Genomic DNA, 135,181 nt, shown 5'->3' with positions numbered 1-135,181 from the left:
TTCTTCTTCTTCATCTTCTTCTCCTTGATCTTCTTCTTCTTCTTCTTCTTCTTCTTCCGCTTCTTCTCTATGTTCTTCATCTTCATCTTCTCCTTCTCTATCTTCTTCTTCTCGATCTTCTTCTTCTTCTCTATCTTCCTTTTCTCTATCTTCTTCTAAATCTTCTCTATCCTCTTCTTCTCTGTCTTCTTCTCCTTCTCTATCTTCTTCCAGTTCTCTATCTTCTTCTTCCGCTTCTCTATCTTCTTCTTCTACTTCTTCTTCTTTAACAAATTATTATTCTTCATCGTCTTCATCTTCTTCTTCTCTCTATCTTCTTCTTCTTCTTCTTCCTCTCTGTCTTTTCTAATTTCTTCATTTTCATCTTCTTCATCTTCTTCTCTATCTTCTTCTTCTCTATCTTCTTTTCTATCTTCATCATCTTCTTCTCTTCTTATTTTCTATCTTCTTCTCTTCTTCTTCTCTATCTTCTTATCTTCTTCTCTATCATCTTCTTCATTTTCATCTTCTTCGTCTTCATCTTCTTCTTCTTCTCTATCTTTTCTAAAATCTTCTTCTTCATTTTCATCTTCTTCATCTTCTCTGTCCTCTTCTTCTCTATCTTCTTTTCTATCTTCATCATCTTCTTCTCTTCTTATTTTCTATCTTATTCTTTTCTTCTTCTCTTCTTCTTCTCTATCTTATCTTCTTCTCTATCATCTTCATTTTCATCTTCTTCGTCGTCATCTTCTTCTTCTTCTTCTCTATCTTTTCTAAATTCTTCTTCATTTTCATGTTCTTCATTTTCTCTATCTTCTTCTCTATCTTCTTTTCTATCTTCATCATCAACTTCATCTTCTTCTTCTCTTCTTATTTTCTATCTTCTTCTTCTTCTCTTCTTCTCTTCTTCTCTATCTTCTTATCTTCTTCTCTGTCTTCTTCTTCATTTTCATCTTCTTCGCCTTCTTCTTCTTCTTCATCTCTATCTTCTTCTTCATCTTCTTCCGCTTCTCTATCTTCTTCTACTTCTTCCGCTTCTCTATCTTCTTCTTCTACTTCTTTAACAGCTTCTTCTTCATCTTCTTCTTCTTCTCTATCTTCTTCTTATTCTTCTCTATCTTCCTTTTTTCTATCTTTTCTAAGTTCTTCTTCTTCATTTTCATCTTCTTCATTTTCATCTTCTTCATCTTCTCTATCTTCTTTTCTATCTTCATCATCAACTTCATCTTGTTCTCTTATTATTTTCTATCTTCTTCTTCTCTTCTTCTTCTCTATCTTCTTATCTTCTTCTCTATCTTCTTCATTTTCATCTTCTTCGTCTTCATCTTCATCTTCTTCATCTCTATCTTCTTCTCTATCTTCTTCTTTCGCTTCTCTTCTTCTGCTTCTCTATATTCTTCTTCAATTTCATCTTCTTCATCTTCATCTTTTTCATCTTCTCTCTTTTCTTCTTCTTTTCTATCTTCTTCTTGTTCTTCTTCTTCTTCTCCTTCTTCATCTTCTTCTTCATCTTCTTCTCTATCTTCTCTATCTTCTTATGTTCTTCTCTATCTTCTTCATTTTCATCTTCTTCATCTTCTTCTTCTTCTTCATCTCTATCTTCTTCTTCTCTATCTTCTTCTTCTTCTTCTCTATCTTCTTCTTCTTCTTCTTCTTCCGCTTCTCTATCTTCTTCTTCTTCTTCTTCTTCTCTAACTTCTTCTTATTATTCATATTCTTCACCTTCATCTTCTCTATCTTCTCCTTCTTCTTCTTCTCTAACATCTTCTTCTTCATCATCTTCTTCAACATCTTCATCTTCTTCATCTCTATCTTCTTCTTTTTCTTCTTCATCTTCATCATCTTCTTCATCTCTATCTTCTCTGTCTTCTTCTCTATCTTCTTCTTCTCTATCTTCTTTTTCTGTTCTATCATCTTCTTCGCTATCATCTTCTCTTCTTCTTCTTCTGCTTCATCTTCAGCTTCATCTTCTTCATCTTCTTGTTCTCTCTCTTCTTCTCTCTCTTCTTCTTCTCTATCTTCTTCTCTATCTTATCTTTCTTTTTCTTCTTCTCTATCTTGTTCTGCTTCTCTATCTTCCTCTTCTTCTTCTTCTTCTTCTTCTTCTTCTGCTTCTCTTTCTTCTTCTTGTTTTTCTTCTTCTTCTTCTTGTTTTTCTTCTTCTTCTTCTTCTTCTTCTTCTGCTTCTCTTTCTTCTTCTTCTTGTTTTTCTTCTTCTTGTTTTTCTTCTTCTTCATCTTCTTCTTCTCTATCTTATTCTTTACTATCATCTTCTATTATCTTCTTCTTTTTCTTCATCTTCTTCTTCTTCTCTATCTTCTTCTCTATCTTCTTCACCTTCTTCTTTTCTATATTTTTCGTCTTCTCTTTCTTCTTTATCTTCTTTTTCTTCTCTATCTTCTTCTTCTCTATCTTCTCCTTCTCCTCCTTCTTCCTCGTCTTCTTCCTCATCTTCTTCTTCTTCTTCTCTAACTTCTTCTTCTTCTTCTCTACCTTCTTCTTCTTCATATTCTTCACCTTCATTTTCTTCTCTATCTACTTCTTCTTCTTCTTCTTCTTCTTCTTCTTCTTCTTCTTCTTCTTCTTCTTCTTCCGCTTCTTCTCATTCTTGTTCTTTTTCTTCATCTTCTTCTTCTTCTCTATCTTCTTCTTCTTCTCTAAAAACTTCATCTTCTTCTTTTTCTCCTCTATCTTCTTCTTCTTCTTCATATTCTTCACCTTCATCTTCTTCTCTTTCTTCTTCTTCTTCTTATCTTCTTTTCTTCTTTTTCTTCTTCTTCTTCCGCTTCTTTATCTTCTTCTTCTTCTCCTTCTTCTTCTTCTTCTCTATGTTCTTCTTGTTCTTCTTCTTCTTCTCTATCTTCTTCTCTATCTTCTTCTTTTTATTCTTCTTCTCTATCTTCTTCTTCTTGTTCTTCTTCTCTGTCTTCTTCTTCGTTTTCTCTATCTTCCCTATCTTCTTCTTCCGCTTCTCCTTCTTTTTATTCTGCCGCTTCTCCTTCTGCTTCTTCTTCTGTTTTTTCTTCTTCTTCTTCATCTTCTTCTGCTTCTCTATCTTCTTCTTCTCTATCTTTTCTAACTTCTTCTTCATTTTCATCTTCTTCATCTTCATCTTCTCTATCTTCTTCTTCTCTATCTTCTTCTTTTCTATCTTCATCATCGACTTCATCTTCTCTTCTTATTTTCTCTCTTCTTCTCTTCTTCTCTATCTTCTTATCTTCTTCTCTATCTTCATCTTCTTCTTCATCTTCTTCATCTCTATCTTCATCTTCTTCATCTCTATCTTCGTCTTGTGTATCTTCTTCTTTTGCTTCTCCTTCTTCTGCTTCTCTATCTTCTTCTTCTTCTTCTTCTTCTCTATCTTCTTATGTTCTTCTCTATCTTCTTCATTTTCATCTTCTTCATCTTATTCTTCTTCTTCTTCACCTCTATCTTCTCCTCTATCTTCTTCTTCTTCTTATCTTCTTCTTTTCTTCTTCTTCCGCTTCTTCTCTATGTTCTTCATCTTCAGCATCTCCTTCTCTATCTTCTTCTTCTTCTCTATCTTCTTTTTCTCTATCTTCTTCTAAATCTTCTCTATCCCCTTCTTCTCTGTCTTCTTCTCCTTCTTCTCTATCTTCTTCCAGTTCTCTATCTTCTTCTTCTTCTTCTTCTTATCTTCTTCTTCTTCTTCCGCTTATCTTCTTCTTCTACTTTTTCTTCTTTAACAGCTTCTTCTTCTTCTTCTTCTTCTTCTTCTTCTTCTTCTTCTTTATCTTCTTCTTCTTCTTCTTCTTCTGTATCTTTTCTAACTTCTTCATTTTCATCTTCTTCGTCTTCATCTTCTCTATCTTCTTCGTCTCTATCTTCTTTTCTATCTTCATCATCAACTTCGTCTTCTTCTCTTCTTATTTTCTATCTTCTTCTTCTTCTCTTCTCTATCTTCTTATCTTCTTCTCTATCTTCTTCATTTTCATCTTCTTCATCTCTATCTTCTTCATCTCTATCTTCTTCTTCTTCTTCTCCATCTTCTTCTTCTTCTTCTGCTTCTCCATCTTCTTCTTCTTCTTCTCTAACTTCTTCTTCTTCTTCTTCTTCTCTAACTTCTTCTTCTTCTTCTTCTTCTTCTTCTTCTTCTTCTTCTCTAACTTCTTCTTCTTCTCTAACTTCTTCTTCTTCTTCTCTAACTTCTTCTTCTCTAACTTCTTCTCTAACTTCTTCTCTAACTTCTTCTCTAACTTCTTCTTCTTCTTCTTCTTCTTCTCTAACTTCTCTAACTTCTTCTTCTTCTTCTCTAACTTCTTCTCTAACTTCTTCTTCTTCTTCTTCTTCTCCAACTTCTTCTTCTTCTTCTCTAACTTCTTCTTCTTCTTCTTCTCTAACTTCTTCTTCTTCTTCTCTAACTTCTTCTCTAACTTCTTCTTCTTCTTCTCTAACTTCTTCTTCTTCTTCTTCTCTAACTTCTTCTTCTTCTTCTTCTTCTTTTTCTCTAACTTCTTCTTCTTCTTCTCTAACTTCTTCTTCTTCTTCTTTTTCTCTAACTTCTTCTACTTCTCTAACTTCTTCTTCTTCTTCTTCTTCTCTAACTTCTTCTTCTTCTCTAACTTCTTCTTCTTCTTCTTCTTTTTCTCTAACTTCTTCTTCTTCTTCTCTAACTTCTTCTTCTTCTTTTTCTCTAACTTCTTCTTCTTCTCTAACTTCTTCTTCTTCTTCTTCTTCTCTAACTTCTTCTTCTTCTTCTCTAACTTCTTCTTCTACTTCTTCTTCTCTAACTTCTTCTTCTTCTTCTTCTTCTCTAACTTCTTCTTCTTCTTCTCTAACTTCTTCTTCTTCTTCTTCTTCTTCTTCTCTAACTTCTTCTTCTCTAACTTCTTCTTCTTCTTCTTCTTCTTCTCTAACTTCTTCTTCTCTAACTTCTTCTTCTTCGTCTTGTCTATCTTCTACTACTTCTGCTTCTTCTTCTCTAATTTCTTCTTCTTCGTCTTGTCTATCTTCTACTACTTCTTCTTCTGCTTCTTCTTCTCTAATTTCTTCTTCTTCGTCTTGTCTATCTTCTTCTTCTTCTTCTTCTTCCGCTTCTTCTTCTTCATATTCTTCATCTTCTACTTCTTCTCTATCTCTTCTTCTTCATCATTTTCTTCATTATCTTCTTCTAAATCTTCTGTCTTCTTCTTCATTATCTTCTTCTACTTCTCCTCTATCTTCTTCCACTTCTCTATCTTCTCCTTCTTCTTCTTCTTCTTCCGCTTCTCTATCTTCTTCTTCTTCTTTTTCATCTTCTTCTTCTTCATCATCTTCTTCATATTCTTCATCTCTAACTTCTTCTTATCTTCTTCTTCTTCTTCTTCTTCTTCTTTTTCTTCATCTTCTTCTTCATCTTCTTCTCTATCTTATTCTTCTCTATCTTCTTCTCTATCTTCTTCTTCTTCTCTATCTTTTTCACCTCCTTCTTCTCTATCTTTTTCTTCTTCTTCTCTGTCTTCTTTATCTTCTCTGTCTTCTCTATCTTCTTCTTCTCTATCTTCTTCTTCTTCTCTATCTTCTTCTTCTCTATCTTGTTCTTCTTCTCCTTCTACTTCTTCTTCTCCTTCTTCTTCTCCTTCTTCTTCCTCTTCTTCTTCTTCCTTTTCTTCTTCTTCTTCTTCTTCTTCTTCTTCTTCTTCTTCTTCTTCTTCTTCTTCTTCTTCTTCTTCTTCTTCTTCCTCCTCTTCTTCTTCTTCTTCTTCTTCCTCCTCTTCTTCTTCTTCTTCTTCTTCTTCTTCTTCTTCTTCTTCATCTTTCTTCTACTTGGCTTCTTCTTCTCTTACCTTTCTGCTTCTTCTTCTTCTTCCTCTTCTTTTTTTTTTCTTCTGCTGCTTCTTCTTCTGTTGCCTCTTATTCTGCTTCTGCTGCTGCCTATTATTCTGCTGCTTCTGCTGCTGTTGCTTCTGCTTTCTCTGCTTCTTCTGCTGCTTCTGCTTCTGCTTCTTCTGCTGCTTATTCTGGTTCTTCTACTTCTTCTTCTGCTATTTCTGCTTCTTCTGCTTCTGCTTATTCTTTTGCTTCTTCTTCTTTTGCTGCTTCTTCTTCTTCTGCTTAGGTTTCTGCTGCTCCTGCTTCCTGTGCTACTTCTGCTTCATCTGCTTCTATTTCCGCTGCTGCTTCATTTCCGCTGCTTCTTCTTTTTCTTCTGCTTCTGCTTGTGTATTTCCTTCTGCTTCTACTACTTCTGCTTCTTCTGCTTCTTTTTCTACTTTTTCTGGTTCTCTTTTTTCTTCTTTTGCTTCTGCTTCTTCTGCTTCAGACTCAGATTCTTAGCTTCTGCTTCTTCTTCTTCTTCTTCTGTTTCTTTTGCTTCTGATTCTTCGGTTTCTGATTCTTCTACTACTTCTTTTCTTCTACTTCCGCTTCTCTTTCTTTTTCTTCTGCTTCTATTTTTTCCTTCTGCTTCTGCTTCTTCTGCTTCTGCTCTTTTTGTGCTTCACCTTCTCCTTCTGTTTCTTCTGCTTCTTCTTCTGTTTCTGCTTCTTCTGCTTCTGCTTCTTCGGTTTCTGATTCTTCTGCTGCTTATTTTGTTTTTTCTTCTTCTTCTTCTGCTATTTCTGCTGCTTCTTTTTCTGCTTCCATCTTCTGCTTCCGCTTGTGTTTTGCCTTCTGCTTCTACTGCTTCTACTTCTTCTGCTTCTTCCTCTGCCTTTTCTGATTCTCCTTCTTCTGCTTCTGCTGCTTCTGCTTCTGCATCTTCTGCTGCTGCTTCTGCTTCTCCTTCTGCTTCTCATTTTGCTTCTTTTTCTTCTGGTCCTACTTCTTCTTCTTCTTGTTATTCTTCTTATTCTTCTTGTTCTGTTTCTTCTTTCCTTTTTCTTCTGCTTCTTCTGTTTCTGCTTCTTCTTTTCTGCTTTTTCTTTCTATGCTTCTTCTTCCATTTCTGTTTCCACCTCGGTTTCTGCTGCTTCTACTACTTCTGCTTCTTCTGCTGATGCTTCTTCTGCTTCTGCTTCGCCTTCTACTTCTGCTTTTACTTCTGCTGCTTCTGATTCTTGTTCTTCTTCTGCTTCTTTTTCTTCTGATTCTGATTCTGTTTCTTCTGCTACTTCTGCTTCTTCTTCTGCTACTTCTTGTGAGTCTTCTTCTCCTTCTACTTATTCCACTTCTGGCTCTGCTTTTTCTTCTTCTTCTTCTTCTTCTTCTTCTGCTCCTTCTTTCTTCTACTTCTGCTTCTTCTTCTTCCGATTCTGATTCTGTTTCTTCTGCTACTTCTGCTTCTTCTTCTTGTTCTTCTTCTGCTGCTTCTTCTTCTGCTGCTTCTTCTGTTTTTTCTGCTACTTCTGCTGCTTCTTCTTTTGCTTCCCCTTATGTTTCTTCTTCTACTACTGCTTCTGCTATTTCTGCTATTAATTCTTCTTGTGCTTCTGCTTCTTCTGCTTCTGCTTCAGATTCTTTGTTTCTGCTTCTTGTTCTGCTTCTTATTATTTCTTTTGCTTCTGCTTCTTCTGCTTCTGATTCTTCTACTATGTCTTCTCTTCTACTTCTGCTTCTGCTTCTCTTTTCGCTTATACTTCTGCTTCTTCTGCTTCTCCTGCTTGATTTGTTCTGCTTCTTCTCAGTTTCTTCTTCTGCTTCTTAGACTACTTCTGCTTCTTCTGCTTCTGCTCTTTCTCCTTTTTATGCTTCAGCTTCTTCTGCTTCTGCTTCATCTGCTTCTTCTTCCGCTTCTAGTTCTGCTTCTTCTGCTTCTTCTGCTGCTTCTGCTGCTTCTTTTGCTTCTGCTTCTTCTGCTGCTTATTCTGGTTTTTTTCCTGCTTCTTCTGCTATTTCTGCTATTCTGCTTCATCTTATTCTTTTACTTCTTCTTTTGCTGTTTCTTCTTCTTCTGCTTCAGTTTCTGCTGCTCCTGCTTCCTCTGCTTCTTTTGCTTTGTCTGCTTCTACTTCTGATTCTTCTTCTTTTTCTTCTTCTTCTTCCTCTTTCCTATTGCTTCTACTGTATCTGCTTGTGTTTTTCCTTCTGCTTCTACTAATTCTGTTTCTTCTGCTTCTTCCTCTGCTTTTTCTGGTTCTCCTTCTTTTTCTTCTGCTTCTTCTGCTTCTGTTTCTTCTGCTTCTTCTTCTGCTTCTTAAGGTTCTCGTTCTCCTTCTCCTTCTGCTTCTGTGTCGCCTTCTACTTCTGCTTCTTCTGCTTCTTCTCCTTCTGCTTCTTTTCCTCCTGGTTTTTCTGCTTTTGCTTCTGCTTCTTTTTCTGTTTCTTACACTTTTCTTCTTGTTCTGCTCCTTCCACTTCTTCTGCTTTTTCTTCTGCTTATTCTGCTTCTTGTCCCACTTTTGCTTCTGCTATTTTACCTTTTTCTTCTTCTTCTTCTGCTTCTTCTTCTGGTTTTTCTGCTTCTGTTTCTCCTTCTGATTATTCTTCTTCTTCTCCTTCTCCTTCTACTTCTTCTGCTTCTTCATCTTCTGCTTCTGCTGCTTCTTCATCTTCTTCTGCTTCCTATTCTTCTGCTTCTTCTGTATCTTGTCCTTCTAATACTTCTAATACTACTTCTGCTTCTGCTTCTTCTGCTTCTTCTACTACTTCTGCTTCTTTTCTTCTCCTTCTGCATTTTCTTCTGCTGCTGCTTCTTTTTCGGCTTCTGCTTCTTGAGCTTCTGCTTCTTCTGCTTCCCCTTCTTCTGCTTTTTCTTCTGCTCCTTCTCCCTTTTTTCTTCTTCTGCTCTTTCTACTACTTCTGCTTCTTCTTCTTCTGCTTCTTCTGCTTCTTCTGCTTCTGCTTCTTCTGCTTCTGATTCTTCTGCTTCTCCTTTTTCTGTTTCAGCTTCTTCTCCCTTTTTTCTTCTGCTGCTCCTTCTACTACTTCTGCTTCTGCTTCTTTTGCTTCTGATTCTTTTGCTTCTGCTTCTTCTGCTTCTTTTTCTTCTGATGCTTCTGCTTCTTGGTTTCTTCTACTTCGACTTGTGCTTCTTCTGCTGATGCTTCTGATGCTTCTGTTTCTGGTTCTGCTTCCGCTCCTGCTTTTTATTATACTTCTGCTTCTGCTTCTGGTTTTCCTTCTCCTTCTGCTTCTTCTGCTTCTTCCTGTTCTTCTGATTCAGCTTCTTCTACTTCTTCTGCTTCTTCTCCTTCTATTTCTTCTGCTTCTGCTTCTTCTGCTGCTTCTTAAGCTTCTCATTCTGCTTCTTATTCTGCTTCTGCTTCTTTTTCTTATGGTTCTCCTTCTTCAGCTTCTTCTGCATCTGATACTTCTGCTGCTGCTTCTTCTGTTCTACTTTTGCTTCTGTTTCTTTTTCTTCTACCTCTGCTTCTGTTTTTCCTTCTACTTCTACTTCTGCTTCTGATCCTGCTTCATCTGCTTGTCATTCTTCTGCTGCTTCTTCATGTGCTTCTGCTTTTGCTTCTTCTGATTCTTCTTCTGCTTCTTCTACTGTTTCTTCAACTTCTTTTGTGTCTTCTTTTTCTTCTTCTGCTACTTCTTCTGCTGCTTCTTCTGCTTCTTCCGCTTCTTCTTCTGCTTCTGCTTCTTCTGCTGCTTCTTCTGCTTCTGCTTCTTCTTCTGCTTCTTCCTCTTCTGCTTTTTCTTCTGCTTCTTCCTCTTCTGCTGCTTCTTCTTCTGCTTCTTCTGCTCCTGCTTCTGCTTTTGCTTGTGTTTTTCCTTCTGCTTCTGCTTGTGTTTTTCCTTCTGCTTCTGCTTGTGTTTTTCCTTCTGCTTCTGCTACTTCTGCTTGTGTTTTTCCTTCTGCTTCTACTACTTCTGCTTGTGTTTTTCCTTCTGCTTCTACTACTTCTGCTTCTTCTGGTTCTCCTTCTCCTGCTTCTTTTTCTTCTGCTTCTTCTGATTCTGATTTTTCTGCTTCTTCTGCTTCTTCTGATTCTGATTTTTCTGCTGCTTCTGCTTCTTCTGATTCTGATTTTTCTGCTGCTTCTGCTTCTTCGTCGTCTTCTTCTGCTTCTTCTTCTGCATCTTCGTCTTCTTCTTCTGCTTCTTCTGCTTCTGTTTTTTTCTGCTTCTGCTTCTTATGCTTCTGCTTCTTGTTCTGCTTCTTAAGCTGCTCATTCTCTTTCTATTTCTGCTTCTGCTGCTTCTGCTGCTTCTGGATCCTCTTCTGCTTTTTCTAATTCTTCTGCTTCATCTTCTGCCTCTTCTTCTGCTTTTCCTGCTTCTTCTGCTTCTGTTTTTTCTACTCATTTTTCTTCTGCTTCTTCTTTTCCTACTATGCTGCTACTGCTTCATCTGCTTCTGATTCTTCTTCATCTGCTTCTGCTTTTGCTTCTTCTGATACTTCTTCCTCTTCTGCTGCTTTTTTACTGTTTCTTCTATGTATACTTCTTCGGATTCTTCTGCTTTTTCTTCTGCTGCTGCTTTTTCTTCTTCATTTGCTTCTACTTCTGCTTATTCTTCAGCTTCTTTTTCTGCTTCTGCTGCTGCTGCTGCTTTTTCTTCCATTTCTTTTTCTTCTGCTTCTTCTTTTTTTCTTTTGCTTCTTCTCCTTCTTCTTCTGCTTCTTCTTCTTCAGCTTCTTCTACTGCTTCTTCTTCTGCTTCTTTTTCTGCTTGTTCTTCTTCTACTGCTTTTTGTTCCATTCCTTTTTCTTCTGCTTCTTTTTTTTCTACTTTTTCTTCTTCTTCTTCTTCTTCTTCTTCTTCTTCTTCTTCTTCTTCTTCTTCTTCTTCTTCTTCTTCTTCTTCTTCTTCTTCTGCTTCTTCTTCTGCTGCTTCTTCTACTGCTTCTTCTTCTGCTTCTTTTTCTGCTTGTTCTTCTTCTACTGCTTTTTCTTCCATTTCTTTTTCTTCTGCTTCTTTTTTTTCTACTTTTTCTTCTGCTTCTTCTTCTTCTTCTTCTTCTGCTGCTTCTTCTGCTGCTTCTTCTACTGCTTCTTCTTCTGCTTCTTCTGCTTCTTCTTCTACTGCTTCTTCTTCTGCTTCTTCTTCTTCTGCTTCTTCTGCTTTTTTTTCCTCTGCTTCTTCTTCTTCTGCACCTTGTGCTTCTTCCTCTGCTTCTTCTTGTTCTTCTGCCTTTTCTGCTTCTGCTCCTTTTTCTGCTTTTTGTTCTGCTTCTTCTTTTTCTGCTTCCACTGCTTCTGCTTCTGCGTCTTCTACTCCTTCTTCTTCTGGTTCTTCTGGGCTTCTTCTTCTACTTCTTCTTCTGGCTGACTTTTGCATCTTCTTCTGCATCTTCTTCTTCTTTCTTTTGCATCTGCTTAGCAACAAATTGATAAAAATAACATAAAAATCACATGAAATTGCACATAACAACATAACATAATATAAAGTAAAATAAATAAAAAAATTAAATAAAATAAAAGAAAGTATAATAACATAAAGCAATATAAAATAAATTAGAAAAGAAAGAATTTAATATAAAATTTATTTTGCAATAATACAGTATAATAAAAAAATCATAAAATAAGAGAAAAACGCATTAAAAAAGAGAGAAAAAAAGAAAAGAGAAGAAAAGAAAAGAGAAGGAAAGAGGAAAGAAGAAAAGAGAAGAAAAAAGATGAAAGAAAATACAAAATGAAAAGAAAGGAAAAGAAAAAAGACAGAAAAGAAAAGAAAAGATGAGGAAAAGAAAGGAAAAAGAAAAGAAAAGAGAAGAAAAAAGAAAATAAAAGAAAAGGAAAGTAAATGAAAGAAAAAAGAAAAGGAAATGAAAGAAAAGGCAAGGCAAGGCAAGGCAAGGGAATGAAAATAAAAGAAAAAAAGAAAAGAGAAAAGAAAAGAAAACAAAGACATATGAAAAGAAATCCTGCTTCAACCCATAACCTTTGTGATTTGTGTGCTTGAAATTTCTTTTTAGAGCTGAAGAACCCCTGGCATTACAGGCTCAGCCTGTCGACTGATCCCAGATGTCAGAGGTGGTCTGCCATGGTATGTTCCCTAACATCCCTCCCCTCTCAAGCCTTTTGACGCTAATTTTTACGTTACAGGTGGAGCTTGAGTGACTCTAGTCATACATATCTTTGTTGGAATTGGTGTCAAAGTTTCTCGCTTTGCTTGTAAAGGTATAGACCAAGAAAAATTCAGAGCGCAAGCTCAGCGAAGGGTGGTCACACCTTGGAGGCGGGTAGCTTTTGGGATGGAGGTGTGTTTTGCTGTTATGATGAGATTATAATGAGCAAAGTTCACCCAAGGATAGTATTTTGTCAGAAAAGTGAGAGTCTGGGGGCCCATTCCCAGGCATATTTATCAGATTCAAAAATGCTTCACTGCACAGCATTACACACACTAAATAGGTTCTTGTATCTTTGTACAGTAGCATTGTCTTTGACCAGGTACGCGTATCCTGGTTACCAGGGTGGGTCTCCATCTCTGTGTCCCATAGTACCTTCCAGTTCCCGTCTTATCACAGAGCCTGGCCGGAGTGTCTCCACGCCGCTCCACCCTCCGTACAGTTTCTCTCAGAGTCGGCACACCATGTTCCCCAGGTGTTGCCAACATCTAAGGTTGCCTAGGGAACTTCTGTGAGATGGAAGCCTTCCATAACCTCCATGCTCCACCCTGAAAGTTTCTTCAATGCTGTACCTTTCCTTAAAATGCGAATATAAATTTAATTTCTAAGTCACCTCCAGCAATAATTCCAGAGACCTGCACTGCAGAGAGCACTCTCCTCGATGGAGCAGGAGACCTTACCTACATTGGTAAGGAATGGTGAGGAAATGCTGCATGCTGTATTGGGTTTGCGTGGCAGTGCTTTGGTAGCAGGGGGGGCTACAGGGGTGGCTTCTGTGAGAAGCTGCTAGAAGCTTCTCCTATGTCTGATAGAGCCAATGCCAGCTGGCTTCAAGACGGATCTGCCACTGGCTAAGGCTGAGCTAATCAGCAACAGTGGTAGCGCCTCTGTGATAACATATTTAAGAAGGGGGAAAAAAAACCGGGAAGCGGCAGCCAGAGAAGAGAGGAGTGAGAATATGTGAGAGAAACAACTCTGCAGACACCAAGGTCAGTGAAGAAGGAGGGGGAGGAGAGGCTCCAGGTGCCGGAGCAGAGATTCCCCTGCAGCCCGTGGTGAAGACCATGGTGAAGCAGGTTGTCCCCCTGCAGCCCATGGAGGTCCACGGTGGAGCAGATATCCACCTGCATCCCGTGGAGGACCCCACGCTGGAGCAGGTGGATGCCTGAAGGAGGCTGTGATCCTGTGGGAAGCCCATGCTGGAGCAGGCTCCTGGCAGGACCTGTGGAGCTGTGGAGAGAGGAGCCCACGCTGGAGCAGGTTTGCTGGCAGGACTTGCGATCCTGCGGGGGACCCACGCTGGAGCAGTCTGTTCCTGAAGGACTGCGCCCCGTGGAACGGACCCATGCTGGAGCAGTTCGTGAAGAACTGCAGCCCGTGGGAAGAACCCACGTTGGAGAAGTTCGTGGAGAACTGTCTCCTGTGGGAGGGACCCCACGCTGGAGCAGGGGAAGAGTGTGAGGAGGAAGGAGCGGCAGAAACAACGTGTGATGAACTGACCGCAACCCCCATTCCCCGTCCCCCTGTGCCGCTCGGGGAGGGAAGAGGTTCGGGAGTGAAGTTGAGCCCGGGAAGAAGGGAGGGGTGGGGGGAAGGTTTTGTTTTTTTTTTTAAGATTTGGTTTTACTTCTCATTATCCTACTCTGATTTTGATTGGTAATAAATTAAACTAATTTCCCCAAGTTAAGTCTGTTTTGCCCATGATGGTAATTGGTGAGTGATCTCCCTATGTCCTTATCTCGACCTACGAGCCTTTTCCTCATATTTTCTCTCTCCTGTCCAGCTGAGGAAGGGGAGTGAGTGAGCAGCTGTGTGGTGATTAGTCCGGCTGGGCTTAAACCACGACACATGCTCTCTACGTCTCTGCAGAGTTCATGCGGAGGGAACCAAAAGCCTTTCTTTCAGCTCGGGCATCCCCACACCCAAAGGCATGTCTATGGTGCAAAAGCCCTTCTTTACCTAGTCTGGACACGCAGATGAATTGAGAGGGATGCCCAGCAGCTCTGCCCAGTGCGTGGCCACCAAGGGCAGGGACGGCCCGCTGGGCCTCCAGGGCACGGGGACTGCCTCGGGGCCAGCACCGAGGAAGGGTGCTGGGCGGAGGGCGGGCGGGCGGAGGGCGGGGCTGTGCATGGCGGGCCTCGTCGCCCCCACGTCACAGGGCCACCGCCCGGCAACGGCGCAATCACAATGCCCTGGGACAGGATAAAAGGGAGCATCGTCCCCTGTCCCGCTGCCAGAGGGCAGCCCGAAGACATCCGAGAGGAAGCCCATGAGGAGACGGTGGAATTACTTGGAGAGGGGGCTGAGGGAGGAAGAGCGGAGGAGGTGGGACGAGGCTGCTGGAGGTTCCCCACTGCCAGGCCAGCTCCCGACAGGGCCCCCTTCAGAGCCCGTCTGATGGATGAAAATCCTGCCTCAGCCTTCAGGGATCAGACAGCAGCTGCTCAGGAGATGAGAAGAAGCACCGAGGCCTGGAGGTGCCCAAGGCTCTCAGGCCTCTTCAGCTGGATAAGCGGTGGCAAGACCAAGGGAATGCCTTCTTGAGGAGCCCTGCAGAGCTCGCCGTCCTCACCCTCTGCGGAGCCAGTGGCAGCAGCCGTAAGAAATGGGATGCAGAGATGTTGACGGGGTCCCAGCGCTTTGGAGCACCCACTGGTGCCCTGCCAGGCGCGGGAAGGATTTTGCCCGCAGGGTCGATCAGGCCGGGGGCCTTTGGCCACTCTAGGAAGCCCCTGAGGTGGCTCCAGGGTAAGGGAGAATAGGGCTGGGGCATCTCCTGGGAGGCGTGAGCAGCCTGTGGGAGGAGGAGGCAGGTCTTGCTCACATGCTCAGGGACTAGCCGATCGCCAGCGCTGGGGTCAGGAAGGAATTTTCCCCCGGGGCAGATTGGCACCGGTCCCCGGGGGTTTTTTGCCTTCCTCTGCAGCATTGAGCATGGCCGCTTGTCAGGGCTCCTCAGGTCCCTTTTGGCTGGGTCACTGCCTGCTGCTCATGCACCACGAAGACGGCCTCTCGTGCCCTGCAGCTGGGGGGAGGAAGGCTTTTTTTCCCCCACGGTGGGCTAGCGAGTGTTCCCGGGGGTTTTTTGCCTTCCTCTGCAGCGCGGAGCCCAGCCACCTGCCAGGGTTCCTTTGGCCATTGTGGCTAGGTGCCTGCTGCTCCTGCTCCACGAAGGTGGCCCTCGTGCCCCGCATGCGGGGGGAGGAATCTCTCTAGACTCCCAGGGCGGGCCCCAGGGTGGCCCCCAGGGCTTGCTTCTCCTCCTCTGTAGCATTGAGCACAGCCCCTTGGCAGAGCTCCTCCGGGCCCTTTCGCCTCGCTTCTTGCCTGCTGCTCTTGCACCTCCGAGGCGCCACTCCTGCCCTGGCTTGCTCGAGCGCTCTTGCCCGGTGCCACTTTGGAGCGGGAGCGAGCTCTGCTCTTCCCTCGGCTCCATTTCCCCAGGGGCTCTTGCCTGCGCTTGGAAGGGCTCCAGGCTCGCTGCACCATCTGGAGCTGCCACTTTTCAGCTGTCCCGGCGTGCAGGACAAGCGGGCCCGAGAGCGCTCTTCATGCGTCACTGGCCAAGAAGCGCAGCGGAGCAGGTTTGGGAAGGCAGAAAGTGTGCTTGTCATCGATACGTGTCATACTTTGGAAAATACCCCACGGTACCACACACCTCTTCTTCTGCTTGTCCTTTTGTGTGTGGTCGGGACCGATGCTCATAGTTCAAGTTGTCGCTCTTCAGGAACCAGGGACTGCTTGGCCTGTATTCCTGCTGCGACTTTCCGTGGCTCTGTGGCATTCCTTTGCCAGACAGCAAGGGCTGGTTTTTTCAAGCTACACTGAAGAATGCATCTGCTTGCTCCTGGCTACACACGCGCACTGTGTTAGCGCTAGTGAGCATTGGCTCTGCAAGGGATTCAGAAAAACAACATAAAATCACATAAAACCACATAATAAGCCTTAAAATAACAAACCATAAAATAACATGTCATAAAATAAAACAAAGCAAAGTAAACCCAAACAAAGTAAAGGAAAAAAAACCTAAACTAAACTGAAATAAAAGAAAAATAATTAATATAAAATACATACAGTAAAATAAAAAATTATAATAAAACAACATAGTAAAATATAATAAAATATCATAAAATAAGAGGAAAAAATGTGAAGAAAAAGAAAAGAAGAGAAAAGAAGATGAAATGAGTAAATGAAATTAAATGAGATTAAATTAAATAATGAAATGAAATGAAATGAAAGAATAAATTGGAATAATGAAATGAGAAAATGAAAAATAAGGTGAAAGAATGAATCAAATGAATAAATGAAATGAAAGAATGACAAATTTAAATTAAAGAGAGAAATGAAATTTAAGAATGAAATGAAATGAAAAAAGTGAACTCATTAAATGAAGGAATGAAAGGAAATATAATAGTGAAATAATGAAAAAAGGAAATTACTAAAAAAATTAAATGAAAGAATGAAAATAAATGAAAGAGAAAATATATGTAAAATTGAAAAATGAAATGAAGAAATATAATTAAATGTAAGAAAATTTCATTTCATTTTGCCATTTCATTTCTTTTCATATTTTCATTTCATGATTTCGTGTCATGATTTCATTTAATTTCATAATTTTATGTCATTTCATTTCATTTCATTCTTTTATTTGATTTTTTGTTAGTTTTGTTTCATCCTTAAATGCAATGTTTTTCTTTTCATTCTTTCATTGTTTCATTTTGTCATTTCATTTCATTCTTCCATTCATACTTTTGTTTCATTTTTGCATTATTTCATTCTTTCATTCTGTCAATATTTCATATCATTACTCCTTTTCACTCTTTAATTTGTTCATATCATTTTTTCTTTTCATTTCTTCATTCTTTCTTTCATTTTTTTATGTCTTCATTTCATCATTTCATGAAATGAATCAAAAACACATGAAATGAAGCAACAAAATCAAATGAAAGAATGAAATGAAAAATAACATAAAAAAGGAAATAAAATAAATTTAAATTGAATTAAATTAAAGAAGGAAATAAAAGAATGGACTGAGATGAAAGGAGGAGTTGGAAAATGAAAGGAAGGAAATTAAAAACAACATGAAAGAATGAAACAAAAGAACGAAATGGAAGAAAATAAATGAAATAATGAAATTACATGGAAGAATGAAATTAAAAATGGATTAAATGAAATGAAATGAGATGACATTCAGTTAAATGAAACAAAATGAAAGGACAAAATAGTGACACACAAAAATGCACTAATGACAAAACGAAAGAATGAATGACTGACAAAACCAAATGGTGAAATAGAATAATAAAATAATGAAACAATGGAATAATGACATAATGTAACGATGTAACGCTATAATGAAATAATGAAATGAAATCATGATACAATGAAATACAATACTTTAATTTCATTATAATGAATTCTTTCTTTTAATTTAATTTAATTCAATTAACTTCATTCCATTCCATTCCATTTTGCCATTTCAGGATTTCACGTAATGTTTTCACTTCATGATTTCAGCTCATTTCATCATTTCATTTCATTTCATTTCATTTTTTCATTTCATGTGATTTCATGTCATTTCTTTTCATTCTTTCATTTCATTTCATTCTTTAATTTAATGTTTAATTTAATTCGTTCCTTTCATTGCATTTTTCCGTTTAAATTCTTGTAATTCTTTGATATTGTTTTATGTCACTTCATTCCATTCTTTCATTTAATTTCATTTTACATTTCAATCTTTCATCTCATTTAATTGTTTCATTTTTCATGTCTCCATTTCATTGCATTATCTCATTTTAAATTTCATTTTATTATTTCATTTTTTAATTTCATTCTTTCATTTCTTAAATTAATTTCATGTCATTTCATTTAAGAATTTCATTTAATTTCAATTAAATATATAATTTTGTTTAATTTAATGTTATTTCATTTCATTCTTTCATTTTGCTTTGTCTAATTTCTTTTGATTTCACTTAATTTCATTTCTTTTCATTTCATATTTTAATTTCATGATTTAATTTCATATTTTCATTTCATGTCTTCATTTCATTATTTCATGTTATTGTTTAATTTAATTTCTTTTCACTCATTCATTTTATCCTTTAATTTAATTTCGTTTCATTTTGTGATTTCATTTCATTCTTCAATTCACACTTTCATTTCATTTTTTCATTGGTTCATTGTTTCATTTTTTCATTGTTTCATGTCAGTATTTTTTTTATTTTCATTTTTTCATGGCATTATTTTCATTCTTTCATTCCTTCATTTTTTTTTTACTTTATCACTTCAGTATTACCAATGAAATAAAATAAAAAGACATTAAATGAAATGAAAGAATGAAATTAAGAGAATGAAATAAAAAATTACATGAAAGAGTGACATAAAATGAAATGAAATAAAATTAAATGAAAGACAGACATGAAGTGAAATAATGTAATGAAATGAAATGAAATGGAACCTAAGAATGTATTAGTGACATGAAAAAATGAACTACTGGCAAAACAAAAGAATGAACGACTGACAAAACAAAATAATTAAATAGAATAATACAATAATGAAACCATGAAATAATGACATCATATAATGATATAATGAAATAATGAAATAATTAAATGAAATAATGATACAACGAAAGGAAATAATTTTTTTCAATTCATTCTTTCATTTCGTTTCATTTTGCCTTATTTAATTTCATTTCATATTGTCATTTCATGATTTCACTTCATGATTTCATCTCATTGCATTAAATGCAGTGAATGAAATGAAATGAAAAGGCGAATGGAAATGAAATTGAATGGAAAAAATAAACTAAATGATATTACCTTAAATGAAGGGTGAAATTAAATTAAATTAAATTAAATTAAATTAAATTAAATTAAATTAAAGGAGGAAATGAAAACTCAAATGAAAGAATGAAATGAAATTACATGACATGAAATTAAATTATTTTTTAAAATGAAAGGCAATGAATAAAAGGAAAATCTGAAAGGAAAGTGATAAGTGTATTAAGTGGAAGGCTAAAAGGAAAGAATGTAATGAAAGAATGAAATTAAATGAAATCATGACATGAAATGTAAGAATTAAAGTATGAAATCAAATGAAATAAAATGAAACAAAATTAAATGAAATGAAAAATGAAGTTATTAAATAATGAAAAGAAATCGAATGAAATAATGAAAAGAAGTGAAAGGATGAAATGGAATGAACTGAACTGAACTGAAATTAAAGGAAATTAAAGGAAATAATGCAATGAAATTCAATGAAACAATGAGATGAAATGGTGAAATGAAATGAAATAATGAACTGAAAGGAAATAATGCAGTAAGATTAAGTGAACTAAAATGAAATGAAAGAACGAACAGAAATGAAAGAAATTTAAATGACAGAATAAATAACATTAATAAGATTTAAAAAGAAAGTGAAATTAAAGAATTACATAAAATAATGAACTATCATGCAGTAAACGAATCAAGGGAAATATTCTCCTAGAGAAGCTGGCGGCCTGTGGTTTAGACAGGTACACTCTTCGCTGGGTAAAAAACTGGCTGGATGGCCGAGCCCAGAGGGTTGTGGTGAATGGGGTGAAATCCAGCTGGCGGCCGGTCACAAGCGGAGTCCCCCAGGGATCGGTTTTGGGACCGGTCTTGTTTAATATCTTCATTGATGATCTGGATGAGGGGATAGAGTGCTCCCTCAGCAAGTTTGCAGATGACACCAAGTTGGGAGGGAGTGTTGATCTGCTTGAGGGTAGGAAGGCTCTGCAGAGGGATCTGGACAGGCTGGATCGATGGGCTGAGGCCAACCAACTAAAGATTACATGAAAAAATCAAATGAAATTGTATTAAATTAAATTAAGGATGAAATGAAATGAAATTAAATTAAATGAAATGAAAGGAAAGAAGGTAATGAAAGAATGAAATTAAATAAAAAGACATTAAAATAAATGAAAGAATGAAAATGAAATGTGAAATTACTAGAAATTAAATGAATTTAAATGAAATGTAATTAAATTAAGTTAAATTAAACATTGAAATTAAATGAAATGATGTTATGAAATGAAATTATGAAATGAGATGAAATCATAAAGTGGAATCATGAAATGACAATATGAAATGAAATGAAATGAAATGAAATGAAATGAAATGAAATGGAATTAAATGAAATGAAAGAATGAATTGAAATGAAAATATTTTATTTCTTTATAGCATTATTTAATTGAGTTATTTAATTATTTCATTATATCTTTACAGTATGTCTTTATTTCATTGCTTCCTTATTTTATTATTCTTTTCATTATTTCTTTTTGTTAGTAGTTCATTTTCTCATGTCACTATTTCATTCTTAAGTTTCATTTCATTTCATGCCATGTCATTCCTTCATTTAATTTTTCATTTCTTTCATTCATTTGGTTTCTTTCATTTTTTCTTTCACTCTCTCTTTTCATTTTCCATTTTCTTTCATTTTTCATCTCCTTCTTTCATTTCCTTTCTTTTCATTGAATTTCATTTTAATCTTTCATGTAATTTGTCGTTTCATTCTTTAACCAGGGGTTTTACGGCATCATAGGGGAAGACAGGGAGTCGGACATGCGCTACCTCTTCGGCGATTTAGACCGTGCAAGAGAAAAGCACCTTAGAGATGACCAGGAGGTGGCCCTGAGGCCCCTTATAAAGACAGAAATAAATGTCGGGGTGTGGAATTTGGATAAGGAGGTGGGATTCCTGTGCACAAAGAACCATTAAGACTGACCTTGGCATCTCTTGGCATCTCTTGTGCGACCCGGGGGAGTGGAGACTCGCCTGCAGATAAGGAGGGGGCCCCGTGGAGGCAGGACAGCTCTGCTTGTGGTGGGCAAAGACAGCGAGATAACAGGAACCTGAATGGGTCTTTGTTTCTTCCAAAGGCTTCGTGTCCCATCACTGACCTTTGCCTCATTACCGGTGAAATGCATATTCCAACTCACACCCTGCATATGCTAATGAAGACTACAGAGATCATGCTAAACATGTATGACTATAGCACTCGTCTCTCCACCCAAATCATGCTACATGTCACATATGGGGGGGACCTCGTAGTTTTTGGGGATGAAAGACAGAGAAAATGATTGTTAAAGTGGGAGAGAAGAACCTCGACACCTGACGGAGCAGTTGACGGGCTGCGTTCTCTTCCCCCACCCCAGGCAGGGACACCTCTCTGGGTACGCGCTGCGCCTCCCACCCTCTGGGTGAAAGTTATCCCCGGGTTCGTGTATTACTGTCAAGTTTGCTAGCAAGGTGAACCTTAATTAGTAGCACTATTGCAGTTAGTGACTTTATCAACAGCAATCTCGAATCTGGTTCTGTCGCTTTCAATAAAATAACTGATTTCGATTTTTGTGCACCTGCTCAGTGCAAGTCCTTTCTCTGGGGCTCTGATAAACGAATCAGTGAAAGTCCCGGGACTCTGACAGACAAATTTTGAAACCACATTCCTTTTAACGCAACAGGAGGCTGATGAGGAACCGGAAATAACAACCCACACCGTTCCTTATTCCCCCACCGATATAGCAAAAATTCAGGAGAAATACTCAAGAGAATCAGGAGAAACAGAGACAGAATATGTGTGGAGAGTCTCGCTTATGGATGGGGATACTATAATGTTGTCCGAGGAGGTGCCCAGGAGTCACTCAATTATGGACAGAGAATGGGGTTTATGAACACAGGAGGGACTAAGGCTCAGGCAAACCTCCGAAGGATAGCGGGACAAGGGGAACGGAAACAGCAGCATGCCACAGGCCCCTGTTCCCAAACCCATCAAAGAAGGATGCCGAACACTCGGTCGGGATCGTAGGAGATACGCTCTGTGGGCCGAAGGCATTGCAAAAGGGATTCCGAGGGAGGTCATGGACAAATTTCCCACGCCTAACCTGGAGGCATTAATCAGGACATGGAAAGGACTCCAGGAAAGCCAATGGCTCCCTCCTATCCTGAGAAAGGCCGGAGCCAAACGCCCTCTCCAACCCACCGCATAGGGACTTGATTGATTTAAGGGGCCCTGGTTTGGGAAGCTCCCCTTAACCTGTATGCCTGCACAGCCACCGATGCCCATAGAGGGGAGCATAAAATTGACACTCGGTGCATTATCCCTTCCTTTTAAAACCGGTCCTCGTTGGACTGGGGTTTCTGGGTTTTCTGTTCTCTTTTAGGAGGAAATATCACAGGTGGTTAGAGAAGACCTACAGTCAAGCCTATAATGAACAGTGATTGTGAGCATTTGCAGCCGGCGTAGATCGACAGGCTAGTAACTGCACAAACCATAGCTGCTGGCTCGCTGATCTTTGCGGAATGTGTCTATTGGCACCACAAACATTGGTTTGGGGGGATCCTTTTCCTCTCCCTTACTGCCACAAGCGGCTGGGGAGACGAGGCCCCAAACCTTGCCTGGGAAATGATAAAGGGCTTTATGAGAATATGGGGGCAACCGGATCAAGGAGGATATATTACTTTACCCCGAGCAGCTGAAGAGGGGCTGAGATTTTTCATGATGCCGGTGAATTTGAGGTTTATTTTGAACACGACTAATGCCACCTCTCTTACATTTTTGGCAAAGAAGTGGACAACTGTAAACCCTGATAGCCAGGTACGATGGAAGGGTAAGCCACTGATGGGAGGTGACATCTGTGAAACATGGAAGGAGCCTCCTCATTTGTCTAGGAATGCCACGTTAATGAATCTGCGCTGTAATGTTACCAGGCCTTTGTTTAATGTAACGGACCTGTCTCCAATAGAAGGATCAAACCCTTTGTTACGATGTGGCAATTTGTCTAGCGGTAATATTAATTTTGAAAACAGTAATTGTCAGTATCCATGTAGACCTTATCTGTGGGATCCGATGCTCCATCCTCTCCGGAAGCCTGATCCCTTTGAAGCCAACTATACCACAAAGTGGGAACCAAGTTGCCGCATCCAACTCCCCAAGAGAACATAAAGGTCTCCAAAAGACGGAACTAATCTGATCTGGGCCTGGTCTGGATCTACTACAACGCAACCGCCCCAAGACCCTCAATTCAAACCACCCATTGGGGGCCACCCAGTCCTCTTTTTAACTGTACCAAGGTGATGACATGTGACACTGGACCTGGAGATCCTCCTGAAACATGGTTGATTAGTAGGCTCAGGACCCTGATCAGAGATACGTGCACCTGTTGGGGATATGCATCAAAAGGGTGGCAAAATCAAGATTCACCTTGTAACACCACCAATACCTCCTACATTCCCTCAGGTGGCATGCCACATACGCATTGTCCTATAAAGGGAACCCCCCAGAGACAGAGCCGCAAATAACTGTCGTAAGGTTTGCTGACCATTATAATTGCAAGGCAGCTGTATACACGGCTCCTCTGGAATTGGCTTGGGGATGTTCCGATGGAAAGTTTTATTCATATTTAACATTGGAACAACGTGCGGGATTGAAGTGTGGTGTTGGAATCCCCTCTTTGTGCCCCTCTAGAGTATTTAGTTTCACATCCCACCACCACAGAACACACACAGAACACAGTAATAACCCCACAGCACGGCCCGGGTGGGCGACACACCGAGTTGAGATACCTGACTGTTATACCCCAGGGATGGTAATTTCTTTAATGTTGGAAAACATGTTTATCCCGTATCACAGAATCACTAAGGTTGGAAAAGACCTGTAAGATCATCAAGTCCAACCATCAACTAACACCACCACCATTAAACCATGTCTCGCAGTGCCACGTCCACAAGTTCCTTGAACGCTTCCAGCGATGGTGACTCCACCACCTCCCTGGGCAGCCTGTTCCAATGCTTCACCACTCTCTCAGTAAAGTTTTTCCTAATATCCAGCCTAAACCTCCCCTGGCGCAACTTGAGGCCATTTCCTCTTGTCCTGTCACTATTCACTTGGGAGAAGAGACCAACACCCACCTCACCACAACCCCCTTTCAGGTAGTTGTAGAGAGTGATGAGGTCTCCCCTCAGCCTCCTCTTCTCCAGACTGAACAACCCCAGCTCCCTCAGCCGCTCCTCACAAGACTTGTGCTCCAGACCCCTCACCAGCTCCGTCGCCCTTCTCTGGACACGCTCCAGCACCTCAAGGTCCTTCTTGGAGTGAGGGGCCCAAAACTGAACACAGCATTCGAGGTGCGGCCTCACCAGCGCCAAGTACAGGGGCACAATCACCTCCCTGCTCCTGCTGGCCACACCATTTCTGATACAAGCCAGGATGCCTTCTTGGCCACCTGGGCACGCTGCCGGCTCACATTCAGCCGGCTGTCAATCAACACCCAGGGGTCCTCTTCTGCGGGGGAGCTTTCCAGCCACTCGTCCCCAAGCCTGTAGCGTTGCGTGGGTTTGTTGTGACCCAAGTGCAGGACCCGGCACTTGGCCTTGTTGAACCTCATACAATTGGCCTTGGCCCATCGATCCAGCCTGTCCAGATCCCTCTGCAGAACCTTCCGACCCTCCTGCCCAACTTGGTGTGGTGTGCAAACTTGCTGAGGGAGCACTCACCTTACTCTTCCTTCGTCACACTTACTCTTCCTTCTTTATGCTGACTCTTCCTTCTTTTTCCTTTTACCCCTTGTTTGAGAATTATGTAACTATACAGGGAGTTAGGGATATTCTATCACTTTTGTCTGCAACTAATAAAGGATTTCTATTGACTCTCCTGGTCCCTTGGTGTTAAGCTCGCCTTTATTTCTCCGCAGGGGATCACAAAACCAAAACAGAACTTGTCCTTTAACCCAGGGCTTTAGGACTCGGCTTGCCATAGAAGGTGCAGGTTTTCCTCTTGCCGTTCATCCTGGCACTGAAGTTGATGAGCGAGGCAGGGTAAGTGCTGGACTTGCTGAACAGGGCTTTCACTGACACCCTTACGGGGATGATGGCAATGGTCTCGCCTCCTTCACAGATGCTGGGCTCAATCACCTGCAAACGGAGGAGGGGTTGGTAAATGCAGCAGAGGACAGCCTCTATCTCTGTCCCCTGATGCCACCCCAAGTCCCCATCAGCTCACCCTCCCTGCTTAAATGCCTCCTCCAGAGCCAGAGCTTCAGCTCTGCTTAGGAAGCATCACAAATGGTTTCTGAAAGACTTGATTGCATATGGATGAGAAAGGATTCCCCAACTAAAGCCTTCCTTCCCGAAGACACAGGTCCTGCTTACACTCCCAAGACACGGTGTGCTAACACCGCCTGGCCCAGGCAGCTCACCTGGCACTGCAGCATGGGTTTGTCCTCAATGTTCATTTCCATCTTGGGGTGGAAGAGCAGCTGGACCTGCACGGGGTGCCCGGAGGCAGTCAGCATGCCCTTCTGCGGCTGGAGAGTGAAGTGGGATGCCAAGTCGCCTATGTCGGTATCCATGGTTTCCAGCTTGAAACTGGGGTGAAAGGGAAGGAACAGACCCCTGCAGTTAAAAATACCAGTGCCACCAGCACAGCCGGGACTTTGCATAGGACCATAAAAAGTAATACAAGGTAAAGGGTACAGCTCTGCTCGGGGAATCCCAGATCTTGACACAGAGAGCAGACAATCAGCACTGCTGTAAGCTGACACCAAAGTTCTTCATTCCCTCCTTTCAAGAGTCTCATAAAGAGAAATGAGCTGACCCTCAAAGGCGGCAATGAATCTCAGCAGTGAGGGGCTTACATTTCAGGGTCTCTCCTTCTGGTTCCTGCTGAGCTGTGAAGAACTGCTGGTGCGTGGCTGGATGCTCTATTAAAGTATTTGAGATTAGAGAGCCCAGGTTTTGTATTTACTTGCACCATGAGGTAGCCAGCATGGGAACAGGTTCTAACCATGGACAGAAGGAGAATGCAGGCCTGGGCAGGTGGTGGCACCATGCACTCATGGACCAGGCAGCTAGACCCACCTGCACGCAATCTCGTACTTCCCTTGGTTCTTCAGAGCCAGCACTTGCTTTGCATCATCCAGGACCTTAAGCATCCCAAAATCCACGCTGCCACCTGCACCTGCAGAAAACCTGCAGAGAGAGGTAAGAAATGGTGAGTATTTGTGAGCTGCTGCAGACTACACCAGGTGACAAGATACAGATTTGGAGTTCTCAGGTGGCACAAACCCCTTCTCGGCAAGTTTCCCTTCTGGGAAGTTTTCTCTAGCTACTTTGCTGCCCCTTCCCTTACTCAGAGAATATCTGTAGGGTTTAGCAGCTAAGGAGCTCGCTTTCCATCTCCTTGCTTCCAAGCACAGATCCAACCACTCTATGTGCCATGCCAAGCCTTCAGAAGTTGCCAACTGCTTGTTCACATCACTGTTGTTTCAAAGCCCCCAAATCCATCTGCACATGAAGTTGCACACTTCAAAGTTTGGAGGTGGGAGACTCAAGGCTCTCTCTGTCCCCTGACAGTGCTTCACTCCACGCAGCTTGCAGGATACGTGCATTACGTATCTGTGCCACGCTTGCATGGTACCCCATCCCATCCCAAGTGCTTTGGTTGCCCACCTGCCAAGGCAATGCCATGCACCCGGACTACTTGGCTTCGGGGGGCATCCACTCACCTTTAGACATGCTGATGCTCAGAGCAACATCATACACCTCCGCAAGGATTTGGGTATTTTCAATCTGAACGATCCCCAGCATGTTTTCTGCACCTGAAACCTGAGATGGCAGGAAACAAACACTGCTTAGACCATTCTCCTCAATTCTTTTGCTAGACAATATACGAGGAGGCCTTGCCTCTGCCGGCTGCTTCCACCATAGCCTCCCCTGCTTGACAAGCATTTGTGGACTCCTAAGCTTTCCTAACCTGTTCATCTCATGGGCTGACCCAGCGAGATTCTGACGCAGTAAGAAACCCTGTCAGCCCACCTCGGCACTCCTCTAGCAGCAGTGTTGCTGCTAAAGCGCCCTGGGAAGCAAGGGGATGTTAGAGCAACCACAAGAAGTGTGAGGTGTCCCAGAGCACCTGGCATTGATGACCAACCCTCTCCTCCTCAACCACCCAGCACCCTCACTGAAACACAGCCCCTAAACCATGGGGAACAAAATCCCAGGCTGAGAGTTTGTTGCTCTATGTTAAGAGCACCAGACAGACTCCAGGATGGCTGCAGGGAGCACGCCCAAGTCTGGACAACCAAACGACAGCATTCAACCATGCACAGCAGCAAATTTATGCAGGGGCTCAGGATGAAGCCTTGTAACCCAGACGTAACCCATGCAGAGGCAGCACCTCTTCCTGAGGTGCTGTACAGCAGTACATCTCTTCCGGACTCCACAGAGTACTTGCCCTGTGAAGCTCAGCTACAAGAGCACCCTAGGAGTCACCTAGTTTCCAAAATGTTGTCCTTCAGTGAGAGTGGCTTGCTGCTAAGGGCCTGGCCCCCGGCAATGCAGGTAGAAAGGAATCTCAAGAAGGCTCATCCTTTTGCCCTCTTGGCAGGGTACCCTTCAAGCACAGTCTCCCTCCCTAGGAGCACAGCGATCACTCTGCCCTGCTCTGCCAGGGAGGGCACAGTCCCCCTCACCTCCAGTCGGATCATCTTCTTAATGCTTAGAGCCTTCATGGCCTTGAAATAGAGATGCACGCCAAACTCCGTGCGGGGAGCAACGATGACCTCACCTTGTGACGCGGAGAAGTCCTCGCCGAGGTTTTCCAGCCCACTGACCCGCCAGGCCACGGGCAGTGGGGCGCTGTTTTGTAGCACCAGGGTCTCGCTGTCCCTCCTGTAGAGACAAGAAGACACTCAGCACCGGTTGCTCAATGGTCGTCCTAGTCTTGCAACTGAATGCAACTTGGAGTAGCCCTAGCCATGCGTATGAAACCAAATTTTAATGGTTTCTCTATGTCACAAGTCTGAGAGGTGAGGTCCTTGGGGGGCAGCTTGGTGTTACAAGTGTATCCAACAGAAGGGAGATAAGGAGGAGCCACTGGACTGCTCTGCAACCAGCAGACAAGACACCAATGCATCGAGATGCCCATGGCACAGCATTGCTGCGGGGCTATGGAGCTCGTGGCTGTTATAGGATATCGAAGCCAGCGAGGAATGCTTGAGCGAGAGACTGGGAATTGCTGGGAGAAAAAGGGATGCTAGCCCAGCCAGCTGGGAAAAACCTCCCTGGCCTCTCCCTTGTCCCTGCCCCTCCCTTGTCCCTGCCCCAGACTCTTCTCAGGATCCTACAGACTTCATATGCAAGAGTGCATTCAGGGCCCACAGGAGCGAAGATGGCACCAGGCTGCAGTGAAGTGATGGAGGTGACACTGAAGTCCTCCACCGAGGCCCTGTTGCCACAACAGACATAAAATAGGTGAATGGCTTTGCGTTATTACCTGTCCCACATCTTTCCTCAGTGCCTTCCTCCTCCTCCTCCTCTCCACATTCAACTTTAGAGTCCACCTTGCTGGACTGGCTTTCATCAAGAATGGAGGAGGGAACGACTGAGTTATGGGATGAGATGGTGTGAACAATCCCAGCAGAGTGCTTTCCTCCTTGGTCTGACACAGACTGGACATCTTCAAAGTTTGCTGAGGAGGAAGGACATGGGGAGGGAAGAAGAGGGTGAACATGGCCAGGCAACCTGCTCTTTGCCATTCGCCACTTTGCATGGCCACATGCAAAAGACAGAAAATTTTCCCAAGAAAGCAAACTCCCAAGGCAGTTTCCCTGCCCAGGGAAGCCTGCCCAGGCTGTCTCTGCCCTCAGGAGAATTTTGAGCTTGTCTTTTGTTGCTGGGAAGGAGCAAACACAAAAGAGCTAGTGATATTAGACCTGGGTCTACCGGCTGAAGAACTCATCCAGTCCTACTCTTTGTGGATGAGGGACACAAGGGGATAACCTGATTATTCCCCCAGTCCATGGTAGGCAGATATGAGCTTGCCTAGACTGCACTCAGGGCTGGCAGAGGATGCGCTTTCCAAGCCACAGACTTTCACCTGGGAATTCCTCCACCAAGCTGGGGAACCGGTGGCTGCTAAAAGCATAGGCTTTCCATGGAGAATGAGGTCACGGAGAGCTCAGGGGAGGTGGGCTGGACTCCCTGCTGTGTCCACACTCAGGACAGCCAATGCCAAACCCTCACCGTTGTCCTGGCCTGCTGGTTCCCCAGTCTTGCGCTTTGCCTGCTCATCCTGCAGTCTTTTCTGGTCCTGATAGTACTCCAGCACCTCTGGGGGCAGCTTCTCACCCGGGGCGTGTGGAAGCAGCAAGAAGTTGGTGTGGCAAACGCAGTCCTTGAGCATCCGCAGGATCTGTGTGCATAGGGAAGAGAAACCATAAACGGGATGTGTTTCTTCACCTCCATCCCATGAACAGACTCCCCAGCCAACCTATCTTCTCCCTCATTCCTTCCTCCCAACAACACGGACTATCCAAGCCCCTCCACAGCCTGCCAGCCCAGTTGGCTAACCCTGAAATGCCACCAGATTTTGCCCTGGGGACTGCCTCCATCTCCCCGGCACAAGCCTGGGAACGCTGGAGCCCTGTGGAGCTACAGGAGTATGCACGTGGGGACCAGACCTTCCCTCTCACCTGCTCCTCAGCAAGTACTGCTGGTCGAACTCCAGCGAGTAAAACTCGATGGGGAACTCGCATGGGTTCTTCACCACCACCGTCCCCTCCGCCCCACAGCTGTACGGCAGCACCGGGGGCAGCAGGGCAGCAGGGGCTACGGCACCTGCATGCTGGCTCTGAGTAATTGGGATGCATCCTGCTGTGAAGTGGAACTGCGTATTTGGGGATCAGATGGATCTAAAACAGACTACCACATGTTTCCACTAGTCATGAGGGAGCGCAATGCTCATAAGAAAGGTCCTCATGGGTGGACTCAGCTCCCACAGGACTCAGGGGCTGCTTCACCTCCTTCTTCAGGGTTATGTTGCCCAGACACAGTCCTGGCTCTGCTGCATCAGGGAAACGTCAGCTACATGAAGGAGGCAGAGGAGCTCTCACTGGCTAGAGATAAGGGTCTTCCTCTCTGCTCAGGGCTTGGCTCTGGTTAAAGCCAGAGACAAGATGGTTACAGCCTGCAAGCACGCCCATGCAAGGAGGAAGATGAGGGGAAACAGGCAGATTTCCCCCCATGTGCTGAGAGGGAGCCACACCGCAGTGCCCTGATGCTCTCTGTGCCAGCTCCCCATTGGCATTTCAAAGACCCTCTCAGAAGAGTGCGCTGCAGGGGAAACTGAGGCACCGTGGGTACGGGGCTTGCAGAAAGCTCCATGTGCAGGCAGACCTCATCTCCTCCTCCCTGTGCTGGGCTCTTGTTACCACACTGCCCTGCCACACCTCCTGGGGGTGACACCGGCCGATCTCACCTCTTCTGGGGGGGAAAGCCTGACTTGCACGTTGCAGTGCTGTCCTGGGGCCAGGGCTCCAGCCGAGGGCAGCACCTTGAAAACACAGGGCTTGGCCTTCGACTCCTGCAGCAGCTTCTGATGCACCCTCGCTGGCAAACGTTTGTCCACCTGAGCACAAAAAACAATTGTGGGAGGTCTCCCTGGTCTGCGAGAACAGACCCTCAGGTCCTGCAGTGCTCTGAGATACTGTCACGGTGCTGAGAGCATCCACATTCAAACCAGCCGTGGCCACCACTGGTCTAGAACTGGAGGGAAGACACATAGGCAGGGCAGGCAGATGGGGAGGCACTGTCCTTGGAGGAGGAATGGGGGAAGATGGCAGACAAGTGAAGCACCAGCTAGTGAACAGGTCCAGGCGAACCAGATTTGCTCGGTACTCTCTAAAGCTTCCTCAACGAGCTGTAGCCCAAGTGCTCAGGCAGCCACAGGGGCAGAAAAGGCAAGAGAGGCAAAGAAAACCCAACCAAGAAGTTAGGCGCTACACGTTGTCTGTGCTTTACCTTCTTAACAGGCTCATTCATGGTGATGAACCATTTACAGGGGACCTGATTGTGGAGCTGGGCGGTTTCTTCCTGGCACTGCCCACACTGGACAGCAGAGAACTCCAGTCTGTCCCTGGAGAGGCAGAGAGACGGCACAGTCACGTTGGCACGGAGGTGGACGTGAAACGTGGGGCCTCTTGCTGCCTAGTGAAGGACAGAGCATCCAGCTGAGAGCCCAAGTGACATCTACTGCTGTCCCCAACCTGCTGCCTGCCCCAAAAGGTGGTGCGGGCACAGGGAGGCAAGGGACCGTGAGGTACCTTGATGGGCAGGAGCACGTCCACGGCTCCCAGTGGCAGATTGGCACTTGGTGGGTCGAAGCGCACTTCAAATGTCTTGGTCTTGCAGCAGGACAGGTGCTTCATAGGGTCCAGGTCTACGCTGAAACCTTGAACAGATGAAAATAAAGCAGCTGAGACACTCAAGCGACAGGAAATGTGTCACAAGCACGTTAAGGCCATACGGGTGTCCTGGCTGGTAGCTCTGTGAAGAAGAGGGCAGCTCTTTGCCTCTCTGGAGAAGCCTGCCACTCTTTCTCCCTTGCCACTGCTCAAGGAGAAAGGCTTTTCACAGCCAGAATCCAAGGTTCGCATGGTCAAAAGGAAACATAATAGCTGACGAGCACCGGTAATTCCTTTATCAGGCAACCCAGGGAAGGATGCGCAGGCCTCTCCAAAGGAGAACTTCCAACTACGATTCCCACAGGCTGTGGTGCTCCCTGGAAAACAACTTAGAGGAGACACCTGACCATCCTTCAGACACAGCCAGTCACTGTCTGATGGCACTGCAGCCTTACCTCAAGGCCTGTTTCGCAAGCCTATTTTAATACACCAGAGGACCTCACAGGCTGTTTGCTCAATAAAGGCTGAACAGAAGTGCTGTGACATTATGAACTCTAAACCAAAGCACTTCCAAAACACCAAGGGGCCATCTGTTTGCAATGCAAACCCACTGCATGCACAAAAACTCAGATGATGCTCACGGTAGCCAAGAGCAGAAGATGCTCAGAGGTGACCACAGTGATCAGCACATCCAGCCCCTGCAATCACGTGTTAGGGCAGCCACAGGCAGGCCAGGTCTCTGAGCACTGCTGGCCAGGACAACTCAGGCTCCGAGGCACCAAGCAGGGGGTACTAAGGAGGACAAAGCTATACAAATAAGCACTCAGAAAAACTCCCCATGTCCAGTGGCTTAAGCTAATCTGTCAGAGGCAGCTCCTTCAAGCCCACGTGAAGTCTCCCCAGCACTGGTTACCTGTGTCACACAGGACACGTCCGTCGGTGTGAAAGGACACAGGGAACTGCTTGGTGTTGGTGATCTTCATGACGTGTGTGTGGATGTTCCTGAGAATGACATAGCCAAAGTCCAGGACATACTCCTCCGGCAGCTCAGCTCTGAAAGGAGGAGTAAGGAGCACCCTTAAACCACAGCCTGGCTATGTTTCCAAGTGGATGGAAGATGCAAATAAAGTGGGTATTTCTGTATTTACTGCTGTAAAAACTCAACTCTAGCCAGTGAAACCCGAGCCTTACCACCTGGTAATAAGTCTTTGGTAAGTCATGGGGAGTGTAGGTCCAAGGCTTTTTCCGCTACCAGTGGGACCTTAACAAAAAATTCGTTTGTACTGCTCTGCAACCAGATCTGTCCCCAGAGGAGCACTGGTAAATTCAGTAATCAACACCTACAAGATTCATGGGAAGGTCCTTTGCCAGAGTAATCCCACTCAGGAAAACACCTAAACAATCTGTTTTGCAGAGCCTCTTCCTCCTGAACTGGAGCCTACGGTGCCCGTCCCTCCTCATGAAGGAGCAAAAGGAAGGACAAGTTACTTAGGTAAGCCCTGCAGTCCCACCAGCACCCAAGCCACCTGATGTAGGGCTTGTCAAGGCTTTATCAACCTGTGCCGTTGCCTGCTCTTTTTGCTTAGTGGGATTTGTTAGTTGGAACAAAGACGCCAGCTTTGAGCTGCCTCTTTCAGAGGTGGTCAGCAGGGATGCTGTCTGTGCTGTTTGGATGGGCTTGACGGTCGGCACTGGACCCCCTCAGCTCCAAGAACAGAACCCATCATCGGTGGGGAGCTGAGTGCCCAGCTATTCCCAGCTCTGCAGGCACAAGGAGCTCTCAGGAGCAGGGGTGTGCCGCCGGGTGTTACCCTCAGGGTGCCTGGAGATAGGGTACGGGAGTCCCCACTAACTTGAGAAGCCTCCGATGAGCACGCTGGTCAAAGGCAGTCTCCTCAGAGGGACCGGAAGCGAGAGCTTTCTGCTGCTCCAGGGCGTGTTCCTCCATCAGCACCTGCTCCGTCTGCATCTGCAGCCGAGTGTCGAACTGAGGAAAGCAAAGACAGTGGCTGGTTAGCAAAGGCCCTTCCCAAGGGAGAGGCTTGTCTATGAAAGAGGATCCCACCCTGCTTTGTTGAGAGGGGCGATGGGGTCCTCCTGTCTCGCTGCTCAGTCTCTGTGACACCTCCTGCTCTCTTAGACAGGACCTGAACTGGGGGGAAATGAACTCCAGCATCTTTGCCTGTCCGGTCACTGTTATAAAAGCTGATCTGGCCAGACAAACAGACAGACAAGCCAGGAACCTTTCAGCGCTCCAAGTATTTGCCTGCCCCCAGCCACTGCCAAAGCAGCTTGGACAAAAGCTCTCTCCAAAAAGGAACCACAACGAAGCTGGTGCCTCTTGGAGACGAACACTGACAGCGCGGTCCCAGGGCGCAGTCAGGCTGCTGCTATGAAGCTCTGTAAACCTGGCAGGGCTTGGCGTGTGAGTCACAAACACCCCAGCAATGACCTGCATCTCCATTCACAGAGTACCATAAATTCAATCACATGAGCATGGTCTTCAGGATCTCTCCCTGGGGTAGTCCGGAAGCTGGTGCATCTACAGGAGGGACAACTACCAGAGGTGGGCAGCCCCCGGGGCAACGCTGAGATGATGCGTGATCATGGCCAGATGCGGGCAGGGAGGTCCCAAGTGCCAGCAGGGTACCAGGAAGCCTGCTGCAGGGTGCAAGGGGCCCAAGTGACACGGCGGGAGGGTGGCACGTGACAAACGGGGCAGCAGCCATTCTCACCACGGTGCCCGAGTCGTTCGTGGGTGGCTCCACGGCTGCAGGCTCCCCCAGAACCACTGCTTCGACCCTCTGGCTGTCGTCTTCCACCTTTGGTGTCACCTCGGAGGATCTTCTCATACTTTTTGTTTCCTGAAGGAAGAAAACATCCACAAATAGAAGTGTGGGTGCAGCACCATGCCCACTTAAGCTGGGAAGTCCCACTCCCCCGATGCTGGCCTCTCCCAGAAACAAACTCCTCGAGCAATCTATGCAAAATGGATGCTGCTACTCCTCTCTGAATCCTGATGTTCACTCCCACCCATCTTGCGCCCCACAGAGGAGCATCTCATCCCCTGCAATGCGATGCAAAGCCAACCCTGACAAAATCCCTGCCAGCCTGCATTACAGCTTTCCCAAGCTTTTCTGTCTAGGCATCATCTTTGCAGGCCACCAACAGATATGCTGGCAAGCTCTGCAGGATGGTTCCCGGGGCAAAGCCCACATGGGCTCATCTGCTAGACACTCAGGAAGCAACCAGAGGGTTGAGTGTTGGTCTGACAGCCCTGAAACCTCCAGGCCTGGTGGAGATGGGTGGGAGCTGCCCTATGGGCATATGATATGACATGGGGGAAAAAGCCGGGGACCTACCTGGGGAGCAGACAGGCAGTGCTCACCTTTGGTGTTCTTGGGCAGGTCCAAGTAGGTCCTGGGAAAGATCCCCTCTCCTTTGAGGGAGATTTCTTTCAGCTCCAGGTGACCCACTTGGACCTGGAAAGTCCTGCAAAAGACTCCCGGCACTCCTGGCAGGTAGTAGACTTTCAGCACTTGCTCCTTTCCCGGTCCAATGTAACCCTGCAGGGCACCAGAGAAGAGGGAGGAAATGTAAACCAAAGAGGGATTGGTGGAGGGATGGCTCAGACGATAGACACGCTGAGAAGAGAAGGCAGGTTCTCAAAGAGAAAAAAGCATCAGACAACATCGCCTTCTAGCTCTCTTCTACCCAAAAGCTCAAGTCTCCTACACCAGGATGCACTGTGTCCTTCAGAGGGCCTGTAGGGATGCATTCTCACAGCACAGACTACCCTCAGCATGAGCACACCTCTGCTAGCAAGAGCCAGACCGAAGAAATAAAAGCTCTTTTACCAGCCGCTGTGGAAGATGAGTGAACTGCCTGCACTCTCAGCAGACCCAGCAGCTCCTCTCACAGCATGTCAGTGGTTCCCAGGCTGCTGTCGAAGGGCCTCACCCCTTATTAATGACCCCAACCAAACATCTCCTGCCTGTGCGGTTACACCGAGGGTGCACGAGCCTATCTGGACTCACAATGACCTGCAAACATACATCTCTGGAAACGCAGGAGCAGAGACCAGGATGAGATCTCAGGAAGAAGGTGTTGCCAGGAAGGTCACCTCCTCTCCGGGCTTCCAGAAGGACTGTCCGATCCCCGGGCTGGGCTCACGCCAGCCAGGTCGAGAGCAAACTCAAGCAGATGGCAACATGGCTCGGGGTGACAGGACACAGCCGCAGCTTTCCTCGGCTCGCCCTCTGCACGCGGGGCTGGACCCTCAGCTCCCCGCTCCCCTCCACGCTGCAGGGACAAGCTCCTGAGCGGGACACATCCTGCCACTTGGTCCCCCGAGCCCTTATCCAGCGCACAACACAGCTGCAGCGAAAGCGAACCCTGTCAAGCTGCCAGGGCCGACAATGCTGCTTACGGCAACAACTGCGCGGGTCTGAGCAGAGCTGTGTGTTGGGAAGCTCGCAGGAAGAGGGCATCTACAACCCTCTCCTAGGCAGCCTGACAAAGGGCCAGGGTTAATCGCTTGTGCTACCTCCGTACTCACCGTGCTGGGCACGACCAGGGGCACGCCGGGCAGAGGGCTGTTGGCAGTGGCCGCGCTGGGGCTGAGCACCGCGAAGGTGAAGCCCACCTTGCCGCTGTTCTGCAGGGTGACCTCTGCTTTGGTGACTTTGTTAAACAGCTGAAGAGAGGACAGAGGAGCGGGAAGTTACAGACACAGGCCTGATGCTGGGCATCTCCTTCCTCTTTCATTGGCTTGAAAGGAAATGAACACAGCACAGCAGCAGGGACCGCAGAGGACATATGGGCACTTGACTCTCCCGGGTTAACCTGGGGAGCCCACAGCCACAGAGTACCTCTTAGCCCGACACAGGAATAGATATTTACGGCAGCACGCAGAGGTGCAATAACAATCATGTAAAGACCAGTAACAAAGAAACCAGGGGATACAAGCCCTCTGCCCTTTAAGGTGTCATCCAACATCTAGCTGAAACAAAGAAGGAGGCATCGAGGCATTTCAGAGGAAAAGCTACCTGCATACAAGTACTTGCAAGCAAAATACCAGCAAAAAGGGAGACAGACAGTGCAACACATGCAGGGCCAACAGCTGGAAATATCTGTGGGGTTTTTAACCAAAAAGAAGTAAAGTGGGGATTATTCTGGGACATTCTCTCCAGCTTCAGTGACAGGAAGCCCAAGTTAACTTCCTCCCTGGTTTATTTTGTTGATTAATCGAGAGCACTGAAAAAGAGCATCTCCTTGCACCTCAGGCTTTAGGAGCGGATCAGTGGATGGATGTCTCAAGGCACGTCCCTCTGGAGATCACCGCTGGGATCCTGCCTGCCCCAGGAGGCAGCATTAGGAACCTTGAAGAGGAGCAATTCCCAGCTTTGGGGGGGGATGGAGATGGCCATTAAAAACCACCTTGGATGCAGGACCTATCACTCCAAGGTTGTACAGCTGACAAAGTAGCTGGGAAGGGGAGAGACCCCTAGACCAAGGTCAGCAGCAACCCACCGGTGATGGTTTTAAAGACCGCTGCCAAGAGAAGTGCGTGGTACCTTCAGCCCGCAGTCGATCTCCGTGGTGTCTAGGAGGTAGTCAATGAGCGAAGCCTCCCCACTCAGCGCGATCTCATAGGTCGGGCCTCCCTCCACCTTGCACAGTGCCGTGACGCTGGCCACGATGTTTGCGTGGCCAAAGAAGGTGAATGTGACCCGCTCGCTCTCGCCCGGCTGCAGCACACCGTACAGCGGCAGGATGTCAAAAACCTGGAGGGAGGGGAGGACAGGAGAGATCAAGATGTCAAGCATCCAAATTGATGCAGAAGAAGAGCCATGGCTTGAAGCAAAGGACAGACATGACTGGAGGGGCCTGCTCCTCAAACACAGGCAAAATCATCCTAATCTCATCCTGCATCCATGACACTTTCCAGTGGAGAAACCATGGGAAAAATCTCCCATACTCACTAACTAATACATTCATTAATACAGTACATCAAAGTAACTTGGGACGTCTCCTCTCTCTCTCTGATTTGCATGCTGCTCTCTCAAGATGCCACAGCAAAATCTACTGCAAAAATTTCCTATCGACCACTTGATTAGTAAGAGCAGGACGAATAATGCCCTCCATAGGTGCCGCACAGGTAACGTCCTTGGCCAACCCTACGACATGTCCTGCATGGCCTCTCCAATGACCGGTTGATTCAGCGGTGCTGTGCGACGTGCTGGGAGGGCTGTGACGCCACTCTGTGAGCAGCGCCAAGGGCCACCAGTGGGAGCGGGGGCTACATAAGCAAGTCAGATTCCCACTTACCTCCTCCACTCCCAAGGTGAGGGGCTCTACCTCCGTGAACGGCATCAACTCCTTGATCTTCACCCGGCTCTGAGTCTCCGCAGCACCCTCCATCTCTGCAGTACCTTCCAGCTCCGCAGCAGTGGACGGCAGCAACTGGAAAACAAGCACCATGGGCTGCAGAAAGCAGCTGCCTGGTCTGGGTGAGACCACTCTGCTGCAGGCTCCACCACCTCACCAAGCCAGGAGCAGCTGAGATGGGACCTGGGCGCAAATCAAGCAGGGGTATGTCCCTCACATCAGTTGAGCGTGGGTCCGAGCCCACCCACAGATGAGACACGGGCTCCATCTGCACTTCCTACATGCAAGCTTTCACGAGGAAGCTGCGTGCGCCCAGCACTGAGTCCTGGCAGAGACCTCAAGGGTACTTTGCACCCTCGTGCCAGCCTGGCTTTGCTCACTCCTGCCCGAGGAACACACCGAGAACCCCATGCCGGGACAGGTTTGGTTTTCTGTGACAAAAAGAGGAACACAACTGCAAGTGAGATGTATTAAAAACAGGAAAATAAGGACTTAGAAAGTGCTCAGCACAACTATCCTGTTTCAGATGGCGCTTAGGTTTCATCTCATGCACTCATCGGTGCTGGAGAGCTGAAGATCTCTGCTCGGTCATTCTTCTCCAACAGCACCTTCCTGAAGAAGGCAGCTGAGATGTTTTTCTGTCTTGCAGCAGCCAAGAACTGGTATTGAACCTCAAAGGCACCATGTCTCAAGAGGAAACTCATCCCTGGACTTCTGACCGCTATTTATAAAAGAGGGCTTTGCGACTGCTCTTGACGTTTAAGAACACCCCCTTGTTCACTAATGTCAAGAAGTGCTTTGTGCTGTGGCCGTGACTTCAGCAGAATCTGCAAGAATATTTACAGGACATCCTTAGACCTAATCAGAGGCTCCATCTCCCCAGTAGATAAAGCACTGGGGAGGGAAGAGTTTTCTCTCATCTCAATGCTCTTTCTACTGTCTCTACGTTTTCAAGCTTAGCAAAGCTTTGTCAAGTGTATATTCCCAAAGATGCTAACCCACATCTTTCCTAGGCCTGTGGTCTCCCACCTCCCCAGGGAGGTTATATGGCGATTGCCTTGATAGAGTGACACAAGCAGAAGACCAAACTGCAATCTAGAAGCATCCTTTGAATCCAGAAGAATCCTTTGAAGCAATTTTGGATCCTACTTAGCCACGTCCACTTGTATTTCCCTGGTTTACTTCCCATGCATACATGTCAACAGAGCACGAAATAAAGATCTTTTCATGCTTCTATCCAAAAAACATTCAGCCACACTATTCTTTACGTCTACAGGGTATCATTTCTCCCGATTCAGAAAAAATGTGCAGAGTTACAACATTAAAACTGCTGATATTTGGATGTAAGCACGTGCAGGTCCCCTCCTTGAACTTAATGTCAACGCTGGCACTTTCAGAGCCTCTCGGGCTCTCTTACACCCTTTTCTATGGCCCTAGGAGCAGCCTCTGTCCCACACGATGCACAACAACATGCCAGCTCCCACTAGTACCAAGGTCAAGCTCCAAAGCAGCGAGGTTCACCAGGAAGGTCAGCACATCAAAGGCAACTTTGTCTGCAAAGCCTTCTTTTATAAAAAGTCATCTCTGCGGCCATCACTGCAACACGGGCTCTTGGGGGAAGGCAGAAGCGTGAAAGCGGGTGGCTCCAGCTGGGCTTGAGAAGGTGCTACATGCAGATCAGTACTTGGCACAGCTTGAGACAGAAAGGAAACTGAAAGCCCTCACATCATGATGCAGATAAAAGCCTCCTTTGATGTTGTAAACAAAAAAACCCAAAACCAAACAAAAAACAAAAAAACCCCAAACCCAACGTGAGTCAGGAGAATCTGAGTGACCTTCTCCAAGCAAAACTGTCCTATTTCTCCCTCCCCAGAAGCCCCGCGTCCAGCCGCTGGCCCTGATGCCCAGCCCGCTCTCAGGGCATGTGGCAGCAGGGCAGCGAAAAGGGAGGTTGGCACGAGCACGGCTTTTCAGTGGAAAGCTGGGGGAGGCAACACAGATGGTAGGCAGAGAAGAAAATCTACCTTTGCTTCCAGGGAGTCATCTCCAGCTGCTGGCTCTTGGGCAGGATCCCCCACTGCTGCTGCCAGGGCTTCGGCTGGCTCCTCCGCACCCCCGTCCCTGGAGCTGCTCTCTGCAGATGCTGAGCACGCCGACCGGCCTCCCTCCTTCTTAGGTGGTTGGGCTTTGATGAAAAATTTAGGTGCTGGAGGGCTGAACCTGGAAAAGAACGTAACTTTGGTCACAGACCTGCAGTGGGAGGGAGGGGAGCCTGCACCAGCGGCCCCTTGGCAGGATGCGGCCCCTGGGTGGGCACTGGTGGTGTGAGCTCAGTGATGGGTCTGACCCAGCAGCTCCGAAACCAGGATGGAGCAGGACAACGCTTGGGGCTGCCCAGGGACGATGCTGGTATAGCAGCTGTGCAGGCAGCTGGCAACTGGCTGCAAGGAGAAATGGAAGAGGACAGAGGGGAATGGCTTGTAGGGAGGTAAAAAGTGCAGCAGAAAAGGAGAAGAGACACAAACTGTGCAAAAAGGTGAGGCTGAGATGCAAAGGGGCAGATCTGGACCGCGATGAGCCAGTACAGACCCACCGGTGCCCTCCTGAAAGCACCCACCGCCGCGGACCATGCCTTCCTCACCCAGAGGGCCAAAGCAAGAAATTTTGCAGCTCTACTACACCTTTATGCTGAATATTTCCCCTGATAATTACCCGCAGCCGTAGGTCACTACGAGCAAGCAGCGATGCTGGTGGCTTTCTCAAAGCTCCATCAGGCAGGAGCAGGGGTGGAGCCCGCAGCCTGCTGTGCCCGGACCGGACAGAGCCCAGCACCGCTCGGGGCACCCACGGAGCCCAGCGTGGGACACCCTCTCACGCGCACGGCAACACGGAAAGACACGTCAAACAATTCCAAGCAGGGGCTCGCAATTAAACAGCCCATTGATCCCTGATGAGTGCCAAAGCAGCAGCGATTAGTACTTTGGGGAAGGAAGCTCTGGCCATTTTTAATCAATATACAGCAAACGTTGATGACATCATTCAGCTCCGTGCTGTGCCGCAGGTATTCCCTGATCCCAGAACAATGGCTCCAACAGCACCTCACGCTAAAAGGGCAGCAGCTCTGCTGAAAGAAGGTTGGAACCGACGTGGCATTTACCGATGGCGTGGTTACGTCCCCAGCAGTTTCTAAAAGCAAACCGGTTGAGGACCAATTTGGCAAATGATTCAGCAAAGCAGTTCAACGGCTCGTTTTACAAACAGAGCTGAGTTTATGGTTTGACCAACATCTCTCAGGAAAAAGTACATGGTATAACTTTTTCAAATGTTCCCAGGTGACTCAGATTATGTTCCCTGTTTCAAATCGCACAGTAACTCTGCTCCTATTTCAAATGCCACGCACTCGAACCATGCCTGCCTGTCACCGTGCCTATTTGCAAGTGTTCCCCATAGGCAAACAAGGCAGATTTTTTTACAGCAGCCTGGGTGCTTCATTCCCAGCTGGGAATTTGGTGCCTTTAATGACACGCTCCCAAATGAATATTTCTCTTTAGCTTTGTAGCTTGTTATTTAAGGCTGGTTTTCTTTTCTGGATTAGAGGCTCTGCTCTTCACAACCCCCAGGAGGTCTCACCTGACTTGTCCTTCCTGCAACCACATGCAAGAACAAGGCTTGGCCCAGGCGACCTTCCCCAAGCAGGGACCGATGAGCAGCGGTGCTATCACCCCTCCCCAGCCCTCCCTCTGCCTCCTGCTGGGACCCCATGGGGGACCCCAAAGACAACCGCGGCACTGTCTGCGTGGAAGAACAAACCAGGACTGGAGGGGACGAAGGCGTTCGCTTGCCCCTGCAGAGCGTCACCCATCTCCAAGCCCATCTGCACAACCTTCACTCCTCTCATCCGAGGCACCTTAATATGTGTTGGGGTGCACCGATGGGCGACCAAACTGCTCAACACCTCCAGCAGCCACGATCTTGGGCATCTACATAAGGATGAAATAAATTGAGCTCAGCTGCAACAGCAGTGCCTCTGGGCAGCCTGCAACTAAACACTACTTCTCCTGGGTGGTAAGGGAGATGCCTGCAGCATGGGAGTACAAATATCCAGGGCCAGGAGCACCTTGAAGCCCTCCAGCTACGCACCAGGCCACGCACCAGTTCGGCGCATGAGCCTGGCCATCATCACAGTGGCTGTCCCAAAACTGCTACCTGTGATCCACCCTAGCAAGGAAATGAAACTGCGGCTCTTAGAGCGCTTCTGATGAATACTGTGGGTTAATATCAACTCCTGAGAGTTATTAATAACAACTCCAGCTCCTTTGCAGAGCCCCATGAAATCTCCCTGTGAGCTGAAGTCCTCCCCAAGCTGCTCTGCTGTAGAGAGCTAAAGGGTTCCCCTCTCTTTGCCCCTGCCTGCCTCCCTCTCCGAGTCAGGAGATGTAGATTTATGGTGATACCTCCTCAACATCCCAAAGTCCTCACCCGAGCTGATTGAACACAGGGGCCATACACTCTTAACACAATTGCTACTTGGTTTTTGAGTGGGCAAAGACAATCCACCTGCTTCTGCGAGCAGCACGGCAATCTGTCAGAGTTCAAGGATCGTCTGGGCAATGTTCTTAGGCATATGGTTTAGTTTTAGGTAGTCCTGCGAGGAGCAGGGAGTTGGACTCAATGGTCCTTACAGGTCCCTTCCAACTTGAGATATTCTATGATTCTGTGAATCAATGCTCCTGTGCAGCTACGAGGGCAGAAGGAATGGCAGTTCTTCACACTGTGGCTATTTTCAGGGATGAAGAGATGGGCCAGCTGGATGAGAGATTATTTTTTTTTTCACAGGGACCTTTAACAGAGTTTATCGCAGCACAGAGTGGCTCCTCACGTACAGCACATGGAGCTGGTGGCGGTGGCCAAAGAAATCATTGGCAAAGAAACCACTGAGGACCAAAACACTGGCTTTGGCCACCTGACTTTGAGAGGAACAGCACGCATTGCTGCTACTCCACGCCGGGACAACCTCCTGCCTCCTCAGTGATACAACAGGAAAACAGAGCACTGGCACATGCCAGACAGATCCCGCCCTTTCTGAAAAAGAAATGTGTGATGATGTCTTGGGAAACGATCTCCCTGACTGGTACTCTCCTCATCTGCCTTAAAAAAAAAAATTAATTAAAAAAAAAAATTAAAAAAAAAATCAACATTTTGTTTCATAAACAGTAAAGCTCTGCGGAGACGGGGCCTTGAGCGGCAGCCCAGCAGCAATTAAAGCATGAGCCATCCCGGCAGCACAGGCGTAATGGCTTTTATAGGGAGAGGGATGCGTTTGCAGTGCAAACGTACCGCGGGTTCCCACTGTGAGCCTTGGGTAATGAAGACATTCAGAAAGCAAAGAGAGAAGTCGGCTGCTCCCCAGGTTCCCTAGCTGAACATTGCTGGCACAGCAAGAAGTCACCTTCCAACCAGCGTTTGCTGGCCAGCTGTAAAACCAGAAGGCAACCCCCATCTAACCGCAGCCCACTCAGGGCGTGGATGACACATGGACATCTCCCAAGCTTTGTCCTGATGGCACAGGACAAAGCCAGGGAGAGAATCAGCTGCCTGACAGCACCTCAGGGGGGATGTGCAGCGCTTTTCACCCAAGCAATGGGTTCTCCTTCACCTCCCTTGCCCTAAATCCACTCCTCCAACTCCCTGGGGCTGCTCCCCCATCTGCCAGGGCAAAGGAAAGCTCTCGGGGTCTGTCACCCTCATACAAAGGAGGAGGCTGAGCCTCAGAAAACCCAAGTGTAATACTTGAAGTGATTCCCACGCAGCCGTTCTGGGCTCCAACCTCCATCGCGATGGCCCAGGTAAAAGTCCTCCAGGTGCTCAACAGTGAAACCATTGGTCAGAAGCCCCGGGGCAGCAGAAGCTGTCTCAAACCTGCAGCTTCCCAGCAAATGAGCTGGGAAAAAGCAGTGTCGTGCTGGAAGGCACAGAGCTGGAGGGTACGTGGTGAGGGTCACCATGCTGAAGGGGAACGCAGAGAAGCAGCAAGCTTACAGGCATGTTTCAAATAGGAAATCATCACCCTCCAACCTTTGTTCTGATAAAGCATCAATGTACACACCTAGTATATGGGTTTATGTCTCTAATACAGACTTGGTAACAACATATGCTCACTTACTCCTGGCTCCAAACCCCTCCTTGGCACTCACTGTATTTACTTCTCATCCTTTCTGGAGGGGAACAGGTCGCAAATTTCCCCAAGTCTCCCTTGCTTCAGCTCCCCAGTGCCTCTGTCCAGGAGTACAGAGCCTCTCCATAAGCTGTTCACGGCAGCCGGACTGCCACCCCAGAAGTGAAGCCTTCCCGGCACCCAGCCCTTGCTCCAAGAGACTTCGTCTCCAAGAAAGAAGAGGCCACTTCTCTGTTACACTGAGCAAACCGCTTCTCGGCTGCTGCCAAACCACACGCAGCTGAAAGACTCCTTCAGCAGCACATTTCCATCACGACTCAGTCCTCCTTTTCTGAGTTACCCATGGGATTGAAGCAGGAGAATGAGCACGCATAGGGCTACCAAAGCCCAAAACGTACTGCCCCAAGGAGCTGATAGCATTGGGGGGTGAGAAGGGGGTATGCTCTACTGTCACCCATCCCAGACTCCCCAGCAGCAGGGGCACGGTGGATGTATGCATTTCTGATGTATATTCTCGCTGCTCATGTTGCTACCTCTCCCCTCTGGTTGCTGACAGAGCACTGCTGTCAAATTTTTGCCTTGCCCGGTTTCTCACTCTCTACGTTTTCCATCTTCCTTGTTATAAAAACATCAGCAAAGCAAAAAACTCATCAAATATAACACAGACTTGGGGTTGTGGGGTTTTTTTGTCACTACCAAGGCTGGGATCTGGCTCGCAGGGTCCCTGCAGGGCAACCTGCCAAGGGACATGCACGGAGAGATGGCAGCGGCATGAGGAATTCCTAATGCTATAGGAAGATCCACTTGGGAGGAGATAAGGCTGCTGGTTTGTTCAAAACAAATTGGCTGAAAAAATCCTGGATGGAAAGGGAAGAGTCATCTTCTACATGGTTAGCCCAACAATCCCTTTCCCCAAAGAATCTACCGGCAATTCATTATGCTGGATTTGTAGCCAAGACTCTCCCACTCTCCAGAGACGTCGGATCAACACACGGAGGGGACCTGACATGTGCCATGGAGGTGCAGAGCCCCTGCTGATCCACCCTGGCACACGGAGCGCATGGCGTGTGTTAGCTCTATCCCAGGGAGGGAACATGTCTCGCGTGAAGGGGATGAAGAGGTGATGCAGGAACAGCAATGCTCAAAGGAAATGACAAGGCATGGATCCTTAATAAAGGATGGAAACTCTAGAGAACAGCTAAGTTTGGGGAGGAGCCTTTGGCAGCCTTTGTCACAGGTCTCTAAGAAAATCCTTGTATACCCCTTGGATTTAATGTCTTCCTTTTGATGGGAATCCCAAACAAAGCTGAGGAGCTGGGTACTGCCCTTAGAAAGGGGGACAAATCTGTCTTTTAAGAAGAAACCTTTAAGATAAGAAAGATGATGGAATGTTTGAAATTGACTCCAGATCTATTATCTCCTGCTGGGCCATTCTGGAGATCCTTTCCAACACCGCAGAAAACATCTGGGTGCAAAGGCCTAACTCAGCTTTGAGCTATCAAAGGTCCAAGAGGTAAGGAGAGCCTATTCTCACTCTGTCTCTAACCACAGAGAAGAAGAGTACCCAGGAGAGATTTATGGCTCAGCAGTGTCAGAGAAGGGGCATGGGTTGGTGTGAGTTGGGCATGTCCAGCCACACAGCAACGGTTGGACTCTGCTGCTTCTATGATTGCTCTGCTCAAAGTAGCAGCAGTGACTGAAGAGTAAGGAGGAAAAAATGGGTTGAACAATTAGAGGAAAAAAGAAAAGAGATCCAAGCACACAGCATCTTCTCCAGGCAGAGAAACAACACTTTTCTCTCCTGGCCAAAATAAATGTGTGTGTGTGTCTGATTGACGCTGGGAGCCTCTGATGATTGGCTCCAGCAAGGTTAGATGTATGGACGGTTAAATTCTATTGATCTCACCTTCATGGGACCTCGTGTTTGATTCCCTCAGTGTCAGACTGAGTGACCTTGATCGGACAATTTAGAATACCAACAGTGCTTAATGTGGACCAGAAATAACATCTGACATGTTGCCCTTCTGCAGGGCTCTTCACGAGCCATTTGAGGTGTGAATAGCTTGGAGACAGTCTTCATTTCCAGCTCTGCCACAGAGGATCACATGGTGTCTGCTGAGGGACCCGGAGAGAGTACATTACTGCATAACCAACATGCAGAGCAGAAAAGGGAGCTGTCGTAACATCCACAGTGCTAACGAGCCAGCAAAGGGGCTATGCCAAACCCTTTGGAGCCGAGGCTGCTATCCTGCCAGATGCTCTGGACCCTCAGCTGCTACCGACTCAGCAGAGTTGGGTGACTCCGTGTCCACTGGAAGAATGAGCACCTGCAGGCTCAGGTCCAGCAAAGCCTTTTTAGGTGGAGACCGGGGTAATTAAAAGCTGAAAACTGATTCAGCATTTACATTTCCAAAAACCTAAACTGGTTCTAAAAAAAGAAGAGTCAAGATAAACAGGCAATCGGCCAACAAGTGGCTCCAGAGGAAATTAATTCCACACAGGCTTTGCTGTAATACGTTTGTTTCTCTTACTATAAAATACATGCATTGTTCTATCATCAAAATTAGATTTTCCCTTTAGCTAGTAATTAAACCCTAATCTCATTTACCAGGAGATGACAGGGGCCTCCAAGCAGAGCTTACAGCCCTGCTCCTCTTCCCCTGCCCACCTCTCTCCACCTGCTTTTGCAGACTTTCCTCTGCATTTTAGGGTCTGTTCTTGAAGGTGCTGTGCATCAAGAAGGGCCACACTAAAGACTTCTTGTTACTTGCCAAGAGCCAGCTGTGAATGGGCTACCCCAATGCCCAGGTCTTCTCCCCCAAGCCCTCCTCATAACCATAGCTAATTTCCACTTCCCAGTAGGTTGTCTCCTCTGAGACAGATCCCAATGCCCTAAACAAAACTGTTTATTGAGGATCTCTACTATTTGTAATAGCAGCACTTCAATGCACAATGGCTAACTTTGCTCGGTTTCCTAAGGCATTATGGAAAACCCATTTGCTACTGTAATCAAAACTGCCCAGACTAGACTTTTGTACTATGCAGAGAGGCCACAGCAGGAGGAACTGCTAGAAATGTGTTTATAGATCTGCTCCAGCAGGACTGCATGATTGGCTTGGAAACCACAGACCAGCGCTGGGTGGCCCTGCTCCCAGGGGATGTTCAGACAAGTCCTCCCACCAACACCTACAGCTGTACCCAAAGCTGCAGCAGAACCTGCCATTTCGCTGTAAAACACTAAAGAGCTGTTTGGCGAATGTAACGTGCAGTTGAGCAGATGAAAACTCACTTCACCAAGGTGGTAATTGCCTCAGGCCATGAAGGTCTGAGAAAGCAGCTTTCCACACCAGCTTTCCTGGAGAATGCTGCCTCTTTCCCAGCATCAAACTGGTGGAGATCACCTATTCCCTGCGCATCTAGCCTGACCACAGCTGGTAGGTGTTCTTTCCACAAGGGAAAGTTGAAAGCAATTCGTCGGATGCCAGGCAAACAGCTTGGTCTTTGCAAAGTACAAACAGGACACTGGGAAGAAGAGCTTCAAGGAGAGGGTAGAGGCGCACATACCTCATCTGGTCCACGTGACTGTCCATCAGGAAGGACCAGTGGTACCGGACAGGAAGTGGGCTGCAGTTTGTCATCCTGACATAACGCACAGCTTCGGTGTCATTCAAGAGGCATCCAAAGTCCACGGCCATGGTCGGGAAATGGAGATTGGGGAAGTAGACTTCTCCCCGAACGGTGACCTGCTCCTCCTGAGGGTGCTCGAGAAAGCGTATCTTCAGAGCCTTCTCTGCTACCCAGATATTCAAACCCTCTTCATAAGCAGGGTTAAAGCTGATGGAGAGATGAAGTTCCTCTCCTATCTCCAGCTTCATGGGCTGCAAGGAGATGAAGAGTATTAACCACCAGTGTGATGAAGTCCCAAGGTCTGACGGCATGAAAATGTAAATATTCAACGTGTGACCCCAACGTGGCCTTCTCAGTTCATCCTTCCTTTTCTTCACAGTGTGCGCCTGCCCGCAAGCACCGCAACACTCTGGTCTGAGACTATCTCACGCTCATGCCTCTGGGCTCTGAATCCATACAAGAGGGAAAGAAATATTGTCCTCCTGAATTCTGGACCCACAGAAGCTATACGCTAAATACATAACCAAACCAGCACTCTGGCAAGCCAGGGCCTTTTGCCCTGACTCCAGAGGAACATCTTTTTCCTCACAGCACAAGCGCAACGGCATTGCAGCCTCACCCTTGCAGGTGCTAGTCACTGGCACGGCACAGAAATGGTGGCCGTGCCTACCACAACACGTTTAGCAGAGTCCATACCCAACACCTTCCACCAACAACGGGGCAGGTGCCAGGGAGCAGCTGGAGGAGCATCCTCAGCCTTCCTGAAAGCAGGGCTGCCCTTGAAGGGAGCAAGCTGCTCTTGAGGTTATCCAAGGATGGCTGCTGGAGAGCTAGGATGGTTTCCAGGAGACACCTTTACTACATGGCGTGCCCAGACCTAGTTGCACGCTCCCCTCTCCTCATGGCTTAGAGCCAGGACGCATTTCCCCAATTCAGATGATATTTCGTTTCCTTCAGCAACTCGTTTCAAATCTAATTTAGTTCAGGCCAGTCTACTGCTGATTCTAAAGAATAAACGTCTCTACCAGAGGACCTCCCAACAGAAATGCACCACCACTCTCCTCCCTCTTCAAACCCCACCAGCAGGAAGGTCCACGACTGCTCACCTGAACATCTGCGGGGAGGGGCTGCCGGTCCGCATCGCAGATCACGAAGGGTTGCTCCAAGGCCAGGACAACGCTGAGTGGCAGGGAGGACATGTTTTTTAATGAAAGAGGCTGGTACTGAAGAGTTAGGACATCACTGGGTTGCTACAGAAACAGGAGACAAGGAAAAAAAGCAACCTGAAGCGGCCACGGACCTCCTTCCCCTCTCTGATGCATTTCAAGGTTTTCAACCCCAAAAGAGCATACATCTCTATTTACTATTTTTATTCACTTCTACCCTTCTAGAAAGGTTTCCTTGAAGTAGATCAGATGCTTTTCATCTTTAGAAACTAGAGCATCCCCCGGGGGACAGGGAAACAGTCTCACGTACAGATGGGGGGATAGGACCCCGAGAGGAGGCAGCTGCTTGAACAAGATCAAAAGAGAACGTGAACCCAGAGCTTTTGTCTCTGCGTGGTTTATATAAACTAGACAGGCTTTGGGAAACTACTTTGGGGTGTATTGACATCAATCAGCTGCAGCTTCGTAGTACTCGATAAATCAGAGCGTGTGGCATCAAGCAGACCACAGGCAGACATCAGGCAGAGCTGAAAAGCTTCTAATTAAATCTGAACTCCCTGCTCACAGGATTTTGTGCTTCTCTGGAAGCCTGGGAACCAGAGGAGAGACCTGAAAACACAGAAACTAAATAATGAAGTATCTTCTCTTTTTCAGACACCTCATGGGAGAGAGAAAGATGATGCAGGAGTCAGGATCCAGAGACTAGAGGGCTCCTGCTTTGTGTTGATATTACCATCACTGCAGCTGAAGGACATCTGCGGGTCCTTTGAAGAAAGTGAGGCTTGGGGAAATGCAAAGAGCATACCAAGAGCAGAGAAGGCAAAGAGAGACAAGAGATGACATTTTTCCCTCATCAGCCTGAGGAGCTGACAGCTCTCTCAGTTTTTCTCAGCTCCCCTACAGGATCAGTGTTCAGACTTCACTGTGCCTTGAAGGAGGATCCTCAAAAACCTCCCTTTATACTGAGTACAGAAACTGGTGTCTCTCTAGAAGTGGCCACGATCCCCCTTCAGCAGAGCAGCTGTAATCTCAGTTTTACATCAGTGAAGTTAAAAACCAGTGCCATCCCTGAAAACGTCCTCACTTACTTTACAAAGCACCTCAGGAGGGGTGAGGAGGGGGTTTAGCATCACTCAGCTGCAGCTCTCTGCTCTCCCACCTGCAGCCCCAGCACACGAGGGGGCTGCGCAAAGCCCACACTGTTCTCGTGGGTCCCACACGTCTCACCCTGTGCCCTTGGCTCAGCAGCTCAATTCTGTATCCACATCAAGAAAGGCCGAATACGGCTGGTGAGACTGTCCCCAAGCCCAGAGGAGCGAAATAATGATCTCGGTGTTAATGGCAAAACCTTGGTCCTGCTCAAATCAATAGTCAAAGCCCTGAGGACTCGGAGAAGATATTTAGCTTCCCCCTTTGAACACAAGCACACACACCCCACGGGCTCTCAGTCATCAGCCAAGCTATTCAATGCCAGCATGCAATCTGCAGACTTACCTTCTCCACCCGGAAAGTGATTTCTCTGCAGGATATTTGCAGAATGGGAGCAACGAACTCACAGGTGACGTCCACTTGCATGATCTGTGCCTTCCCTGCCTTGCTCCCCACCATGGCGTGACACAGCAGCCGCTCCTTCACCACCTGCATGCAAGAGTCACACGTCACCCAGCGGGTGCTAGCAGGGCCTCCAGAAAACACCCCGCATTTGCTAGCCACCCGACCGTGGACATAAAGGATTTTGATAGCCTGGATAAAAACTGTGCCATGGGATCTTGGCCATCAACCATCAACAGGTATTACTGCCCTAAAGTGACAGTCACTCGTCTCCTCAACAGCCCTCTCTCTTTCTATGCTACACCCTATTTATGCTGCACTCAAACATCCATACCGCTACACCCCAACATCCACAAAAGGCACTTGAGTCACGTGCTGTCTACAATCGTAATAATCCCTGCCCCAAATGATGCTTGTTTTGATGTGCCCCATCGCTAAGCATAATCCTTACAAAAAGCTGTAGGAACTGATTAAAAAAATATATAACTATATTAAGGGAAACAAGTGGTAGAAGGGCCAATGGCAGCAAACCCTCCCTTGGAAGCTTAGTGGAAAGGATACATGGCAAAAACCCAAATAGCCAGCCTGCCTTCAGGTAAAGAGGGGATCACTCATTCCTAGGATGTACTGTGCCCTTCTAGAGCTGCTTTGAAAAGAAATCTCCCTAGGAAAGAGATGTCTTGCACTCCACACAAAAACCCTCTGCTGAAGCTGGATGCTCTTATGTTCAAGACTTTTTCCTGATTTCTCATGGTTTCACTTTCCCAAATTCCTCCTGTCATTTCTCATTCTTCCCTCTGGTACAACACCACAACCCAACAACTCCTCGGAGTCTACAGCCTCCAAAATCATCTGTGTTGCATGTGCAGTGCAGGCAGTTGGGCTTCTGACCAACCTGAAGAAAATTAAGTTCCCAAGACCCAAGTAAGGTGGAAAGCCCACTCCCAGGGTCTGGGCTTTGACTGCATGAGCCAGGCAGCCACAGCTGAGCTCACAGATCCCCTTTGGCCTTTCCAGGCAAGACACCCTCACCAGTGCCCTGATCACTTTGTTTCCTTTCCAGTACCTTTTTCCCTCTTCAGCAAAACCTTTGGGCTCAGAACTGCACAGGGACAATCCCATCACAGTCAATTGAGTGAGTAATCAAGTCTTCCTCAAGCTGCCACTGGGGCAACCCTTTAAAAAACCTTTCAAAGCACTGGTATCAGCAGGAGCTTAATGCAGATTTAGTCCATAGTTGCTTAAACATCTGTGCCCAGTGGTCCTGGAGCCAGGGAATGCACACCAGGGTTAGCTGGCAGTTTCTCTGCAGAGTTGGATTCCCCCTGGAAAGAAGGGTCCAGGGAGAACGCCCAGTGACCCTGCTGAAATCCCCCCCCTCTCAGCTGCCATCCAAGGGTGCTGCAAGACCTGGCTGCCCTTGGGACACCGGGGCTGGCTGAGAGACTGGGGCAAGCTGTTCTGGAAATATTGACAAAAGTCAAGCTGTCAATTATAATGATCCCTGGGAACAGGCTCCCACATGGGGAATGATCATTAGAGCTGACACACCCTGTTCGTTTTTTCTCCTCCAGGACTCAGTGCTAGACAAGCCCTCTGCTCACGTTTGTCTACAGAGGAAAAATGATGCTGCTCCCAGACACTCCCTCCCTTCACAGGTGGTTTGTTTTGCTCACTGCTTCCCCCAGATAGATGACCTTGCATTTTTTAATCTACTTTCTGCCTGTGCCCCTAGTGTAAGTAGAACTTATTTGCCCTGCCCTTCCTTTCTGCCTCAGCACACGACACCTTATAAGCTGCCCTTGGCCCCTGAAGTAGCAATACTTCCTTCAGCCCCCATTTTGGTGTCAGCAAGTTGGGTTTATGGTAGTTCTAGAAACACAAAAAAGCCTTAGCAACTGATGGTGGCCAGCAAGAAAAGCAACTGGTGCTCCCATCGTAACTTGTGGCATTAAAACAGTTTCTGGAAAGCTCTTGCTCATTTTCGCAGGCAAATGTCAAGGGGCTGCAAAAGAAGTCCCAGTGGACGTGATCTGATGGGAAAGGCTCAGCCCTCATGGGGGACCTCACCTGCGGAGTGCTGGAGAAGCCTTCCAGCGTCATCTCCACAGTCTTGCCCGGCATCAGCTCCATCCTCAGAGGCCGAAGCTTAAACACGGGGCAGGCAGGTTTGGGGTTCTGGGCGGAATCTTTGCCCTTGGTGGCACCAATGGCAGGGAGACGACGATGCCGGTGAAATGGGCTGAAACCTTCTGTTGTCCAATACAGGTATTGGGTGCGTCGCCCTTTATTCGTCATCTTGAAGTGGTAGCAGCAGGGATCCAGGCTAGAAGAGAAGCAGAGATGGAAAATGTCACGGGAGCTGCCATTTCCCAGCAATCACCCAGCTTCAGTACCCTGAAGGCATTATCCGACTGCACACTCAGCAATAAAGGCACCTCCCAAAAGGCTGACCTAGCTCAAAGCTACAGCAAGAGCCAGACCTTGGCTGCCCCGAAGTTTATCACCATCCAGCAGCTGCTCTGGTTGTGCACAGCAAGGAAAAGCTTCATGGAGAACATTGTGGTGGGTTAACCTCGGCTGGACGCCAGGTGCCCACCAAGCCGCTCAATCACTCCCCTCCTCAGCAGGACAGGGCAGGGAGAAAATAAGATGGAAAAAAACTCGTGGGTCACGAGAAAGGCAGTTTAATACAGCAAAAGCAAAGGCCGCGCACAGAAGCAAAGGAAAAGAAAAGATTTATTCTCTGCTTCCCATCAGCAGGCGATGTCCAGCCACTTCCCGGGAAGCAGGGCTTCAGTACGCTTAGCGGTTGCTCCAGAAGACGCACGTCGTAATAACGAATGCCCCCCCTTCCTCCTTCTTCTCTTAGCTTTTATTGCTGAGCAGATGTCATATGCTATGGAATACCCCTTTGGGCAGTTTGGGTCAGCTGTCCTGGCTATGACCCCTCCCAAGATCTTGCCCACCCCCAGCCTAGTGGTGAGGGGGGAGTGTCGGAGAGACAGCCCTGGTGCTGTGCGAGCACTGCTCAGCAGTACCCAAAACACTGGTGCCTTATCGACACCTTCCAGCTACCAATACAAAGCACAGCACTATGAGGGCTGCTGCGGGGAAAATGAACTCCATCTCAGCCAGACCCAATACAAACATCATCTCAGTTGCTGCAAACAGAGCATCAACAGCCTTTGGGGCTTAATAATCAGAGTATTTTTCCAAGGGGCTTCCTGCAGGTCTCGCTGCATCAGACACTGAGCTGGCCTGGCCTGGCTGCAAGTGGAGGGAGGAACAGCTTCGCTGCCATTTCACCTTCCCCTTGGGAACTGCTGCCTCAGGTGGCTTCCTCCAAAAATGCTATTGGGGAGGCTGCAGGGTATACAGACTCATCTGGTGATCCGGGCACCACCTGCCTCACTGGTGGGATCCCCCTCATCCCCCCATCCCTTAGAGAGCAGCCAACCCTCATCGCCCCCAACATATCGCCCTTTGCCTCAACAGTGCAGCTGGGTTTGTAGTTTAGGGAGATAAATGCACTCTGAGAACACAGGATCAACAGAAGTTTTCCCAATACGAACACGGCAGCAAGACCAGCTCTAGCTGCTGAGGGAACGGAGCGACAACCAGAGATGAAGAACTAGAGCTAGATATAAAGCCAGATGAATATTCAATGGAAATTGATTCCTTCAGGTAAAGAAACACTAACCGCAGGCTAGTCTGGAGTCATTATTTTACCCTCTATAAAGCTGGGCATGACCAGGAAATGAAGAGTTCCTGGAACAGTTATTGTCTTTTTGAAAGGTACAGAACATGTGGCTTACAAAATGCATGTCTGCCATAAGCAGCTAAATACAAACACACAAGCATATACTATAGAACAAACAAGTCTGTGAAACAGACTGTTAAAAAAAAAATAACGAGGTTTACAAGTTTAATATGAAATGTTGTGTGTTGTGGAGAGCAACGGATGAAAGCTCGGAGCAGCTCTGGGGAGATGCAGAATTTGTGGCTCTGGGTGTATTGGGTTTGCGTGGCAGCGCTTTGGTAGCAGGGGGGGCTACAGGGGTGGCTTCTGTGAGAAGCTGCTAGAAGCTTCTCCTATGTCTGATAGAGCCAATGCCAGCCGACTTCAAGACGGATCTGCCACTGGCTAAGGCTGAGCTTATCAGCAACAGTGGTAGCGGCTCTGTGATAACATATTTAAGAAGGGGGAAAAAACGGGAAGCGGCAGCCGGAGAAGAGAGGAGTGAGAATATGTGAGAGAAACAACTCTGCAGACCCCAAGGTCAGTGAAGAAGGAGGGGGAGGAGAGGCTCCAGGCGCCGGAGCAGAGATTCCCCTGCAGCCCCTGGTGAAGACCATGGTGAAGCAGGTTGTCCCCCTGCAGCCCATGGAGATCCACGGTGGAGCAGATATCCACCTGCATCCCGTGGAGGACCCCACGCTGGAGCAGGTGGATGCCCGAAGGAGGCTGTGATCCTGTGGGAAGCCCATGCTGGAGCAGGCTCCTGGCAGGACCTGTGGAGCCGTGGAGAGAGGAGCCCACGCTGGAGCAGGTTTGCTGGCAGAACTTGCGATCCCGCGGGGGACCCACGCTGGAGCAGTCTGTTCCTGAAGGACTGCACCCCGTGGAACGGACGCATGCTGGAGCAGTTCGTGAAGAACTGCAGCCCGTGGGAAGAACCCACGTTGGAGAAGTTCGTGGAGAACTGTCTCCTGTGGGAGGGACCCCACGCTGGAGCAGGGGAAGAGTGTGAGGAGGAAGGAGCGGCAGAAACAACGTGTGATGAACTGACCGCAACCCCCATTCCCCGTCCCCCTGCGCCGCTCGGGGGGAGAGGTAGAAAAATCGGGAGTGAAGTTGAGCCCAGGAAGAAGGGAGGGGTGGGGGGAAGGTGTTGGGTTTTTTTAAGATTTGCTTTTACTTCTCATTATCCTACTCTGGTTTTGATTTGTAATAAATTAAACTAATTTCCCCAAGTTGAGTCTGTTTTGCCCATGATGGTAATTGGTGAGTGATCTCCCTATGTCCTTATCTCGACCTACGAGCCTTTTCCTCATATTTTCTCTCTCCTGTCACAGAATCACAGAATCACTACGGTTGGAAAAGACCTGTAAGATCATCAAGTCCAACCTGGGGGAAAAAAAAAAAAAGACAAACAAAAAAAAAACCACCAAAACCCACCACACAACAACAAGCCACAACCCACCCAACACCACACAGCACCATGTCCATCAAGCTACATGCCACAATGCCACATCCACACGCTCCTTGAATATCTCCAGGGAGGGTGACTCTACCACCTCCCTGGGCAGCCTATTCCAATGTTTCACTACTCTCTCAGTAAAGAGAGTCCAGCTGAGGAAGGGGAGTGAGTGAGCAGCTGTGTGGTGATTAGTCCGGCTGGGCTTAAACCACAACACTGGGAAAGCCCACCTCATCGGAGATGTTACTGGGGTCCCACCACAGCTCACTCGGTGGCAGTTCTGCAGCCGACACCAACGGCAACAACTCCAACCAGAGCCTGCGGGTGAAGGGGGGCAGAGCACAATGACATGAGCCACCCCAACATTGTCCCCTGTGTTGTGTAGCCAATCTGTGGCTGCACAGAGCACAGGACACGCTGGGCAAGCACCAACCTCCCTGCAACATCCCTGCTGATGTGGATGGCTTGTGGATGCATATTTAAGTTGCTAAAAATCTATCCTAAATGCTTAAGGTAGGATTAACCTGCTCTTTCTAACCAAAAATGTAGGTATCGGAGCACTGTGGACCCTCTTTGCGGCCAGGGAAAGCAACAGGCACCTCGAGAAGGTGATGCCTCTCGCCCCAAAAGGTCTCCAACACAAGGCAAGCAGCACTTTGCAAAGGCTTATTTCCCTCCCCTGTTTAGAAGGAGGTGCCTGGTTTCAGACACACACGGTAGCATCAACAAATCCCCTCCTCCGAGCCAAGCTCTTTCAATGAATACTCTCAATTTATCCCGCCCAACCTCAGCAGACCTCTCCTCCTCTCCCTTTCAGAGCTGGGCCTGCAGCCACCCTCGCTTGCCCGTGCCCCGGGCTGCTGCTGCGGTGTTGACGGAGGAGACAGGGAGGAAAGCAGGCAGGAGAAACCAGGAAAGAGCAACTACGTCTAATAAAGAGCAGCCTGGCAGGGGAGCCAGGGAAGACGAGTGAACTGAGGCATGATACAGGGCAAAGACAAATTCTGCTGCTCCTCCAGGACTCCCGGCAGAGGGGAAATAAAGCAGCACCATCACTTTACTCGAGGAGTTGCTAACAAGTTACCTCCATGGTTTTCCGCTGTTGCAAGACGATACTCCATAGTGAGTGAAAAAGCAAGCCATGTTACTGCAAAGGGAAATATGTTTATACTCGTGATGTAGTGTTTTCCAGCAGGAGGCTTATGGGACCTGCTGGTTTTCCTCTGTATTTTTATCTGATGAAGTGAGGAAATAAAGGTATTAGAAGTAAGGGCAATTCAGTGACAATTTAGCAACTGGTGTCCATTTTGGTGGCTTTTGAGGGCATCTAACATCTTTCAAATGGCCACAAAATGCTTCTAAAGGAATTCCTGTGGCTTCAGTGAAACAGAGCCAGGACCTTGAGCACGGAAGGAGAACTAGCCTGAAGGACTACAGCAAAACTCCTCCTGGCTGAGCCCACGGCAGAAGCGGGAGCTGAGACGTATCCTACCTGAAGTGGCGTCCCAAGTTGAGCTCCGGACCAAAGGGTTTGTCGGTGACAATGGTGGTGCCAATGCCGACAGCCCGGACGGGGATGACATAGGAACGGCTGTTCTCTATGAACAGGTTCACCTCGTCCCTGAATTTCTCCGTGTCGTCCAAGTTTGCGATGATGGTTACAGACACCTCCGTCTCGGGGGGGATCACTCCTTTACTGGGTTCAATCCTCCAGCGCGAGCGTTTGCCAGCCTGCAAGACAAGCCAAACACTAACTTAGCATGGAAGCCATGGACCCTGGTCTCTTGTAGGGTGCAGGAAAAGGAAGGACTAAAGATATGAGGGTAAAAACCAGAAAGGCTTCATTTCCCTAAATCTAAGCTACGGTGTCTGCAAACAGCAACTCTGCAGGAGCTTTTACAACCTGTAGTTTACCCTCCTTTAACAGACTCACTTCATTAACCCCGTTTTGCCCGACCCAAGAGATGCTCATCCTCAGGAGAATGTTATTCCCGCTCCTCTTTTGGTCTCTCGTTCGGAGTGCACACCAAGGGAAGCTACTTTCTCTCTCCTGGCTTCCCAACAATGGTGGCCGGGTTTGCATGAAGGCTCAAGGCCAGAGGAAGCCAGAGGACTGCTCAAATCCCACCGTGGCAGCCACGTGCCTGGGGGATACTGCTGAGAGCCTGAAGAATAACTCTGCAAAACTGGTTGATCAAAACCCCAACACCAAAGTCGTCTCTCCCAAGAGTTAGGCAGTGCTTCTCAACAGCCCCTGAAGGACTGAAGCACTCGGTCCCCACTGATCACCAGCTGCAGCGAGGTGTCCCACTGTCCTTGGCTTTGAAACACTTCAGCTGTTAAGTGTTTACAGCAGGGCAGTAAAGAACTAAGCAGAAAGAAAGAGCAAGACATGCCCTGTGGGCATGGCCCGGGCTTCCCAAGCATTCTCCTCCTCTGGTTTCTCATGCACCTTGCGCTACAGATGGGGCAATGAGGGGGCTGGACCCCCGGTCCATTTAAAAGCACAGTCGCAGGGAGCAAGCTTGCAGCGGACAAAGAGAAATGCATGCAATGTTCCCCGGCCAGCATGAAATGCACTGGGATGTAGATGTACGGCTTCAAAGCGTCCATCACAGTGTTAGTGGCACACACACCCCACAGTTCAGTGCTGTGTTTGGGACAACAGGCACTACTCACCCAAAACACCTCAGTATTCTAAGAGAAAAGGCTTTTTTCTTCTTTTTTTAATGAAAAGCAAGGATGAGCTTGGAGGCCTGACATGATCCAAGTGCCTGATCCAGGTGAAGTCAGCTTGAGTTTCCATCTGTCAGCCTGGTGGCACTGAGCTCTAACAGGACACCAGACAGCCCAAGGGAGAAGAACACCAGAAAACCAAGCAGCACTTCAAAGTCATGGAAAGCATTTTAAATAACCCCCCCAAAACGACCTCTGCTAACGAGGGTAAGACTAGCGGGAGGACAGGGAAGCAGTAACTTGCTGAGCATTCAGGGTCCCGGCAGCGTGGGGAGGTGCCCCAGCTATGAAAACTCCTTAGGCTGACTGCACGTCAGGTCTGCATGCCTGCATCCCAGGATGGAGCATGCCAAAGGCATCAAAATTATTCCAGGCACTGGCAAAACTAATAAACTCAGTTCCAGGCTCTTCAAAGCCTTCCCTCCCCACAGCCCGCACAAATTGCTCAGATAACAACAAAATTGCACATCAGCAAGAACAAAAAACAGAATCATTAAAACAGCATCTCTTTATCGGCACTGTTTTGAAGTTTATCTCCCTGTTCTGCTGTCTCTCCATATGACCATTTCTTTAATAAAGGGAATGTCATCAAAAGCTTGAGATAATATGCAATGAAATCAGGAAATGAAACAAAACCTGCACTAAATGAGGAGAGAAGCAAATATGGGAATGGGAACTGCATGTTCTCTCCTTGCTTACACCGAGTTTGACCAAAACTCTTTATATGCTGCCTGGAAATCACTTGATTCTCTCCAGGGAATCCCAGTGAGAAGATAAACAGGTGCAGCTTCTTTTTTTTTTTTTTAAATAAACAAAACATGGTCTCTTCTGCAACATCAGCTCCAGTTGAATCTGAGGGCAGCTCATCCCTGGGAAGGTGGAAGGGGATCTGCTCCCCAGGTGCTCTCCTGAAGACGACAACACATCTGGCTGGATGACCGCTGCTGGAGACCACGCGGCAGTGAGCTCCATCAGGAGCACAGGGCTCTGGATTAGGGAGGTCAAGGATCCCGTCAAAGGAGACAGGAGCCCAAAATTAGGAAACAGAGCACCGTCACTACAAGGGGAAGTCCCAAGAAAGCTTTCCTCTCTCCTCCCTCATTACAAGGCACCAGGAAAACACCGTTTGCCTCCCTGCGGTAGCACACAACACACCCAGCACGGTGGTTATGCAGGCAGAAGAAAGCTGCCCCTGATGAACAAAAATTGCACCCTAGGCCTTGTCTTTTCCTTCCTGATCACACAGGTGTGATACGCAGCTGCCTTCTGTGATGCTGAGACATGTCATTCTTGGTAGCCAAATAAAAGATGCCTGAGGAGACAGAGTGACAACAAACAAGTAGGAAATGATCAAAGAAAGATGCTTTTTTCTCTCTGCCTTTCTGCAGGGAAAGCAAACACTTCCATTAATCAATACAACTCTTTTGCACTTGTCAATACAGCAAAAATCAGACACTTAGGGAAACAGGAAAAGAAGATGACAGCGACAGCAAGGAGGAGAAATGGCTGCTTTTTTCAGCAGGTCGCATCAGCCCCCAGCTAAGCTGCAGCAGCTCCTTCATGTTGACCTATTCCTCCAGTCTTTTTTACCACAAAAAAAGGCAAACCCTCCCCTTGCGGGATCCACAGGATGCTCTAACAGGGCTGCCTGGCAGCTGGGAAAGCAATCTGACAAGGAAAGGTACGTCAGACAGACACAGGATTCAGTGGGTGAGCACGGGATGACACGCTGGCCCCAAGGGTCACAGCCCTGCAGCTACCCCGGAAAGCAGGGATAAGCCAACCAAGGACATGGGTATGAAGTCCCTACACTCCACTACAAACCCAAAAAGCCCCATCTCACGGCACAGCTTTGGAGGGGTTTTTTATTTCCTTCCTTCTGGTGGCAGAGATGCTCAGTGCTGCTCCCCACAACTCATCCGACAGACACAAGAGGGGTACGGGGAAGCCTGTGCACGATGAGGAGTACTCCAGGTAATTCCTTAAGTCTCTATCCCAAAGTGAAGTTATCCACAAAAAACATCTCAGCTTGCTCAGATAATGCTCTTTTCTCCCATAAAGCAAGAAGAAAGCTTGACTTGACAGGAACAGCAATTTGCATGTGGTGGTTAAGGATACCACCATGGCCATCTGCATTACAGCATTTTCCTTTTCTGCTTTGAACAAGACACCAGCCTTTTATTTGCCCTGTTGCTGCCCCTTAATCTAATCTCATTCAGTTTGTTGAGCTGCCAGTCAGCATGCTGTAATGTTGCTGATCCAACACTGCTCTGAAAATTTCAATCAAGAGCTCTTTCTTTCGAGTGGGGACCGTGATCCAGAAGCCTAACTGCAAAGAGCCAGGGTTTTGAGATTAGCCATCAAACGGGAAACAGGGAAATCCCAGCTCGCTGTCCTGCGGCAGTCTCCAAGCAGGAAATCAAAGCAGCAGCTTTGGCATCTTCGAGAACACAAGACTTGGGTTCAGGGGCGCAAATGAATGAAGGATGCCCAGGTCACCCACCAGCTAGGCTAAGGGACAGCCGGAGCCAGTTCTGCTCTCAGAGCTACATGTGCAGGTCACCCTGACACCCGACTGCATCTCAAATTTTATCTCCAGAATTATTCAGTCCCCTCTTCTTCCCATCAATAAACTGCCAGGCAGCCTAAGGCAGCAGCAAAGGGCAAAACTTCAAGCGAGGCAACAAAACAGCACCAAAGTAGGCAGCTGCTGAGGGCAAGGGAGGAGCTGGAGCACATCTCGCCTGCCGCGGTGCTGCTCCCATCAGGCAGGCTCAGCATCACCGTCCTGAAGGGTCTGAAGAGCCCTTGCTGAAACAGCTGATCCAGCAGGTTCCCAGCACCTGCCTCCTTGAACATCTCCAGGATAGCAGCAGCTATCCTGAGAAGCTGAGGTGCTCACCATGGGGTAACTCCATGCTGGGGAGTCAGCAGAGGGGCTATGGAACAGCAGAGGCCATCTTTGCTGCAGGGAAAGAAACCATCCCTGAACCACCTCATATTACAGTTCGAGTTATTGATTAGCACAATATTTGCAGAGATCGCTGGGAAGCAGGATGGGATTTATTGCCCAGTCCCATAAGTTAGGGCACTGAGGCAATGGAGAGGCAGATATACCCCTGCAAGCTCCCTGGGTGCACTGCAAGCTGCCCAGGGGAGGGAGGGAAGGCATCACACCCCGATGGCAGGACCTAAACGGAGCTCTGAAGGTCAGTCTTGGGTACAAGCATGCAAACCCCATCATTTATACACCAGTACCACCCATCCGAGGTGGCTTGCTCTCTGCAGAGATGGAAAGCAGATTTTCTTTGTGGAGCCAAAGAAAGCTGCCCTGGGAATCTCCCACTTTGAGGTTATGTTTATGCTCCGGGGCACAGAAACTGGAGCGAACAAGCTGCAAAAGCAGCAAGAGGGAAATTCAGCCTGGGTTAACCAGCCCCAGAACTTCAACCCACCTAGCACAGAGAAGCACAAACCCCCTCCAAACCCTGTTTTCCTGCCTCGATCCCCCCTCCAGTGGGGAGCACATCCCACCCAGCCTCAGCACCCGAGCCCTTCCCGCCTGCATCAGCCCCGCTCCCCCTGCCAGGGAAGCAGCCAAGCTCTCCTCCTGCTAGGCAGCTTGTCACACTAGGCAGCCTCCATGAATTAAATGACCTTCTTCTGCAGCTAGTCTCCAGAGATGCTCTGCAACGCTACGGAGTCCACAGACTCCGTCGCTACACCACCCTTACAAGCATATTTTTGGACAACAACCCAGCTGGGGTGACCCCCTATAAGTGTGAAACTCGCCTCACCACCAGCAGTTGGAGGACAGACCTCACACCCTAGTCTCTGTCGTCAGCTGGAGGTTGAGGCAAAGCAGATGCAGATGGAACAGGGAAACCACAGGGAAACCCATGCTCTTTCAGGAGCAAAGGGCCACAGGGTTCCCTTCATCGCCTAGAGCTCCAAAAGCATGACTCTCAGAGCTAAATACCTTCCACAAAACAAAGGGACAACTTGTAAAAGTGATCCAGACTCATTTCTGCTCAAACATCTATGCAAACTTTCTATTTTACTGAGGGGTTCCCCAGAGAAAACCGCCCCCAGAGCCAGGCTCCTCTTCCCGCGTTGTGATGGAATATCTCCCTTTCTCCCTCGGGGAGCAATATGGAAATGTTGCATAGAAAGGTCAAGTCACAGGCTGCTATGGACCATTTTTGCTGGAAAAGAGCCCCACAGATACTTACCATCTCTGCCCAGAAGGATGCAGGGATGACAGTCTGATTGCAGAGGCGGAGAGTTTGGGAAGCATCTTGTAAAACTTGGATACGGCCAAAATTTATTTTACTCGGGTGCACGGAGACAACTGGTCCTTCTCCAACGCTCACTAAATGGATCTTCTGCTCCAGGAAGCAGGTAGGAAAGATCAAGAAGAACAGGGAAAGTTTAAAAAGATTAGACCGCTCTAAGGGTACTCCTAGACTGAGGGATAATTAGGGTGGTTTGAAGTTTTCAGTGTGGTAAGACTGAAACAGAAGGCCTGGAGCACGTGTGGGATCTGGAGCCATCCCATCTGAAAGCCACAAGCTCCCGGTATCAGGGGGTAAAGAAACCCAGTTTCCCACGCTTGCTTTTTCACACCTCCTCCACACTGTTAGCTCTCTTCCCTGTACCCTGTGCCTGCTCCCACCCCTTTTCCTGCTCAGCCTTGCCCCAAAGCACCCTCCCTGACTTCTGCTGCTGCACAGCCCCACTTGGAGACTAACTTCGTTAACACTCCCAAAGCAACACCTGTGACAACCAGCACAAGTCAGAAGCAAAGCAGGCTCTTCAGAGTACAGATCAGGCAAGTTAGTTGCCTCTGATTTGTGCTTGTGTGTATTCCTGGTATTATATGAATAACAGACATAAATTCTAGTGGGGGGAAACCCTTCTTTTGAAGGGAAGCATGCCTTATATTTACGAGCAACTCTTTTGTCAAACTTCACATTTCCCTGCAAAGCCTGCGTTGCCTGGCCTTCCCGTTGACTGCTTTACATTGCACACCCACAAGGGCCTGGGTTGAGAGGTTCAGTGGCATCCAGGGGATTTAGCAGCATCATTTCCATTCCTTTTCATGGAAGTTTAAATCCCGCAACTACTTTCAACATGTCAGCCTTCCTTTCTGTTACAGAAAGCCTCAGGTTCCCAGCAATCCTCTGACATCCTCCTTCATGCTCAGACAGATGACAAGACATTTTAAAACAGCCGCTTCAAAAGTTAGTATCCTTTTAATTTAAAGTGTAACTAAATTTCATCTAGATTTCAGCTAGATGAAGCCAGGACACTACATACAACGGTCTCTTGACTACATTTTGTTGTCGCTGCTGCTGTTGTGTATGCAAATGGTGTGGAGACTCACATGTTTTCAGCTGGGACTTTTGGCAAAGAGATTTGATGGATATTTCTCAAACATGATGGGCCTGACTTCAGAAAAGCTTAAATCCAGCTTTGCACAAAACATCACTTCAGCATGTTTTCTTACGTGCTTGCTTTAGCAGGATTCAGGGAGGTCCCTGTGCGCTCCTGAGCAAAAGTCCTAATGAAGCAGCGGTTGCTGCTCATCTAATAATACAGCAGAGTAGGAGAGGCAGGGATCGTGCTGCATTTTAGACTGGGCTTGTTATCCCATCTCACATATCCATAATGAAATGCTGTGTCAGACACTTGGATTACCACCTAAGAGAATACCACCCCTCCTCTTCTCTGGGCATGAGCCATTGCTCATGCCACGGATCCCTTCTTTCCTTGTCCACGCCAGCCATATATTACAAGTTCTTGTTTTCCCAGGAAGAATCCCTGTACACTTTATGCCCCACCAAGATGAGTCGCACAAAGGCACACATCTCCCCTAGCACTCACCAGCGGGGATCCTTCGCTCCCAAACACCGTGACACGAGCCACTGTGTCCTGCTCTCCCGTCACCTGGGCTTCCAGTGTAACCGGGACCTCCACCAAGCTGCGAGGCTGGATAATCCCGCATGGCGTGGGGCTGGAGTACCACACAGGAGCATCCTTCTTGTGTTCCTATAAGGCACAGAATCAAAACCAACTTTAAAGCTTCCTCAAAGGTCACTCTAAACTCCTTGACATCTACCACAATGACAATTCACGCACATTTTTAAAAATCCCTAGGAGAAAGCAGAGAGGCACAAAAACAGATGCAAGACTAGTATGGGCTTAGCATCCTGAGGGGGTCCGAGAGCTGCTACATGCACAAACACCTGCTCCTGTGCTGGCAGCCTCCTTGCAGCAGCCTTTCATGACCTTTTAAGTTCTCCTACAGGAAAGTACCCCAAAGACTAGACTATGAACTGCTTCCTAAAGTTTATATTCACGCAGGTTCCTATTTAACTGCTTCCTAAAGTTTCTATTCAGGTAGGTTCCTATTCTCAGCAAACCTTTAGGTTTGACTATAAACCAGCAAGGTCTTCTCCAAAACTCCTTTTTTCCTAATATACCCCTTGACAACATTGGAGGAAAGGAGGTGGATGCGATGCCAAACCTGAGGAAGAACTGCGTAGCAGCCTGGGAGATTGCTGTCGTTCTCAAGGGTCAGCATCTGCCGATACGGGTACTTTAGAAAGCACCGTCCAAATGTCATGACCGGGTTGAGCACTCGCAGCTGAGGAACGATGCATCTAGGCAAAGAGATGACCAAAAGGGAATTGGAGATACTGAGAGAATGTAGAATTTATTTACTCCCCAAATAGCATGAAATGGAGCATAACACGTGTCACTGTCAAATGGACGTTTAAGACCCCTACAGCAATCAATTGCCTTTAATTTCTTTTTATACAACAACCTCTTGTAAAGGAGGAGCAAACCCTGAGTCTCAGCATTGTAGGGGCTGCCAAGTGCCCAGGCAGAGCACTGTGCCCTGTCCCAGAGCTGTCTGATGGGCACCTTTGCCCCAGGAGGCTTGCAAAGACACCTTGCACCCTCCTGACGCTCCCAGCAAGGCATGAGCTCCAGGGGAGCCTTCCCACCCATGACCAGGGCTCACCAAGCCTCAGGGAACACAAGACCCCACAATCTCAGTAAAAATTACTCCCTCCTCTCCCATACCTCTCTTGCCCTGCCTGAAAACTCAGCCATTTACCCCAGCAACAGAGGGCACAAGCCACCACCTGCCTCACGCAGTGGCTGGTCACCCCTTCCCCACTTCTGTAGCCACCTCGCTCCTTGACCCTCACGGGTCCATACACTGTCTGCTCCCATTTGCACTTCTTTTACGGAATTGCAGCCCAGGCACTGACTGGAAGACTCTGCCTCTTGCAATTCAACTGACACCCACTGCAGCACAACAGCATCAAATCTGGCTGCAGCAAGAACAGCTTTTGGCTTAAATCTGAGAACAGTACGTCTCAGAAGGACCAGAGGAAAGCAGAGAAACCTGAGCTCACCTTCCACATCAAGGACTATTTTCCCCGTCCTAAGATCTTGCCTCTACTTCCCCTCACCAGTCCTGACACAAGCCCCTTCCCCATTTGCACATGCCTTCGTTAACTGAACCAGACACCAGCTTTCAGCAGGCTGATCACTGTGTCCCAAATGAATGTTGCATTTTGGTTGCAACCCAGCACAAGTCCACCACTTGCAGGAAGAAGGAGAGGCAGCCCTTTGGAAATTTCTTACACCTCAAGCACCAAAAGCCAGGCCAAACATGAATATAATTACTGTTCCCTTTAGAAAAAGGCTCAGCCCCATGCCTGTCCGTTGAGCACAGGTGCTTCTCAACGAGGGCTGCTTTCAAAGCACTGCTGTTCTCCTAGCTAGCTGGGTAGAACTAGCTCATTAAGCAACGCTTCTCATTTGGAGATGGAGCCAGAAAACCGCGTGCAAGGCAGTGTGCTGGTGGGGGGTGCACGAGGAGAGACGATGAGCTGCAAGGGAAGCAGTGATACCTGGCTGTGAGAGGCAATGCCAACACCTCCTTGCCAACACCGTCCACGTCCACCACCAGTGCCAGCTCGTATCTCTTCACGGTGTTGGAACACAGGGTGACCTGGCGGAAGAGAAGACCATCAAATACTTCATCGCTCCCAAAAGCCATCGTCCATGTGTGGTGTCCTCCGGTTCTCCTTCCACAGTAAGGAAAGGGAGGATTTTGCCCTAATTCTTCTGCTGGTCCATGTACAGAGCACAGGCTCTGCGAGTAATAAAAGTCTTCTGACAAGATCTGCTCTGTTAAATACACCGTGCAGTTATCAGGGTATATGCAAGCTAAATTAAAGCACAATTAGACTAATGCTCTACTCACCACTGTATTAAAATTAAGGGACCAGTTTGTAATCTCGACTAGAATAGCATAAATCCAGAGGACATCTGTTGCCTTGAACAGAATGAGTTCAGCTTTACAGGGGGAAGCTGAGAGCAAAACGTGGCCCAGCAGATGCTGTGCAGTTCACGGCTGCCAGAGCTTTTGCAGTCCCCCTTGGGGATCGCTGCAGTGAATACAGCTCCTCCTGCTCAACAGGACAGGAGAAATTAGACTGGGAAGAAAGGCAAACTGCTTTATCCAATGACATCTCTCTTTTTAACAGCCACCTTCTGTCCTCATCCTTCCTCTGCCCACTTTAAATCCAAGAGATCGCTCTAAGCAGCTCTCAAAAACACAGGAGTGGCTTCTGTACCTGACTATACGGTACAAGACCTTCCGCTCAGGATTTTGGAAACAAAACGGTGCTCCTTCTGAAACGTCCCACAGTAACCCAGCCAACAAAAGCCTAACACTAATGCATATATCTTACTCGCGTTATGCTGGCAGCACTAAAGCCCTCTCATGCATCAGTGAAGCTTCAGCTCCACCTGCTGAAGCACGTATGGCCGGACTCTTTTCCATACCTGGATATCCACGACCCCCTGGGAGCGGATGGTCCCTCTGCACGGCGTGATGGTAAATTCGGTTGGCTTCACAAGACCTTGGGCTCCCCTTCTCCAGGATGAGTGAGTGTTGTCCGACACAGGAACAAAACTGGTAACACTGGGCTCTCCCGAGCCGTCCCCAGGAATGCGAAGGTTGAAGGTCATGGGCACCAAGGAGGTGTTAGTGAGGCGACACGACAAGGTGCGAGGAAAGCCTAGGAAATGACACAAATATGAATTTACGCCCCAGTTATCCCCCTGAGTCCTGGTGTGAATATCCTGTTATGATAAAACTGTGCCTGGAGTTCAGCTCTTTTCAATCTGAACCACAGCTAGTTGAGGAGCTAAGCAAGGAATTCATCGTCACTTAAGCTCTCTTTTATGCTGATCACAGAGATTGTTTCCTTGGCAATGCCCACTCTTAGCGATGCCGAACACCAGAATTTTGTCTCTCTTTACCTGAGGAGCGCTCTCACATGCCCCAAAACCAGCATCAGTTATTTCTCACTTATGAGCGTACATCCAGACAGACCGTTTTTTCTGAAAATTCAGTCCGTAACATTCCCTGTTAACTCCACGAACACCCCCACAGTTTTCAATATATAAAAGCAGTGTATTGTCATCGAGGAGAAGCTCCAGTAAAAGAAAGGATGGATGCAATTGGCTACTACAGCACGATGCAAAGCACTCTAATGCAGTTTCTCTAGGCAGCATCCTCAAGGCATCTCCTGTTTGGGGGCAATCAGACTCAGCTCGTGACAACCTGCAGCCCACTTCACAGGAGGCAAGCCTGATGCTTGCTTAGAAATTAGCGGGAACCGTGTCTCACCTTACCTAACAAACAGGGACATCGCATGCATGTTGCACACTGGCTTTGGTTACTGCCCGCAAGGGTTTACGTCACTTTACCTTTGACACTTGCTTTCCATAATGGAAAAGCAGTGATACAACCACACCTGGTGGGGATGTGCTGCAGAGACAGGACATCAGCCCACAACCTGCTCTGGAGTGGACATCTGCCTTGGATGGCCAGCTCTGTGAGAAGGAGACATCTCCCATGGCCTGCTTACCAAGCGTTACTTGAACACAGGTGGGGAGGAAAACCAACTGCAGACACAGCAGGTAGTTCATCCATGCCCATCGACAGTGACCACTGCCCACCTCCAGCAACTACTCCAGCAGGGAGGCAGGAGGCGCACAGAAAGGACAAACACAGACTTCACAGTCCCAAAGGAGACCGAAGTCTCCAGATGCAGACAACAGTCAGCAGCAGAGCTAAAAGAAGCAAAAATACAGTAGCTGCCTTCAGCTCAAAAGGCCTTATTAACGAAATCAGATTAAGTAGGATGAAGCTCCTATTACATAACCATATTTCTGCCTGGTGCATTTCTGGTTTTATTTATTCAAAAGGAAATAAAGAAATAGCAGAGTGGTGATGTAGGGAGGGGAGGAAGCAGCTCAGGAAAGGTAATGAGTTTTCTTAGAAAGTCCATGAACAGCATGAAAACACAGAGGCATCCTGGGTGCAGAATGATAATGGCCCTTCAATCACAATTGATTTCACATTTCAACCTTAGAACATCTCAGTAAAAAGCCTTTTGTGAGACGGAGGTGGAGAACGAGAATCTGCACTTTAATGGAGATGCTCTGGACGCTCAGCCACTGGCTCCATCAGCAGACCTGGGCTTTTGGCAGGGAAGGAGAAGGAGCCCAGATCTCGGAGGACATCAGTGCCCGATGCTGAGCTATTGCTTGGGCATATTACCTGGGAGGTGAGAATGAGGTGCCCTCACAGCACTAATCAACAGCTCACACTGAAGGTCAGGTGGGGGAAATGGTGTCCTCCCCTTGCAACACGCACATTGACCCAGAGCAGCTACAGGCTAGCATGGGGCTTCAACTCCCTTCTCCTGCAGTCCCATCCCCTGGGCCCTTCTGGCACAAGGACTTTCACAGCCATTCTGCTGCCAAGCATTGGGAGGTTGGGGCTGAACAGACTATGAGGGACACCAGAAAACACTGACTTTCTGTTCCTTTGGTCCTACCTGACCTCATGATGGCACAACACTGCCTAAGCCACCAGCAGCCCTGGTTTTAACACCTCGAAGGCTGCTACGGAGGAACACAAGTGACAGGTGCTCTTCTGTTCAAGTGCTCTGTTTGGTGATGCACAGACCTCTCAACCTATGCTCCAAGCCCAGGGAACACTCACCGAAGGAGACGTCACCGAAGCGGAGGGAAGGTACGTTGAAATGAAAAGTCGGTCCGATGACACAGCCCCTGTGAGGACAAAGACAGGCAGAGGAGGCATTGGTTTGGTTAAAGAGAAATGCAAAGTGTTCGGCTTTCGTTACTGCTCGGAGGGATAAAAGCTGGTCTCAGAACCACAGCGGGTTTCAAATCAACCCGTCGCCTTTCTGCTCAGCACAGCATCCATGTGGACAGGAGACAGCCAAAGCAAAGTGGTCAGCAGCTGAGAGCTGCTGATGTGCCTTAGGGCACCATGTCAGGCAGGGTATGCCCCCAAGTTGCTGCTGACCTGATGAAGGACCCTGAACAAGGGATGGCTCCGTGCCTCAGTTTCCACATCTGTAACATGATGACACAGAGGTCTCCACACAAAAGTGGACCCATTGTACTAGCTTTGCCAGCTGCAGGTTCTCTGCTTTGGTATTTCTTTGCTGGAACTGGTATTCCCATGGAGTAGATGAACATCTTGTCCTCAGATCATCTTGACCCATGCAATCATGAGGCATGCAGGATTTGGAGGCATGATGCCAGGGGAGCTCCCAGACACCCACTGGCCACAACAAGAGCAGCAACAGTTCTACACAGCGGACAGCTGAATCTTGGGGAAAAGGATCAGCTTGTCACCAGTGCACCAGCTGACACATCCAAGAGCAACACACGTCTCCAACCACCGAACACGGGTGTCCTGAACCCACCACACCTCCTCACCTGTCCTTAAATTCAGCAGCCAGGCTCCAAACTCCAAAACTCACCAAAATCCCCTGAAATCAGCACTTGGAGCTGCACAACAGCCATTAATTTATTTCATGGTTGATGCCAATCAATGCCAGCTCTGCCTCTTAGTTAAAAATCAAGGACCACAGTGAACGCTGCCTTCTAGTTTTAGTCACAGGACTGCCACTGGCTCTGTTCGGCACATGAACAGACCCCAGCATCCCGCAGGAGGGACCTGCGTTCATCTGTGGTGTCCCATTTCCAGCATCCCTGTCTAAACACCAAAGAAACAAGCATTCAGGACCTTGTAAGGTTGGGTTCCTTCCCAAGAAGAATCACCTATGGTTTGGGCATCTTCTGATTGCATAGCCAAAAAGCACTCAAAAACTGACTTTCAGGAGTTTCAATCCAATACTAATTCTCGATTCTTGGAGCTGAAGCAGCTCCTGAGACTAAGTCAGGGAGCAAATCCCTGATGATGATGATGAAGTTCCCTCTCCAAGGACCTCACATAACCAGACCTAACTGCCCAAGCCCTAACACCTTGCTTTGGACACAGCAAAGGGAGCAGGCATGCTTTCCGTCACAGCACTTGCCACGAGACGATGGAAAACTACCTCCAAACCAACCATGACTGGGGATCACACTGGGAAACTGCCAAGGATGAGCCTTGCCAGGCAAGCGGAGAAATGACTGCCATTTCTGCTGAGTGCACCGTATCTGTGCTCAGGGAAGTTAAACCTGAATGACTGCCCAGAAGGCTCGAGCAAGGAGCCAACCCAGAACCCTGTGCACCACAGCTGATAACAGTACAGCTTGCAAAAAAATGCAGGAAAAAGCAGTGGTTTTGGCAACTACCGCGTTTTACAGGAGCATTAGATAATGCACTTGTGAAGGGAGATCAGGGTCCTTGCAGAGCACGAAGGATAACACAAGGTGGGAGAGGAACCGCTTCAACACTCATCCCCATTCCTTCCTTCCTTTGCAGCCCAGTCTCCCACCAGCCAGCTTGCCTCCATTCAAAAGAGCTGGGAGTTTTTCTCCATGGAGGACTAAATCCAGTGCTTAAAACTTCCCGACGAGGGAGGCTCAGCTTGACCTGGTGGATGGACATCTCAAAGGCCTTTGAAAACAAACAGCTTGAGCTACGGGTCTGGAGAATGAGAGATAAGGACTGGATAGGGATCCCTGAAACTAAGGCAAGGCAGAAGTCAAGGACGCAGATGACATCTCAGAGCAGAGTGGACTGCAATGGGAATTACTGCTGAGGGACAGCTGTACTGGAGCAGGTGGGCATGCTGGGGTACCCTCAGATGGGCTGCATAGGAGCCACCACCTAGAAAGGAGGAATACAAGGATGGGGAAGAAATAAATAAAAAAGGACCAGCAATCCTCTTTCACTGAGACATAAGGTCTGCACCGAGCTCAGGGCTGTGCTGGCAGAACAGGGCAGAGTGGCCACAGAGAAGGGGAGGACGTGCTGGGCACTGGCAGCCAGGGCACCAGTGGGGAAAAAAGGACCACTTCAACCAGCCCCAAAGCTCCAGAGCACCCAGCATCAGCTTCCCTGCCTACACCACATGAGCCCACCAGCTCGTGGTTAAGACTTGCTGGGACAAGTTTGCATGCTGCTGTGGTCCTCAGAAATGAGCTTTGCCTCTCCTTTTTTTCCCCTTCTCCCTTCTTGCTCGGTGAGGATTCTCTTTTGCAATGGCACTAGCCCAGGGGATGATGCCCAAGTCCTTGTGACAGTACTTGCTGCAGAGCTTCCTGTCTCCTGCATCAGCACGTTTCTGGCTGCAGAAAGGAGGTACCGTAGCACTCGCTGCACAAGAGCCGGGAGGACAGCTTGTCCCAACGCATTAGCATGAGAGATGATGGTAGCTGCTGCTACCCATTTTGTATGGAATGTTAACAGAGGATTTTAAAAACACTGCTTCTGGCTGCAGAATCACCCAGGCTGGCCCCTCTCCAAAGCCCTCTTGGCCCTGCTGGGTGTTCAGGGGGACATCCCAGACCATCTACTGCCCAAAGCTGATACCATCACACTGTCTGCCATGGCCCAAGGGGGAATGAGCTACCTGTAGCAAGGAGTCACTTCAGCTCCTGGGTACCGGGACAGGGCAGCAGGCATCTCCACACCTTTCCCGTACGGCCTCCAGTCAAACTTTTTTCCAGCACGGGCAGTCACTTAAAGCCCCAGGGTCCTCACACAGAGATGTCAAAAGGTCACAAAAGGAATCTGCTGCTGCCAAATTCTGGGCAAACAGTGTCCTAGAAAGTCACAGAGCCACCCTGGCTCAACCATGAAGGCAAAGCTGCTTCCCAGAGGAACCCAAGACTTTGAAAGTTAAACTGCGTATTGAGAGCAGAGGAGGCATGGTCACAGGTGGCCAGCAGCTCAAGGGAGGTGATCCTGCCCCTCTACTCGGCTCTGGTGAGACCCCACCTGCAGGACTGGGTCCAGCTCTGGAGTCCTCAGCACAGGAAAGACGTGGACCTGTTGAGGCAGGTCCAGAGGAGGGACACGAAAACTATCAGAGCGATGCAACACCTCCCCTATGAGGAAAGGCTGAGAGAGTTGGGGTTGGTCAGCCTGGAGAAGAGAAGGCTCCAGGGAGACCTTCTTGCAGCCTTTCAATACTTAAAGGGGGCTTATAAGAAAGACTGGGACAGACTTTTTAGCAGGGCCTGTAGCAATAGGACAAGGGGTAATGGCTTTAAACCAAAAGAGGGTAGATTTAGACTAGATAGAAGGAAGAAATATTTTACAATGAGGGTGGTGAGGCACTGGCACAGGTTGCCCAGAGAGGTGGTAGATGGAAACATTCAAGGTCAGGCTGGACGGGGCTCTGAACAACCTGGTCTACTTGAAGATGTCCCTGCTCACTGCAGGGGGGTTGGACTAGATGACCTTTAAAGGTCCCTTCCAACACAAACCATTCTATGATTTCCTCTCGTAGACAATTATACTTTCTTGGCTGCTGCAATTGCAAGGTTCAAACTGGAGTCAAGGTTAAAAAGCCTTGGCTCTTAGTGGGGGGTGCTAGGATCTGAGCCAAGACAAAGACCTTAGACAACCCCTTTTTTCTCTGCTCCATCATCAAATGAGGTAGGGGGGAGCTGATTACCCAGAGAGAGCTACAGATGTGCCCACCAAGCTCCTATAACCCTCCTCACCTGATAGTCAAGGTCACAGGCTCAGGGGATCCATTCACACTGAACTTGAATTCTTCTGTGAACTGCCCCAGGATGGTGGAACTGAAGGAGATCCGGATGACCTGGAGCCCGTCCGGCAAAATGGTGCCCTCCCGGGGCAGAAAGGTGAAGCAGGAGCCCAGAGCTGTAGCTGGAGGGACCAACCGGAAGAAAGCATCGATGGCTCCTTTGTTAAACAGGACCGCCTGCAGCAGCAAGAAAGCAAAATGGAAATACATAAGGAATCTTCCTTTCTTACACAAGGCTGACTTGTTCTCCCATTAAACAAGTAACATCTGTAAAAAGACAGAAGATGCCGTGTGCTGCTGCTTGGCAGAAGCCAAAGAATATGCAACAGGACAAGTTCTGCCTTTGGGTTTTTACATGCAAAGCAGTGATAACTTCATCTAAACAGAGTCACGCTGGGTTTACTCTACTGATACAGAGCAGTCCACTCTGACTTGCAGTGCAGAGGACCTGCTCAGCATCAGCGAGTTGATTCAGACCTGTCCCTAAGAGCAACGAAGGGCGGTTACTAGTGGGTCATCACACAACTGCTTCTGCTCCTGATGAGCCTGGTCCTGCCAAGGGCAGAACATGGGCAGCTTCCATTGCAGCCAACAAGTTCACTGCATGTAGAAGACCCCTCAGGCTAGCACTATAACCAACTTCAGAAGCACTCCCCAACTCTGCTACTGTATAGAAGTTAGGTTTCTCTTCTTTCTTCTTTAAGGTGATACTTTCTTAGTCTTTGCTCCAACAGACATGTCAGGAAAGAATGAGCGTGAGGTGCATAGCAGCTCCATCTATTCCAAAGAAGTTCTCTTTCCTAAATATACACAGCCATCATCTAAGATTTTACCATTATTGGACTAAACTGCAAATTTAGAACCAAGCTGTATTTTGTTGAATGCTCGAGAGATCTACTGCCTCGAACAAGTGACACAATCCCACAGCGTTTGTTGAAATTCAGCTCTTTTCATGTTGGGCGAGAAATGCCCACATCTGCCTGTGAGTACCGGCACGCTGTCCATCACCAACAAACCTACCCAAAGCAAAGCTGTAGTTTCTGATTGCTGCAGGGTGAAATCCTGCCATTTCCGTGGACTTAGCTATCTGCTTTCAATTTCTTTTCCCTATTTTTTGTCCTTGCAAAACCTGTCAGAAAAACTGAGACAGAAGCATAGAAACATCCTTTGTTTTTCAACTTTGCAGCTGCTGCTGAAAATATGCATGTATTCAAACTCCACAATGGTAACTTGAACACTACTCTCGCCTCTTGTGTGTTTTACACCTTCGTTACAAATTGCACTTAGGGATCCTACGCTGAGCTGAGGTTTACCTCCAGTCTAGCTGCTTAGGAAAGCACTAACAGCTTCATCTACTTCATCACATTTTCTCAAGTAATGAAAATCATAAATTGATAGAGAGAGAATCAATAAAGTATCAGCATTAAAAATGCACAGAGCACACAATATTTCCGTAAGAAAACACCTTAATGTGTCCTTCCCTGCCATAGTCAAGGTTTTGAAAGTGTCTGGCATGATGTATTGCCTCGTCTTCTACCTCTTTCACTTGCTCTATCTTTTTTTTTGCAGAAGACTTGACATCATTGGGGGGAGGCAAATATATAGAAAGTGCCTTTGCTTCATTTCCAGAAATGCTTTGCTCTTCATAGAGCCAGAGGTGCACCAAGCCCGAAGCGTGGTGAGGGGCTCGTCAGCGAGGGGAAGCACTCCCAATTTCTTTCCTAGGGACAGCTCTGAGCCAGGAGGCTGGACGGCTTTCCTCTGACTCCCAGGAATTGGTAGGATGCACTTAACTGAAAACTCTTTGCAAGGGACTTGAGTTCAAACACAGTAAATTTGTTCCAGCTGCTTTTTAAGAGCCAGAGTACAAAGGTGCTTTGCATCTAGGGCTGAAACAAAAGCCTCTGAATACTTATCTTTTTGACCCAGTGCTGCTTTCATGTGTCAAGGGGGGTTTTTTTGCATGAAGCCTCCCAGCTGATCTCAAATGGACGTTGCCAAAAAGCAGGGACTAGGGCTTCACGAAAACATACACCTTTCAGACCCCACCAAAAGTATCCAGATTCTGTGAAACCCCCCAAACTTGACTAGTATGTCAAATATTCCCTGCTCACAACTGCCTGAGTTGCCAGGAATCCCCCAGGTCCACGAGGCTCAGCGTTGCCCCGGGAGCCGTGAGGATCCAGCCCAACCCCTGCAAACCCCTCCTGCTCACCTCATAGCTGTGTGCTGATCCAATGAAAACCTTCCCGATGTCCAGCTGGTCAAAGTTGAAGCGGAGCCGGGGCCCTATGCCTTCACCTTTGATGCGCAGGGGCAGCCTGGCCTCTCGGCCTGGGGAGAGATTGCCGTTTCAGTACAGTAATTCCCTCTGTTGCCCTGGATTTTCCAGCCTGCCTCAATGCTAGTCCCTGACTCCACGATGGATGGGACCAGCTCTAGATGCTCCAGGGAGAAGATACGGGACCCTTCTCCTCCCTCAGGACATATGCCCTCGGGCTGGTTTCTAATTTAGTGATCAGTTTGCACCCTGAAAACGGGATGCTGAGTTTAAAACACGATCTCTGAATTTCTTCCCACACACTTAGATGAGCTTTGAAATCCATTCAGTGAAGGCACAAAGCTCACAAAACAGAACTGAAGATAAAAATCTGCCATCTATACTGATGCAATCAGAGACAACAGCACAGGAGCCGAGAAGTACGAGCCCAAGCAAGGCGAAGCTCCCTGCTAACGGCCATACGCACATCAACAGTAACCGCTCCCAGAAGAAGACTTGACAGCACTTCCGTAAGACAGGATGGGCATAAAGCTTGTCTAGCGGACTGCTCGGATTCCGATTCCCAGGGAGGACGTTCACCCTGCTCAGTACAGCAAGGCCTGTGCAACGCTACCCGTATGCACCATAGACGCCGAGCCACGAGGTGACAATTCCCACGCAGGGAGAGAAGCACAGGCTGGCCAGAAGTGGTCTTTTCGCAGACACCCCGCACTCAGCGGGGCTCAGTCACCTGAGGTCTGACAGCATCTGGGGAGCGGGAGGTGATCCAGGATCTGGGAGCACATTTGTAACTCAGCTCCTGCTGCCTCAGGCGTCTGATGATGCATCCGTGTAATAAAGATTCATCTTGGAAGTATATGGTCTATAGGGGCTTAGTGCTCGTCCACGAAAGCTGTTCTGCTGTGTCATTCTTTGGCCTTTCCAGGCACCTTGCAGCAGAGCAAATGCTGGCAAACCCATGGCATGAAAGCTTATCCCTTCACTGCCTTGGTTGTTCTGGGATCAGTGATCCAAGCTTGTAGCCAGGCATCGCGAGGGCTGGCCTTGGACAGGAGATCACCTGGAAACCGCAGGGACAGCGGGCATGTGCCAGCCCTGACCTGCTGACCACCCACCCTTCCCAGCAACTACATAAGAACCGAGGGGGCTGGAAGACTATTTGTGCCTCACCTTCACCATGGGTAACAGAAGCAGAAGAAAGGAGCTGTACCTGAGATTTCACAGTAGACCGCTTGTTGATACACTCTGGCTTCACGGGGTTTAAAGATCACCTTGATTTCAGCCGAAGAATTTGGCCAGACATCTCCCTCCTAAAACAGAAGCGGACAGAAAACCATTTCTCTTTAAACGTTACATGTCTTGTTTTCAAGCACAGCCCTGTAGCCTATATTTAGAGCATCAGTGAAGAGCAAGGAGCAAGCAACACTTGCCAACAACATTTATAAAAGAGTCTGGAAGCGGTTGCAAAAAACTGTCCCAAGTCCCTTACCTTTACTGGCACCCGGGAGAGGCATTTTGTTAAATTAGGGCTACAACGAAGCAACCCAACTGGCAAACAAATTCCAGCAAATCAAGCAGGATTTCTTCAGAGGTACCAGCCAGTCTAAGTAAAAGGGACCTGGCTACACTTCATGTCTGTACATCATTACATGGAGTACCAGCATGCAGTACTGTGGGCAGCCAGACTTCTGCACCTCACCTTAATGCACTTCAGGAGCTCAAGGCGGGGTTGAGCTAGTTCTGGAGTCATACTCCAACTGTAACGAAGCAGGAGCCCTGGGACACACTCCAAAATCAACTCTAATGCATCGCACGATGCCCTTCAGGCTCAGCTCATCAGCTCCCACTCTACAATACTCCTACTGCTCTGACACAGTCTCTTGGTCACACCATGCTGCTGTCAGCTACAGTGGTGTGAAACTGCAGTTGTGCTGACATTGCTGGCTCTCAGCCTTCGATGGGCTAAAGGAGTAACCAAGAAGAGAACACGATCCCCTTCCTTGGTTAAAAAAAATAAAATTAGTTTCACCTATTTTAAAAAAAGAAGAGGTTGGGCTTATTCTAGGGTTCACTCCAAGATGAGAAGGGATTTTGCACTGCTCAGACAGCAGGCATTCTTCGTCTCAGACCATGCAAATACTCAGAATCAGAGCTCTGGTTGATTGAAGGGCATGGGGTTTTGCTTGCAGAAACAGAAAAGCAAAGATTTTTCTGTACCTATGTGCCATACAACTCAAAAAAAACCTGCCAGTCTTGTGTCCAGGCTCACAGATGCCATTGGAAGGGAGATTCAGACATGGTGTAAGTCCAGGTTATACAAAGGGATTGGTGTTTCCATGACTAAACTTGGGCTGAATTTGGCCTCCTTTCCACACAGGACCATTTCATTCTTCAGGTCAATACGTGAACTGACAATGCTCTAATACCCTTTGTTACTGCCCATACAGTATGCGTCAGGTGTGCCCTTACATATAATAATCAATACCTCTGAGCACTCTAAGAACACTTATTTATAGCCCTTGCAGTAGCTCAGCTTTAGGCAGGCTCTCACTGCCTGTCAGGAGCCCGCAGTTCAGAAGTGGTTTTTGTAACAAGCTCTCCCAGCCTCACCAGAAACCTGACCTTTTCTCTCGGCACGTCAAGGCAGCTGATGCAGGGGTCTGCCAAGTGACCTCATTCAGGGAGGAGCAGGAGGAGGAGGAGGGGAGGTTCTCAGCTACAGCTTACCATCGGCTCAATGGTGAAGACATCATCGGAGAAAAGCATGGAGTCTCCTTGCACCTTTGCCCTCTGGTTCCGGAAGGTGCGGGAGAGAAGGGAAAGGCGTTCTCGGAGAGTGGGGTCCACCGTGCACTCCTTGAGGAAGCAATCCGTCTTGACCTCTTCCTGCCTCTGCAGCCTGCGACACAGCCTGCGGCCACGGGGAGAGACAAACCAAACAGATAATTCAATAAGCAACATATTTGCAGAGACTGCCGGGTAAGTGCAGGGGCAGCAACGCACTCGGGGAGGAACAGCAGCACCAGCAGCAGCTCAGCAAGGGGCTGACCCCGAGCCATGGGGTCCCAAATGGATCAGATGATCACTTCTTGCTCCCTGGCGTGGCAGGTAGTTTTACTCCACACTCACAAGTTAAGAAGAGGTTTTGGAAAGCTAGCAGCCCTCAAGAGAGCCTCCTGGCTCAAAGCCACTGCCACAACTGATGGAGAATCCACCAACCTCAACTGGCTTTTCCGACCAAAGAGCTGCTCGGGGGAGGCAGATAAAGATCAAGGAGCACCCACTGCAGGGCTTCACTGGCAAGGGGAGAAGCACCTGGGGTTCAGCTGCAGGTTACGAGCATCACTCTTTTTCCTTCCTTTTTGGACCAGCGGGGATAAGCAAACAATGCCTGCTCCCAGTTCCCTATACTGCCTTCCACCGGGGGATCCCTGCTTCTCTGACAGCAGGACAGTGGCCTTAGAGCTATGACCATCCCTAAGACTTCCAAGTAAGGAAGAACAAAATGTCCTGCTCAGACTCTAAGACACAAACTGGCACGAGATCAAATGTAATTGGAAAAAAAGAAAAAAAAATCCGGTTGAAGTCTACTGTGGGGAAACCTGGTTGCTTCTGAGGGGAAAGAGGAACACTCAGGGTCCAGGCTGAGACAGGCAGCTGGGAAGAGATGGTAAAGGAATGGGCCAGGGAAGTACCAAGAGAAGGTCAGGAGGTTTCCTTTCAACACACTGAGCATGCACAGAAGTCACACACTGTGTCATTAAAAAGAGAGAACAGTGGAAAACGAGTTTTGGCCTTCAAGGCGCTTCTGACCTAATTACGTTGCACTTTATTTGCTCAGAGGCCCTCAGAAAGTGCTCCACTTTAAGGCAGTTTCCTGATCAGCTATGGGTTCACACTAACTCCTATATACCTACATCCATCCAAGTCTGAAAAGTCACACAAGGATTCCCTAAATCACCCAAGCTTTGAAGTGTCATTTCCAATTCACCCCCCCAGGCTGCAAGTGTTTCTCTGCTGCCTGAAATGGGAATTTCAAAGCTTGAGCAAAGACACACTTTCAAGAGCCTGACCCATCTCTCACCACCATGAAGACACGGGTGGCTGAAGCCCAAATGCACTTCCAGGTCCTGTGCTGCCCTACCTTCCCTGCACAACCCTCCACCTCCAAACTCTCCCCAGCCTCAAAGGAAGGGCACAAATAGCTCCTTGTGCTGGAAACCAGGGCAGCGTGAGGCAATTAACACCCTACAGCAGGGTGGCCTCAACTTTCACCCTACCCTGCACATTGCTGGAAAAGGAGCCTGCCACCTTATCAAAGCTGGAGTGGAAGAAACTGCAGTGACTATCGTAATAGTTACGTTATCTGCAGCTACATTACATCCCAGGTAACGAGTGCTGACACTTTCCTCAGCCTCATGGACCCTCTGTAGCCCAGGGATGTCTGGACCTCAGTGGTTTGTGCTCCCACAAACCACCAATTTGCTATCCAGTCATTGCAACCAACCTTTCCTCTCCAAAACATCTTCCTCAGCTGGAGTATGGGTGGAACTGGAATGGGAAGTGCTGAGCTCCAGTACCCTGAAACTCAGTGACACGCACCCTGATGCTGGGGATGGTTTACTTGTCCTAAACCATTCAAAAGCACCAACACCCCTGAGCCCACACGTCAGTTTTACCCTTGGGCAGCGTATCTTATGGAAGCGAATCTTTCAAACGCACCTCAGCTTCCGCTGATCCTCCTCTTCCTGTGTAGCAAAAGCCTTCCACTGGAAGTGGGCTATGATTTCACTCCGATTGTGGATGACCACGGATCCGTGGTTTGACAGCGAGAGGTAAGTCTTCTCAACTGCCAAGGAGTTCCTGTCTAGCCTGATGTTGACATCTCCAGCTGCTCCATAAAGGCTCGTGTGAATATCTTCACCTGCAACAAAGCAAAGGGCAGTCTTTGCTCACCTCACTTGCTGATGGAAGTACCAGGAAGAGAGCAAACCACACGTAACAGAAGAAAGCGTTACAGCTTTTAGCTGTATTAGCAGTTCCACGGATCAGCACATTTATCTCATCCTGAGAGCTGCCTGTGTACAGCACAAGGATGTCCTGGACACCATCTAAACCACCTTATTTCTGGGTGTGTTTGTAGAGGTTTATCCCCAACGTGACAGCATTTACAGTGAGATTTTTCAGACGTGCCCAGGTGGCCTTTGGGTTGCCATCCCACTCAGGTCACGGGGAATTCTGCATCAAAGTCATTCAGGTGACTCTGAGGAGTCCCACCACAGTCATAGCTTGACCAGGGTCTCCTGCAGGCACACCACCAGTGGTGGGTCTCTCCTGAGGATCCCTTGTTGCTGGCAAGCAAAGATGCCTGGGGGCATGTGGGCAGAAAAGGGAGGTTCAGAGGAACAAGTGAAGGGACAGCCCACCGCAGGATGGCACGCAGAAGAGAACTTCACTGTGTTGTAGAAGCAGTACCCTCACTTGCTGTTTGTGAAGATATGTCAAAATGAGACTGGTAGGGCACGGTCCACACCAGCCCGCCCATTACAGTCCTGCAAGCCCATTTCTTCAGCCTGGATCCTGTTGCTTATGCCTGAGGGTGCAAGTCTACGCTGCATATTCCCAAGCTATTCAACGACCAGAGTGAGGACATCTTTGCTTTCCACCTCAGAACAAGCTGAAGAGGAGAGAGCCTTGCCTGTGCACATCAACTGACTAATGGCTGGAGTCTTGCTGGGGTACCTGCCAGCATTTCACCCTCCAGAACAGACTCCCACCAAAGGCTCCCTCATTCCCAGAGCTTTCAAACCTTCATTCTTCCCAACCAAGGAACTCCTGGGAGTCAACCGAGCTCAAACGTCACTACCAAGCCCACTCTTCCTGTTGTGGGTGAGTGTTTCCCAGGTGAGATGCAAACAGCAAACATCAGACATGCTCTCCAGAAATGGCATTTCTAGGGAGTGGTGCTTAAAGCCTCCGAGCCAGCCCCAACTGACAAGCGCAGCAACCCGGCCATGGCCTGGAGGGCATCCGTCTGCAAAGGCAGAGCCTTCTCCTCACTGCAGGGCTTACAGCAAGGCAGCCAGTGGATGGACCTGCCTTTAAAAGGCTGCCATGCCACACCACAAGGGGAGAGCTGGACTGACTCCTTCAATCCTAAGCCAGGCAACGCAGCAGAATCACATTCATTCTGGGAGCCGGGTTGGGGAACGAGGCAAGACTCGCCCTTAAAACAGTAGATCTCTACGGTCAGCCATTCATGTCTGCACATGGAGAATTCAGCCTTCATGCCTGTACAATCCTCAATTTCTTTGCTCTTAAGGGAGTCTGGAGTGGCAGGGATTTGTGGCCAGAGCTGAGTTACGTTGGGAGAACACCAGCAATGTTTCCAAGGACTGGACAATCTGCCTCCTAGAATGGACAATTTAGCATATAAAAATCACTGAACTTCAGAAGAGTTACAGAGACGGCCATGCTTTATAAGCATTACCTTTCCCCTGCGCTGAATCCTCGGCATACATTGGCAAGCAGATGAGCCAGGACCCAAGAAATGGGAGACAGGCACAGTGCTTCGAGCATGCACAACTCAGGTTTATGGAAACACAAGCTAATCCTCCACAACGATCAAGACAAACTACTACAAAATAAACACCGTGAAAACTGTCACCTCACTGTCTAAACCCATGGCCACATAGGTCTTGAAGTATTGGGTATAGTTCTGATCTCAAAAACACTAGCTGAAGCATTTGAAATTAATAGAGAAGGGCAGAAAGTACGATTAAAAGTATGGAGCAGCTTCTATATGAAGACTGAACAGATTTCTCGGTTGAGGAATCCGTATGGGAGATAGATGGGAGAGGTTTGTAAAAGCACGAATGGCCCGGGAAATGTGAATAAGGAAAGACTTGTCATGATTTGTCACAAAACAGGAACCTGAGGGCCTGAAATAATCTTATTGGTCAGAAATTACACAAAAGTACTAGTACTTTTCCAGGGAAAAGTTAGTACTTTTCCAGTACTCTTTGTCAGTAAGAACAAGAGTCAAAGAAAGATCTAGCCCTCGGAATACCCTATAGATTCTCTAGATGCATACAAATGAGGCACTTTTTTGTGCTTCTCTACCTGAAATTTCAGTAGTTCTTTCAAGAAAGCGCTACCCATCCCATGAGCTTCTCAGAGTGAGCATAAACCATTCTCTGGGAATATGTCATTAACTGACAAATATTGAACAAAGCTGTGACAACTCATAAAGCCACAAAGAGCATTTGGAAGATAAAGGAGCATTTTTGTAACTCCTACAAACTCGAGACAACTAAAATGTTCACTGCTGGGCTAAAGCATCACACTATCACCTGGATTAGGACATCATGCTCCCCAGGACCAACAGTCAGGAATAGGGACAAAACAAACCTCTCTTTCAAGCAAGAGAAAACGCACACCAAATGCATACATGCAACCGAGAAAGCGTCTCGTTCAGCATCACGAGATACCTCTGCTGAACCAAGGCCGACAGAAGCATTTTAACATGTCGCACCTTTTTCTTGAGTTTTCCCCACTTACTCTTAAAGTGACTTACAAAGCTGACGGTATTTCTGTGGCCTGATCTTGGCTTCTCGTACCCTAGCATACATTTTACACCTATCTCGGGAGGCACTGAGCACTTCCTGCCAAATCCCAAGAGCCCTCAACTCCTGGCTACTTTAGTCCTGATGTTGGGAAGCATGGGCTGTAGATGGGTAGAGGGCAACATGGAAAAAAAGGTCTGTGGCAAGACGATGGAGAAGCAGTACATGGGACAGAGGTGTGTAAGAGACAGCAGGCACTGGAGAGAGTCTGACAAAGACATGTGTTCCCCACATTATGCTTCAAACATAGCGTTGTCATGGACTAAAACTTCATGTGTGCATACGCATGCTGCAATGGAGAGTCGAGGTTTCTCTCTCCTCCACTCAGCAACTCCCAGAAAAACAGCATTCCAAAATCTCATTCCCATTTGAGGGGATCTACTTTAACAACCCCCTCAACACCAACTATTCTTCACTTTTATCCAAGGTAAAGCTGGGGCAGGGCAGGTACACCTGGAGAGGGAATTGAGGTGGCTGGGACAACGGGGAAGGATGGCAGAAGACTGTCACGAGAAGGTGCTGGGTGCAGAACACCATGCTGACACCAGGGTCCCCCAGCGAGGGACCAGTGCACAGGACATACAGAACAAGGACAGGCTCAGCCTCTGCCCCTTATCTGTTCACTTCTAAGCACTGAAACATGCAGAGCTCTTGGAAGAAAAGCTTTTAGAAGTTGCCCACAAAGCAAACTTAACATTATTCTGCTTAGAAAGGGCTCTGCTTTGAAGGACACAGAGAGCGTGCACCACGCAGCGCCCAGCACTTACCTGTGTCGTAGTGAACTACCAAGGACCTAGAATGGTGCCCCGTCTTCAGTGGGTGAAACTCCACTGTCACTTGCATGGCATCACCAATCCCAAGAGTCCCGACGGAGGGATCGACGGAGAAAGGGCTGCAAGGCAAAGAGAGCTATCAGGACTACTGCGGGAGATTTGGGGACTGTATTCCTTTGGCAGTCTAGTTCCCTTCAGCTCACTTGGGCAAGCAAGGAGCAAACAAACCACAGCCAGCAGAAGACAAACACAACATACAGGATCAGAAACAGAGCGACTGAATCCCGCTTCTGCAGAGATCCAGCCCTCAGATGATCCCATGGCATAAAATGACCTCATCTCCCCCATGCTCTGCGTCCGATTCTCTGCAGCCTCAGGAGTCCAACTGCTAGCAATACCATCAGAAAACGGCTTGTGAAGAGCACAGAAATGGTAACAGCTATTCGCATGCACAACCTGATGCTGATTTCCTCAGGAATCTGTCTTTTCCTGCCACCCAGAAACCTCACCTCAAGAGATGCAAATGTGAAGGCAATACCTGTTTCAATGAGATCACAGCCTAGAAATCAGACAGAGAATAAAAGTCTTTTTGAAGACCCGGGACTAGTTATGGTTCAATTTGCAGAATCCTTTTTTTTTTTACCTTGAAAGCATCCTGGTTTAGCCTAAGAAAGGGCGAGTTTTATCGGCATTTCAATGAAAGCTGCTCCAAGAAGAAAAGAACAACAGGAAAAATCTGAATGCAAATGCAGACTGGAGTGATACCACAGCATGGAAACAAAACACAAAAGGAGTATCCCATTTACAGCCTGAACAATTAAATCCCTAGCGAAATGAAGCACCATTAACAGGAGCATAGCAAGGCGAGTTTAACAGGAGGTCTTCTCTCTGTTCACAAGCAATGCAATCTGGGACTCCGGGTTGTACTCCAAGCTCGGTAACTGTTTGCCTGGCCCACCAGACAGTCTGTGCAATGTCTTGGAAATAATTATGAAAATGTGTTGTCATACTGTGGATTTAAGATGAGCAGTTATGATTTGTCACCAGGTAAACAGCTCTTGGCTGATAGAAACAAAACTCGATGCTTCAATGCTTAGGGCTAAGTCAGATAAAACATGCTTCTGCACAACGGCAGCTGCGCTTCATGGCTCTTGTACAGCCACACTTAGAAAACAAAAGTTACTGGGTTTAGTGCTTTGCTGGTGGTCAATTTGTCACCTTAAAACCACGTTCTGGAGAGTTTTACCATGATTAGAGGACACAATGCGCACACCAAAATAATGAGAACAACTGGAGCCATGCGCCAGCTGAACTTTGCTCACCTAAGTAGTGACAGCTGATGACATTGCACTCAATAGAGCAGTTGGCAAGGACACTGCAAAAACATGCCTGCCTTTACTGGGTATTTAGTTTGGTGGTGACAACTAGATCTGGACAGCCCTGAGGAAAACTGTACACCGATTTGCAAGTTCCTGCCTATGTATTCTCCACAGCGATAAGCAGCAGCCTGCTGAAATAGCATCCTGGAAGCCTGCTTAAATAGCTTTGCCAGGCTTTGGTGGAAGCTCCTCTTGGACCCTCACGTTTCACAGGACAAAAGTAAGAAGTCTTCTTTCGAGCCCTGCTTTCCTGGGGAAGAAATTGAGGCTACTCAGGTGCACCAAGTCAGACAGTGGGTCTTTGCTGCATTCTTGACATCAGCTCCTACACCGAGACCTCTGGGACCAAACAACTCTCATTATCAACCAACTGAACTGGTTTCCTTGCAGATGCGGTGTCAAAAACGCATTACCCTCTCCAATTCAGCAAACCCCAAAACCGGTGACTGCCTTCTGAGACCAAAAGGAACAGCACAGGCTGACTGCAACACCATTCACATCAGGCATTTGATAGGGGACCACCGGAATACCCTGTGCTTGTGGCCTCCCAGAGCACGGGTGTACTTGGCTGAGAGTGGTATGCAACCATTTCAGAAGGTACTTACCACCAGCAGGTTGCAAGCTAGCTACTAACATTCTAGCACTCTCCAGGAAACCTAGGAGAGATAAAGCTCTAGGAGAAAATGCCCCCAACCCCTGCACCACAGAGTTGCTGCATTTTTTGCCTGTGCCCTCAGTAGCATTCTGCTTGGGGGCTGTAGTGCAGTCTTGAAGCCCGTGTCTGCTCGTCTCCACTTAAGAGCTCATTCTACATAAGAATATTTGCTCCCAGGGACCAGACCAAACCTACCGGAAAACAAAGTTCCTGGACCACACAGTGTTACTGTCAGGACCTCAGTACCCTCAGCTCTGATCGACTGATCTCCAATTGCTCAGAATTACTTGCCAATAGAGACATAGCTGCTGATCAACTCTTAAATGTCTCTTCCACCAGCTCATAGCTGGTCATTTCCTAACACTGCATTTGGTCTACATGAACTGAGCTCCTAGAGCTCCTGTCATCTGCCACGCACTATCCCATACAGCCCAAGGGCGGTCAGGTTGCCTTCCTTTACTTGTTCTTTCAAACTAACAGAACTGGTCTTGTGAGATGCTGTGCTGGAGACACCACTGCAGTATGAAACTTCCCTGCAGCTTGCCGAGTTTCATCGAAGGTTGTATCATGCTTAAAACACTGTAAGCAACTGCCAGACCCACATGTCCTGCCCAGTTCCAGCTATGCCTGCAATACAGCAGCTCAGATGCTCTGGTTCCTTTTTGTTACTGCTTACCAAATCTATTATCACGCAACAGTGTTTTGCACAAGCAAGATGTTGAGTTCCTTTACCTCTGACTGCTCATGCGGTAGCGGGCCTCCCGGTTCCCGATGTTGCGAACCAGCAGTGTTTTCTGGGTGCTGTACTTGACGGGACAGACACCGAAGTTCAGCTGGTCAGGGAAGTCCAGGATGGCTCGGGCACCTATAGCTCGGATCGGCACAACGAACTTTTCCCTTTCCGTGATGCAGGTGAGCTGGTGGAAGTAATCCTGCAGGGAAAGAAGCAATCTCAGCACAGTCCGTTTAGTACCATCCCCACGGCAGAAGGAAAGCTGCTGTTTTCTAGGACTCTAACAGAGGCAGTCAATAATATAATAGTCCTTTTTGCCTGAATGACCTTTCAGTCCAGTACCACGACTTGAACAGGGCTGCTAACTCACAAAGAAGGAACAACCCCCTTGAGTCACCTGCTTTCCCAGCAAGCTGGCAGATCCAGACAAAATCATCTGACACTTGGATTCTGAGGCACCAAAATAGACTCATTTCATGTACGGGATTACAGCAGTAACAAGAACCTGCCTTGATCGCCACTGCAGACTATTAAAGGCACCACTAAGAACCCAGTTGTGCCACAGGGCCAACTCCAATCCCAGCAATGCAGTGACCTCCTTGAAGCTTGGCAGGAGATGCTCAGGTACACTTTCAGAAGGACTTTGCCACATGCATGATCAAGAGTCAGTCTGGTGAAATACTTAACAAGTTGGACACAATAATTGGTTTATATCAGCTGAGTGTAGGGTACAGGTGTATTTCCCACCCCTTCCCATAGCATTATGGAGACAAAGCTGGGGACACACACCCTTAAAAGGTTATCTGATCCACCTCCCCACCCCAGAACTGGCTCAGCTCTGTACCCACACTACTCAAGAGATGTTTGACAAGTACTTGAAAGCACTAACAACTCCACCCCTGCCCTCAGCAGCCTGTTCCAGCTCTGCCCTAGGCTTAAAGAGAGCTCTTCCTCTGTGTAATCTCAATTTCCCTTTACATCTCCTCCTAGCCTCAGCGGAGGCAGCAAACAGCTTTGCTTCCTCTCCGCTGCATGGCTGATGTCTTCATCACCTCTCTTTTGTACAGTCTCCAGAATAAGCGACTTGCTGCCTTGCTAGCACGCCTCCCTGAGGCAGGTCAGACATCCCGACCAGAGCAAACTCAGCTCTGCTATTCCCAGTCATTGGCTTGCTCAGAAAAGAGACAGACAGACACACACACCCCCCTCAAGCTGTCTGGCATTTAGCAGTAGGGAGGTGAATCCAATCACCAAAATCATTCTGCTGTAGGGTTGAGCAGATCGATCTCCAGATCTACAGTGTGGCATAGCTGGGCTGGAAGTATCACCTTGCCCCCCGCTGAAAGCAGTGGTAAAACTGTTTCATAGGGCCAGGAGCCATTACCTCCAGCAGCTCTTATTGACAAGTTGATAAAAGCTCTGCCTCTGATCACTCACTTGCCGTCCTGATCTTTTTTCCACTCAGTGCTTTTATCTCGTTTGGTATTTTTATAATTGTTGAAGCAGCAAGCAGACAATTTAGGATTTGCACACAGCAGCAAACCTCCTCAAACAGACAAGATTCAGATTCCTCTGCCCTTGGGATTTCCTGCTCCCATACCCATCCTCTCCAAGCCTGCAAGGGACCTACAGCAGCCAGACGAGGCACAGACACATAGCTACAGCTTTAGCACAAAAGTTAACACGCAGCGCTTACCAACCACCTGTTTGGCTGGGGTTTAAGGTTGCAGTAACAGACGCGGTCACATCCAAGGTGGAAAAAGAATAAAGAAGGATCTTTTATTCTGGGTATCTCAAATATTCACACTGGATATTGCAGAAGGGCTTTTGCTTCTCATATTTGGAAGGCAAAATACCAGGAAAGGAACTGCAGCAAATGACCTACAGACTGGAAGATCACATTTCAGGAATGCGTTTCATCCTCAGCAAGTCCTTCTGAATTAGCAATTTTGTACTGAACCTTGCAGCCTAAGCCCTCTAAAATAAAAGCTATGGGCAGTCCATGTGAATTTAAAGCACCTGTTAGCTGGGTACTTCACATCCTGGACTGTTTAGATCCTCAGAAACTGCATTAGCAAATAAAGAATCCTATTTACTTATTTTTTTGTTATTTTGGCCACACTACTGTAACAAAGGCATTGTAAATCCAATTGAAATCTGCGTGCCTTATTAAGTCTTGGCATGCCATATTTACTTATCTCTCCCTTCCAGATGCCAGGTAGACAGAGGAGGACGCAAGGAGTTCAGATCAGCAGGGGGATAAAGAAAAAAGAAAACTTCAACAGTTGGAGGCATTTGAGGGAATTAAAAGGAAATAATTTTCAAGTCATTGTCATCGCTAAGGAGCAGATCAGCAGCAATGTAAATAAGAGCCCAAGGAATCAATCCCCCCCAAAAGCAAGCACAGGCAGCCTTCCCAGCTCCGCTGCCAGTGAGGGGCACTGGGACTGCCTCCACAGCAGCACCTGGGGAAGGGACTTCTCCAGGTGTGCGAAGACAAGGCTAAAGCAACAAGGATTTGGCCTCGCAGAGACAACCGCGACCTCTGAGAGAGAAAGCTGCCTCTTGCCATTCACATACACACATGTTGTGTGCTGAGCCCCTTCTCCAGGGACACCCTGGGACGCTGCATTCTGTACAAATCTTGACTCAAAGCACTTCAGCACGTGCTGCCCCTTCAACCGCGCTCTAGGACCCCAAAGTGGGACCTCGCAGCAAAGTTGAATGCAGCGTCAGGCCAAACCGGGTGGGGGGGGGAAACCAAGGAAAGAGGGGTGCCAGGCAGAAGCTGGCTGCTCACACTGCTGTGAATCCATGGTCCTGTAAGCTTTTGAAAGCTGAATCGCCCTCCCCTGGAAAATCAAGGCTGCAATTCTCCACAGCAGCACTGCCCTGTCTTACCAACTCTGCTATGCACTTACCCACAGTCTAGGGGTACAGTCCAAGCCAGTTTAAAATCTTGTTTGACTTTGCAACTGCAAACCCTTAGCAGGCTGTTTAAAACCAGGTCTCTAAGTAAACATGCCTGGGTGAGGGAGGGGTTGCATCACTTCCATGCTTTAAAGACCATTGTGTTTAGATGCAGCTTCAGGCTATAGATTTTCATGAAAATATGACTTCATGCTTCATACAGCTCCGCTCTCAATTTCAGGGAAAATGCAGTTCATTGTATGATGGTTCCTCTTCTCTTACTCCCCTTTGATAAGCAGTAAGTTACAAGCTCTGGCCTGCAAAGTGTCACCGATGGCATTTGAATTAGCACCCACTGAAATTAAAGCAACTGCTTGTATCAAAGGTGTCACTTCAAGCTCTTTGCAAACTCAGGCTAACATCCATTACTGTCACAGAGATAGCAGCCTTAACTGCCCAGTATGCCAGCAAACTCGGATGTCAGTTTTACTGTAGAACCGATCCTAAACACCTCACTGGGTTCCTTGCAGCAGGCAACTGCAAAGAAGAGATCCTTGTAGCAGGAGGTAGCATAGTAAGTCAAACAGGGCAAGCTCCCTGCTGAAACCATGATACCATCAAGGCTGGAAAATAAGGGCTGTTAAAAGAGAGGAGGGAGGCTGGAGGATGAAGATGGCTTCAGACGAGAAGGGGTACCCCTCCTCCTGCCTCCCTCAGCCACCAAGTCACAGGATGCTTTGAAATCAGTCCCTTCGCTCCAGGTTCATTTTGCGCAGGGCCATTTGCCTTGATCTTCTGCCCCTTGCCTCCTCCCAGGAGTCTTCTTGAAAGTACACTTGGAATAGCTTCCGTGTGCTACAAAACATCTAACACGGCTGGACTGAATTTTAAAGGAGTTCATTTCAGTAATGGAACAGCTCATCGTCCTGTCATATTTCATATTAATCAATGAGCATTAATTCAGCCTCCACTGAGCATCGGTAATGAATTTTGCAAACCTTACAGACTGAACTTGGATTGCCTGAAAATATTGTATTGCTACAGTGAAAAGAGCAAGAAGACAAAACAGAATAGGCTGTGCTGTGGTTCTATAGTCGTCTTCCTTCCTTCTTCCTTTAAGATAATCTATTGATAAGCCTAAAGGACACACAAATGTCAGTATTTCTGGCTGTTGTTTATTCGCCAGTCAGTTCCACGATGGTTTCCAGTTAGGCAGAGACTGTCAGACCATCGCGCAAGGACACCCGGGAACACAGGTGGCACGAGAACACCCCCGCTGTACAACCGGAGCCATAAAACAGAAATGCGTCAATCAGAAGCAGCAAGAACAACTAATTGCATATGTTGCCCAACAGAAGAATTAGCATTTCATATTTGTAACACAAGTGCTAATAAAGAGACATGTCAGCTATTTCTTCACTTTCTGACAGTCCAATCACGTGGCACATTCCCAAATGACTGCGAGACAATAGGAAACGGCTCATTTTTCAAGAAAGGCCTGCATGGCACATGGCATTTCAGCCACTAACAACTCCCATGGTCCTTTTAGTTAGGGCTTAGCTGCAATTTTACTCCCCTGAATCGTGAGCGACTTCACTGAAGTCAGACGTACCCTGGGGAAGAACAGATTCAAATCAAGAGAATTATAGAAACCAGCTCCACACCAGGAAGTCTTGCCAACCTTGACAGAGGGGTTTGTACCTGCATCCCGATTCACTGGGTTGTCCACAATCCCAGTGGATCATGGAGCAGCAGAGAGGCAGAGGTTGTGCCAAGGGAGCACTCATAAGCCTTCCACAGCTAAACCACAGATATTCTGCATGCCAGCAACTGCAAGCCCAACGCAGGTGGCTTTACAGAACCATTTCCAAGAGCCTGCCTCTTCACTAAGGGGTTTTCAAGGTGCTGTACACCTCCTGACCATGCTACTGATGCATTTCTAGCTGAGCTACAGCACTTGGGTACTTCGCTGACTCACGCTCCGCCAAGGACGAGACAAAATGTTCGATTTGTACAAAATTCTGATTCGGCTGTATAAACCCCCACGTGCTCCTCACCGAGCAGCACGCACCCCTCTCCCAATGCCCTGCACAACCCCTGCACGGGGCACAAAACCCAGTTCAGAACCCTGCCAGGGTGTCGCCGAAGCTGTGAGGAAGACCTCTCGCTGGCAGAGTTCCCTACTCCAGATGCTCACCTGTTCAAGGGCAAGACAAGGGACAAAGTATTGGACATCAGTGCTCTTGGCAGTTATCTCACCCTACTTCTACTTGTGGTGATGTTCACGTGTTGCTCTGCTGCCTCTCGAAACTTGAAGAGCAGCACTTTGCCGCCCTTCATGGGCGCCCGTTTACCTCTTCCACCCCAAAAATGAACACTAATTTATACTAACAAATCACATTTTAAAGGCACCACTGTACTTTGCAAAGCCTACCTCAGTGACATTAAGCTCTCGTGTCACTTGGGTAGCATGGAGAACTGCCCGAGGCCAACATAATTTTTACCCTAAATATTAATGATGTTAAATAATTTCTCAGTCCCTCCAAAGGAACAGATTATTTCACAAGCATGGGGAGCCAGGCACCACAGGGCATTCCCTCTTTAGTTTTCTATATCCATACTGTTTGAGGACAGGACAAAGTGTTAAACTGAATCTAAGCCGCAAATGGAAGATGAGAAAACAGCTATGCCCAAAGAGATCTTGCACCTCTGGCCTGCTGCAGAAACACCAGCCCGCTCAGAGCTATCCCCTAACCTTGCCTCTCCAACAAAGTCATGCGAAAAACAGTGCTAAGGGGTGGGAGGGTGCTGGTGGAAGGAGTCAGCCTGCCTGTCTTTGTCTGCCTGCAATGCTTCCTCCCTTCCCTGCCATGGACTAAATCCTCTGTATTAACAAGCCTCCAGGTAACAGCACTGACCCTTCGCATCACAGCACTGAGAATCAGACTTGCCAGGGCCACGGCACTGGTGTTCAAACCTCCAAGCAAAAGTATGTGTGGCACGGAATAGGCGCCAGGTGACAGAGCAACCACAATAACACGCATGAAGACACAGCCACACCGGTATTACTGCCCACAGGCTCTGGGGTAAGGGGTCTGCCTGCAGACTGTACCTGCCCCTTTAGTCCTAGACATGCTCTGCCAGGCAGATGTCTCACCGTCATCTGCAGCACATCAACCTCCCGCTGAGTTAAGGACATCTAGAGCTCAGTGGCTCTGCACCAGCCTGGCTCCCTGCCATGGGCACAGCACTCCCTCTCCCCTACACTCGCAGCTGGATCGCAGGCGGGCAAGTATCCTCAGAAACAGCACGGCTGCAAGGCTTGGAAACACAGGGGATGAAAAAGCATCATCTTTGCTCCAGTCCAGAGCCAGGCAGGGAAGTGGCTGCCAGGTGGGAAAGAGAAAACCTCTCTGGATCTACTCATGCCTCTAGGATTTTCCATAATAATTACACCCATGCCATTGAGATGGCTAAACATCTTATCAACACCCCTCCCTGCCACTTTCCTACTGTTCCACGTGCACCTTCCCTCACGAACGCTCAAGAAAGCACAGAGAGGGAAAGCACAGCCTGCGAGTCCCTGCTGCAGCGCCTAGCAGCACCCTGCAATGCCAAGATGTGACCAACTGCAGCCTGGAGCAGACCTCACAGCAGGGTGTGGACTACAACCGGCATGCAAAAAAAGCGATTACTTTAGACACAACGCTCAGCTGTGTCACTACTGTGTCCAACGTGATATACATTAAGGTGACTGCAGTTTTCAAAGGTGGTGGTCCTCACTCTGATCAGGCTTACTTCGGGTCCCCCAAATAACAGGTCACTTTTAAACAGACCTTTGTATCTATAATTAGTGGAGCAAACCCATAATTATGCAGCAACGCACAGATACTACAAACCGACACCTTGAGAGGCTGCCCCACCACAGACAGTAGACTCTCTTATCCCTGAAGCCTATAGACATTACATTAAATGTGCCAGCGCTGAAGGATAAAAACAGTCTGGAACACGGAAGAGCCTCCAGCCTGTGAGAGCATAATCTTCACCATGGGGAAAGAGTTTCCCCCAGTTCTAGATCCAGCGCAACCCCACCAAAACCAGGACAGTTCCACAAAACCCACACCAGATGCCCTGGTCTGAATCCGGCCCTGCAGGTGCAGCTTCCCCTGAAGGCACCAACCTCTTGGCACCTCCACTCTCACCTTGTTCTCCTCAGGGGTGAAAAGGATGCGGAAAGTGGAACGCATGCCAGGTGCTACCTTACGGTACACATCCCTGGGGCCGATCAACTTGAAATAAGGTGAGCTCTCCAGGACGACCTTCACCAGCCGAGGAACCTGCAGGAAAGACATGAAACTATGACTTTGCCAGTTGTGGAAACACAAGGAGAAGAGACCTAGCCATGCCCTGGTGACATCCTTCCTCAATCACCTTTCCAAAGCACTTTTACCTCTCGAGGTACATACACATAATACACAAGGGTGGACCTGAATCCCTTCGGCTGGGGCAAAATAGCTCCAGGCCAGAGGCAGTAGGGCAATGCCCTGCTGTGAAGGAAGTGCCAAGCAGATAAGACACCAGCAGCATGGCGATACGATACCAGAATCAAGTCATCCACATAGTCAACAAACCCAGAGAACCTGCTTGCTTCTGCCTGCGCACATCCATGCCATCACACTTCTAAGGGGGGAATGTATCATCTGAAGGCAAAACAGGACGTTGTTATACTGGGGCAAGGAAGAAATTCACTTCTAACATACCGGGTTTGAGCAGGGCAGTCAAGCTGCAATGCTACAGAGTCATGCAGGCAGACCAACAAGAGAAGGAGACCACAGACATTGTGGCCTTACTGGGAATAAAAGCAAGCTGAGGAGCAAAAGGAGGAACATAGGAAAACAAAGGGACAACCCCAGAAACAAGGAGATGGCTAAGAGAATTTAAAGGGGGCTGTAGAGAAGCAAGGAAGAAGCATGATACTCTACAAGGAAAGGCTGATGCAGAAGATCAGAGCAGTCAACTTACCACAATAATGGCAAGCCAGGCGACCCCCCAGGCTGTGCCTACCAATTATGGGCTTCAAAGGCATTTTCTGCCTTGAGATGCATGACCAGCACTGACTCACAGTGTGGTTTCATTATTAAAAGCCAATCTCAGCTCTCCGGAGCCTCTTGCTGCCTGCTGATTGTAGCCAGGCAGCTGCCAGTGCAGGCAAGGCAGATCTCTGGGCATTCCTCCCCACACCTGGGAGTCCCTGCAGGCACCCTGCTGCAAGTTTCTGCCCTCTGGGATGCCACAAACACAGAGACTGCACACAGGCATTTTCTAGCACACGGATATCAACCCCTGAGCACCAAACCTCATCTCAGAAAGTCTAAAACAGGTGATTTTGACTGACAGGCAGCTTCACTGAGAAACAACGAACCCACATGAGGCTTGGCAAAAGTGGAGATCCATTCTGCACCACCCACCCGAGCCTGATAACCCACGGCTGAGGCAGTCCTGAACTCTCCAAACACTCTTTCCTCCCAGCAATGCCCTGGGGCAGCGAGTTCCCAGAGCCAATTTCACACTGCAGACAAACATTTTGGTCACCAAGTCCCTTGGGAGATGAGTTAAGACCTTCAGCAAAAGCCACCCAGAAGACGTGAGGAGCAGCCTGAAGACAGAAAAGCACTTGTACAAAACACAGGTACAAACAGGAAGTATGTAGCAAAGCGCTTCTGTATTTGAATGATTACAGAGCCTCTCTTTGGAATACACTTTGCTGTCAGCTGGATTTTGATGGAGCAGACAGCACCAGGCTACCATGCAGTATAAGTCAGTATGATTCAGAAGAATCTGCGAAACTGGTGAGAAAACTGAGACAGAGCACATGTTGCTTTTCTCTAGGACATTATCAAAAGCCAACGAAAGTAAAATATAATAACCTCTCTTAGGACTATCATCTCTAACTTTGTGTACTTAAATATGCCAAGGATTTTCCTTAGAGCCGATCTTACTTTCACACCAGCACTATCCAATGGTTGAGGTCTTACTAGCTTCAAAACTAATTCATTTTGGAAAAAAAAAAAATCAGCAGTTCACACATTGCCTCCTCTTTCCAGGGCATACAAATCCCAAGGTGCAGCTGTACAAGTTTAGGATTTTTTACTGGGAAAGGCAGAAATGTTGATGCAGATGTTCTTTTCCACTTGAGGAAGCAGGAATAGAGCAAATTAACTGTTTGCCTGTTGGCTGGTACTTGGCAAAGACAAACATTTTGAAGTGCCACTTGGATAACGGAGCACCTGAAGCCAAAAGACTTAGTGGGAATGAAGCAAAGCCATAGGGAAAGAGAAACTGAGGCACACTTTAATCAGGAAAGGATACCTACAGCAAAGAGTGCCCAGAATCACTGTGGACCACATAAATGGTATCCGTGGGGCATGGGCATCCACGCTGCATCTTTCCAATATCCCCGAGCTGAACGCCAGACCAGGAATGGCGCAGCACTCTCCAGGAATAACTGAGGGACCACGCCTGCATCCTCCCTTGCCAAAGGGTCTCCTTTTCAACCGTGTCCCTGTCAAAACCTGTCATCTCACAATATACTTTGACTTCTCTTGCTTTTCCTCCACCTGCCATATGCCCCAACAGCGCTTTTTTGTCCACCTGTTTGTTTCCCCCAACAGGGAGATTTGGAGAGGTGGTTAATTCACCCGCTCTCGTGCACACTTCCATCTTCCCATCCTGCCGCCCTCCTCTCATGGATACGTCTTACTCTTCAGTACACAAGACTGTCTTTAATTACACCTTTCTTTTTCTGACCCTTCTCTGCTGCCAGCACACTTACTGCTAGGTGTCAAGAGAAACCCTTGCCTGTACAATGTTCTCTCCCAGAGCACCTTCTAACTCAGCTCCTTTCCTCGCTCCTCTCTTTTCCCACCAGCTTGCTCTTGGCACATGCCTCACTTCATCAAGTATTTCCCCTACTGAAATTCAGAAGGTCTCAATTCTCCTCTTTACAGTGGAACAAAATTGCTGACGTTTTTCAACTTTTCCCTTCTCAACTTCCTTGGGAAATCTCAAAACGATCACATTTTTTTCAAGTAAAGGTGGAGACCTTCAAGAGCATGTTACTGTGGATGGGCTGTGGTTCTCCAAAGGGAAAGCAGAGAGCCACGTTGCCTTAGAAGAACCTGGGCAGAACTGAATTAAACTTAGCAGGAGCCTAAAGTGGCCCCTAAAGGCCTCCCACTGCTCCTGCTAAATCAGTCCGCTTCCACTGCTGTTTCAAAACACCCCTTCTGGAGTGCTAACACCACTAATTGTAACTTATTCCAACATAAAGCAGAGAAGACTCAACCCCTGTGCTCTGACAGTGAGCTGCAGAGGCAGCTAAACAGGTTGTGAGAGGCAGAGATGCCCTGCCAGAAACCAAGGTTAACCAAGGAGCCACCAGGACACGACACACACTCGAGGTAAAGCATGAGGGCAGATACGGACTGTACAGCCCTCGACATTCCCCTCAGTCCGGGGATTTCGAGAGGAAGGATGCTCACTAGAAAAGCTCCTTTGGGCTAGATACCACCAACGCGTGGCCAAAATCAGGGGGAGAATCTCCAGCATGGGAAGATTTCCACCAGCTTGCAAAATAAAGGTGCTGAGACATTTGATTCTGACGTGCTGCGCTGCAGCAGATAACTTGCTATGCTGTATACCATGTGAATTACACTGCTCTCCTCTTCCAGCACGGCATTAAACCTCCACGTCCCAGCACTTACCTTGTCGGTGTTCCTCAGAATCAGCGGCGCTTCATAGACCTCGCGGGGGACATAGCTCTGAAACACCACCTCTGATGGAAAAGGCTGAAACAAGCTCTGGTCCAGGTCAACTGAGGAGAACTGGAGATGCAAGAGAGAGCAGTGAGAGGTTCAGCTGTTGGGAAAAAGATTCATGAATGAGATTCCTACATTGATCTCCCGTGAAGTACAGTCTCTTGGTGAGTACGTCTGCCCAGCTCACACTAGGGAAACAGGAGCTCACCCACCTGTGTTCTGAGCTCAGCAAAAGTTTCTGGGCCACGCTGAGCGCGCTCAAGCTAATAAGCTCCTTTGGGAGGTGTTTCTCCAGGTTTCCTTCTCCAAAATGCAAGGCAGCGCTTACCTCAAGCAAAGCCCTGTGCTAACGGGGTCACACAGCTCCGGAGCACTTACTGAAAGAGCCATGAGCGCTCACGGAGAAAGCGAAACCCAAGAATTTACGTGAGACTCCATGGGAAACCATTTCGGGATGATCTTTGCTCTGAGACAGAGAGACCAAGTCCCACACATCCCCAGATATCATTTTTTGATACAGAGCCTAGAAATCAGTGAGAAGAGAACAGTACCAGAGGAGGTAAGGCCAACAAGAAAGTAACAGTAGTTAGGAAAAAGACATGTGAGGGGAACATTGGATGGTGATAAGGTTCAGCTCTTTTCTCAGCATTACTGGGCAACTTGAGTAAGACTGGACTTGAGATCTCCTTTTGCCATGAGCTTTAAAAGGGATGCTTTACTGTATTCTATTATTGCTCTTAATTAACACCACTGCAGAAGCATGGCTGAAAACATACACAAACAGCAAATGCTTACAGAGCAGAGGCATTACTTTGAGGAAATTCCTCCCTGATTTGTCTCCCCTCTTCCAGCTGCACTGCTCCCCCTCGAAAAACATGGGCAGGTCTCCATGTGTGGCGGCGGCACACTGCCAGTTAGTTGTGCACTCGTCTGACGCATTCCCAACCTCCCGTGCTGTCTAGGGCAATCCTTAACCAATTCGTTACAGGTCTCTGGCTGGCAATTTTCCACTCAACAGCCTACTTCAGCAATCTACCCATTTGGACTGCGTGTTGTACTGAGCAGTCCTGTAAGAAAAGCAGCTTTAAAGTAAACGTTGATCCAGATAAAGCACCTCCACATCGCCTCTGCCCGGCGTGATTCCCCTGTATATCTGGCACCCTGCAATTTCTAACACCCTGCAAGGGTCCCACACATTGTTCCAACCCAAAGCATTAATGCAATTGGTTTTGTTAAATCTTGAATAATTACCGTAGGCCCTCAGCTTTCAAAGGCCAATGCTGCCACCGTTGAGGGAGTCCTATGGCCCCAAGCATTTGCCAGCAACTGTACCGAAGCGAGATATGACTATTTCAGCAGGAGGATGGAAAACGGCAAGCTCGCACCCTGGTGTCCTGCCCCAGCCTTCCCCCAGTATCGGGCTTTAGCACTGGTAGCTAAATTCCAGCAAAACCCACCAAGTTCAGCAGAGGTTATTCATATTGGCTACTAAGCATATCAGGACTTCAATGTCTCATGGGGGAAAAATGTTTTACTTTTCCCCCAGCAGAAGGAACTCCACCACCACCAGCACTTCACAGAATCACTAAGGTTGGAAAAGACCTGTAAGATCATCAAGTCCAACCACCAACCCAACCCCACCATGCCCACTAAACCATGTCCCGCAGTGCCATGTCCACACGTTCCTTGAACACCTCCAGGGATGGTGACTCCACCACCTCCCTGGGCAGCCTGTTCCAATGCTTCATTGCTCTCTCCGGAAAGACATTTTTCCTAACAACCAACCTAAACCTCCCCTGGCGCAACTTGAGGTCATTTCTTCTTGTCCTATCACTAGTCACTCGGGAGTTGGAAAGGACAACAGGACCTAGTCACCGAGGTATTCAGAGAAGCTGGAGTCAGGCCTGTCACAAGCACGCACCCTCTTCAAATGTCACCCACAGCAAGGAAAAGGGCAGGAAAAGGCTACCTTTTGATGGGAGGTTTCACTCATGTCTAGAAGCTGGATAATCCGGGGCCGCCTCATCTCCCCAGTGCTGGCCAGCCTCTGCTCCGTGGTGAGAGACATCTCCTTCAGGAAGGCCGAAGGAGTCAGCTGAAATGCAAAACACCAGCAAGAGTGACACAAATGCCTTTGGTCAGAAAGGCTTTTCTTGTTCAACTGCCACTGATGAATAATTTGTGATCACAGCCACTAGGATAGTCCTGGAAGTCCCCTAAGTTACCTGCTGAAATATTTAACATCAGTAAATTAATGATATAGAGCGGAACACACACGCTCTAACCAAGTGGCTCTGCCCCGCCGTTAGCTTCTCCTTCGTGATTTGATGTGACATGTTTGGGGATCTCTGCTCTTCGGGCATTTGTTTTCTTTTTAGTTTTGCTGCATTGAGCCAGTGACCTTTGAAGACAGTGGGGAGGAGTTATCAGAAATCCCCAAACTCTATCCTTGCACAATTCTCACAACCAACACGTGTGTGATGTCACAGCTGGGTGAGTCAGAGGAAAGCAGAAAAGCAGCATTGTGCCAAGACTGACGTGGAGAGGAATGGGCCCAAGTTTTAGTTATTTCTTCTTAATTAGCACTTGTTTTCTCTCTGTTCTGGCCTCACAGACCCCTCTGCAGAAGTACACGGAGATATCTCATTCACAGAGCCTGAGCACTAGGTCATCTCCAGTCAAGTGAGCTCCAGTCAGCAAAGGGGACATCTTGGATGGGAAGGAGGAATCGCCCTGACTCCACTGCTGTTTGCAGGGCTGGATCCGTGCTCCACACAGGATATGAGATACAATTACTGTTTTGCAACCTGTTCTGTCTGGGACCAGCCACGTCTTCAGGCAGAGCTCAAGCAGCCCACCACATGCCTGGCTGCCTGGAGGGCAGGTACGGTCAGAGCAGCACTGGCAAGTATGCCTACGTGACAGAAGATATTACTGCCCACACAAAGAGGATGGAACGAAGCACACACTCACGCTTCAGCTATGCCAGTGCAATGCCCAGGACATTCATTTAACTTGGCCTCCAGGCAAGACTCTGGACTTTCCCCAAAGCAGCACGCACTCCATCCCCCACTGCACCATGACAGCCACCTCCGGCAGAAGCCGGGCAGCAAAGCGATGGGGAGGTGGGGTCCAGCTTCACAGTGCTGCTAGACAACACGAGGGGAAGGCGAAGGAGGGACACAGGGGGAGTTTCCAGCCTTAACACAGGTCCTGCCCAGCCACAGCAGGTACTTACAGTTACAGACTCCTCTGTCTCTCTAACTAGCTTTGGAAAACGAGGTGCTACCACTTTGCTCTGGAATCCATCAGCCATTTTGGAGGACCCCATGGACAGATGCATCTTGCCAGTGGCCATCTCTCAGCTCACCTGGAAGGAGCAACAACGGAACTTTGAAACTCTAGAATCCCATTCACGGTAGAGCCAGAGGACACACCCACGTCTCCAGGCTGCAGCATCCTTCCGAAGTAGAGAACTTAAGGCCTCCCCACCCTGTTCCGTGATTAGACCGTATTTAAGTGGCACAGTCAAGATTCATAGCAGTAAAACCCCAGAACAAACATTCCCTGAGTCAAAACAGCCTTTTGCTGTGGGTGCAGTCCCACGAGCCACAAACACACACCAGGGCCTGCTGGCATTTCTCACCTTCCCCCGCTTCCATTGCTTTTGGAATCCCATTTACTGGCATTATTAACCCAATCTCTAGTAGTAGCCAAACTGTCCTTTATTCCTTTTTACAAGTTTTCCGGTGGGAACAGAAGGAAGGTAAATGTCACTTAGCTGCTTCATTTTGCCAGGGCAGCTGACCTGATGTGACTGTGTGCCTGACCCTACTAAGTGCTCGGAGTACTATGAACAACCTTAAACCCAGGGATCGCTGCTGCCCCCAGCGTTAATAAAATCAGACTACTTGCTGACTTTGCAAACCCGATGTCCACCCTTTGTGCAAGGAGCCTGGTGATGCTTCCAACTAATGGAGCGTAGAGTTCAATACTTTCATTAAGAACTATAGTTTCTCAAGGCTAATTTGGTTGGTTTAAGTTACAAAAATTATACAGCAAATATGACTCCTTCCAGGCATTAATTACCACAGTGCCCAAGAATGTTTCTCCGTGGAGAACGAGGGCCCTCATTTTCACTTATTAACACCCAAACTGAAGGCTCTGGTGAGCAAGCAGAAGGGGACCGGTGCTCTCTGCAAAAAGCAGCTTTCTTGGATTCTCTCGGCTTTTGCACACAAAGCCCGCGGGGGGGCTCCAGCGTTTCCCAAAACACACACGGTCTGCCAAAGCTGCTTAATTTCCGATGGCAGAGAAGGTGAACACTACAGATTATTACTTTTTCGAGCTAACGGGGACTTTGAGGGGTAGGAATACACTGCATTCCCAGAGAGCACAGTGGGGAGGTGTCGCTGCAGCTGTACGCTACCAGCCAGAGTGCTGGCAGCTGAGCAGGGGGAGGCCACAGCCAGCTTGTCCAGTAGCTTCTTCACCATAACCATGGCTCTTGAAGGATACAGACACCAGGCAGCACTGCCAAGCTGCCATTTTTGAACAGCAACGGACCCGAAATTAAAACCAACATGGGTGTACATACTTTGCAAGCCTACACACACGGTTCAGGACGTCCTGCAGGATGTAGACGACTGCAGCCACCGCTTTCTGACCCAGTCTTGGGCTTCACCATGCTTGGAGGTGGAAAGATCATCCCTCTCACAGAGCTTGCTGCCAGAGACACAGGTGTAGCTGAGACAGGGAAGACCAAGTCCCTTCCAGGCTTCTTCCTCAGGACAGGGCTTATCAGTTCCAAGAACACTTGCAAACTAGCCACAAAGTGAAGCATCAGCCATCTTCCCCAGGGGAGACCCACGCTTTCAAAAGGAGAGCCCAGAAGCTGAAATTCACACCACCACGGATGCTCAGGACCACCAGCTCAGAGGAGGTACAGGGTTTACATCACTGCTCCTTCTCCATTCCTGGGGCTGTACATACAACCCCACAGGGACCAACAAGCCCCTCTTCCCTTGCCAACACCCTCTCTGCCCCATGAGCTCACCTCTGTTTTCCTTCACAATATCCAACTCTCACCATCAGGTTCACCTTGGAGCCACCATTCCCAATTCACACTTGGCTCTCAGTTGGCTGCCTGCGTTTCTGGCTAAAAGGACACATTTCAAACAGCACAGACTGCAGCTAGTCCCAAGGAAGCAGAGAGGGGGGGATCACACTTGCACACAGCCCAGCACAGAAGCAAGCCACCCACCTCAGCACTTCAGACAAGCCACCCTTCTCCACCCTAGCAGGGTCTGACCAAACCAGGCTCTTGGCCCTGGTCTCCTTAGAGGCACAGGTAACAGTCCATGCAGGGAGCTGCTCTACAGGGCTCCAAATCCTGCCCCCCATCCCCTGAGAAGCGTTGTTTACACAGCTCTTACCCTCCTGCAGAAACAAAAGAGCATCCAGCCAAGGGCAACAGGCAGCCATGTTGCATTAGTAACCTCTCCTTTGCTGCAGTGCTAGAGGGACACAGAGCACTATCAGCCACCATCCCCAAAAGCCCTGCTGCAGGCTCTGAGATGAGACCTGACAGCACAGGCACTGTCTAGCTTCCGAACACCAACACCAGAGCCCCTGGCGGGGGTTGAAACAGGCACATCAGAAACATAGCTGTCCTGTCACCAGTGCTGCACTCACCAGCTCCACCACAGAGACAGCCTTGCAACTTTCCCTTACAAAGCAGCACGGGGACTCCCAGGACAACCGGGCCACAGAGAAGAAACCTTCCCCATTTTCTTAACCAACCCAAAACCTTTTCTCTTTCCTACAGATAGAAAAAATCCCTCCCGTGCCACAGGCAGCACAGAAGATGCACCAAGGATGACATTGACGGTCACAGATTCGCACTCATCTAATGACAGCTCTGCCAGGGACCAGGCAAGGTGTTTGATCTCACAGGGACTCAGCTTTCCTACCTGCGAGGCAAGTCCAGCAATACTTATTTGGGAAAAGGACAGTCACAAGAGCTAGCAAACAACTCACATTCAACACAGTGCTGTTAATACTATGGAGAGACTTATCTAGCCTCTCTCTCTGTAATTAGCCCCTTTCTCTAATGTCTGAGCAGCCCAGTGTTTTTAGCAACATATAGAATGAGCTTTCTTAGTAGAAAATTATCTCTTTTACCAGTCTAACTTGGTGGGAAGAAAAAGTATCACTGAGAAACCTGATCTTATCCATACCCTTACAGCATGCTGGCTAGATCAACATATCTTTAAAACACATGCCTGCAGCAATCCTGAAAGGCAGGGGAAAAAGCATCTCAGCTTTGTGGATAGAACTGCAATGCAGACGATACTGCACAGGAAAATGAAGGTATAAGTTTAACACGAATCAGCTGTTCTCCAGCAACTGCCTACAAGCAGGGTCTTGTCCCATAGCAGACAAAAGGTCTCATACTCCACATTTGCTGTGGGGTTAGATGTCCGGCATATCTGCAGTCAGGTACAGCCGCCTGCCTGGAGAGTTTCACGAACTCTCCAGTTTGTGAAAAGTGGAGGACCGCCGCCAAAAGATGGTCCTTCCATGTCTCTCTTTTTTAATGCTTGCCTAGCTTTACCGTGCTCAGAGACAGAAGATGAAACCCCATTCAGCCACGTGGCAACATGGGCTAGAATGAAATAGCACCCATTCATTCACAGATGACTTGCAGCTCAATTACTAACAGACCGAGAAGCAGCAAGGTGGAGAAAGGCACTTCTGAACACACACACACACACACACACAGAGACGCACACACACAAACACACGCACACACACAGACACAGAGGTAGGAGGGCTGCTGCACTTGGGCAGCTCTTTCCATCCAGTTCTTTTCTGAGCAGAGCAGCCCCAAGTGAAAACTGCCCTTCTTCAGCCATTTCAGGAGACAAAGGGGGTCCATCTGCTCACCATTAGAATGCAATGTGCATGACTCAACATTGCCTTATTCTTACTGACTACAGCCTTCAGGGCATTTTCATTAACTAATGGCCCTGAAAGCAGCAGTCACCAATTTAGGATCTCAGGGGAGGTTTTGAGTACACATCTGTATTAGTTGCAAATCTGACCTAACTCCTATTTACTTCAGACACAAGCAGGAGCAACTGACACAATTTCAATCAGAATTGGGCAGTCTGGATCAGGTCTTGATGTTACAGAACATCTTGAAAAACAAGGTCAAAAACAAGTGTTAAAAACAAGCAAGAAGAATCAGAAGAATGTAAAGAAGATACTTCATAACAACTGCACCTGGCACTTAGACATACTGAAGATAAAGACTGTCTTCACCAACTCTCTACTAACTAACCATAATGATTAACACAAGGACAAATCTTAGAAAAATAGAATGGACTGCCAAAATAGTGCCCTAGAGTTAACCTGTCTCACTATAATCTCATTCTAATGCTAAAGAACACACCTCCTAGCTAGAAAAGACCCCAACCCAATTAAGCCCCCTACTCTCTCAGCAGGTGTGGTGAATTAAAAGAGAACTGTAACTTTAAGATGAAGTAAGAAAAGTATTAACCAATAGTTAATCAAGGGGTAGAACCAGTAGGCCTAACTAACTTTGGTAATTGTTTTAAATACCTGTCATGATTTTAACCTGGTATGCATGTTAGGAGGAGAAATCCCCCATGCACCCGCCGCTGCAATAAACCAATGTCGGCTTTCTAAACTATCATTTGGTTTGGAGAGTTTTCTTCGTTACGATTTTCGGTAACAGAATTTGGCGACCCAGATGGGACCTGCTCTCCAGAATCTTGATGGACCAGACGAATTGTGAGGACTCCTGAGCGCACTGGAGCATTTTCGGGGAGGCCCTCCGATTCCCTGGTCGGGTGAGTTTCTGTGACAGCTCTCTGGGAGACTAACAACATTGGTATTTGATATTAATATTGATATTGGTATTGGTTGCTTGCAAATAAGTCATATCTGAATTCAGTACGCATTGTTAAGTTGCTGGTATTGATATCGGGAGTACACTACTGTATAATTTTGTGTGATTTGTATGCTACTACAGGGACGCCCTGAATCTGGATTTTGATTTGGACACATCTACGTGGTCATTTTACATCATGGGTGCTGGACAATCTACTGAAGGGGGGGCATTCTTAAGTGTTCCCCTTTGGGGTGTATGCTAAACCACTGGAGCAAGTTTGGGGGTGATCCCCTTACTCGGAAAAAACGGATAGAGTATTGCAATCACTGGTGGCCTCTGTACACTCTGGATGATCAGGAGAAATGGCCTAAGAACGAAGTATAAATTACAACATTGTGTTACAGTTAGTGCTGTTCTGTAGGCGTGAAGGAAAATGGGATGAGGTACCATACGTGAATTTGTTCTTTGCTTTGCGGGATCATTATAACATACGTAAGGAGTGTGGCTTGAGTGCAAGTGAAAGTGGTGTATTAGCCCTAGAGGCAGAGAAAAAGAAAGCGCCTAAGCATTGTTGTTCAGCGTGCGGCATCAGCAAGCAATGCAATAAATATAAAGAGAGTTGTGAAGAAGAGCAACAGGAAGAGGTAGAGATGTTGGTTGTACCAAGGAGGGGTAGGAACAGAAGGAGAGAAGAGTGAGACAATGATTCTGACAGTTCCAGCGACGATGATTTTAGTCTGGTGGCGGGGAGAACTAGGAGGGGAAATGCTCGGAATGTACAGGCTAACGTACAAGCCCCCCTCAGACAAGCCGTAGGACCAGACGGAGCACCAGTTTGGGTAAAAGTGCCGTTTTCGGTATCGGATTTAAAGGCATGGAAGGAGATGGCAGGTGTATATAGGGAGGACCCCGAGCAGGTGGCAAAGGTTATGGAGACTATAATCAAAAATCAGGATCCGGACTGGAAAGATCTGCAAGTTGTCTTGAATAATTTAGTTTCTTATGATGAGAAAAGATTGATTTTTGGCTAAAGCTAAGGAGGAGGCAGAATGAGTGCATGTTCAAGCTGCAATAGCAGGATGGATATAGGATCATTCCCCTTCCAATAATCCCAATTGGGATCCTAACGTCCAGGCTCAAAGGTTATTATTATCCAAGTACCAACGAGTGATTCTGTATGGTGTCTGGAATGCTATTCCAAAATCAAAGAATTGGTTTAAATTGTATCAGGTCATTCAGGGAAAGAATGAGGACCCCTCTTCTTTCTTTGAAAGACTAATGGAGGCTGCAAGAAAATACACTGATTTGAATCCAGACAATGAAGCAGACGCTGTCTCGTTGGGCCACATCTTTATGGGACAGTCTACATAAAATGGAAATTACAGAAACTAGAGGGGGCAGATGCCCGCTCATTGGACAAAGTGTTAGAGCGTGCCTGGAAAGTGTACAACAACAGGGAAAAGGTGGAGGAAGTAAAGCAGAGAAAGGAGAGGCTTAAAGATAGTAAGATGCTGGCAGTAGCCATAGCCCAAGAAACTAGCAAGTTCAGAGTTCCCATAAAGCGAAAAAGATTTCCTGGTGGAGTACGGAGGGTCGGAATGCTGCTGGAGATAAATCCGTGTGCTTACTGCAAACAGAAAGGACGCTGGAAAAGGGAGTGCCCGCAGTTAAGAAGACAAGGTCGTGAGAAGATGCCAAATCAGGCTGCTAACATGATGACAATAGATTCAGACTGAGGGAGACCGGGGGAAGAATCGGAACCCTCCCCAACAGAAGCCCTGGTTAGAGTAAAGTTGGGGAATGAAAAAGTACAATTTTTAGTAGATACGGGGGCCACTTATTTGGTATTGAATACATGCAAGGCTAATTTGAGTAATCAGAGTACATCAGTTATTGGTGCCACGGGGCAGAAAGAAAATTGGCCATTTTTCCAGCCTTTGAAGTTTACAATTGGGAAAAGGGTGTTAACCCATCGATTTCTCTGATTGCCCTGTGCCGCTAATTAGGACGAGACATATGAAGTCAATTGAATGCACAAATTACTTTTGAAAAAGGAAAAATCCAAATCCATATTCCTGACAAGAAAGCTTTGGATGCTCAAGTTTTTATGTTACAGAAGGAAGCCGAGTTACAGGAAATACCAGAAGCAGCTGAAAATCCTGTAACCCCTCTAGTATGGGCTTCAGGAGCACCAGGACGATCCCAAGCGGCAGAACCGGTAATCATTCAGTTGAAACCAGACACCAGACCGGTAAGACAAAAAGAGTATCCAATTAAATTAGAGGCAAGAAAAGGATTAGAACCATTAATAGAACGATTCATAAATTTTGGATTACTAAAAGAATGTCAACCAGAATACAACACCCCAATCTTGCCAATTAAAAAATCGCATTCAGAAGAGTATAGATTGGTCCAGGACTCAAGGGCTAGAAATGAAATTGTACAGGATGTTCACCCAGTAGTGGCAAACCCGTATACTCTCTTGACCACCCTGAAGGAAACAGACCAATGGTTTACTGTACTGGACTTGAAAGATGCTTTCTTTTGCCTTCCGCTAGCAGCCAGAAGTCAAGAACTGTTTGCTTTTGAGTGGGAAAGCCCTAAGACAGGTAGAAAAACTCACTTGTGTTGGACAGTATTACCACAAGGATTTAAAAATAGTCCTACCATCTTTGGACATCAATTAGCCAGAGAATTAGAAGACTGGCAAAAGAGGCATAAAAATACCACCTTACTGCAATATGTAGATGGCACACTGCTAGCAACAAATGACAAGAAGGATTCCATACAAATGACAATAGAACTCCTAAACTTTTTGGGGACGGCAGGGTACAAAGTATCCCGGAAAAAGGCACAGATCGCTCAGCAGGTGGTAATATAGTTGGGGTACACAATTTCACAGGGCCAGTGTAGTCTTGGAACTGAAAGAAAAGAGGCCATTGGCCAGATCCCCGAACCTAAATCGAAACAAGAGCTCAGAGCATTTCCCGGAATGGCTGGATGGTGTCGCCTGTGGATAATAAATTTTGGACTCACTCCCAAACCCTTATATGAAGCTGTACAAGGGGAAGGAAATCTCCTTTTCTGGACTCAGGAGTGCAGAGATGCATTTATGAAATTGAAACAAGCTTTAATGAATGCTCCAGCTCCAGGCCTTCTGAATTTGGAAAAACCATTTGCATTATTTGTGCATGGAAGACTGCATACTGCCTCAGGGATACTGGCCCAGAAGCTGGGATCCTGGAAAAGACCCCTGGGGTATTTTTCAGAACAACTAGACAATGTTAGCAAAGGATGGCCAGCATGTCTCCAAGCAGTGGCGGCTACAGTATTACTGATCCAAGAGGCCTGAGAATTGACGCTCGGGTAAAAATTAACTGTATTTGTACCCCACGCAGTTACAGCAGTGCTGGAACAAAAAGGAGGACACTGGTTGTCACCAAGCTGGATGCTGAAATATCAAGCCGTTCTTCTGGAACAAGACAACGTGGAGCTGAAGGTAACCACGATCCTGAATCCAGCGACCTTCCTAACTACTGATCCTGCTGGAGAAGAATTAGCACACGACTGCTTGCAAACTGTAGAACAGCTGCACTCCAGCAGACCAGACCTGAAAGACCTACCAATAGAAAATGCAGACTGGGACCTGTTCATAGACGGTAGCAGCTTTACGCGGAATGGAACACGAAAATCAGGTTATGCAGTAGTAACTGGTAAGGAAGTGACTGAGGCCAAAGCTCTGCCATCCAACACTTCGGCCCAGAAAGCAGAACTCATAGCCTTACTGAGAGCATTAGAACTGTCAAAAGGTGAAATTGTTAATATATGGACAGATTCAAAATTTGCCTTTGGAGTGGTGCATGCTCATGGAGCCATTTGGAAAGAAAGGGGACTCCTCACATCTCAGGGATCCCCAATCAAATACGGGCCAACGATCCAACAATTACTACCGGCAATTAATCTACCCCGATTAGTGGCAATTATGCATTGCAAGGCACATCAAACTGGAAATAGCCCAATGCATATAGGGAACCACGTTGCAGATAGAGCTGCAAGAGAAGCAGCTGAAGGTCAAATATTGCTAGTTTTGCCAGAAAGGGTTCAGAGGTTGGGACCTGAGAATCCGCAGTATACACCAGAAGACAATCCATTGGCTAACCTACTGAAAGCAAACAAAAATTAAGAAGGATGGTGGGTAACTCCTTCGCACCAAGTAATAGTTACACAAGAAATCATGCGTGAAATAGCCAATAGGCAACACCAAGAAACTCACTGGGGAATTCAAACAATGGTGGAAGCATTAAAAACACAAGTGCTAAGTGTACGAATGACTGGAATAATTAAGAGCATAGCGAAGAAATGTGAGCTATGCCTGAAGAATAATCCTCGCCTACCCTGAAGACCTTTACCAGGGGTGACAAAGAGAGGAAACAGGAGACTATTGGCAAATAGACTTTTCCTAATTACCACGGCAAAATGGATACCGAGATCTTTTAGTAACGTTAGATACTTTCTCAGGCTGGCCAGAAGCTTTCCCTTGTCGCACCAACAAGGCAAAAGAAGTAGCAAAAGTGCTACTTAAGGAAATAATACCGAGATTTGGGGTACCCATTGGACTATCTTTGGATAGGGGCCCACACTTCATAGCAGAAGCTGTTCAAAGTTTGACGAAAGTGTTAGGGATAAAATGGGATCTCCATACCCCACGGAGACCTCAATCAAGTGGAAAAGTAGAAAGAATGAACCAAAGCCTAAAAAGACAGAGAAGTAAAATTTGCCAGGAAAATTTGCTCAGATAAAGTGGATGGATGCTCTACCCTTAGCTTTGCTACGGATACGCATCCAGCCTAGAACCAAAGACAAGGTTAGTCCTTTTGAGATCATATATGGTAAACCTTATCAGATGACTGAAACAGGAGTTAATCCTGAAATTGCAGGAAGACATTACCTAAAAGAATATGTTTTCTCTCTGGGAAAGTTTTGTCCTCTCTCCACAGATACATCACTGTGAGCACGCCACTATCTTTGGACGTGCCTGTGCATCACTACCAACCAGGGGACCGGGTGTATCTGAAGACATGGTCAGACGAGCTGTTGAAAGAGAAGTGGAAAGGACCTCTTCAAGTTTTACTCACCACCCATACTGCTGTCAAGCTTGAGGGAGTCGCTCCGTGGATACATCGCAGCAGCATCAAGCCAGCCGCGTCACCACAATGGACTGTCAAACAAGAGGGACCTTTACGTTTAAAATTAACGTGGGAATCATGAAGTTCTGGGTTATATCTCTTGCAGCGATGTCAGGAAGTGCGGAAGTTGATACAGATGGAGAGGTCAATACAGATTTGGATGAAAACCTAATTCTAACTTTGATACAAGGGTTTGGCAAAATGCATAGTCTTACCAGCGTTACAGCATGCGTCCCAGTCCCTCACTCGGCCAGTCAGCCCATCCCATGGGGCACTATACAGGTAAATTTATCTTTACTAGAGGAACACGACAACATCACAGGAGCCTTTAAGCAGGCCAATGTCTCTTACTATTTAGACAAAGACAATAAACGTAGATAGAGAGGAAGCGATGTTTTACAAGATGCTACTTTTTGGAGATCAGGGGACAACAGAACAGTATTTGGGAGAGGCTCGGAAAAACAATGCCCCAAGGGATCACATCCCTTACATGCCCAGTTTCTGCAAATAGCATTGGCAGCCTCTGGCGGACAGGCCGCAGGATTACTGAAACTCTGTGTCACTAATAATACAGTACCTAACGTAACCACCGCTCCAGAATGTACTAACCTTAGAACAAAACTCAGAATTTGGACCAGACCTTTGGAAGGACATTGGAAATATATAGGGAATGTGGACTGGGGCTTTAATTGGGGAACGAAGGCTACTTATGTTAGCCGAACCAACTGGATGTGCCCCAGTGTTCTAAATTATAGTGAAATATCAATCCTAAATTCTACCTTGACAATGATAGAATGTTGTAAAAACCAAAATTTTTCAACTAATGATTGTAAACAAGACGTTCCATCCCCAGGCTACACGACCTGGGTTACATCAGATGGGTATTGGACTACCCGACTACGACTTAGTACAATAACTAGACAAGCAACTTCAGGATTACTGACCTTATGTCCTATATGGAAAAAGAGTCCAATCAAAGCTCAATATTGGGGATGAATTAAAAGAGATACCGAGACAGAAAAAGACCCCGATATTTGGACGGAGCCTTCCGCAGCAGTACAATTTGAGTGGGGACTCCAAAGTTTCCCATTACCAGGGCTGATGCCTTTAGAAAAATCGAATGTTAATAGAAAATCTGACTTGGCAGGTGGAAGCCTTATCGAGAGCCACTCAGAAAGGATTCCAAATTATCAACAAACAAATCCAAGCTAACACTAAAATAACTTTACAAAATAGGCTGGCCTTAGACTTGCTATTAGTCAAAGAACAAGGAGTGTGTGGCTATCTTAAGTTAGACAAAGAGCACTGCTGTATCCACATCCCAAATATCACTGATCACCTACAAGAACAATTAGACAAAATGAGAAAAGTAGCAAAAGACAATAGAGCGATAAAAGAGGCGGCGGCGGAAAATAATCGGTTCAACAAAAATCTCCAAGAATTAGGTGGGCGGTCTCTAAAAGGATGGTTAGCTGCATTGTTGGAGGGAGTAATTTATGTGATCGTGATTGTGATTATTATAGGAATCTGCATAGGCTGTACTAAAAGAACCATTGAAAGAAACATATGGAAGTAATAAAAATCTAACTACTTCAAAAGGGAGGATTGATACCAAAGAATTAAGAAAAGAACCAAAGTTGCCAAACCTAAACCGTGATCATATACGAGCAATTAATGACCCTAACTGTGAATGAAGGGTTAAATCACTGACGGTCCCTGGCTGAGACACTACTGTGATACATAAAAGCTTCACTTGCATAGTTTTAGTTATTCCTTGAGCAGAACTGATAATAGGATGTTTCAAGATATGTAACTCCCTTCCTGATAAGATCAAATGGGCCTTGAGGTAGCTCGTTAACATTCCGAGGCCAAAGGATGGATAAGCCAATCCCATGACTATGTATGGACAAAGGAAGCCCGAAGTTCAACTAGCAGACAGTGTGAAGAAGACTATGAATGACCACCGGAGGGTGAAAAGACCCTAATCCTAATTTTACTGCGCATGCTTGGACTATGCAAATGAATTCCAGGAACTCATCTACATAAGACCAGATAAGACCAGTCTTTGTAGAAATCTGATGAATATGTATGATTTTTCTGTATATGAACTGAGGTGCTTTGCTAACCTGTTGGAGCACTCCTGGTGGACAAATCCCCAGTGCTGCCCAGCGCTGTATTAAAGAATGCCTGCTTAATAACAAACTAGTTGTTATTGAGTTATTCATCTCGGAAAACCGTCCCGATCGCGGGCTCGGTACCGACTTTGTTGTTTCAACTGCATCGCTGAACTGATATAATGATAATCCCAGAACTTCAGACTGCACTAATATCCAAACCACTGAGAAGACTTGGTATCGACTATGCATAAGATAACTGATTTTTCCACAGAATTGCTTCAATAAGGCTCTTAGAAATTATTATTAATAATATTGATACTATTGTAGTATTAATAGTATTATTGCGTGCATAATCAGGTTAGAATTGAAATATTTTATATTCTATTTCTTTTTCCAGGTTGTAAGGGGACGGGTAGATTTGAGAATGTGTGACAAGGTTAATCACCTTCTGCTTAGTTGGTGAAATCCAGGTAAGAAGGATTGAGACTTACGGAAATTCTAAAATATATCCAGAAGTCTCAAAGGGGGGAAATGTTACAGAATATCTTGAAAAACAAGGTCAAAAACAAGTGTTAAAAACAAGCAAGAAGAATTAGAAGAATGTAAAGAAGATACTTCATAACAACTGCACCCACCTGGCACTTAGACATACTACAGATAAAGACTGTCTTCACCAGCTCTGTGCTAACTAGCAATAACGATTAGCACAAGGACGAATCTTAGAAAAATAGAATGGACTGCCAAAATAGTGCCCTAGAGTTAACTTGTCTCATTATAATCTCATTATAACACTAAGGAACACACCTCCTAGCTAGAAAAGCCCCAACCCAGTTAAGCCCCCTACTCTCTGAGCATGTGTGGTGAATTAAAAGAGAACTATAACTTTAAGATGAAGTAAGAAAAGTATTAACCAAGAGTTAATTAAGGGGTAGAACCAGTAGGAATAACTAACGTTGTTAACTGTTTTAAATACCTGTCATGATTTTAACCCGGTGTGCAAGCTTTGAGGAGAAATCCCCTTGCACCCGGTGCCGCAATAAACACGCCTGCTTTATAACTCTGTGTGAGTTGTGAAGTTTGTTTCCGCGTGTCAATACCTCTTTCCCAGGCTCTCCATTTTATTATTTCCATTCTCAATCATTGTCAATACAAGCACAAGGGAGAGGAACATTTGAATATGCACAGGCATTCTACAATTAAAAAAATAACTCTATAAATAAGGGGAATTCTATACTTGGCAATGAGGTATAAAGCATAGAGGAAACCCACAAGACCAAGGGCTGTTGCTTAGCACATACATCACACCGGCAGAGCCCACAAATAAGGGGTCTTCTGCATATAGTGCAATGGCACCAAAAGATCCAGGACCAATATGTCACTTGTCAGAAAAATCACTACCAACTTCAGTAGCGCTAAGGAGGTATGCTACACACCTTGGACTTCTCCTCCTCCACAGACATTTGCAGGGAATAATGTGCAGAGCATAGCCCATGCTGCTTGTAACTCGGGAACTCACCATGTGGCTCCGTCTCTTTCCTCAAGGGTGCATCAAATTTTACTTGACCAACTAAAGAGGAGAAAAGGAAAACAAGAATCTAAGCTGGACTGCAATGAGACCCAATTCAGCTCCAAAGGCTAACAAAAAAGACAAATCCCGTTTAATGAGTGCATCACAGCCCCACTGATGGAAACTTCTGACACAGGCACACCCCCAACTTGTGCCTGCTGGAAACTAAGGGGCACAGAAAGTACTCTTCCATCACAAAGGCAGCACGATCGCCACTTGCCCCACCTAGTCATTAGAAAGAGGAGGAAAACCATTCAGCAAACAGGGCCGTCAAGTGCCCTCTTTAGAGCAGCAATACAGATGTAATTTAGATAAAACACACAGCCATTGTGGGAATTCCCTCCTGGACCTGTTCTTCGGGGAGATCACTAGCACTAAAGAGCCGTGAATGGAGTTTGGAGAGAGCTTATCGCATCTTCCAGGAAAGCTCTTTGGCAGACGCTCATTAACACTCCTTCCCTCAATTTTAGCTTCAGGAAAGACAACTAAAGCGCCAAGGATTGCTCTGATTTAATTCAAACAAAAGAATGACTACAGCTTGGGGGATGGAGTCTGCTTGTAATGGCCAGCGATCAACCACCTCCTTTCCTGATTTCTACAGGACTGTTTCAGTTCAAACTACAACAAGAGACTAAATTAAGGCAGAAAAATCTTCCTCTGCCATTCTGCTACCTAGCACAATCTGGCATCACTCCGAATATCCCTGCTGCAGTGGCGTATGAAGCAATACCAGCCAGCTCTCAGAAGAGCTCAGGTTGCGTCCTGTTCAGTTAAGATGAAGCAATAGTGAGATTTGCTGAAGTGCTGACAAAAGGTGTATTCAAATGTTTTACACTAATGTTTCTTTGGCATAGTCATCTAGAACCTATATCCATAAGTGAAACAGCATAAGTTTTTCTTTTCCTCTGTATCACTAAAAATGTTTCTATATACGCCAGCTATGCAGAATACTAGTTGAAATATGTGAATATCAATGATTATTTTAAGAATATTTAATGTTGTCATATTACACATGCTTACAGTTTATTTCAGAGCGTGTCTTTTCTCTTCTCCCATTTCTACTTCTCGAGTGTATCCTATGAGGCACTACCAGAGGCTAGAGGTGAACAATAAAAGACTTCAATTCCAAAATATATTCACTTGAAACCCAGTATTGTGTACCTGGTTTTTAGCAGGTTTCTTTAGCATAATAGCAACAAAGAAAGACAGAAATCAAAAGGAAGCTAAAAATAAAGATTGCATGTACGTTTTCGCACACTAAAGTTAGAATTATTTGGAGACATTTTATGTGTAGAGTGTCCTCCCCTTCAACACAAGGGTTTTTAAAACACTGGATTTGAGCAAGTAAAGACAATGCTGGCCAGCATTTGTCTTTGCTCAGATAACATTTCCTTTGTGGCCTCTCAGTTTAACGGTATTGATAGTTGGAAAGTCTTCACTAACATACAGTTAAGTATGAAGACAGGATGCAGTAACAGAATATCTGTTTTCTCTTGTTTACAAAGCACTTCAGTCCCACGCTGCTTATCACCTTACATAAGCGCGCTATTTTTTTCCCAGCTGTTAAAGCACAAAATCAGAAACTTTGTCTTTGACAAAACTGTAGGTGAAATCAAGTTTCAGAGTATTCCAAGATAGAAAATAGAATCTGCAAGAAACACATACCAAACCGCTTGACAAAAACAACTACAGGGTCATTCTCTTCTTCTCATAAGAAAGCAAATTAGGAACAAAAGAACAAGTTCTACAGAGGTGGAAAATGATTTTTACGAATGCTTGCTTTGCAGATGAATGGAAACATAATTCCACAAAGAAACAGAAAGCAGAATGCACGACAGAACTCGGGACTGCAGAAGCAGTCCACACATACTGCTGCAAAATTGTTGAAGGACAACCACAAACAAAATTTTAAAGTGTTTTCATCTCTTTCTCTTTGAGCGTCTCTCCCCCAAATATAATGAATTTTGCTAAGGGCCTGGACATGTGACAGAGCAGCACAACCAAAAGTAAAAGCAACCCTTCAGCCTGTTCCCAGATCACAAAACATTCTGTGCCTCAATGAACCATAAGCATTTAGTTTTGTCGGCAAATGAAAACTTAATCTGATCCTGTGATTAAAACATATTCCTACCTCAGGATCATTGTCATCAAAATCACGGTAAGTGGAATGATCAGGATTATTCATTTTATCCAAAAGTTCAATAGCAAGACTTGGATTTAATGGCTGGGTAACAAAAAGGATGCTGAAAGACAGAAGGAAAAACACAGATTAAAATTCCAACCACCCATATTAAGCACATTTTAAGTTTAGAACTTAAAAAAAATCCCACACATAAATTTATACCTGTAGTAACTTTTCAGCTGTCGGTCTTTTTTCAGGATTTTTTTCTAAGTACCGTTTTCACAGAGTGATGGAAACTATTGGACCTGTCAAAGGAAGTGGTAAACATGAGAATCAATTGCCCAGTGAAATACATGATCATTATCTACTGAAACAGAAAAGTACTTGCCATTTCATTTTGTCCTTTAATTCAGGAGGCTGGCAGTTGCTTTTCATCATTAGCAAAAGCGCTCTAAAAAAACCAACAGTATTTCTGTGGGTGACATGGCACTACATACCTGACATGAATTTTGAATACATTGTTTAGTTGGCAGGAAGAAGTCCATCCGTTTAAGAGACGCTACCAGGACAACATGACGCGTTTATGCAGCAAAAGGAGTTGTCACAATTTCTATCACGTACATCCAGAACACTTACAACCCAACACCCTTGCAGTACCCCCAAACACCACAAGCACCCATGCAGCCACTACTCCAAATGGATGATTTGGGAAGCTGTACTTACACACCGCGCTTTAACCCTTTGCTCACCTCACGGGATGTAGGTCAAACATTGGAGGCTGAAGCTCAGCAAGCTCTGTAGCAGTTATTCCAGCTGCCCACAGGTCACAGAGGTGCTTATAGCCACCTTTTCTTCCTACCGCAGCAACTTCTGGCGCCATCCTAAAGGGTAAAACACATTTTTAGATAAACTTCTCGCCACAAATCAAACATTCTTCTGTATGCAGTGGTTTACTACTATTTTTCCTAAAGCTCTCAATCTATAAGCTCACCGCATATACGCTTCCACATGTGGATATATACACAGGCGTGCGTGTGTGCGCGCACATGTCTGTATAAAAGGTTACGTAATGTATACATGAAGTTCTCCTCAATCACTTTCTAGTGACTAACAGGCAGTTTCCAAAACAGCTATTTCGCTGTTGTCAGTGGATGAAACCAATCTGCCTCAGACTGTTCTGCAGGCACACAACAAACTACCCCTCCACAGCCAAAGAGCCTGAGGGGTCATTATTCAGCTACAGTAAAACCCAATATACGTCTGGATCCGCGTCGCCTGAAAGGAAATGACACCCCGCTAAAAGGCACACAAGAGATCCAGAACTGGACTCCAGTTTCAGGGGGAATAGGGTTTTTTTTGGGGTGGTGGTGTTACACAAAGACGTACCTGTCCAGTGCCAGTGCCAGCAGAACACAAGCTGGCGAGATCTCCGTTTCAAACGTTTTTAAAGCCGTTTTCAGCACTAAACAAGGATCGCAAACACAGGTCGGTGAAGGATCCACAGCCGTCAGTAACTAAACGAAGTAAATCAGACACGAATTCCACACGTGGGACTTGAACTGGGGCTCCTCGCCCCGCGCACCCCCCCCGCGAGCCAACCCGAGGGGTGGCCCGAGGGAAGGAGGCAGGGCCCCCCTTCTCTCCGGCACCTCCAGCCGGGGCTTCTTCCGCAGCCGCCCCCCAGCCCCGCGTCTGCTCCGCCCGCCCCCCCCGCCCCGCTCCGTGCGGAGAAGACCTTTCCCAGACGCCGTTCCCCCCCGGGAAGAAGCGGAGCCGAACCCCCGCGGGAAGGCGTTCCGGGCGAGCGCTGCCCGCAGCCCCGCAGCCCCTCAGGCCCGCTCGCCCCGGGCAGGGCGGAGGGCAGCGCAGCCCTCGGCTCAGCGCGGGGGGCGAGGGGACGCGGCCCGGCCGAGCGGCAGATGTCCCTGCCCGCGGCAGGGGCGGCCCGGACGGCCCCGAGGGGTCCCTTCCGACCCGGGACCGGGCCCGGCCCGTGGGGCCCCGCGCGGGCGGCGGCACAGCCCACGCCGCGGCCGCGCCGGGGAGCGAAGCGAACGAGGCCGCCTTCCCCGCCGCTCCGGACCGGCCCGGACCGCACCGCCCCGGGTGAGCGCCGGCACCGGCGCTGAGCCGCGCCCGCCCCTCCCGCGCGAAGAAGGGCTCCCGCCCGCGCCCGCCGCGCAGACGCTCCGCCCGCCCCCCGCCGCCATTCCGCTCCGCCCCGCCGCCCTCAGCGCGGGCCGGGGGGCGCCGGGGGGCTGCGGCGGGACCGGCGCTCCGCGGCGGGGCCCCTCCTCGGGGGCGGCTCTCCCGCTGTCCCGGCGCCAGCCCCCGCTGCCGCCTGCCTCGGGCCCGGCGGGAGTCAGGGAAGAGCACCTGCTGCGGGGTGGATCGGGACACTCGGGGCGCGAATCGTGCCCTGCCCCCGCGGGACCGCTTCCCCACCGAATGCGTCTGTCACCGGGACGGGGGGGGCCGCCCTGAGGGACGGTCGGGGCGGGCGGAGGGGTGGATGAGGGCTCCCGCGCCTCCTGTGGCAGCAGCCCCGCTCCTGCCGGGGCTGACGGGGAGAGGGGGGTGGCTGTGGCGCAGGAGCGGTGTCTGCGTCCGCGGCAGCGGGGAGGAAAGTCTGCCGACCCCCCCGGCGGGATTCGGCACCCGGGGCCCGGGGGAGGCGCCGGGAGGGCCGCGGGGGGCCGGCAGCTCCCCCCCACAGGCAGCGTCTCTGCTGCAGGTGTGCAGGAACGCCTGTTCTCCCAACTGCTCTGTTCTGTGGGGCGAGGTGGGCCCTTCCCGCTGACTGATGGGGGTCAGAGCCAGAGCGGGACGGAGGAGAGGTCGCGTGAGTCAGGTACAGTCCAGGCTCGGGGTGGGACCACAGCAAAATGCTCCGACAGCAGGAAAAGTAACATCCTCTCTCCCCTACCGCAGCTCACACGTCTTTGGATTAACTAAAAAGGAGAAATGTCTGAAATTTTCTGCACAAAAATAAATCACGTTGGAACTATTTAACAGGCAGCCCCGAGAAAAGCCTCTAATAGACTGACAAGGCCTATTAGCACAGTGTGAGTTGGACGAAGTTGTACCATGAGAGCAGCGTCGGGTGACTGCGGGAGGAGGATCAATCAGTGCGTTAAGGACCTGGATCACGGCCTGAATGAGGGGAACGTGGGCTGCAGATCCGAGAGTATGTTGACTTTGAATTTTCTTTCATTGCTTTGATGCTCTTTTTTTATAGAAGACCTACACACTTGTAAACGGAGCTTGCTAGATTGCAGCATCATACTGCAGAAATAAGTAATCTCTCTGAAGAATCCTTCTGTGGACTCTCCCTGTGATCCTTTGAGACAAGCAGTTCTTTCCAAATTCTTTAATTTTCCCAAACTATTCAATTTGTAGCTTTATGTTGCAGAACATGGAAGCTATGCCTGGATGTCCAGACCTGGGATGCACTGTGCATGCATTGTAGAGAAGTTATGTTCTAGTTTCATGTTCAGTGAGAGTAAATAATTGTCTCAGTTCTTATCATGTGGAACAAATGCATCTCATATTACAACTTTAGAAACTCTCTCATCCCTTAGTTTTAATCAGCCTTTTTTTTTTTTTTTAATGCTGAAACAATAGGAGCTCTTCTTTAACCTGTTTTTTTTCCACCCTACATCCTATAAGCTGAGAGACTGCAGTAAAGCACTGGTCACAGAACTTTATTTTAAAAAGAAATGAAAATTAACTATAGAATATCAAGGCGTTCAGGGCTTCTTAAGTGTGGAGCACAGTGGCAAACTGAGCTTTTACTGTTTTCTTCTTTGCAGGAAGAATCCACAGCACAAGCTAGAATACAAGTGGAGCGCACTGCCAGGTAAGCCAAGCTGTTTAATATAGCTCAAAGTGGGGGGAAAAAACCAATCCCAACCCAGCAATGGATAAAAACAATGGGAATAAAATGCTTTCAGCTACTGTAAGTGAAGAACACTGTTTGCAGCTTGCTGTTACACTGCGCTCTTGCCTTTCTTGAGCTTGAGGTCTTGCCCTTGTCTGCGATAAGGTTGCTTGGCCGCTGCGAACTTGCACTCGCTTTGTCAAATGTTTTTCAGCTGAAGTGAGACTCAGTTACTGTGATTTGTATGCTCCTTATCTAACATATTGACAAAAACGCTGCGTGGCAAGTGGATATTTTCATGAGTTTCGTAGGTTTTATTGAGAATTAAAGATGGTATAGTGTGGTATTACTGGATCTCTGTATTCTGCTCCCCCCCATCCAGAGCTGGAGTATCACAATGAAAACAGGGAATATATTTAGGTGTTACCGAAGTGTTTCTCAGCATTTCAAATGGCTACTGCAGTAAATGATTTCTATAGCTTTTCTCCCATCCCCATAGTAAAATGTGGGCACAGAAATGGATTTCATACTTAATTTTTATTCTTATTTTTCTTTTGATAGGCAATCCTCAGGTAACACACAATTCTAAAGTCTTGGGATGATCTAAAACAAATATTGCAAGTATGCCTGCCATCTTTTTTTTCTGTTTTAAAATCTTTCTTTGGACCAGGGATTTTCTTGCTGAGAGAACACACTTTTGCGTGGGTGTTCTCCTGAGGCTTGGAGGGAATATAATTAAAACTGAGTCTGAGGTTTTATTCTAAAATGTTCTAGTCTTTCATATTGCAGTAAGTAGACTTGTTGAAAAACAGAGGGGGATGTACTGTTTACATTTTGTCTGTTCTTCAAGAATTCAAAGAGATACTTTGCATAATCAAGGAAAACTTGATTATTGGACTTGGAGATTTTTTCCACTTGAAATCTCAATGCAATAAACAATACTACGGAGCAGAGCACAGCAGTCATGAAAATGTAATTATAATGTATTTTGCTTGAAAGAATCAGGTTTATGACATTATTGAGGAGAAATTGCATTTATGGAAACAATGGTTTAAAATATTTAAATCCTTTGAAATACACAAATTTTCTGTTTAAGAATAAAAATACCAGTCTTGATGACATTTTTCTAGGGAAGGAATGGTTCATAATTGCAATTAGAGCAGTTTATCTGGGTAATCTTTCAGGAATCATTCAATACAAAACAGGGATTTTTTGTGTGGGAGGGTAGTTTTTGTCCTTGTAAATACAGTACAGTACAGTATTTATTTTAATAGGTCAGTCTTTCATTGTAGCACCCTGTCTGAATGACACTTCTGCTGGGCTGTGCTCTGTCCTGACTAACTTTCCTTTCTTTAGTAACCAAAAGAGGAACCTGACAGCAAACTTCAAAGAATGCTATGTTCTTAGGTGATGAACCTAATCACAGGATGCCCTGGAATGAACGGGCACATCAGCATGGGACACAGCTGATCTGCTTTGTTTTTTGGGGGCATTTGAGAGTGCTGGAGATACTTGCTAATACTTACCTGAGGAGAAAGCCGTCCTTATTTTGTTTTAGTAAAACCCTGCTTGCTTTTTAACAAGTGGCAGTGCTGAATGGTATGGAGTATGGTGGTATGTAGTCATCTTTTCAGAGCAGTGTCATGAGCATGTCTTTGCTTGTGGTGTGGGTGCCTATTGCTCTCCCATCTCTGCTGCTCATGGGAGGAGGAGGGGAGTCGCTTTCAGAGAAGCCTCCCTGCCCTCCTGCTTGTGAAAGTCTCGTAGGGTCTAGTTTAAAGTGCATTGGCTTGCACATTGCTTTCCCTGCTAAGTACCCGCTTGCAGAATTTGCTGCATTCTGGTGTTTGGCAGCCCAGAAATGAGTCGCTCTGCTTTATTTTTCTTCTGTATCGCAGTGTAGTAATGCTGTTCGTCTGTTGCAGCATCTTCTGACGAGCTTGAAGCTAAGGTGAGGAAACTAGAGCAGACTGGTCACCAAGTGGGCTTCTCTGTGATACAGAGTGGGGACCCGTTCTCAGATGTCTTTCAAGCTTGATGGTAAGAAACTCAAGTTGCAAAGCAAGAGTATTGTGGAGGTGAAAAGTTGAACAGAAGCAAAATGTGGTAGAAACCAATGCCGTGGTTAGCTGACACCTAGTCCAGATTTCACAAGCTAGTGTAGCGGTAGCTTGTGTTCACACTCGTGCTCAGTGGCGATGCGGGATGCTTTGACCTGACTGAAACCCATGTGTAGCCTGTTCTCCCTTCTCCTAGTTTTTGTGATGTGCGTATCCTGCCAGTACCAGTACCTGGCACCTCCTGTCTGTCTGTCTGACAGGTCTGCTTGCACGCAGCCACACAAAATGGGGACATCCAGCAGCAGCACCTCAGATTATTCTAGAATAACCTTTGCTTTGAAATGCATTACTTCTTGCTAGAAAGTGGGAAAAGGCCAAGGCCAAAATACCTTCCACTTGATGCATTTAATAAAAATTCATCTCTGTTCTTAGATCTGCCTATTCTATCCAAGGCTTATTGCATTCCTGAAGGGCAATCTCCTTGGTTCCTTCCTCTCTGCCTTCCCAAGGTGAATTCATTTGGTAGGGTGGAGGGATTCCCCTTTCTGCTTGGTAAAGACAGTGTCGTATCTGGTGCTTATGGTAGCATCTTGCATTTGGGAAAAGCAAGCGAGGAACACTTGTTGCCTGTGGGGAGGCCAGTAGCAAGGTTTGTAGTTGTTGTGGACCCTTGCAGAGCAATATCGCATCTGAGCCATCCTGAGATAGCTGTCGTGGGTGAACATGCTTTCCCTTTGCTGTATGTGGTTCTCTGTGCTTGAAGCGTAGTCCTGCCAGCAGTTATATTTAAATGGGAATGTTTTTAGGAATGCTATTTCTGTAAAAGTACTGATATTTTATAATTCTGTAAATAATGATATCTGTCTGTCGATTTCTATAAAATAAAGACTTTTCTATTTAGCCCGAAGGGGTATGTCTCTGTATCAGATACTGCCCAAGAGTCTGACCAGTTGACTGAGTTCCTGGGTGCCCTCCACAACAGGGTGAAAGCAACGTTAGCTGAATGTGCTTCCTTCTTCCTGCCAGGGGAAAGAAAGGTGGGGGGAGGAACTTGAGCTGAACACGGCCAGCTTTCCACAGGAGGAGCTGTCCTGTGTCTTCTCATGTTCCTGCCAGCCCTGTGCTTTCCAGAACTGTTTTACTTGTCCCATCTGGCCTCAGATGGCTTCAGATGGGAAGACCTAGCCTTTAAACTCTGCCTTCCTTTCTGTTACCTGTTTGCAATGGCTTTAGTGTGGCCTAGGCTTGCCATGCTTTTGTTCTCTAGAAGTGATGGAAGGTAAGGGTGGTTGTCTCCAGCAACTCCCCTGATGTCCTAGGAGCAAGTGTAGTGCTCCGCAAACACTTTTGTAGAGGTCTTAACATGAGCAGTTGCTGGTGATGAATTGGGAGAATACTGGAGTGACGTGAGAAATCTCTGGGGATTCATAGAATTTGGTGGGGGGGGGTGTCCTCCTGATGCCATCTGGTCTGATTTCCTGCTCGGAGCAGGTCCAGTCAGATCATGTTGCTCAGGGCTGTGTCCAGTCCCATTTGGGGTATCTCCAAGGAGGGAGATCAGCATCATCTCTGGCAACTTGTTCCAGTGCTTGGGCACCCTCGTGATGAGCAACTTTCTTTGTCTTGAGTCAGAATCTGCACCTTGTCCATTGCCCCTTGTCCATCCAGTGTGCCCCTCAAGAAGAGTCTGGCTTTGTTTCCTCCAGTGAGGGAGAGAAGTAGGAGAGAGAAGTGGGGCAAACACCCCCCCAAAACACACACCCAACCCCCTGCCCACACACCTCTGCCCCGTGTAGCATCTTCTCTAGCTTTTCCTTTGTCCTTTGCCAGTAAGTTCCCTTCCTGTTGAGCAGTGGCTTGCATTTCCCTTAGCTTCCAGCAGCCTTCCAGAAGTCCTTCCTGTTGTCCTTCATCTCTTCCTAGTTTGCCTCCAGCTAAGCTGCGGCTTTCCACAGTCCATTCCTGTATGCTTGCGCGATGTCTCTCTGTTCCTCCTGGGTATCCCATCTCTGTCTGCGCCTTGTGTGTTCTTCCTTTTTGGCGTTTGAGGTGTCTCAGGAGTTTCCTGTCCGTCAGTGCTGGCCTTCTGCTACTTGTGACCGACTCTGTGTTTTGGCATGGACCCTTCTGGTGCCTGGGGAGGTGGGGGCTGTTGTCCTTGAAGTTCAACCAGTTACCCTGGGCCCCTTTGCCCTCCAGGCCGGTCTCCTGTTGACTCTTGCCTAGAAGCTCTTCAGGAAGCGGCAGTCTACTCCGCTGAAGTCCAGCATTGTGATCCTGCTGGTTTGCTCACTTCCCTCAGTTTTTTAAATTCTACAGCCGAATGGTGGCCGCAGCCCAGCATGCCCTTAACCTTGGTCAGTTTTTCTGTGTCTGTGGACAGGGAGTCCAGCGGAGGGTGGAGACAGTTGCCCCGTCATTCTGCTTTCACACATGGGGTGTGAGACGATGTTGCTCTGTGCTGCTGTCCCCTGGACGCCTCCTCGCTGCCCCCGACACCGTGCCTGCAGGGTCTGAGAAGGCTGTGGTGGTGTATGTGGTTGCAGGCCTTCCTCACTGGGTTAGCCAGCCTGCTCGCAGAGACTCTCTTGCCCGCTCAGTCGAGGAAGCCGTGTCCCTGGGCCGGCAGTCCTTATTCCTTGTGCTCCTCGAGGAAGGGTCCTGCGGTCATAGGAGCCGAAGCCCTGACTGTGCCACCAGCCCAGTGGTGCTAAGCAGCAGGATGTGTTTGCTCCTACTTGAGCCTTCCTGAGGACAATCCTGCCAGAGCCCCGGGCTCTTCCCCCTGGATGTCATTGGGATGAGGGCCTGATGAGCCTCCTCAGCCTCCCTGGAGCATCGTGGCCCTGAGCACCCAGTGAGCTGCAAGCCACTGGAAACTTCAGGCCAGGTTGGCAGAAGGGTGCCTCTACCTAGCTGCAAGAGGAGAGCTCTGATAGCTGCCAGCCCCCCGGCAGCCTTGCCTTGCCTCACCCTTCTGCCTGTGCTCTACAAAGAGGGCATTGCCTGTGTACGGGCAGGAGCGCCCCACCGTCCCCTGCCTCTCTGGGTCTGTTGTGCAGATGAGCAGTGTATGTTCTAAGTACAGAGATACCTCTCTGCTCTATAGACAGCCTGTATTCCACATACAGGCAGAAGAGCCTCATACTTACTACCTGCGCGCACCAAGTCTTTGCTCTGCAAAGAGAAAAGCCTCACCTCCCCTGTTTGTGTGCTTCTATAGGCAGAGTGTGCCTGATGTACAGAGACACTCCCCAGATGTCACACACAGGTGGGTGGGAAGGCCCTGCCTCACCTGGCCCGTCTCTGCTCCATCACCAGAATACGTTTTGCATCCCAACAGGAAAGTGGTGTGTAGTGCTCTCCATATGTATTCTCTGTACAGCCATTTTATAGTCCGTATGGTGACAGAAAGCTATTGCCCCACCTTCATATTCTGTTGGTTTCTGTTCTCTATACAGCCAGTTTTCATTGCATAAGCAGACCCAAAAGCCCTGCCTTGGCAGTATCTAGTCCATGAGTAGACATGCTTTGCCTGCATGCAGTCTATCTACAGAAGAAATAGAGTCTGTATCTGGAGAGAAAAGCCTCACCATCTCTTTTCTGATAGGCAAAGTATATCCTGGTATACGCTGCATACTGAGAAAGCAAGCCTGGCTTTGCCCGTCCATGCATAGTCTTGAGGAAGACAATATGTAGTCTGTATAGTGACAGAAAAGCCTCCCCTTGTTGCTGGCATGTCGTGTGCACACAGATGGTCGTTATTAGATGTAGAGGTAGGTGAGGCACTGCCTTTCTATGTACATGTGTTATATTTAGCCCATATATTCTCTATGCAGACAGAAAAGCCTCTCATCACCTTGCCTGCCTATATTCCACATATGCATAGGCTGTATTCAAAGAAAAGACTGACAAGCCTTCCTCTCCTGTCGGATATATTCCATAGAGATAAACCAAATCCTCTCTTCAGCCCTGTGTGTATTTGGTAGTTAGGATCTCTTGTGCATAAAGACAGAAAAGCGTGACTGTATGGGTCTTCTATAGTCTTCTATGGAAAGAGGCTCTCTTCTGTAAGCAGAGAAGAGCTGCCTCAGCTCTTTGTATCTACTCTATGTAGAGTTAGGACATATTCTATATAACGGCAATATGTGAGCTCTATGCAGACAGAAAAAACATACCTTGCCTTTCTCTCTGTGTATGTCTGCATGTAAAGTGTGCGTATTCATGTGCAGGTGTTCCAAGTCAGGACAGCGTATGCTCCACACACAGAGAAAAATGACCTTCCTCCCTTGACCTTGAAAATGTCTGTGTTCCGTGCAGAGACAGTATCGATTCAATATGAAGACATTGACATTCGTATTCAACATAAAGACATAAAGCGTAGCTTCCCCTTACCTGACTGTTTTGTGTAGTATGTACACAATTAACACATTGTATGTCTATTTTGCATGTTCTATGTGTGTGTTCTGTGTAGAGAGTGCATCTATGGAGAGAAAAACATGGTTGTGCTTCCTGTGTCTGTATACTTTTTTTATGCGTAGATAATCTATCTTCTGAATCGAGAGAGGAAAAAAGCCTCAGCGAGGTGATGTGAGCTGAGGCTTCTCTTCCTGCAGGCAGAGAATATAGAGTCTGTGGGTGTTCTGTATAGACCGTGCATGGGGGGGTGTGTATCTGAGTTTGCAAAAGACATATATTTATGTGTATCTCTATGCGTCTGTGCGTATGATTCTGTTTATACTTGCTGCATGTTTTCTGTGTATATTCTATGCCTATAAAGGTACCGAGATGGTGTCATACCTGTGTGTATTTTATATCCAGACAGAAGTTCCCTCGCTTGGGCAATGCAGGACTTGTTCTGTATGTAGACTATACGCAACCTACAGATACTGTAAATAAAATGAAGAAAGCTTCAGCTAAGCAAGGTGAGGCTTTTTTGCTTCAGTGCAAAATACACACTTTCTTGTTTATGCCCTGTTCACAGGTACAAAAACCTCAGCCAGACTCTTCTGAGTGTAGGCAGTAAACATAGTGTCTAGTTCTATTCAAGCTGTAGATGGAAAGCAGGGACATAGTCGAAACCCTTTTGTCAGTCTGCCGAGTCTCTGCTGTCTGAATGTCTTCTACCTTCAGCCTGGGGAGCTCGGCTGAGCCTTCTGTATTGCCACAGACGTGGACTTTGTGCTGCTTGTGTATCTCTTGGGTAGCGGGTGAGGGCGAGGTGAGAGTGACCAGAGGAGCAGGGAGGTGGCTCCCAGGTGAAACAGGAGCTCTCCAGGTGGTCATTTAAAGGGGCTGAGGGGAATGTTTTGGGGGCCACCTTTTATCTCGGCCAGAAGGGGCCTTCTGTGAGTTGTAGGTTTCTTCAAAGGCAGAGAAGAGGATTGCGCCCCTGCGCCAGTGCCACCTGTGAAGGTTGAAAGCTCACTAGGAAGCATTAAGAGCGGTGGGCCGCAGAGTTGACTAATCCCTGTGCAATAAACAGGAGGGGTCTGGGAAGAGGTGCGGCATTTGTGTCCTCATCAGGTGTAGTCCGACTCTGCGCAGGCAGCCTTTCCGTTGTGGGAATGTGCAGTGTGGCTTTTTGGCACAGCAAAACGAGGGAGAAATGAGGACTTTCCCAGGAAGCCCTAGGAGATGAAGAATTGGGATGCATTCAAGGACTTTCAGAGGACTTGCTAGGAATGACTGTCTCTAGGAGACTGCAGGAACGTTGTACAGCTGTTGGCTAGGAATTTCCAAATGGGAATAAAAATACCTGTTCCACTGCTGTTTTCCAGGATTGCCCACAGTCTGGGATTGTCCACACTAGTTTTGAAGCGTGTGAGGAGCACATCACCATATGGCTCTGGAGGAGGGCTTCACCACCTGGTTGTTTTTCTTGCAGTCCTGCGCTGTTTGGTTTTTTGGGAGCTGTCCCGCCTGGGACTTTCTGGGAATGTAGTTGTTCAAAACACCATGTGCAAACGTGGCAAGCAAAAAGAGAAGTCCCAGACTGCCACTTCCAAGAGACTCTTTTCCACCCCCTTGCTGGTCTTCTCTTTGTGCCCGTGTAGCTGTCTTCTGCAGATGTCTGCTCAGCAAACAGAACCCATGAAGCAACCAGCTCAAAACCAACCCACCAAACCGAGGCTTATTTTTGGAAGCCTCATTTTGTTAGCCTGCCTAGTCAAGCTCTTCAAGTCCTCCTCCTTCTCCTCAAAACCAGATGGCCCAAGGACTATTTCATCCAGTCCTGAAAGTGACAGAGAGAATCTGAATCCTTTTTTCTGAAAGGTAGATCAGAACTTTTCTACATGGATAAATACAGTATTTTTAGGCTATAGGAGTAGCTTTGTTGCCCCCTTCCCTGCAGATCATGCCACTTTTCTGACTTGCGCAATTATAGCTACTCTGTTTCTTGTAGTGAGATAGTCAATCTGTCATTTAGTCAGAGAAAAGACGCAGGTCAGTCAGGCATGCTCCATCTTAAGTGAATGCACGTAGGACTCCATCTGCTTAGTTTGATGGTGTTGATTAATTCTTTCCTTTGCAAATTCTCCAGAGCCTTGCATGCTACTGATGTCAAACCCGTTAGGCTATAGCTGCGCAGCTGCCTGACTCCAGTTCTTTGGGGAAATATTTTCTGTAGCTCACTAACAAATCTGCTAAGTCAGAGGTAGAAGATGTCGGAAGTTCTTGCTCTGAGATAGGACTTCAGTTGCATGGGCAAGTTCTTTCTGAATTCTGAAACAAGTTCCCTGACTGCTTTGATCCAGCCTGCTGAACTCAGTCCTTGCTTCCTTGTCCCACATGTACATTCCTGCTCAAGATCATTCTTTTTGTTTAAAAAGGAGACAAAGGATTTGTTTGAAGATCATCTACATACAACTCAAAACTGGGAATCTCCCTGCCTGCCTCCTGACCTCTTTCCTCCTGTCCTTTCTTTTCGTCTTGATGAGGCTGAAGACTGCTCTAGTTTGATTTCTCTTAGGACCTTCCCCTGGCTGTTTGTGGTTCTAATGCTTGTCATTCTATTCCTGCAGTTCTCCCTGTGACACAGCTACCTCGTCCCCATTCCCAACTGCCTTCCTCTCTACCCTCTTGAGTTGCTTAAAGAAGACTTTGGTTCAGAGATCTTCCCCCCCAAAACCTGAACCAGGTGAGGGCAAAAATGCGTCTGCCAGACGGCCAGTTGCTGCTTCCAGAATTGCCCCCGGTATCTTTTGTTTTGTTCTCTGCTCCCTTTGCACGCGGGTCTGTGGCCTCTCCCCGTTTGTCTTTCTGCCGCTGAATTTGACTAGAAATCATCTGGTAGCACTGAGCAGAGCTTTTCAGTGGCCAGTGTGTGCCAACCTTCCAGAGCACTTCAGCTCCAGTCATAAATACCAGACTGGCCAGCATGGGCCTGTATGTCAGGGGAAGGATCCATACAGGAGATGTCTCTGGATCTGGCAGCCTTACATACTGCTGGACTCTGCCTCTCTTGAAAATGGCGATTGCCTGAGCCGTTGGGCAGCTCCTTCAGGCTCTGTAGGGGAAGAGAGCGAGCAGCAAGGTCGTGTTCTCGAGGATCTCGGCTTGAGAATGCCATTTATGGAAGAGCCTCCTCCTAGACCTTGTCTCTTACAAACGGCTTGCTTAAGCAACCCTCTATGGTGCAGGCTGCCTGGAGACCTTGGGAAGGAGCCATTGCTCGTGACCAGCTGTTTCTCCATCCCTGTGCTTGGCGTATGGAAGCTGCTCTCAGTGCTGATGCTGGGAGGTCTGAGGCCTTCTGTAAAAGCTCTGAGTTATCTGCTGGCTCTGGTTTTCCCAGACTGTGCATCAAATACAGCTTTGTTGAGCCTCAAGTGGGGCTCTTGTTCTTGTCCAGACTTTTGCTCTGACACCATCAAGTGCGGAGGACTGGGATTTTTCAAAAGCATCGTGTTTCTCTTTGGGCTTCCTGGGGAGGGGTTGCAGTTGTGCAAGGCGTGTTGGGGAGCTCAGTCTTCTTTTGGGATGCTCTCTATGGGACAGGACAATTGCTTTGAGCTGCCTGTATTTCTGGAAGGCTTACTCACTTTTGCCTTCCATCAGAAATGCTGCTTAGTGGCACTTGTTTTTAATTAATAAAAAAAAAGGGCGGGGGGGAGGGGTGTGTGAATAGCTGATGCAAGTGAACAGTGAATGATCTTCTCCTGCTTGAAGTAAATGGTTTTATAATGAAAAATATCCCTTCAGTGTTCCAAAATCAGTTCCCTTAAAGATTGAAGTGCTTGCTGATGGATTCCTGGCTGACAAAATCCCCTCCCAGCTTGCTTCAATATGAAATCCTCTTTAAAGTGGCATTGAGATTATCTGGTGTGATTTCCTTCAATTAATGATACTTGTCTAAAGCCTGTATTTTTGTTCCTAAATACTAGGATCAGAAGTTCATAGAAACATCTTCTGTGTCTGGTTTAAATGAGTTAAAGCTATTGTCATGTCGGGTTGAGGGTTTCTAATGTTGTTTTTTCCTCTTTCAGAGGGAGATGAACACGCACATCTCGCCCTCCAGGAGCGAGGACGCCATGTCCGGGTTCAAGCCCGTGCTATCCTCAAAGCTTGCGTCCTGGAGTTGGGCATGGCGGGGCGTCACCCTGGGAAGGTGTGGTGTGCTGTAGCAGTTGGAGCTGTGAGGTCTGGAAGGCACCAGCGCTGTGAAGTCTGGTGGGTGGTGGGGGGTGGATGCGGCTGTTGGGGGGTCCGTCATTTGCATAGCCCCGCCCTCCCCCGCACGCTTCAGAACGTTTGGGTTCCGGTGGCAGTTTGTGAGTGGTCCCTCCCAGGTGGCTCAACAGACCCGGCACAGCCAGTAGATCCCGTTGGAGCTCCTCTGTCTGGCATAAACCCCTCCGTGTTTGTGATTTAGAAGAGGTGACATTTGAATCTACAGGTCTCAGATGACGTTCAGGAGCTGTGGGCTGTGGGTGGGGACTGTCTCTCTTTCCACTTCCTAAGTGGAAGAGCTTTAAGAGGTGAATCTGCCATTTCCCTTCTTCTGGGGGTTACGGGAGCTGTTGGGAGGTGAGGGAGATGTAAATTCACGGTCTTGAGCCAAATTGGGTAGAGCAGAGATGGACTGTCATTTGTCTGACCTCAGTTGTGTATCTGTAATGTAGCTGTAATTGTCTCTGCCTGCAGAAGTGGACTGAGGTCCTATTTTGTTTTAAAGGAGATATAACAAATAAAATCAGTGAGTCTAGTGTGCGGTCTTTCTGCCCAAATATGTAAGCATTTACTTTAGGATAAGGTAAGCAGTGCCTTGAACTCACTGGTTCTACTGAGTAACTCTCTGTTGTCTAAAAATGGGACCGAGGTTGGCTCAGACGCGGGTGTCTACGTTAGAGACATTCGTGTTTAGTCAGATGAATCCCACCCCAGTCTCCTGTGGTCCTCATCAGGTCTCTGACAGCTCTGCTGTTAGCCCTTATGGAAGCCAAGTACAGTCTCTGTCTCTTTTATCTCTCCTTTTTTGTTTGTTTAGGGTTTTGGGGGTTTTTTTGTTCAACAGAAAGGAAAGTCAGTCTTGGACATTCAGCTGCCGAAGAAAGTTTGTGTTTGAAGATCACGCTTGGATCTTTCAAGTAGGTCTAATTAGATGCCTTTTCCTCTTCTGTTCATCCCTGATAAGCTTAGGCACTCTCTGTTTGTCCTGTTTCTGAGGACCGCTGCCCAAGGCGCCTAGCATTGCACAGGGAAATTTCTGTATCTCATTTCGCACCATGAATTTTGTTAGTCAGCAGGCATGAAGTATTTTTAGAACATAAGCTAACTAAATTGCACTGAAGTGAAAAAGGTGCTCTGTAACATCCGAGAGATACTTCTGGAATGTAATCGGAATATAAATATTTTGAGCAAAAGATGCTTTAAGTGTTAGATAAAAATTATTAGCGTAGTGCTATTTTCGTTAGTTTGGATTTTTATAGTTCTTCGATTTAAAGTTTGAATTTAAACAAATTTAGTTGAATTGATGTGGAAAACATGTTCAAATAGCCAAGCATTTATTTCAAAGGAGAATAAGCTAAGTAGCACTTACAAAGGGTTTTGGCTTTGAAGTGTTTTGTATGTTTGAACGCAAATCTACAAGTTTCTGTTGAATTCAAGTGGCCTAGAAAAGTGATCTTTTAATTCTGTGTCGCAAATTTTATGAGCCACCCCCTTCTAAAAATTGATGGTTGCTGTTGCTTAGTGGAGATGTAGACAATTAGTGTTTGGGCTGTGGCCTCTCAAGACACGTCTCTCCTTTTGTTCAGAAGACTCTTAGGCTGTAGCAAGCGCCCAGACGTCACAGCGAAAATGGAGGATGCAAAAAAGAAGTCAGCAAGTTACAAAGGAGGAATGGGCAAGTAAAAGGCAAAAGCCTGAGTCCCATCTGTCCTAAATAATGAACTGCTCAGCCCTGGGCTGGCGGCACAGGCCACCTGCAATTCAGGGTGTCGGGCACAAATCTTCCGCAGTTAGGTACTTATCTCCTTCCTCACAGAAAAAAAAAAAAAAGGAGATCCCTTTTACTTAGTTCAGTAAAGGGAAAAGAAACTTCTATTTAGATGTGTTTGCCTCTTGGAGGATGGACTTGAGGACAGAGGAGAAGGGTGCCCTAACAGCAGGCTGCTTGGCAGGCTGAGGGGATGCAGGGAGTCTGCTCCAGGGAAGCTGTTCCACTTCATATCATTCAGTAACGGTTTTATTGAGGGTTTGAAGCCAAGTTCCCAGCAGGCACACCATAACTCCTTTCTCTCTCTCTCTCTCTCTGGCCCGTTAATTGTCTCGATACCGCTCCAGATGTACAGAAAGTGGGATGCCCACCGTTAAAGGGAGGTTCTCGCCTCAGGATGCCTGCCACCTCGAGCTTAGCCTCGCGCTTGGTCCATGAGAAAGCCACGGCTCCGACTGCAAAGCTGAGTGAGTAGGGGATGCAGAGATGGGACTTTTGCAGGGAGCGCCTGAGCCGCCGGGCTGCTGGACAGGGTGAGACCCATGCCAGCCAATTCATCTTTTAGCTCCACATGCCTTTTGGCAGAGATGCAGGTCTCGTGGGGATTGTGGGGACGTGCTCCTGCATCTGGAAAAGATGGCTGAGTTCTGGCATAAGAAGGGCCCTGGGGTTTCAAGGTCAGAGTTGAGGCAGGTATGGAAGATGGCAATAGCTGTGATCTTTAGTCAAAAAAATTCCTTTTTGTATATTCAAGCAGTCTGGAAGATGAGTCAAAAAAGAGAAGCCGATGCTACACACACTGCACACTCTTAAGTATTTGTTTTAAAATAGGCGTGAGGTCAAGCTAGAACATGCTTTGCAATTTGGGTATTTACTGCAGCAAATTTTCTGCTCTTTCTGACTGTTTTCTGTGACTTTTAGCTCATTTCACCTCCACAGAAAGAAATACTGTGCATATGAAAGAGGCTGTTATGAATCTTCCCTTGGGAGATACTTTTTTTGTGCTCTGCTTTTAAATTACAATCTTCATTATTTATGCCAATGTTTAAAATAGCTTTCTGATTCCCTGGTTAAAGTATTCTGAACCTACTCCAGCTACATTTTACTATGCACAACTCCCACCAACCATCAGATTTTATTTCAAGTCATTTTTCATGAAATAACACGCATCGCAGCCAGAATCCTGTGTTGCTGTTACCTGGTTTTCTCTACAGTTTCTCTACAGTTTTCCAGCTGTGTTCCTCCTCCCTGTGTTGCCAGTATTTCTTTTTATCTTAGAACATACAAGTTCCCATCATCTCCCTTCCTAAACAGTGCCCTGTAATCGTGTTACCATTTTTGTTGACCTTTTTTGGGATTCCTGCAGGTTATTAATGCCTTTTTAATGAGAATCCTGAGATGGGAACTGTTTTCTGAGCAATGTTTACTCAGGACTTGGTAGATTATTCCCTGTTCTCTTTTCCTTTACATCCCCTATTTCTTTTTTTGTCTGACACCTTGTTGTGTTCAAAGTGGAGCTATGGGAATAACTGATTTGGGGCTTTGCTGCCAAATCAATACATTAAAGAAAACCTGTGTTTCAGACTGAACAAAGATGATACTCAACCTAAAATATTTAGAATGACTGGGGAGATTTTTAAATGTTTTCACCCCTTTTTAAAAGAAGAAAGAAATTTGACAGTTTTCAAAATTGAAGTGTCATTTCGGACAGAAAAAAAATTCTGGTTTTCCATTTTCTGGCCATGTTTGACTTCAAATCATAAATAGTTTCAGTGTTCGCTGAACTTTGGTTTTTGGTGACCAAATTACTTCCCTAAAAGTATTTGTTTCCCTCAGAGTGATTCCTTTTAATACTTTTTGAGCAGTGTTGAGTAGATATGTCTGTATGTTCCTTCTGTTTATGTATCTGTATTTATATGTAGGCATAGAAAGCAAAGGGAATGTCTTTATCTTAGTCATGCACATCTCACCTACTTGATTTCACTGTGGTATAAGGGCATGGGGTAGGTTGGTGGTTACTGGGCTCAAAAGTGGAAGCTCGACCATAAAGACCTAAGCAGGTCTTTGCAGAGAGATAGTGGTGGCATTTCGAACATTTGGCCCCTTTAAACAGTGGGATTTTACTTGCGTTTATGTACCTAGATACCTAAATCCTGGGGAGGTTGTGTTTTAGATGCCTTCACTCTATTTTTGGTTCTCATTTGACATCACAATTGTGTGTTCCAAATCACTGGGCTTCTGAAGGAGCCACGTGAGCAGCCTCATTCACGTGCTGATGGCTGTGAGAAAGCAGACAGGTTGTCACAACAAATGTTCCTAGCTACATCCTAAAATGGCTTCTGTAGCTTGAGGGTTTTGTGTTCAAATGTTTTTTCTGCTCTTGTTGAAGTGCCAGATCTGAAGACATGTTGAAAATCTGGAACAAGCCCAGCGCTTGTCCTCAGGGATGTTTGAAAATTCATGAGACTTCTAAAATGCACACAGGACGGACAAAGGAAGGATGCTTGTGATTCATTGTTATTTTGAAAACAGACTTTGAGTTATCATCATGTTTTTACTCTTCCCTTTTCCTTGCCAGGGAGTGAAGCCGATTTCAGCTCTTCAGGCAGCATGGGCGGTATTTCAGCGCCTGAAGTCCATGTGTCTGCTGCTGGAAGCAAAAGATCTTCTTTTTCTCTCAAGTAAGCAAAGCAATCTTTCGTGAATA

General features: G+C 47.3%; 1 protein-coding gene across 1 annotated transcript; it reads right to left on the bottom strand.

Annotated features, from left to right (window-relative positions):
• Positions 1 to 29,364: 29,364 nt before the first annotated feature.
• LOC132317720 (hydrocephalus-inducing protein homolog) lies at positions 29,365 to 100,526 on the bottom strand. Its single transcript, XM_059822820.1, has 34 exons — positions 100,422 to 100,526; positions 99,153 to 99,278; positions 97,130 to 97,249; positions 93,569 to 93,703; positions 86,456 to 86,655; positions 83,684 to 83,808; positions 80,014 to 80,215; positions 78,019 to 78,202; positions 76,502 to 76,601; positions 75,226 to 75,344; positions 72,964 to 73,187; positions 69,032 to 69,099; positions 66,799 to 67,034; positions 65,859 to 65,959; positions 64,457 to 64,592; positions 63,814 to 63,978; positions 62,160 to 62,312; positions 56,684 to 56,922; positions 52,058 to 52,313; positions 49,931 to 50,074; positions 48,377 to 48,520; positions 47,156 to 47,521; positions 37,409 to 37,543; positions 36,655 to 36,864; positions 35,637 to 35,774; positions 34,467 to 34,644; positions 33,913 to 33,942; positions 33,814 to 33,848; positions 32,932 to 33,065; positions 31,992 to 32,131; positions 30,988 to 31,125; positions 30,696 to 30,871; positions 30,154 to 30,303; positions 29,365 to 29,562 (listed from the first exon to the last, which is right to left on the bottom strand). Exons 1-34 carry the CDS (start codon positions 100,524 to 100,526, stop codon positions 29,365 to 29,367), a joined length of 5,310 nt encoding a protein of 1,769 aa, XP_059678803.1.
• Positions 100,527 to 135,181: the final 34,655 nt, after the last annotated feature.

Source organism: Gavia stellata, chromosome 11 (assembly GCF_030936135.1).
Source record: "Gavia stellata isolate bGavSte3 chromosome 11, bGavSte3.hap2, whole genome shotgun sequence".
Lineage (NCBI taxonomy): Eukaryota > Metazoa > Chordata > Aves > Gaviiformes > Gaviidae > Gavia > Gavia stellata.
This window is presented reverse-complemented; position numbering and strand designations above follow the sequence as displayed.

What these genes read in the sequence shown, in the direction of transcription:
- LOC132317720 (XM_059822820.1), bottom strand. Translation starts at nt 100,526, where the DNA reads ATGCATCTGTCCATGGGGTCCTCCAAAATGGCTGATGGATTCCAGAGC. An exon ending in CCCTCCCCGCAGATGTTCAG is followed by an intron (nt 47,522 to 48,376) that starts GTGAGCAGTCGT and finishes ATCTCCTTGCAG; the next exon opens with CCCATGAAGCTGGAGATAGG. An exon ending in CCTGCCCAAGAACACCAAAG is followed by an intron (nt 33,943 to 34,466) that starts GTGAGCACTGCC and finishes TTCTTCCTTCAG; the next exon opens with GAAACAAAAAGTATGAGAAG.